The sequence below is a fragment of the Cetorhinus maximus genome, chromosome 12, assembly GCF_964194155.1.
Source record: "Cetorhinus maximus chromosome 12, sCetMax3.hap1.1, whole genome shotgun sequence".
In the NCBI taxonomy this organism is placed as follows: domain Eukaryota; kingdom Metazoa; phylum Chordata; class Chondrichthyes; order Lamniformes; family Cetorhinidae; genus Cetorhinus; species Cetorhinus maximus.
The window spans coordinates 105,232,620-105,376,798 of record NC_135890.1 but is presented as its reverse complement, the minus strand read 5'-3'; the positions used below and the strand labels follow the sequence as shown (position 1 = coordinate 105,376,798).

The window sequence follows — 144,179 nt, the reverse complement described above, 5'->3', positions numbered from 1 at the left end:
CGCCCCCGCTTCCTTAGTTTGTATGGTTGCTCGCTTATTTTACCAGAGGCTATGACTATAATTCCTTCTCAGCACTTAGCTCCAGAGTTACAGTGCCCTTCCTGAGTTGAAGGGAATGCGAAACAACAAATGTCCAAACTGGTGAACTTTGTGGTTGATGTGGAGGTTAATGCCTTCACTTGTTATCCTTTGCAGATTTAGGGACTAAAACCATCCCTTATGAATGCTCTGGTTATGAATTTGCGATCTATTTGATATTTGAATTCCTGATCTCATTGCTTGTGTAACTTTTTCATCAGGGTGCGAGGTGTCCTACCTTAGTATGTGGAGTGAGATAAAAGAGCAACAAATCCAAATTTCACTTTGCAATGATGGTGACTCCTGAAGTCCTGTCATTATAGTTGCGAATCTGAAACTGCATTGTATTTCTCCCAAGGGGAGAGATTGGATGAGGTTGGGAGAGCGCAGCTGGTGGGGTAAGGTGAAGTGGGGGGAGAGGTGGTTGTAGAGCAGAGATGGATCACGTAGTTTAGGGCATAAGGGGGAAGCTGGTGAACATCGAAATTGGGGATGGGGACAGACAGCAGAAACACTAAGGTTTGGGCATATGGCTAATCCAGTGTTGCTGTCTCTTTTGTAGTTATACAGTGGTCATCCAGTGCTGCAGAACACAAAGGTCTGCAGTTATTGGGACTCTCATCATTCGCTGGAGAATAGTCCTGGTTCCTTCTTGGAAAAGGTCCATCGACAGAGGCTTATCCAGTGGGCAATTCAGTGGTAAGAAACAAGGCTTGTGTGGTAAATGCTACTCGCTTCTCCTAATCCTTTGCTGTGTTTTCATCAAAACTCGGTGGTTCCCACAGCTTCTGTACAGCTCCTAGTCCCACAGCTGCCTTATAGCTCCTGTCAGTCACTCTCCCTGTCTCTGCCTAGTCCTAAGCTGAACTGCTTATTTTCTATGAGAAAATACACACAGATAAAAGAAAGGAACTTTCCTAATCTCCACAGCCCATCTCCATGACATACTCGGGATGCTCCCAACAGAAACATAAATTAATTATATTTTACCTTCAAAACAACCCTTTGATTCTGGGACTCATATGAATGATTTATATCTCTATTCGAGTTAATGGCCCTGTTTCCAGACTTGCTAGTTCCACCAAGAACCCCACCCCCACCGCCACCACTACGACCACCCCACCCTGTTGACAAGGGTGCTTTTAGTTTCTTGGATCTGGGAAGGATATTAATAATTTAAGTCAAATCTCTTACTGAAATAATTGTCGACCTCCTGTTCCTACCATAAGCTCAGAGGTGGATCATCTCACTTCTGACTGACTTTATTAAATAAACACATTTACCCTTTGGACTGTTATCCCCTGGGTCTGTTTACCAGTTTCTCAACCAAACGTTTCCATTTATCTATATTTAAATTCAATTCCTAAACTAGAAGCTATTTTCTAAAATACATGAATTATGAAATCAGATATTTGCAACAATGAGCAATATCTTGACCGTCTAACATTGTGTGAAGACTGCGTGAAAGTACTTGATAGTTCATTCACCATTTATGTATAAACCTTTTGGATTCCGAAGAAGCGTCATACTGGATCTGAAACGTTAACTCTGTTTCTCTCTCCACAGATGCTGCCAGACCTGCAGAGTTTTTCCAGCACTTTCTGTTTTTATTTCATAATTACAGCCTAGACTGATGGCATAGAAGTCCCATAAGTAGTCAGGGATGGGGAAATCCCACTATATCTATTGATGCCCATCTCTCTAGTGTGCCTGACTAACTTGCCTTTGAATCCAACTACCTTACCTGGAAGGTTAATTCCAAATGATGGTCACTCTTTTGAGTAAGACAGTTTCCTCATATCTTGACTGAATTACATTTATGTCCTTGTGACTTGATGTAGTGCAACATTAATAATAATTTGCATTTGTATAACCTTTTAATCTAAACAAGCCATTCGAAGATACTTCACATTGGAAATACATAGCTGCACTGATGCCAATGAATAGAGGGAATGGTTTGGCGGGGTGATCTAAAGCAAAGCAGAATAGATGGGGCTTGAAAAGCTTTTTAAAGGAGGAGAGAGAGAGGTGGAGATATGAAAGGATTTAAGAGAGGGAGCTCCAGGGAGTGGAATCAAGGCAGCTGAGAACCCTGCTACCAATAGCAAGTGATGGGAGGGGCATGTACAAAAGGCCAGTCAGTGGGCTGAAGGCAGGGAGTTGGGCCTGGGGTAGGGATCTTTTCTGAAGGCCAGAGAAGGACTGTAGTTGTAGAGATTGGGTTAGGCAAGATGGTGGTGGAATTTGGTGAGAATTTAGATGCTCTTGAGGTAATATTCTGGATTCAGTAGCTATACTATTTAATAATTGATATATTGAAATGAGGTTCCTCCCCTAACCTTTGACATGCTGGTTCTATCACTCTGACTTGTGCTTAAATATTGGAGTGTGAAGCAAGTCCTCTGCATTTACCTTTAATTCCTGTTTCATTTGACATTATCTTCTTTATTTAACTGTTGCTCTATACTACTTTCACTTCGAGAACTTAGCTGACTGGGCTAACTTGCCGGAACAGCTGCTAAACTTCCGTCTAACCGAACTGAGTTCTCAAACATCTAATTTCAACTGCAAAAACGTCTTTCTGTTTCTGAAATAAAAGCAAAATACTGCGGATGCTGGAAATCTTTTTAGTTCTGATGAAGAGTCATTCGGACTCGAAACGTTAACTGTGTTTCTCTCCGCAGATGCTGTCAGACCTGCTGAGTTTTTCCAGCTGTTTTTGTTTTTGTTTCTGTTTCTAAAACTGTTCTTCTATTAACAGGCCCTCTAGTGCCACTTGCCTTTATTTTATGTGACTATCAAACTAGCACTTCAGTTTGTCCTGCCCATCATATCTTCATCAGGATCGGAGTACTTTTTAAGCGATCCATTAAAAACATTACAGCCTTGTCCAGTTTTCACTCCTAATTTCTTGACTCCGATAACTCTTAAATTTTCAGTTGTGACTCCACACTCTGTTAAAGTTGGCCAGTCTCTTGGGGGCTAGGGAGATATAATTTATCCCAATATAAAAAGGCTGTTAATCATGAATTGACATGTTAATTTGTTGTAAACACGTACAGAAACTACTGTTTGGATCTGTCCATAAGGTTTGGCTATTTGCTGTGGAACAACAGCACTGTCATTTACATCTTTGGAAGAATGCCCAAACAGTAAATAAAATGGAGTTTTAACTCTCTCCCATCTGATTCATTCATAACATTTCCTGTACACACTTAGCTGATTATTAATTGGCTGCTGTGATTTGTTAGTTATCAGAACCAGACTTCCCATGGATGTCATGACATTGCACTCTCACAACTCTGTACCAGTTGATCTTCTCCAATAACATCTGCCACGTGTAATCCCTCTATCTCAGTTTGGCTTTCCATATCATCATCCCCGCCTGCCTTGCCATATTATGTCATCATTGGAGGGATTCCAATCTTCATCCAAAAAACACACGCCCTGCGATGCCAATATTTTTGTAAATCATTAATTTTGCAATTAACTCTCACTCAAGGGTCAGTGCCCCCTTCACATTGGGCCGCAACTCCGATTGCCACTCCGAGCCCAATTACTTACGTAAAATTTCTTCCCATTGAAGTTGACAAGCCTGGGAGAAGCTAAGCCTCTGGGGTAAGTGGATAGGATTTGGGTTGGGGGGGATCGGACATCAGGGCTGTGGGGGGGAGTTGGACATCTGGAGGGGTTGGGGGTCAGAGATTGGGGGCTTGGACATCAGAGGGGGTTGGGGTGGGAGGGGGCATTTGGACATCGGGGGCTGGGATGTGGAGGGGTTCGGACATCGGGGGTTGGGGCGTGGAGGAGTTTGGACATCAGTGGGGGGTGGTAGGGTGTGGGTGGGAGTTGGATATTGGGGTGTGGCAGGAGTCGGACATCAGGGGTTGGGGTGTGGTGGCGGATGGGGCGTGGTGGTGGATGGGGCGTGGAGGTGGTTGGACATTCGGTGGGAGGGGAGTGTATGCGGTGGTCAGGCATCGGGGTGTGGGATGCATGGGGCGGTCGGACATTAGGGCGTGGGGGTAGTTGGACATCGGGGGCTGGGGTGTGGGGTCAGTTGGACATCATGGGGGCTCTTAGCGGTCGGGAGGGAGGGTTGTGTTGGGTAGGTTGGGTTTGTTAGTGGCGTGTGGGGGATTGGTAGTGTTGGTTTGTAGGGTAGGGGTGGCAGGGCCTTCTGGCCTCGGAGGTGGGGTTTGGGGGGAATCCCTTGGGGAGTCGGTGGGGGGGGTAGTGAGGGGGTGGGTGAAGAACCCTGGAGATGTGTGGGGGAGACCCCTGGGGTGGTTTGCGGGGGAGAGTCCTGTTGGGTAGGGTGGGGTTCAGGCCTGAAGGGTGCCGGGGGATGGGTTGTGTCGATTCGTGGTGTGGGAGTGGCCGGGCCTTCCGGCTCTGAGGGTCGGTGTGGGTGGGGTTCGAATAGGGTCAGGTCGGGGGGGATCCCATGGAGAGTTGGTTCGGGGGGGGCTGGCGGGGAAGACTGGGGGAGATTGAGGGGGATGCGGTCTGTGTCTTTACAGTAGTTACCCAGAAGGTAGAAGAGGTTTTAATTCTTCTAACTTTTTCTGAGTAACTATTTGTGTAACACAGCCGAAACCATCCGAAGTTTGCGATTTAAATTGCATTTTCGGATGGTTCACCATAGCAGGGTAATTGGCCAGATGAAGTTTGCACTCTGGACAATTGCCGTGCAAATCTGACCTTTGAAGTTGGAAGACGGGTTCCCCAGTGCATCTTTGGGGTACCCCCCCCACCCCCCCCACCCCACCGAAACCAACACTGGGGAGCTCAGAAGTTATGGCCCAACGTGTTTCATGTGGATACTGTTCATTGCAGTCCATTATTGTGCATCATACTTGTTTTGGTTTGTGTATTCATCTGTACTCTGTGAAACAGTGGTGATCTTCCTTGAATTGGCAAATTGACTGGACTTAAACAGGTGTGGTGAACTGAGTCAGACTGCAAATGAATTTTACACCAGTTGATGTTACAGCCTTGTTGTTTCTGAGCTAAGGCTGCTGGAGTGAGCTTCAACCATGATGTTCAATCATTGAATGTTGACCGTTATCTCTATACAGGAAGAATTGCAACAAAGCAGCTGCGAAGGTGATCCGTTCGTTTTATCAGCGACCCTATTTCCTCCCTCCGGTAGTGGAATTGGCAGAGTCTAACTGGCTGCTAATGGCTTCACGAGAAGAGAATGGCGCCACGGCAGACACATTTATAAAGGTAAAACAATATTTGCTTTAGTTGGATAAGAATGTGAATAATTGATTGGTCCATGTTTTATTGCAGTTGCATGAGTATTGATGTATCTGATACTTTCTTACCTTTTTTGTAGGTTTTGTTTCTGGATGGCCTCTGCACAAACAATTCTACAAGTGTTTCTGGACCTTAGATGATTATGTATTGGTTCATTCCTTTGATACTTATAGTTGTGAACGCAGTCATTCTGGCAACTAGAGCAGCCATGTGGATTAACTGTGAACTGAGAAAGAAATGCTGAGAGATTTCTTTTTTGCACAGATGAGAGATCATGATGGGGACCTGCTGATGTGGATCGCTCAGCTACAGGGGGTCTTTGAGGTTCAGCTTTTACCTAAGGACATATGTGCAAGCAGATGCACCTATTACACCCTGCAGCTTTCACCTGGAGAGACAGGTATGCAGAGTGGTGCTGGACAGTGTGATTTTGTTTCATTATATGTATAGTTCAGATTCCTATTCTTTTTAATGCAGAGCTGGTAGTGAAATGCCCTACCTTATTGATTGTAGATGTTACTAACAAATTATTGAAACTCCTGATAACACAAGATGAGTTTCAGCATGTGCCTGATGATGACCTAAAGCTACAGATAGTAAGGCCAACCTTCAGTTACCTGCAGCTTTAGACCATCAGTGGTACAACAACAATTTAATGATGACAACATTAGTCGTAGTCAGTGTGTCCATCCTCACCATTACAGCTTGATACAGTATCTCCTACTCAAACACATTCTTTCCCATGGCTTGAGAATGATAGAACTCCCATAATGTTGTCCGTCAAGTATTCTTCTTACAGTTTTGGGTCTTTTATACTACTTTCACATTGAGTAACTTCCATTATTTATTTATTTTTGATTTATTTCTTATATTTTGCTTGCAAATTAATCTTGCCATTTATTGCCAAGTAGTGTGACTGAGATAATGTCTCTCTGTTCTACAGATACACTTGGTTTGCTGGGAATATTGTAATTGAGAGATTTATTGGACATAAATCTTGGCTCATGAATGTTGCTACCAGTTCCATTGCCTGGCACACTATTGGGCCTTGCAGATCAAGAAACTCCCAGGTTTGATCTGTGATCTGTGTTAACTGACATAAGCTGTTGACATGAAGCAATTTGCCTACATGCCACTGAGCTATGGAAGAAACCATCAGCTAAGGTACTGAAGTGCATGTGTCGTGATGGAATGAGACCACAATAGAGTGTGACTGTGATGTGCTCTATAGTTGTGTGGCCTGATAACATGTGCTGCTTAGGCTCATGCATGAAGAATGATCACCTGGATGAGGTACATAGGAACAGGAGTAGACCATTCTGTCCCTTGAACCTGTTCTGTTATTTAATTAGATCATGGTACTGAAGGCCATTGAAGAGTAACCCAGCAGAGACTGATGTCTTCAGCAGAGAACTGAAGAATAAAGAAACAGAGCATTAATGGAATTTTTGGTTAACTGAATGTATATTAATGTTTTCTCTCACCCAGTTGCTGTACCACTTCAGATGTGGGAGGTTCAGTACCGTCCTTCCAGTTCCATTGCCATTGGACTTGCTGCAACAGGAAATTGGCTTCACGACCCCAGGTACTGATGCCAGAAGTGATTCCACAAGACAGTATACAGCATCAGGCAATCTCGGATTTGGACAGTGGCCAAGCTGGTGCCTGCTGCTCTGAGCTTGCACTATATCCTTGGAGCTTGGCTCAGACCTTCTCATCTGATTTGCTGTGATATATCACTTATGTTTAGAGTGTTTAACTCCTCACTTTTGTGGGATTTCTGGAAGGACAGAGTTATAATAAGGTTGGGCTGTTCGATGATGAAGGGATATTGAGATTTCAAGCAGCCATCAAGGTCAAGGACTGATAAAATTCAGAGAATAGAAAAACACAGGTACTACAATAGATTGGATATTTTCCTTTATCATTAAAAGCTGATGCCCCGGTATAAATGGTAATCGATAATGCAATATTGGACGTCACCTCAAGGGTTTGGAATACAAAAGAGAGAAAATTATGCTTCAGTTGTACAGAACACTGACAAGGCCCTGTCTGGAGCACCGCATTCAGTTTTCAGGCACTGAAACTTCAAAGGATACGTTGGCTTCGGAGGGATAGAGCACAAATTTACCAGAATAATATTTGGGCTTAGAGGGTCAATTCATGAGGACAAGTTGTGTAAACCTGGCTTATGTTCCCTTGAGTTTAGACAGTTAAGTGGTAATCTAACTGAGGTGTTCAAAACAATAAAGGGATTTGATGGGGCAGATAGATCGAAACTATGGGCAGAATTTTATGACCTCATTGTGGTGGGGGCGGGCCATAAATGTGGTGAGCCGTTCAAATGTCCATTGACTTCGGCGGGACTGTAAAACCCCACCAGTGTAAAATTCCGCCCTATTTCTGATGGAAGAATCAGAATAAGAAGGTATAATCTAAAAATTAGAGCTAGCCCAATTAGGAGTAACATCAGAAAATACTTTTTTATACGAAAGTTAGTGGAATCTGGAACTTCCTCAAAAGGCTCTGGATGCTGGGATAATTGAAATTTCAAAACTGAGATCAATAGATTTTTATTCATTAAGGGTATCAATGGATTTTGAGTAAATTGAGATGAGGTACAGATCAGCCATTGTGGAGAAAGTTGAAGAGGCTGAATGGTCTAACCTGTTCCTTTAGTTGAAAAACAGGACAGGAACTAAATTTTGTTGGCATGCTTTGCTTTAGCTGTTCATACCTTAAGTACTTTGAAAGGGAAACAAAGTCCTTTCCTCTTCATAAACATCAAAATGCAGTAAATCTTCCTGCCTAGAAGGTAGACTGTAGGAGGGCAACACAAGAAAAATTGATTCATTTTTAAATCGAGACTGAGGGCTGCAAATCTCTGAGGAGGAGGAGGAGGTCTTCAAATTTCAAAAGAGGGAAGAAGAAACGTGTATCTTTTCTGAAGGCCAGAAAAGGACTGTAGATGTAGATGGAAGGAGAAAAATGTCTGGATGTTTTTGAGTGGCAGTGGAGAAGGGCTGTAGGAAGGATGGTGGCTGCAGATCTCTGAGATAGAGAATGGGGGCTGTAGTTCTCTACAGGAAAGAGAGAGTTGTAAGTCTCCATGTGGAGGGCTGGAAAACGGCCTCAGATGTGTGGAGGAAGGAGGGGATTGCAAAAAGGGAGAAGAAGGGATCTGTGGATCTCTGAGAGGGAGGATAATAAAAGAAAGATGGCTGCAGATCACTTGGAAGAGGGGGCTACTGATTTCAGCAGGAATTAGAAATTGAACTTCATAAAACTGTCTGGGTCTTTAGGGTAAATTAATTTGTTGAAAGAATTTTGGGTTGAGGGATAGCTGCACTGGATCTGAATTAAGATCGTGTGACAACTTAACTCGGTACAAAGTAGATTAATGTTATATCTTCCGCCTCTGTCATCCTTTGCTTGTCTTGACGAGTATACAAGAGCAAGGTGGATCCAGGGACAGGGCTTTAATCATGGGGATAGAGCTTCAGTTGTGGAAAGGTAGATCACGAACAAGAGTGCAGTTATGGATTGAGGATCTGGGACAGGGCATCAATCACAAGGTGAAAGATCCAATCACTGGAAGAGGGATCTGTGAATCAAGATGAATCATGGACTGAGCTTCCAGCTGTACAAAACATCTCTCAATTTGAGAACATGTTAATCATTTGGATTCTGAGGTTGATGCATAGCGCACTGCTCAATGAACCCTATTGTTGCATAGCTTACATTTCATCCTCTGCAAACAATCTAATCAGAGCTCACGTAAGATAGCAGGAATTCTAATTGCTACCCATTAAACCACAGAACAGTGATCTTAAACAGTATCTTGCTATGGATTAACCTGTGAATATAGTTTTTTTTAATCTGAATTTTGATGTATTCCAAACATCAAGCCAAGCTAAATTTAATCCATTAAATGATTTCTCATGGATGTCAAAAGATCAATATGAAATTGCTGTTTTGGAAAGACTGTGAAATGAAATATTTTTTTATTAAAATTTGGAATTCTTAAACTGTGCTGCATTGTCTGTTGTTGAGAATTCTACACTTCAAGGAGACGTTTTGCATTGAGTTGGTTGGATTTAACAATGTGTCAAGAGCTAAATCTAACAATTTATTCTCATTCAACATCAAGGTCAAGTTCATCTATCAACCTAACGACAGTTTTTGGAAGAGGACTGAGCCAGTTAGAATCAGAACCTCTGTATGCTTTCTTTTGCTGCAGCATCTATGGATCTGTCAATTAATAGTTATATCAATTGTGTTACTGGTGCTGGATTAAGGCTAGGTCACACTAGACTCTAATATTTTAAGAGAGGAGGAAATTTTCATGCAGAACAATGATTCAACTGTGGAAACAAATTAAACGTCCGTCCAAAATTAAATTAAATTACAACACAATTGTGATCTATAACAATTAATCACAGTGCTCACCAACCTCGTTCCAACAGTTCGAATAGAATTAAAAATATCTTCAGTACCACCAAAGTAAATTATACAGTCCAGTTTTCACATGCTCTTTTTTGAAAAATAAATGTGCACAGAAATGTTTAAATCGAACAACAATCAGAATCCAGCAAAAATTAAAGATTCTGCAGACTGACCCAGCTTTTATTCATTATTTCTCTTAAGGAAAGTGGTTGAATGTTAAAGATATATTCAGACAAAAATATAGTGGATTAATACTTGTAGAGGAACAGAGAGATTTAGAAGTCCAACTACAGAAATCACTAAAAGCTAGTACAAAAAGTATTTTAAAACACCAATGGGATGTTATTGTTTTGAGGAGGCTGGAATACAAAGAGATGGAAGTTACGTTAATTATATAAAGCTTTGGTTAGATCTGATTAAGAGTACCGCATTGAGTTCTGGGCACCATACCTCTGGAATGATATACTGGTCTTGGAGCGGATGCAGCACAGGTTGACCTAAATGATACTGGATTAAACTATATGGAGAGGTTGCAAGGACTTGGCTTGTATTCCCTTGCAAATAGGGTTGATCTAATTGAGGCGTTCTATTTCCTTTTACTGAGGGTGTCCAGAACAATGGGGCAGAACCTTAAAATTAGAGCCAGGCCATTCAGGTGTCAGGTAGCAACTTCTTTGCACAAAAAGTAGTAGAAATCTGGAATCTCTTATCCCCAAAAGCTGTTAAGGCTAGGTCAACTGAAAACTTCAAACTGAGATTGATCTATTTTTGTCAGGCCAAGTGCATTAAAGGTTGCAGAACCAAAACGAGTAAATGGAGTTGAGATATTGATCGGGCATGATCTAATTGAATGACCTTTTCCTGATCCTATGTTTATGATTACCAGTAGGTCAGTTTTAAGATGTAACCACAAAAGATGGCATTGAGTACGATGACTTCTACGTGCCCCCCCCCTCCCACCAACCCGGCTAAAATGTCTGGGGGAGTCAGACCATGATCCCAATAGCTGCCCCACAGTAACTTAACACTAGGGGCAGTATTGATTGCTTTAACACGAGACATCCATCCCTTTCTTGGGAGGAAGTCCTGCCTGAGATAGCTGCTGGCCCATCAGATTGCCTGCAGCTCTGTAGTCCCAATGGCGCCAGTCAGGAGCAGTGGCTACTTCTGGGACTACAGGCACTCTCATCATGCCGAGGAACCCAGTTAAATCTGGGATTGGGAGTCTTAGCAAGGTGGGGGGGGGGGGGCTAAGGGGGGTTGCGATGACGGGGTGCTTGATGGGAGTATCAAGGGTTGTAAGGGGTCGGGAGATTGTTAAAGGGGATAATGGCTTTGTGGGGGGTGGGCATCGCCAGGGAACCAGGGAAGGATAGAAGGATGTTCCCTCTTGCCCAATGTTAGTCCACGCAGCTAAAGCTGCTGGGCTTCCTGTGCCATGGGTAAATAATGGTAGTGGCTGGATGAGGCCTGTAAGTAGCTATTAATTTGCTCACCTTCCGCAAGATGTCTGACATGTCGGGGCAGGTGAACAGGTGGATGGGAGGCCTTCCACTGGATTTTATGTAGTTTCCACCCCGTCCCCCCCAAACTGCCTTCAAACCTGTCAGCAGGGGATCGTAAAATCCAGCCCAATGATTAATGCAAGTGACATTCATGCCACACAAATGCCATGCAATGACTGTCTCCAACAAGTGAGAATCTGAACCTCCCCTTGACGTTCAATGGCATTACCATCACTGAATCCTCCACCATCAACATTGTTATGGTCACTACTGCCAGAAACCTAAATTGGACCAACTATCTAAATATTGTGGCTAAAAGTTCCTGGAACTCACTGTCCACAAGGGTGGTGAATGCCGAAACAATGATTCCAAAAGGAAATTGAATGTCACTTGAAGGAAATAAATTTGCTGGGCTACGGGAATCAAGCGGGGCAATGGGACTGACTTGATTGCTACGCGGAGAGCCAGCATGAACTTGATGGGTTGAATGGCCTCCTGTGCTGTAAATGATTCTGACTCTAAGAACAGGTCAGAGGTTGGGAATTCTACAGCAAATACCTCACCTCCCTCCCCAAAGTGTGACCATCATCTACAAGTTGGAAGTGTGATGGGATGCTTTCTACTCACCTGATTGAGTGCAGCTCCAATAACACTTGAGAAGCTCAAACATCCAAGACAAAGCAGCCCACTTCCTAACAGCGCTGTAAGTGACCTACACCACATGGACTGCAGCGATTCAAGAAGGCAGCTCACCACCACCTTCTCAAGGGAGCAGAGACACCATGACCTGCGAGAGACACCTCTACTTGGGCAGCAGATAAATAGAGGGTGAGGCTTGGGGCCTTCACTCACCTTCCGGGAGCGTAGACAGCCAGACCTGCGAGGCACTCCTGTTCGGGCAGCGGGCTGAGTTTGAAAAAAATCCAAGAGTGACATCACAGGAAAGCTTTAAGTTCATTGGTTGATGAGAAGCTGCTGTTAGGGAGTGTTTTTAAATTGCTTAAAGCTAGAAAAACATGTCATTTATAAAGAAGTAGCTATTTGGATTTTAGTAAGGAACACTAGCAATAGGGAAGTAAAGTTAAATCAAGTCAAAGTGAAACAAAGTAAACCAAAGTAAGATAAAGTTAGCGTAAGCATAAAGTTAAGTTACTAGTAATTTATTCTACTCATTCTACTTACTTTAAGTGTAATAAATAGTTTTTAGAGTTACGGGATGGCAGGTAGGTGTCAGCTGTGGCTCAGTTCATAGCACCCTCGCCTTTGAATCAGAGGGTTGTGGGTTCATGTCCCACTCCCGGAAACCAAGAACTGTGATTGTACTCAAAAGAGCTCGGCCAAGTGGAGTGTACATCCTGCGGTATGTGTGAAGTCATGGAAGCACCATGTGTCCCAGACAATCACGTCCGCAGGAAGTGTCATCAGCTGCACAAGTTTGAGCTCTGGGTTTCAGAACTTGAGCAGCGGCTGGAGTCACTGTTGTGTATCCACAAGGCAGAGGACTACGTGGATAGCACATTTAGGGAGGTGGTCACACCGCAGATCAGAAGCGTACAGCCAGAGAGGGAATGGGTGACTGCCAGGCAGTTTAAGAGAACCAGGCAAGTAGTGCAGGAGTACCGCTTGCTAATCGGTTTTCTGTTTTGGATGCTAATGAGGCGATGGTTCCTCAGGGGAGTATAGCCAGAGCCAAGCCTATGGCACCACAGGTGTACAGGGTGGGGAGGAAGAAGAATGGAAGGGCAATAGTGATAGCGGATTGCATAGTCAGGGGATCCGACAGGCATTTCTGCGGCAGTAAACGTGACTCCAGGCTGGTGTGTTGCCTTCCTGGTGCCAGGGTCAAGGATGTCACAGAGTGGCTGCAGGACATCTTTGATCATGGGGATCAGCTAGAAGTTGTGGTCCACGTTGGTACCAATGACATAAGTAGGAAGACGGATGAGGTCCGGAAAGCAGATTTCAGGGAGTTAGGAAGGAAATTTAAAGCAGGACCTTGAGCAGTAATCTCAGGATTACTCCCAGGGCCACGTGCTAGTGAGCATAGGAATAGGAGGATTGATCGATTAAACATGTGGCCGGAGAATAGGTGTAGGAGGGAGGCCATCAGATTTCTGAGGCATTGGAACCAGTTCTGGGGCAGGTGGTTCCTGTACAAGCTGGACGGGTTACATCTTAACAGGACTGGGACTGATATACTCGCAGGGAGATTTGCTAGTGCTGTTGGGGTGGGTTTAAACTTGCCAGGGGTGGGGTGGGAACCTGAGGGTGGCCCAAATTGGAAGAAAGTAAAGTTGGTAACAGGAAGTAGTAGTGAAACAAGAAGGCAAGAGAAACAAAGCAGAGCATTGAGTATGCTTCAAATGCGGAATAATGTCAAAAAGACAAATGCAAGGGCACTCTACCTGAATGTGCGCAGCATTCATGGTAAGGTAGATGATCTAAAGGCACAAATAGAGGTAAATGGGTATGATATAATTGCCATTATGGAAACATGGCTACATGGTGACCAAGACTGGGAACTGAATATTCAAGGATATTCAACATTTAGGGAGGACAGACAAGAAGGGAAAGAAGGTGAAGTTGCGCTGATAATAAGGGATGGGATCAGTGAATTAGTAAGGGAGGATCTCAGATCGGAAGAACAATGTGTGGAATCTGTTTAGGTGGAGCTAAGAAACAGCAAAGGGCAGCAAACATTGGTTGGAGTTGTTTATGGGCCATCAAATAGTAATGGTAATGTGGGGCCTAGTATTAATCAGGAGATGAGAGAAGCATGTAGCATAGGCAATACAGTAATCATGGGTGACTTCAACCTGCGTATAGACTGGGTAAATCAATTGAGCACTGGTGCTGTGGAAGACGGGTTTCTGGAGTGTGTTAGGGATGGTTTTCTAGAGCAGTATGTTGAGGAGCTGACTAGAGGACAGGCTATTTTAGATCTAGTGTTATGTAATGAAAAAGGGCTAATTAATAATATTGTTGTAAGAGATCCTTTAGGGGTGAGTGACCACAATATGGTAGAATTTTACTTTCTGTTTGAAAGTGAGGTAGTTCACTCTGAAGCAAGGGTGTTAAAGTTGAATAAAGGAAATTATGAAGGCATGAGGGACAAATTGGCTGAGGTGGATTGGGAAAATACATTAAAAGGTACATAGGCAATGGGTAGTCTTCAAAGAACTATTACATAGCTTACAGCACCTATACATTCCTTCAAGGTGCAAAGGCCCCAAAAAAGTCAGTCAACCATGGCTGACAAAGGAAGTTAAGGATTGTATAAGATTAAAAGAAAAGGCTTATAAAGTTGCCAGAAGTAGTAGTAAACCTGAGGATTGGGAGGTTTTAGAATTCAATAAAGGAAGACCAAGAAACTGGCGAAGAAAGGGAGAATAGAATATGAATGCAATCTAGCAAAAAAACAGACTGTAAAAGCTTTTATAGGTATGTAAAAAAGGAAGCGTTTGGCTAAGACAAATGTGGGTCCATTACAGGCAGAGTCAGGAGAATTCATAATGGACAATAGAGAAATGGCAGAGAAGCTAAATGATTACTTTGTGTCTGTTTTCACTGAGGAAGATCCAGGAAATCTCCCAGATTTAGAGATCCAAGGGACTAGGGAGATTGAGGAGTTGAAGGAAATTAATATAAGTAAGAAGGTTGTAATAGAGAAATTAATGGGACTGAAAATTGATAAATTGAAGGACCTGATATTCTGTATCCCAGAGTGTTGAAGGAGGTTGCTATAGAGATAGTGGATGTATTGGTGATCACTTTCCAAAATTCTATAGATTCTGGAATGGTTCCTGAAGATAGGAAGGTAGCAAATTTCACCCCATTATTTAAGAAGGGAGGGAGAGAGAAAACAAGGAACTACAGACCTGTTAGCCTTACATCAGTAGTAGGAAAAATGCTAGAATCTATTATAAAGGATGTGATAAATGGACACTTGGATAATCATGATCTGATTGGGCTTAGTCAGCATGGATTTGTAAATGGGAAATCATATTTGATGAACTTGTTGGAGTTTCTTGAAGATGTAACTATCAAAATTGATAAAGGAGAGTCGATGGATGTAGTATACTTGGATTTTCAGAAGGCTTTTGGTAAAGCCCCCCACAGGAGGTTGATTAGCAAAATAAAAGCACATGGGATAGGAGGCAATATACTGGAATGGATTAAGGATTGACTAACAGGCAGAAAACAGAGAGTAGGAATAAACTTTCTTGCGTTGGCATGCAGTGACTAGTCAGGTACCGCATGGATCAATACTTGGGCCCCAGCTGTTCACAATATATATAATGATTTGGATGTGGGGACCAAATGTAATATTTCGAAGTTCGCAGGTGATACAAAGCTGGACTGGAATGTGTGGTGTGAGAAAGATGTAAAGTGGCTACAGGAAGATTTGGACAGACTTAGTGAGTGGGCAAGAACATGGCAGACGGAACATAATGTGGAAAAATGTGAAGTTATCCAATTTGGTAGAAGGAACAGATGTGCAGAGTATTTCCTAAATGGTAAGAGATTAGAAAGTGTAGATGTACAAAGGGACCTGGATGTCCTTGTCTATAAGTCACTGAAGGCTAACATGCAGGTACAGCAGGCTATTAGGAAGGCTAATGGAATTTTAACCTTTATCGCAAAAGGATTTGAGTACAGGAGTAGTGAAGTCTTGCTTCAATTGTATAGAACCTTGGTTAGACTGCACCTGGAGTGCTGTGTGCAGTTTTGCTCCCTTTACCTCAGAAAGGATATTATTGCCACAGGGGGAAAGCAATGCAGGTTCACCAGACTTGTTCTGGGGGTGGTGGGACTGTCTCCTGAAGAGAGATTGGGGAAACTGGGCCTGTATTCTCTCGAGTTTTGAAGAATGAGAGGTGATCTCATTGAAACCTACAAAATACTTAAAAGGAATAGATAGGGTAGGTGCAGGTAAGATGTTTCCCCTGGTTGGGGAGTCTAGAACCAGGGGACACAATTTCAAAATGAGGGGGAAGCCACTTAGGACCGAGATGAGGAGAAATTTCTTAACTCAGAGGGTTCTGAATCTTTGGAATTCTCTACCCCAGAGGGCTGTGGAAGCTCAGTCATTGAATATGTTTAAGGTAGGGATTGATAGATTTCTGATTAACAATAATGTAAAGGGTTATGGGGATAGTGGGTAAAAGGCATTGAAGTGTTTGATCAGCCATGATTGTATTGTAATGGCGGAGCAGGCTTGATGGGCTGAATGGTCTTCTCCTGTTCCTATGTGCCTAATTAGGGAGGGCAATAAATGCTGGCCTAGCCAGCAATGCCCACACCCCATGAATCAATAAAAATAAAATGCAAGTTTTAAAAAAAATTCTCCAATGGAGCATAAACAATGTTGTGGACCTTTTGGGCTGAATGGTCTGTTTCTGTGCTGTAAATTTTTTTTAGTACATTGTAATTCATGTGAATAATTTCTCAAATCTTAATGGAATGGCTGGGTACAATTCACAAGGCCACATAACATGAACACCTACAAAACATCAGAATTGGTATTTGTACTAAGCACTTTAGCCTTATTTGTGTAATTTTCAAGAACTTACTAAACTCTTTTGAACTACAAAGCCACTTAATTGTAGGTGTTTTATATAGAAATAGGCCAGATTTCGTAATTTATGATACTTATATGAGTGTTTGCCATTCAGTGCAAAATTTATTTCCTGTAGATCTTGCCTCTGATAAGAATTGTTTTGAGGTTTTTTTTAACTAGCTAGTCAGCTGTGGTTCTCAGGTTGGGGCTCTGGCTGATTTATATGTGTGACTGAGCAGTACAAAGTGCTTTTTCACAGCCTGAGTATTTCTGATGATATTTCCATATGTTCCTGTCGCAATTCAATATATCCTTATCTTTTAGGCAGAAAAGGAATATATGTTGATATGGCTAGATGAAGTGAGGTAGGAGGAGACTCCTCTGAATCATAAAAAAAGACACCAGCATAGACTAGTGGGCGTGAGTGGCCTTTTTCTGTGTTGTGAAAATTCTATGTAATTAAAAACAGACCTGCCAGTGTATTGGGGCACAAACTGAATATTTGAAATACAGAGGTGCTTCCATCACGGGAAGATGTACAGAGCTCTGGAGTTGAAAGGATAAAAGGCACTAGTTTAGTTCTGACCGCCTCCATAGCTCCTTAGCACACCACATGTGGTTATGGCAAGTGCATCAACCGAAAGGTAGTAAAATCTGCTAGTAACATTATCAGACATTTCAATAAAACTGTCTTCACCCATCCTATAGTACTTTATGGATTCAATATTATGAAGCAAATTTCCGGCAGAATATTGCCCAAATGTGTGCATAACAACTGGATACATCAGCATTACGAAATGTGTTTTATTTTAAGATTCTTAGAAAGAAAAAGTGTGGTGACTTCCTATTGTACTATGGAGTGTTTGGATTCGGGTTCATTGCATTCATCCCCAGCCTATCCCCTCAAGCCTCTTTGCCACTGGGCTGCATCATTTTTCTATTACACAGATGCCAGATAGCTCCATGTTGGAAATGAAGGAAAAACATCGCAGTCTTCTTTGACAGACTGTCTTACAACACCTAAGTTCAGTACAGAAAGGCTCAGAAATTTGAGCGTGCCCAGGGTATGTTTCCTGTCTCTGATTAGTGATGCTCTTCCGATGCTAGGCCTTGGATGTGATAGCCAATGTGACATCAGAGCCCACGGTAAAAAGTTGTGCAGTATTGAGTTGCTGCTAGCATCACAGTAGGCCTCAGGTAAGTGGATCTGGGTATTGGGGGTGGCATGGGGGAGATTTCAGGGATGGGGGAGATTGATCAGGAAAAGAGACTGTGTGGAGAGGGTGGGTGGGCAGGTGTTGAAGATTAAGGAGGATTGGGGGTTCTGGGATGACCTGTCCTGCATTCAGAGAAGTAAGTATAGAAAACTTAGCTTGTAGGTTGCAGACAATCCCCAGGTTTGTTTTCCCTCAGTGCAGCCCATGCCAACATGGGTTGCCTCATGACAAACCAAACTTGGAAGTGTTATGCCCTTTATTTACATACACAGTGCGTCTATGCCTTTTTCAGGCATGTGTAAAGAATGCCTATATTTATAGTGATGTATACCACTTGCTGCCCGCCATATTAGGGGCTTATTAGACCTGTTAACACCCACAAAATACATTGTCAAATTTATAGGCCATTGTATATTTCACCTCCAAATTCCAATACGTTATTCTTGCATGAGATGGCAGCATTCCTGTTACAATTTAGAAATGAAAATCATCAATTAAAATTTTGTTTTGAATGTCAGTAAGTTTATGTCTGGAGCTAGTTTTTGCTACCCAGGGTTAGCTTTAGGCAAGTTTGTGAAGTGGTTGACATGCTATGCAGTGGTTTAAATCCACTTTGAGAAGAAGCTCCAACTGCATCTCTAAAGGCAGTCATGAAGTGGCAATAAACGTGATTATAGACAGTGCAGCAAAGGCTGAACAAGATTAGGAGGGAACTTGGTGGGGGCGGCTGATGGCCCAAGGCATATTTTTTAAGGAGAACTTTAAATGGAGGGAAAGATGGAGCAAGGATTAGTGATAGGATTAGTGTGCGAACTAAACGGCTGAAGTTTGTGCCACAAATGGTATAGTAGAACATGGGACCGGGAACCATTTGGACCATCGAGTGTGCTCCATCATTTAACTAGATCATGGCTGATCTTCTACCTCATCCCCATCTTCCTGCACTGTCTCCGTATCACAGGGTGTCATTGATATCTAGAAATCTATCGACCTCTGCTTTGAACATAATCAATAACTGACCCGCCACTGCCCTCTGGGGTAGAGAATTCCATAGATTTACCACCTTGTGACTGAAAAATTCCTCCTCACCTCAGTCCTATATGGCCTACCCTTTATTCTGAGACTGTCTCCTCTGGTTCTAGACTCCACCAGCCAGGGGAAACATCCTTCCTGCATCTACCCTGTCGAGCACTGTAAGAATTTTGCACACTTCAATGAGATCACCTCTCATTCTTCTAAACTCTAGAGAACACAGGCCCAGACTCCTCAATCTTTCCTAATAGGACAATCCTACTATCCCTGGGATTAGTCTGGTGAACTTTTGTTGCACTCCCTCTACGGCCAGTATATCCACTGGCAAGGAGACCAAAACTGCAAACAATACTCCAGGTGTGGTCTCACCAAGGCTCTATCAACTGCAGCAAGATTTCCTGATTCCTGTAATCAAATCCCCTTACAATAAAAGCTAACATCCCATTTGCCTTCCTAAGTGATTGTTGCACCTGCATGTTAGCTCTCAGTAACTTTTGAACAAGGACACCCAGGTCCCTTTGGACATCAACATTTCCCAATCTCTCCCCATTCAAGAAATACTCTGCATTTCTGTTCTTCCTACCAAAGTGGATAACGTCACATTTTTCCACATTATATTCCACCTGCCATGTTCTTGCCCACTCGGTCTAAATCTCCTTGAAGCCTCTTTGCATCCTCCTCACAATTCACATTCCCACCAAGTTTTGTGTCATCAGCAAACTTGGAAATATTACATTTGGTCTCCACATCCAAATCAGGAGGAAGGTGGGGGCAGGGGAATACGCTGTAGATCAGATCAGACAGTATAAGCAGATACGTAGAACTGCAAAGGATTTTGAAGGTACGGTGGCGTGAGGCCATTTATTTTCAAATTGATGTGCTGAGGGACTGAGAGCCAATGGAGATTGGCAGTCAGAGTAATAGCTAAGCAAGCCTTTGAGATAGACCATGAGCACTAGAATTCTGGATGATTTGAAGTTTATATCGGATAGATCCCTGGTGGAGAGGGCATTTCTGAAATTGAGTCTAGATGTGACAAAGGCATAAATAAGAGACAGCGGAATTGAGGGATTGTTGGAAATGGGCAATAAATCAGAGTGGAAGTCGATAGTTTTGTTGATAAACTGGAAGATATCATTGCTTTGAATTGTATTGGTTCACGCTTGGCATCAGCACGTTGCCTTAACATTGTACTTTAGCCTCCCTGTCTTCATTGTCACTAGGTCAAAGAACTCTCTACTGCATTGTGGAAATACCTTCACCGCAAGAATGAAGCCCACTACCATCACGTCCCAAAGAATAATTTTGAAAAACATCTACCCCAGTCCAAATATGCAAGCAATACTAAAATAGGAGGCATAGCAAATCATTGAAAGGGCCGGAGGAAGCAGAAAGGGGATATTGATAATATGATGAAATGGGTAAAAAACGTAGCAGATGTAATTCATTGTCAGCATAGGGAAGATTGGGTGACGCTTAAGAAGGATTTAGGAGTTTAGGTTCATGAGACATTAAATTCAGCACCTCAATGCTGAAATGATAACGGAAACTAGATTTTGTGGTTAGAGACATAGAATATTGAAACTGACATTTAATTGTGTATCTATATAAAAGCTTAGTGAAACTGCAGTTAAACTACTCTGCAGTTTTGGGCTCCATACTATAGGAGGGATGCTGAAGCAATAGAGAGTACAGCATAGATTTGCACAAAAAAAACAGTAGTAGCACATCTGTATGACAATATATTTTTTTTTTAAATATTGTGGATGCTGGATATCTGAAATAAAAATGGAGAATGCTGGAAACAGCAAGCCAGGCAGCATGTGTGGAAAGAAATACTGTAAAGTTAAAATTTCAGGTCGATGACCTTTCAAAACTGAAAGAAGTGAGAGATTTATTTAAGTTTTTAGGTAAGTGTGGAACCTTGGAAAATGTTTATGTGAGGTAAGGCTGGGTAGAGGAAAGAAGAAAAGTAAAGTTCTGTAAAAGGGCACGGGCAGGAGTCATTAAATGACAAACAGGGTGATAGTGTAAGTCAATCTAAAATGAAAATAGAGACTGCAAGGGAGACTTGGCATAGGCGGCAACTGTGAAGGGACAAACCGAGGTATCGAACATTGAAGCATATAAGTTGACCTGGCAAATAAGACTATTTGGCGAATAAGAATTTTTTTTTTGCCACCAAAATGCACGTTTAGACCTATAGGCAGTGTATAAACCATTCCCCCTTTTCTGCTAATAAATTTCCTCAGTCTGCTTATACCAGTTTTGAAAGCATCACTTTTTAAAATATGTTGAAATGCAGTATGGCTGCAGTATGGGGAAATATCACTGAACTCTATAGTTAAATGAAAAAACATGATCTTACAACTTTATAAAGGAAATCATTTATTGAATCCATGTTGAGAATTGGTAATAAACTGTATGTTATAGTTTTTATCCTGGTTATTAACATTTTTCTCACCATTTTATGTGAACTGTAAAACTATCCAGTGGACAAAGCTCCATGTGTACATTTTATCATACCGGCTCTGGGGATTGCTGTAACCTGCAGTAGTTTTGCATTATTCACTGAAACTCGAGGTGGGACATGGGCAGACAGTAAAAGTGCTTTAAAGGCGATTAAAGTTGGGTGTACTGTCCATCTAAAAAGATCTCTTTGAGTCACTTCAATGAATGAAAAGTTTTGATGTTACCTGAACGTGTACAATTTCAATTGATTTAAAAGCAGGAATGAGTTTTTATGGAGTTCCATATTGCTGTGCAAGGTGGCTGAGTTGATACTATTGATAGAGTTGATCAGCAGACACTTCTTTGTAAATAAACTAAAAGTTTCCACCTTAGTTACTCAGCAGCAACTAGATGCGTGCTTTCACTTCTGCATGACTAACTACAGAAGTAGCCCATGCTACTCTCCAATTGGATACTAAAGATCATGTGATCCTCCTTAACAAGTATTTTTCTTAAAGGTATATTATACACTAAATTAAACCATAATTACCACATCCCCCCCTCTTTACTCGGATGTACATTTTATACTTACAAGTACAATTTTCTCAAGACAACAAAAATATTTACTCTGGTAAGTAATTTACAAGTTCAGTCTTTCTGGGGGGTGTAGAGCGTCTCAGCTGTATAACTTCAGATGCTTTGTCAGAAACCTCCTTTTCTAGAGTTGCTTGAACATCAGGTGCTTCAGTGGGAACCTGTAGTTCTGTATCCACAACTCTTACAGGAACATCAGACATGTCTGTACTGGGTTGAGTGCTCTCAACAGGAAACACTGACCCAGTCGAGGTGATTTGTTTCTCTCTTCCTTAGATGATCCACATATCTCCATATGACTTGGCCTTCCACTTACATGTGGTAAGATAGAGGGCCAGTCACTGCACTTACTTCAACTGGTAACCACTTTTGTCCTTCTCCAAAGTTCTTCACGTATGCCATCTCTCCCACGGTAAATTTCCTCTCACGACTATGCCAGCCGTGTCTAGTTTTCTGGCTTCCCTGACTCCTTTCCACTTTCCCCTCTAAATTTGGCATTATTAAACTCAATCTTGTCCTGAGATGGCGTTTCATCAACAACTCAGCAGGTGTGACACCTGTTGTGTGAGGGGTGGTCCGAAAATGGAAAAGAAAGTGTGCTGGTCTGGTTGCTAAGGAATCTCCATTTAACTTCTTCATGCCTGCCCTGAATGTTTGAACTGCCCTTTCAGCCAGTCCGTTTGAGGAAGGGTGGTATGCTGAAGTTTTTACATGATTGATACCATTGAGGCTGATAAAACGTTGAAACTCAGCACTTGTAAATGCCGTGCCATTATCAGAAACGACTACTTCTGATAGTCTGTTAATGGCAAAACTTTGATGTCGCTTGTCAATTGTAGCAAAAGATGTTGGTGACTTCACCTCATATATGTCCAACCATTTTGAGTGGGCATTGACAATGAGCAGAAACATTGGGCAGAATTTTCCTGTTGGCGTGTGGGGGCAGGCCCCGTATGGCAATGCATAAAATGGTGCGCGGTGACGTCCAGTATGCATCCCAATGCCACCACATGCCATCACGATATTTCAGAAGGTGGGCGCGCTATGAGTTCAGAGGCTATGAGTTCAATTAACTGGCCAGTTAAGGCCTTGAGGCAGCTATTGAATACAATTTTTTGCAGCCCGTGTGATCTTCAGGACGTCACACTGGCGCAATGAGCAGGCGGGTAGGAGACATTTGTATAAAGCTCATCCACGGGCGGGATAAGAGGGGTGAGTGGGGCCGCGAATGTGATCTTTCAGGTATTTAAGTGTGAAAGTTACTTATACTTGCCTGTGTGAGCGGGAATACTTCAAAACTCATACCAGCTGCTTGGACAGGAGTGAAAGCCTTGGTCAGGACTCTACAGTAAAGATCATTTTGGGGCCTGCAGCGTTCTGGAAGCCTTCCCTTAGCCTGGGAATGAGGGTTGTGCTCTCCACTGGAGGCACCTCCTCTGAGGAGGAAGGGAGGGTCAGAAGGGTGAGGAGGCCAGGAGTCCACATTCAGCTTCCAGGGGAGCGACCTTTGGGAGGAGAGGCACAGGCACAAGGGGCGCAGGGCCAACAGAAAGTCCAAGGCGGAAGGGGGCCGCAGAAGATGCCACTATCCTGCTACCAGGGTATACAGGTGGCGAAGCAGCTACCTCAATATGTTTGAGGTCCAGTGCCGAAGGAGGCTCCATCTCTCAAGGGAGACAGTCAACTATATCTGTCAGATGATAGGCCCTGAGATCTCCGCAAACTGTGTGGCTGGGCACCCCATGCCAGTGGCTCTGAAGGTCACAGCTGCCCTCAACTTCTATGCCTCCGGCTCTTTCCAGGGGTTGGTGGGTGATCTCTGTGGAGTCTCCCAATCAGCAGTCCACTCTTGTGTCAAGCAGGTGACAGGCACTCTATTCAGACGTGCATTGACTTTCATCCACTATCGCTGGGACGAGGCCAGCCAGATAGAGCGAGCCAGAGGCTTCGTGGCCATTGCTGGCTTCCCCCGTGTCCAGGGTGCTATAGACTGCACACATGTGGCCATCAAGGCGCCAGCAGGTGAGCGCGGTGCCTTTGTCAACAGGAAGAGCTCCACTCCATGAACGTGCAGATAGTGTGTGATCACAGGATGCTGATTCTACAAGTCTGTGCAAGGTACCCAGGCAGCTCCCACGACGCCTACATCCTCAGACACTCCCAGGTGCCGGGGCTCTTCAGTGCTCCGGCTCGGCTGGATGGACGGCTGCTGGGTGACAAGGGCTATCCCCTCAGAAGATGGCTCATGACGCCTCTCCATCATCAAAGAACAGAGGCTGAGCAGCGGTACAATAGGAGCCACGTCTCCACGATGGAGAGAACCATTGGTCTTTTCAAGATGCGCTTCCGATGCCTGGACCGCTCAGGGGCACACTCCAATACTCCCCAGATCGTGTGCCGCTGATAGTGGTTGCATGCTGCACTCTCTACAATCTGGCGCTGGAAAGGGGCGACACAGTGGACAAGGAAGACATAGACGCAGTTGCTCTCGATGTACACAATGAGTCCAGCAGTGAGTCCGAGGATGAGCACGCACAGGAGAACGCTGAGGGGGTAGACGCTGATTCGGGCATACTCCAGGGAGGCAGGGACACCCAGGAGGCTTTAATCCAAAGAACCTTCAGCTAGCCCACCACAGATGGACTTTCAACACATGCCAGGGCTCCAGGCTCCAAACTCGATACCTGAGTGCTAAATCTGCCTGGATACTAACATTAACTAAGGCCCTTGTCAATAAAACTCAATGTCAAACAACTCACTCTTAACATCATGGGTTCCCGTCCACTTGCAGAAGTAAGGAAGCACCCTGAGGCATGGCAACATGTCAAAATTTATTGAGGGAACAAATGTAACTTCATAAAGCAAAAAAAAAGTTGTTGGACAGCACACCAAGTCTTCAATAAACTACTGTGGGCCAACATAAAAGCACCAGTGAGAAATCCGTGGTGTGCCTGAGGTGCCTTAAATTTACACTTATGGGTGCTATATTTAGGTGCTGTCTCCTCGCTGGCACTGGCATCTGAGACAGCCTGCTCACTGTGCTGTCCTGTTGGCCTTGATGACCTTGGCAGCCGTCTGTTGGCCTGTGGAGCCTTTGATGGCCCCACCTGGGAGGGAGCAGCCAGTTCCACAGCTGGCTTCACCCCAATCGCCGCAGCCTCACTGGATGCCACAGTCACTGGCAGAGGGGCAGAGGAGCTGCTGCCCTCATCTGGAGCACCCTGAGAGGAGCCCGCAGAGACGACAGGCAGCTGCTGTGCTGATGTGAAGTTGCTTCAGACACCCCTGCTCACCATAGATGGATGGGCACCGAGCTGGGATACTTGGTGCCCATACCATCTCCCACACTGGCACTGACCAGCTGAGGCCAATGCCACTGTGAGGGCTTGCAGGTCCGAGCACAACCTCAGGAGGCCCTGACTGGTCTCCTGGGGTTGCCTCTCCATGAGAGTCGCCACTGTCTCCATGGAGGAAGCATGAGCAGCATGCTCAGCCATGAGGCTTATTGCATCGGTGATGCTCTGCGTGGACTCCTCAAGCACAGGCACCATGCCACGCATAGCCTCTTGTATCTCCTCCAGATCTTCCCGCATACCCTGCTGCACTTACAGCATTTGCTGCCTCACGGATGACTTCAGAGGCAAGTCATAAGCCACCGACCGAGCATGTACCTGGTCCCCAGCAGTCCTTCGACTGCTGGTGCCCTGGGCACTCTGTCTCTGCCCGCACCTCAAGCGAGTGTGAAGTGCCCTCACCGCTGTGCCCCGGGACACTAGCCGAAGATCTAATTCCCACCCAGGCACTAGTATCTGGTCTGGTGCCTGCCTGGCAGAGATGGTGTGACGCTGGTGAATGGATTTCCTCTGGGGCCTCAGGGATGAGAGGTCGGCCCTGTGCCGCCTCCTCCCAGCCCTGCTCCAGTGATGCTGAAAGAAGATAAAGGACATTTAATTAGTTACAGTGCAGACAATGTCAATTTGCATGCCGCTCCCCCAGATCATTATGCGCTCAGCCTTCCATAATCAATGGTCAACCCATGTTGCTAACTTCAATCACTGAGCATTCAGCAGTGCCATGGCTTTTGAGACACACATGGTGACCTGAGTGCTCGCCAAACATACCTCCCTGTGGCACCCAGCCTCACCATTATTGGTGGATCTGGGGGCATGGCGCCTCTCCAAATCCATGGCCTGCTGCTCGTAAGGTGTTAGGATCGCCAACTGAGCCTGGCCTCCACCAGACCGCATCCGTTCTGTGGAATTGTGCACAGTCTTCTCCTGAAAAGAAGAGAAGAGCATTGATTATTCCAGCCTGCACCTGAATTCCCATCGCATCCCTGCCAACCCAGCCAGAGCGGGACATTACATGACTCCAGTTCTTTGTCACCCTGCAGCTGCTGCACACTCACCCAAAAAAGCCAGGGCTGACCCCCCCGCCCCCCATTGCCTCCTTCACATGTGGCGCCACAAGATGTTACTTTGCTAAGTAAGGATGCACAAGCATGTGGAGTGCAAAGACCAGCAGATGGATTGCTGCGCCGCCAACTGGAAGTTCTCCTCCCAGCACGTTAGCACCCTGACTTTGACATACTTCCCAGTTCCAGCACTCTGCCTAGGTGCAGATCCTTGACTTTCAACCCCATTCTATACTCTGGGTGTCAGTGTCACACATGCGGATGCAGAACCCATCCTAGCTCAACCCTCTCAGGGTGAACGAGGCATAGGCAATATCTGCTGGCACACCCAGCAAGGGATAGATGCCGTGAAGGATTCAATGTCGTTACTGTATTCAGAGTTGCCGGGGGGGCGGTGATGGCTGCATTAAGTGACCTGAGCCAACAAGGGACTCACCCTTCCTGAGCGCAGGAGGTCGTTGAATCTTTTGCAGCACCGGACCCATGTGTGCTGCAGCACATCATGGGAGCTGACACTCTCGGCCACCTCCTCCCCCACACGTTTGGTCAGGTGGGGAGGCCTCTGCCTCCTGTCCCTCGGAAGAAGGACCTGCTGTTGTGCTGCCACCCCCAGGGAGGGCAGCTAGGCACTCGTCAGAGAAACAAGGGGCACACTGCCCCCCTGCACTACCCTCCGGCTTGTCCTACCCCGATTGCCTACAGAGGGGACTTGCATCATGCACATTGCCCCTCTGATGTGCTCTTCTCCTGGCCATGGTGAGCAGCCTTGCAAAGGCTGCCAGGCCTTCATTTGAACAGGCCTCTGGGTCGCCATTGGACCCGGCGATCTGTGCATGTCCACCCGCCCACTCCTGCTATCCTTGGGAGTCGTGAACTATGCTGAGCGGGCCTTAATTGGCCTGCCCAGGTAAAATGGTGGCGCGGACCCAATCGTGGGCGGTGATCAGATCTGCGCCCGCTCCTGCACAGCCCGCCCGACATGGGAAAATTCTCCCCATTGTTCCCATGAAAGGTCCCACATAGTCAATGTGTAACTGCACCCATGGTCTTCCTGGCCGCTCACACTGATGAAACGGAGCTCTTGAAGGCAACTATTGCAGCTGCTGACATTGCACACAATTCTTCACTGAACTCTCTATTTCACCATCCATCTCAGGCCATCATAGGTAGCTGCGTAATATGGACTTTATTTGGGATATTCCTGGATGTGCGCTGTGTATTTCAATTAAAAGTGGCTCCCTTCCCTTTGGAGGTACTGTTATTCATGTTCCCTCCAATAAGATGCCACCCTGGCTGGTTATTGCATGTCTTCTGTTAAAGTATGGTTTCATTTCGTTAGATACGGGTTCTTGTGATGAACCATGAAGCATTTGTTCACATACTTGAGATAAGACTGGGTCCCGACTTTTGCAGTTTCTGATTTGTCAAGCACATACCGGTGAGGAATCTAAGAAATTTAACAATAAAACAAGTTCCTATGGAACTGGGATGTCCTCATCATTTTCTTGTAAAGGCAAACCACGAAGTGCATCAATGTTTGCGATTTGACTTCCAGGCCTGGATCAAAAGGGTCAATTCTTCCAAATTGTGGCATTCTGTGAGGGAATTACTTCTTTGATTCAAAGGGAACTTCTACTTACATTTACTGAGCAAGGTACAGTGCAGATTTCATTTCATTTGATTTCTTCCATTAAACTTGTTTTATCCTCGTCGCCAGTTTGTGAGAGGTGGCCGAGTTGGTACTAATGATAGAGTTGATCAGCAGACTCTTCTTAGGTGGAAACTTTTAGTTAATTTACAAAGGTACTCAGCAGCAACTAGATGTGAGCTTTCACTTCAAACTCTATCTTTACACTACTAACTACAGAGATAGCCCGTGCTATTCTCCTAATGGGTACTAAAGATCATGTGATCTTCCTTAACAAGTATTATTCTTAAAGATATATTACACACTGATTGATGGACCCCTATGTTGTTTTTCTATTGGGAGATTATGAGGGAAGAAAAAGCCCGAATTTTGCAAGAAAATTGAATATATGTTTGGCGCATCTTTGTTTCCTTTGCTGGTTGCAGTTAGACGGGTGCAAAGTGATTTTCTTTTCACAAATGTCTATTGCAAGTCACCAGAACAAACTCGATTTATCAAACAAAAGACTGAAAATATTCCTCCCCCCATCAAGAACCCCCTCCCCCGTCCAAGTGCTGTGGCAACTTTTAAGTGATGGCAGAGACTCCAATTTCTTCATATCATATGGCTGACCAGGAATCTCTCCTCCTATCGCCTGTCATTGGTGTGTGCGGGAAGGATTTACAAGTTGATATTCAACCTGTTCGGTGGAGTTATGAATGCACCTTCCTTGGCCATCAAGTCTCCAAGTGGGACTTGAACCTGGGGCTACGCAGCAGGTCTTACAGCATCTGCGGAGAGGGATACAGTTGACGTTTCGAAACGTCAGCCGTGTCCCTCTCCGCAGATGCTGTCAGACCTGCTGAGTTTTTCCAGGTATTTTTGTTTTTGTTCTAGATTTCCAGCATCTGCAGTATTTTGCTTTTATTTTTTTTTCCAAGCAAAGTAAATTTATTCATATACTACACCAATGCTCAAAACATTTTATATTGAACCTGGGAGCTTCTGGCTCAGAGGCAGGGGCGCCACCTCCTCCTATATAAATGCAAATTGTCGTTGAATTATTGCTGGCAACGTTAGGTTTTCCCGGCCCACTTGCCAATAGGAGGGCTCACGTTAAAATTGCAAAGATGCTGCCAACTTGCCCCTCCCCCCCCCCCTCCTCCCCAAAGGGACGCAGGGAGACGCGCATAGCGCCCGTTGTGGTGGGGGAGGGAGAGAAACGGCGATGCGTGGCCGCGTGACGCAACCACGTATTTAAATGAGTATTTAAATGAGCTTTTGAAAGCCGCGGCCGGCTCGACCTCGGAGGGGGGGGGGCCGGAGCGATGGCAGGATAAGTGGCTCGAGCGACTCAATCAGTAACGGCAGCTTGAAGGGCGATCAGGCAGCCTCCGTCAACTCAAGAGGTAAAGTCGGGCTTCTTGTTGTGAAAAAAAGTTCATCAATCAAAATGCGAAATGGTAAAATTAAATAACGAGTGAGCGCCGTCCGTTTTCAGTTACCAATTTTATATAAACAAGTCCTGGCGTCCCCACCCCCCCCCCCCCGACCCCCGGAGAAGGGGATGATTGTGACTGACACGAACCCGAGGTACCTCTCTCCCCCTCACTAAACCGAGCCGAGCCCGACTCCAGCTGCAACTGTCCCAGCGCTGGAGGGTCCTTTTTATTTTTGTAATGTTTGAGCTGGGAGCGAAAAAAAGGATAAAAAAAAATTTCGTGTGGACTCAGTCACGGTGTTGAAGTGGTGCGGTCGGCAGGGAGATAGTGACTGGACTCTTGCATTGTGAGGATGGGTGTTGAGAAAAGCGGCTTGCACCCGTGCAAGCCTGGTACCCGGAGAAGGGTGCTCACTTGTGCAAGCAGAATAGACTGCATAAAAACCCCCTTTTGAGCAACGGTGCAGACTCGCCAGACTGCATGTGTGTGGGGCCACACTGCATTGATTCAAACGTGATGATGCACACAAATCACTGGGACACTGCACAAGTGAGTGAGTGAGGGTGACTTTGGTTGGCATCAGCGCAACATTAGACGTTCTTGGGGCTGTAGGCAGCCCTCCTGGTCAACCTTTATCGCTCGACCCAACATCACTACCTTACAACAGTGTGGACTGCACTTCCAAAAGTACTTCATGGGCTGGACGTGGAAGGCACTATATAAGTACATAAGTTTTTTTTTCGCAACTTCCCCAGCAATTTCTGGCCACGCTCACCCTAATGTTGTCTTCATTAGCTGTCATTTTCACAGGTGAAGCATAAGTTGTGAGCTGTGAAGGCAACATGGCCATCCAGGGCCTGGGAAAAGGGGTGCACAAGGTGCAAAACACCAGGGGCCTACGCCCTTTTCTATATAAAATGTCAATGCTGTGCATCATTCATCAATTGTCCTGCTAATAAGTGAACTCAATAAATGAAGTTTCCTACTACCTCCAGCTTAGTTCCTCAGCCAGTGACAAGTGGGCGTGAGCGGCGAAGGCTGGGGAGCTTTTCATTGATCAGTGATGTTGTCCATCAATCGAGCAACTGCACAGGATTGATTGGGCTGACTTTGGTGGGAATGGACATGTGCATTAAAGCACTGGATACATAACACAAGGCACTGGGGAAGGCAAAAAGTAGCTGTGAGTCTATAAATCTGCTTAGTTCCTTCAGACTTTGCATCCACAAAGCAGTTAATTTAAAGAATTTAAGTTTGCAGATCCTGGAATTTAAAAAGGGATCATATTTGATCTACCCTGCCTAAAGTCTGCAACCTCATCTGTGTGGTCCTAACAGCACGTTCTGGCTACAAGGCACAGGGAAGATGAGTCTCCTTTGCACCCCGTTAAGCTGAATGGCCTGTCTCTGTGCTGTTAAATTCGTGAATTGTACATAAATGTCCCATTCGTTACCTTAGCACCCTTGGGAGGAGGCCACTGCTAAGTTTTGATTGACCATCTAAAGTGAAATTTCTTTAAAATGTATGTACCTGTATTTTGCAGGAATAATCTATAATATTGTGTATCTTTTACGTTGCCTACCAGCCACTAAAGACGTCGAGCAAACTGGTGAATGTCACATGCTCATACTTGATGGCTACCTAGGTGCACAATAAGGTAAGTTAGTGACTGCAAGTGTTTGAAATAATTAGTGATCCTTGCAGTCTATCTGAACCATGTACGGTCCTTTCAACAGTTTACTGGAACTACTGAAACAGTGTTTTTAAAACTTTTTGTTCAATACTTTGTTTTCAAACTTCTTATGAATGGTTAGTGCAAATGAGTTGTAAATATTTTTGTGTTTTAGAGGCGATGAGCTCATTAGACAATATTCATGTAGATAGCTTGAGTGTATTTTTTCAGTTTCTTTCCTGGCCTTCTGGTATTCTTCTTAAATTATACCCACATATATGCAGTTTTTATAATTTTTTAGTAAATTGAAAAATAGAAGGTTCTTTATTGTACAAGATGAACGAATGGAGTGGGAAGAGACCTTAGAAATGTGCTCCAAAGTGCCACCAGCTGGTGAAAACCATCAAACAGTGATATGGTTGACAGCTCCTTTTAGAGAACTGTTGCAGGCATGATGGGCTGAATGGCCTCCTTATGTACGTCTAAGAATTAAATAGTGACATAGCAATTTACAATGGTAAACGTTGGCTCAAAACTGTGACCCAAAATCCCTTCAACAAGGTTTGTGCACAGGATATCCATGCCTTATGCAAAATTTATCTCAATATATAATTAAAATAACTTCTAGCATGCATCATTACTGTTACATCTTCTACAGGCATAATTTGTGTACATACAAAATATTGTGATTGGCTGAAATATCCACTTATCTATTAAATTAACCAAATATTCAACTAACTAAATGTAAACAAAAGTAATAAAACCTGAGTATCTGAAGAATGAGTAGCTGGCAGAAAAATGATTAATCAAATTCTTAAGTCACCTGATCAAGTAGAAGCCAACAATAAGCAATTCCTGGCTACAAAGCGATCAATAAAAGCTATTGATTCATGGGGCACTGGTATCAGTACTCAGAGAAGAGTAAGTCATTCCGTTGGGATGGGCAACACTTGAAGTGGGCTAGGTCCTGTGTCCTGGCCAGTTGTGTAACTAGGCCTGTGGACAGGGCTTTAAACTAACAGGAGAGGGGTGATGGGGGTAGGGTTCAGGTGAAGGGAGATTTAGAAATCCAAAGAGAGAGATTGAGGCAAAGACAAGCAGAATGGGACAGAAGGTTTAACAAATGTTGTACATCAATGAATAAGGTTATTGCAGGGAATAGAAGTAAAAAAATGAAATCAGAAGTTCTTTATCTGAATGCACAAAGCATCCGCAATACGAAAGATAAACTAGTGACACGAATAGAGGTAAGTGATTTGGATCTAATCGCCATTACAGAGACACGGTTACAAGGTAACCAAGGTTGGGAAATGAATATTCCAGAGTAGACATTATTTTGGAAAGACAGACAAAATGGCAAAGGAGGAAGGATAGCCCTGATAGTAAAGGATGACATAAGGACTTTAGAGAGAAGTGATCTGGCGTCAAGATCATGAAGTAGAGCAGTATGGGTAGAAATTGAAAATGGCAAGAGCCAGAAAATGCTGGTGGGAGTAGTTATAGGCCCCCTAACAGTAGTTATACCATTGGACAGAGTATTAAACAAGAAATCATTGGACCTTGCAACAAAGGCGAAGTAATAATTATGGGGGACTTTAACCTTCATATAGACTGGGATAATCAAATTGGCAAGGGTGCTCTAGAATATGAGTTTGTGGAACATTTTCATGACAATTTCTTGGACCAATATGTTTTGGAAGCAACTAGGGATCTATCTTAGATCTGGTATTGTGTAATGAATGGGATAATCAGTAATGTTACAGTAAAGGATCCACTGTGAAATAGTGATCATAATACCATTGAATTCCAGGTTAAATTTGAAAGTGACATATTCCAATCACAAACAAGAATCTTAAACTTAAAGCCAATTACATAGGTATGAGGGGAGAACTGGCTGAGGTAAATTAGCTAAATAGGCTAAAAGATTGCTGTAAATGGACAGTGGGAAACATTTAAAGAAATATGTCCAACAAAAATACATTCCATGGAAAAACAAAAACTCAACAAGACCGACCCATCCTTGGCTCACTCAAGAAGTTAGGGATAGTATTAGATTAAAAGAAAAGGCTTACAATATTGTCAAAAAACAGTAACAAGTCTGGGGATTGGGAGTGTTTTAAAAACTAGCAAAGGGCAACCAAAAAGTTGATTAAAAAGGGGGAAAAAAGAATGAGAGTAAAGTAGCCAGTAATATAAAAAGAGATTGTAAGAGTTTATATAAAAAGAAAGATAATAGCTAAACTAAATGTTGGTCCCTTAGAATCAGGGACAGGAGAAATTATCATGGGGTATGAGGAAAAGGCAGAGGCATTTGGACCTGGCTTCACAGTAGAAGACACATATTTCATTCCAGAAATAGACAGTAAACTAAAGGGCTGAAAAGAGTGAAGAAATTAGGGCAATTAATATCAACCAAGAAAAAGTATTAGAGAAACTTGAGGGACTAAAATGCAAAAAATCCCCAGGGCCTGGTGGACTACTCCCTTTGGTTCTAAAGGAGATAGCCAGTGCATCCACTATCTCTGCAGCTGTAATTTTTCCAGAGTTCAATGGATTTGGGAACCGTCCCATCAGAATGGAAGTTGGTAAATTCTGCTCTGCTTTTCAAGAAAGGAAGGAGAGAGAAAACAGATAACTATAGGCCAGTTAGTTTAAGATCGATTGTTGGTAAAATGCAGGAATCTATTAAGGAAGTCAGAGGGAGGTCATGCCTAACAAATTTGATTGAATTTTTTGAGGAGATGACCAGGTGTGTAGATGAGGGTAGTGCAGTTGATGTAGTTTAAATGGATTTCAGCAAAGCCTTTGACAAGATCCTACATGGGAGACTTATAAAGAAGGCAAATGCACATGGGATACAGGATAATTTGATAAGGTGGATTCAAAATTGGCTTAGTTGTAGGAGGCAGAGGGTGATGACAGGAGGATGCTTTAGTGACTGGAAGCCAGTGTCCAGTGGCGTACTACAGGGATCTGCTCAGTCCCCTATTATTTGTTATTTATATAAACAACATAGATGACTCTGTGGGGGGGTAGGATTAGTAAGTTTGCGGATGACACAAAGATTGGCTGGGTGGTTAACAGTGAGGTTGAGTGTCTTGGGCTACAGGAAGATATAGACAGGATGGTCAAATGGGCAGATAAGTGACAGATGGAATTTAACCCTGAAAAGTGTGAGGTGATACATTTTGGAAGGAGTAATTTGACAAGGAAGTATTCAATGAACGGCATGACACTAGGAAGTTCTGGGGAACAAAAGGAACCTTGCGTTGTGTGTCCATAGATCTCTGAAGGCGGAGGGGCATGTTAGTGGGATGGTGAAAAAGGCATATGGGACACTTGCCTTTATCAATCGAGGCATAGATTACAAAAGTAGGGAGGTCATGTTGGAGTTGTATAGAACCTTGGTGAGGCCACAGCTGGAGTACTGTATGCAGTTCTGGTCGCCACATTATAGGAAGGATGTGATTGCACTGGAGGGGGTGCAGAGGAGATTCACCAGGATGTTGCCTGGGATGAAACATTTAAGTTATGAAGAGAGGTGGGATAGACTTGGGTTGTTTTCGTTGGTGCAGATAAGACTGAGGGGCGACCTGATCGAGGTGTACAAGATTATGAGGGTCATGGACAGGGTGGATAGGGAGCAGCTGTTCCCCTTAGTTGAAGGGTCAGTCACAAGGGGGCATAAGTTCAAGGTGAGGAGTAGGAGGTTTAGGGGGGATGTGAGGAAAAACTTTTTTACCCTGAGGGTCTGGAATGCACTGTCTGGGAGGGTGGTGGAGGCAGGTTGCCTCACATCCTTTAAAAAGTACCTGGATGAGCACTTGGCACATCATAACATTCAAGGCTATGGGCCAAGTGCTGGTAAATGGAGATAGGTAGGTAGGTCAGGTGTTTCTCACGTGTTGGTGCAGACTCGATGGGCCGAAGGGCCTCTTCTGCACTGTGTGATTCTGTGAAGTGTTAACAATGCACTTAGAAAAGCATAGTATTGATTAGAACAAGTTAACATGGTTTTACTAAAAGGAAATCCTGTTTAACAAATTTATTAGTTTTTTGAGGGTATAACTAGTAAGGCCGATAGAGGAACCATTAGATGTAGTAGACTTGAATGTCGAAAAGGCTTTTGATATTGTGCCACACAAAAGGTTAATAGGCAAGATAAGTGCGCTTGGAGGTAATATAAGCATGGATAGAGGATTAGTTAACAGAGTAGAGAATGGGCATAAATGGGACTTTTTCAAGTTGGCAGGTAGTGAACACTGGAGTACCACAAGGGTCAGTGCTGGGACCCCAGCTATTTACAATGTATATTAATGATATGGATGAAGAGGCTGAGAATAATGTATCTAAGCTTGCTGAGGATACAGAGCTAGGTGGAAAGATAAGCTGTGGGGAGGACATACAATCCCCTCACAACCCTTTCTCAGTTTTCACTTTGCTGATGACACCAAGCTAAGTGGAAATGTTAGCTGTCGGGAAGACACAGAGAGGCTACAAAGAGATATAGACAGGTTAAGTGAGTGGGCAGCAAGATGGCAGATTGATTCTAACGCTGGGAAGTGTGAAGCTATTCATGTTTATCGAAAAAATAGAAGAGAAACCTGTAACTGATGTTCAAAGGATGTGCTGGTACAAGGAATGCAAAACGTTAACATATAGATACAGCAAGCAATTAGGAAAGTAAATGGCATGTTGGCCTTTATTGTAAAGAGATTGGAGTACAGGAATAAAGAAGTTTTGCTAGAGTTGTACAGGGTTTTGCTGAGACCACTTCTGGCGTACTGTGTGCAGTTTTGGTCTCCACATTGTGAGAATGTTTTTTCTTTAATACTTTGGGAGAACAATGTGTTATTCTGTAAGGAAGGCTGGGCGTTTATGGGCAGAATTTTGCCCTTGGCGTGTGGGCTCAGTGGGGGTGGTCGGGAAGCTTACTGCCGCCTGCAGTTGTGCCTGGAAGGCAATTTCATGCTGGACGGGCGATTAAGGATATATGAAAAAAAAAATGGAATGAAACATGTGACCCTGTGACTCTGTCACATGAGCAGGGACATGTTATTAATGAAAAATGAAAGTTTTTTTTTCCTTTTGCTTTTGGAAACCTCATCCTGCCTGTGGATGAGGTTTCCAAAAAGGTGAACTGTAAGATTAGAAGGGCAGCGAAAAAGTCATTTCAATTAACTTTTTAATGGCCTTAATAGGCCTTTTAATTGTTGGCGGGCACGCTGCTGACTCTGGCACATGCCTGTTGACCGAAATATCGCGCGAGTGCGCAATGATGTCAGGACACACGCCTGATGACATCGCGTGTCATTTTACGTTTGGTCGGGTCAGGCGCGCCCCCGCCCACTGAGCTAAAAATTTTACCTTATGTGTGTGTGTGATTTAGTTAAGCTAGGCTAGAAGTTGATAGGAGTCAGGCTGTCTTTGTGTTTGGAAACAAGAAAGGGTTTAAGGTGTTAAGTTTTGAGGTACAAGTAAATAGGTTAGATCTAACATTTGCAGTTTTAGATAAGTTGGGAGGTAGTTGAATTTCAAAGTGGAATCTGAGGTGTAAACGAAAATATTTGCATCTTGCTGAAGTCTGTAATAGTGGGGATATTATATTTTTATTGACCCAAAAGCAAAGACAAGATGGAAACATGAAAGATCTTATGTTTAGAAGGGTTTGAGTTTCAAAGGGGTGTGAGAACAATGGGACTGAGATGAAAGGGAAAAAGGTATATTAGAGTTACTGTGGATAGCTGTTGAGGTAGAGAGAGCTTGAGATAGCTGTTAAGCTGCATGGCTGTCGAACCGTTAAGCTGGAGATAGCTGGAGCTGTTTGCGCTGTTGAAAAGACTTGGGCTGCAGCAAGCAGTTTTATTCTGAAGTAAATTCCATAGCAAAGTGGAAGAGGGTAAAGGTCATGTGGTACACCTTTATTGAAGCTACAGCAGTTTGCTTTGTGTGATATTACTGGATTCCGTATTTAAATATCTATAAGGGAGTGTTGCCTGGTAAGTGTTTACTTGTGGGTTTGACCAAGCAGAGAGTTTTAGGGGAATGTTTTGTAAGACTAGCTTTAATTGTGCAACTATAATCTTGTGTGCTCGAGTTAAGTGTTACTGGACCACTTACTGTTGAGATTGGTACGTCGTCTTCTCGTAATTAGAATACATAAAAAGAGATTGTGGCCCGAAAGCCAAGTTTCCCTCTTGGATTTGGTTTGCGCAGCAATTGTGGTCATAACAACATTTAAGAAAAGATATATTTGCACTTAAAGCGGTACAGCAAAGGTTCACTAAATTGGTCCCTGGGATGAGGGGTTTGCCCTATGATGAGAGGCTGAACAAATTGGGTCCATTTTCTCTAGAGTTTAGAAGAATAAGAGGCGATCTTATTGAAACATATAAGATTCTGAAGGGGCTTGATAGGGCAGATGCTGAGAGATTGCTTTCGCTGGTTGAGAAATCTAAAACATGGGGGCACATTCTCAGGATAAGGGACTGATCATTTAGGACTGAGTTGAGGGGAAGCTACTTCACTCAAAGGGATTGTGATTGGAATTATCTGTCCTAGAGGGTTGTGGATGCTCCATCATTAAATACATTTAAGGCCGGGATAGGCAGATTTTTGATATCGCAGGGAATTAAGGGATATGGGGAACAGGTAGGAAAGTGGAGTTGAAGCCCAAGAATCAGCCGTGATCGTTTTGAATGGCGGAGCAGACTCCAGCTCCTATTTCTTGTGCTTTACAGAAAAAGGCACGACAAAGAATTATGGCCCTGCCCCCTCACAGGCCTGACTCATGTCTCTGCTTTAAATGTAGTTGCCAATAAAACCAGTAATTTTCCAAGGATCCACATGATGCTGGACTGAACCGAACAGGGTGTCTCCTTGATCTGTACCAAACACGCTGAATGGTCTTTTAGACAGGTCCTCTCTTAATATAGTGACAACAATCGAGCAATGCATACCAAAATCCCTTTACCTGTGCATGTTTGCCTCATTCTGAATTGTGAACGTCAACTACACTGTGTAATGCAATTCTTTTGCAGCTTGAAAAACTAGCTTTATAGTACCTAACTTTAACATTCTCAATTGTGGCCAACGAGAAACATTCCAATAAGTAAACCTTTTAAATGTTTAATTTTTGTTACTTTATAAAATGAAAATAAATTAGAAGGGTGTGCATCCTCAGAACAAGTCTAAACATTAGTGGGAAAGATATATAGGAGTAAATGTGCAGGGAAATTAGGAGTTGGATAAACTATGAATAGTGATAATGGGGGACTTCAATTATCCTGATACAGACTGGGATAAAGGACAGAGACTGGGAAGAGTTTGTGTGTTGAGAATTTCTTTGGGCTGGATACTGATCAATGATGGAGGCATTGCTGAATCTAATTCTGGGGAATGAGGTGGGTCAACTGCCAGTGGGGAAGCTTTTAGGAAAAGGTGATCATAAGATTTAGATTAGCCATGGAAGGGGGCAAAGAGCATTCTAAAGTAAAAACATTAAATTGGGGAAAAGCCTGTTTGAATGGGGTGAGATCTATCCCAGATAAATTGGAATCAAAGATTGACAGGCGAAACTGTAACAGAACAATGAGCTGCCTTTTAAAGATGAAATGTTGGAATACAGTTGAGCTACCTTACCAGGAAGGGGTAAGTTTGGGCAAGCGATAGCAGAGCTCCTGGATGATGAGATAAAAAACAAGCTGAAGCAGAAAAAGAGAGCATATGACAGATGTCAGGTTGATTAATACAAGTGAGAACCAGGTAGAATATAGCGACACAGATCTTCCAATCTCTGGATAGTCAGAAATTGAAGATGTGCTTCCAAGATATGCTACGGGACCCCTCCCAATGCAGTGATTCTGTGGGAATTTCTGATGGGAAGATTGAGTTTCTGATGGGAAATTCCTCTGATCTCCAGGACCCTCCAAAAAAGCCTCCAACTCAGAGTTGCAGTTGGAGACTTCGGACAGTTTGACTTACTTACCAGAATAGTTATCCAGAAAATGTTAGACAGATTAAAACCTGGCCTAACACCTGGGTAACTCTACAATTGATGGCTCCTACCTGGCCAACCCCCATCACTTGACCCTCCCCTGACCTGACTCGCCTCCAGCTAACCTGACCCCACCAGCTGGCTCCCTTCCCTAGACGCCCTGAAATCCCACCCACCAACCCCCCCCATGCCTGGGTTGGTACTATTACCCCTACTTTTCTACATCTAATATCATTATATTAATGAACTTGGTTGTACAGAGCTCAATTTCAAAATTTGCAGATGGCACAAATCCTGGAAGTAATATGAACTGAGAGGAGGATGGTGATCGACATTAAGAGGACATTGACAGGCTGATGGAATGGGTGGACAGGTATCAGATAGAATTTAATGCAGAGAAATGTGAAATGGTACGTTTTACTGAGAAGAATGAGAAGAGGTGATGCACAATAAAGGGGGTGCAGGAACAGAGGAATCTTTCGGTTCTTGGTAAACACTGGTGTACTTTCTGTAATTAGCACTTGTGTTGCCAGCTGAGTATGCAGGAGATCTCACCAGGCTGAGCTTGAAGGCAGTGAGCTTGGATAATATTTCTGCTTTGATTGCTTCCACGGTTTTCTGGCTATCATGATAGAAATCCAATAGTAAATGCTGTATCCTCCTCTTAAAATTTGAAATATTTCAAAACTAAGGGGAAACACTTTGTGGCAACCTTCTTTGAAGTATCAGTTGCCAAAGAGCAAAAAAACAGAAATTTGCTCTAAAGCAATCTAGGTGCTTTATGACTAGAACATACATGCTCTGTGTTTTCACCTTTGTTTTCTCACATGCCAGGTGTCTCACCTTGGAGTCAATATAGATTATCAATTTTTATGCTGCAGTTGATACTCCGTTAAGACTTTTGATGCCTCATGGCATGGTAGACTATGTAATTCAGCAGCAGTCACACTATCATTTTGAGACAGCGTAGGTGATTTTAAAAATGGAGCTCAATGACGAAGTACATACTAAATTTTTACTTTTCTGACAAAATGTGCTGATTCTCATCTCCCTTCCTCGGTGGCTAGCATTGATATCACATTGATACAAAGTGCAGAATGCTTGATGCTTTCTCCTCTTGCTTTTGTCTGTGAAATCTATTATGAATTGTATGACGTGTGTCAGGGTGTCAGTGAGAACAACACTAGGATTTCCGTTTTTACGGTCACTTGCTGACCTGGAAATAATTATTGAATAACTAGTATTGGCCATTGAAGCTGGTAGGACATAGAGGCTGGCACCAATAAGATGCAGGATGGGTTAAAAAGTATATTTCCTCGTGACATACTCGCCAACCTGAAAATGATCATGAGGGGGATGAGCTGATATTTAGCCAATAGGGTGATGTTTTGGAGCTGCACAGCCTCTAATCGATATTTTTGTTATCGTTAATTTCTGATTCAATGCTACATTTGCCGGCCAGTGTCTGTGAAATAAATAGCTCTTCCCTGGGCTGGGCTGTGTGACGTTGCGAACTGTGAGGCAGTGAGCTTTTGAAATTCTGGACCTAAAGCTACGTGGTATCAGAGTGGGCGCCAAAATGAAATCTGGACTGTCAAATACAAAACCTGATGTCTGGCTGCCCTACAAGTGGTCGAAGCAATCAGTAAGCAGATTTTATACAGACTAGAAAGGTTGATTTGACCCCTGTTCAGTACTGAATTAGCTACTGTTAGACTGGGCAATATTGAGATGATGCAGTTGGCCTCAGCACCTTTAGGTTGAAGGGAAATTGACTGAGGCTTTTGCTCTTGATTCCTATCCAATGACCCTTATGGCAATTCATATTTGTGACCGTTAGCTGAAGACAGGATCAGCCTTGTGTGAATATCCTCTGTTTGTTCAGTTAGTCCCACAAGTGAAGAACTGGCACTTTGTGAGGCATTAAAGGATGCCTTCTATCTTTGGAGTGCACTCTAGGAAAAAGCGAATCTCTTCCAAGAGAGGAAGAAAACTGGGGACAAAATTGGTTGGAAAAATGAAAAGGAGGGAGAAAATCTGTTTGTAATCTGTTTGAAGCAGATTTTTTTTTAAAAAAAAGTACCAGTGAAAAAACCAAGAAACTTTGTTGTGGCTGAGGAAAAGGCTGTGCAGTTGAAATCACTTTGGATCTTCACTTTATGCTCTAGTGGTGAGTGGAGTTACTGAAGTACTGAAATGCACCAGTAAGTCTATAATAATAAAGTACTGTAAAAGCAAAGCCATGTTTCAAGGAAATGGATTTCTATATCTGTTGGCAGAGTGGAGAAATGTCTTTTTTATTAATAACTTGGGGGCAGTCTTTTTTTAAAGTACTATTTGAACAAATTTAATGAATTGATGGTAATATTTCTATGATTCAGGATGAGAGCTTAAATCAGTAAATTTTAAACAATTTGAGAAAATAACTGAATTAGAACATACCATTTAGCTTTGTAGTTTTAAGCTTTGGAATGTGGAGAGGACAACTTAAGTTTCATAAGGGGAATAAGATCCTCTAACCACTCAATGAAGTATTCTGTATGAGTGTTGCTTGAAAGATCACAGATAAGCCTGGGATCTGGTACAAAGAGAACAGGAAGTGTTCCATTTACAACAATAGTTTTGTGGTACAGCCGCTCCATCATGCAAACAGATGCTTGGGGAAAATAAAAGAATAAATCAGGTTACCAATTTGGTAATAAAAACAAAACGCTGGAAATATTGAGGAGGTCAAACAACATCTATGGAGAGAAACAAAGTTAATGTTTCAAGTTGATAACTTCATTCTGATGAAAGGTCATCAGTGACCCTAAATGTTAATTCTCTTACTTATTTTGGCATTTTAATCAACCTAGAATAATTGAAAACTTCTGAAATTTGACACATGTATGACTTTTTTTGTAATTGAGCTTTTCAATTAAAGTTGATTCACGGTGTATTTAACTCTACAGGAGTAATAAATAATATTTTTGGAGATGTGCAAATGGAGGGGCAAAGTTAGTTCATATATTTTGCAGCATCTGGTGGCTTTTCACTTTTGACAAGAAGTAACAATGGCCCAGAAATCGCTGAAGCAATGAATCTTGGAGCAAGTGCCCTGAATTAGATTTTGTTATTGCACCCTTCAGATCGTGTTATTTTTGCAACAATAAATTGCTGAAAATGTGAAGTAATAATGGAATGGTGATGTCAATGGTGCACCTGGATCTTGTAACCATCAAGTCCAAAGTTCTAGCTCTTTAACCAATTAAAATAAAGGATAGAGAGAAAAACAGCAAACCATAAAATAGGGTGAATTAGAGTCAAATTAGGTAGAGAGAATTTGGATGTTGTTGATACTACTGAGCCACTCTTGGTGAAAGACATTGGGCAGAATTGTCTGATCCCGTCGGTGGACATCATGGCAGGCGGGATGGGGGATGATTCGGCATGAGGGGCCGGCATGAAAGCACAGTGGGGATCATCCGATGGTGGAACGTGAATCCCACTGGAGGACAGTGTGAACCTGATTTGCATCCCAGTAATGGATGACGCAGGGGTGTCCAACTGCTGCTCCTCCTCTCTTCTGGTGTCCGAAGCTCCGGACTCCTTGAGGGGGAGGAGCACCTAGAGGGATGTCGAGGTGTCCTGTTGTCCCCTTGCATTGCCACTGCAGGATCTCAGCCATGGCTACTGGGATGGAGTGCAGGTCTGCGTGCATCTCTCTGTTCTGCTGAACCAGAACAGCATGGAGACCCCATGGCATCCACCATCCTTCTCATGGAGAGTTCCATACGTACACGTGGGCACCACTTCAGAGAGCAGGCAGAAGCACTCCTCCGACTTGTTGAGGGTTTCCAACAGCTTTGCGTGATGTTCCCCTCTTTCTGCTGACTCTCGACGATGAGTTGGAAGGCCGAAATCCAGAGACTCGTCATCTGACTCTGACCTCACAGATGCCTCTTCCCCAGCAGTTCTCCCGAGTGCTGGGGAGCTCAGCTGAATCTGCCTCCTCCTGCTGTGGATATGTGTCCGTATGGTGAAGATCAGACTGTGAACTGAAGCCTGCTCTAGATCTAGGTCACACCGAGGTGTGTGTCTCTGCACTGGTGGAGGGTGTGGGTAAGCGCTGTGATGAGTCTTCCTGGGTGCTTATTTCCAGCTCGTCAATGAAGGAGGTGTCCTCTTGGCTGGAGGTGAGTGTAGATGGAGCTGAGAGACTGGCTGACTGAGGGTGTCAGTCGCCTAGAAGAACTCCCTGTGAACCAAAGTAGAGATAATTAGTGCATGGCAGCAGAGTCAAAAGCAGGAGAGAGAGCACTCGCAGTTGTGTTGAGAGAGGGATGATGGGGTGCAGGATTCTCATGTGGGTGTTCGCCACCGACCATACCATCACTACAGGCATGGTCCATGTCCTTGCCAGTCAGCGCGATGACACTCAAAGTGAGTGAGGTGTCTAATGTGCGCCACTCCACACCCAGTCTGGGACCTCTCCCTGTTGTTGTGAGCCAGCTTCTCCTACATAAAAACAGATGGAGAGAGAAATTGTAAGCAGGACACATAGCACTGCATGTTTGTGTGGTGAGTGGAGCTATGGACGGAATGAGGACATGAGCTCCAGAGGATATGAGCCTGAAGGAGATGAAGGTGTGTGTGAGTTAGTGGTGTTGTACCTTGAGGTGTGAGATACCTGTGGATGCGTGATGGTGTTGACTGTCTCTTCCACTGCCTCCCAGGCCGGATTGGTGACCCTGGTAGACTTCCTGCAGCCAGAGCGGGGGTAGACATCACAGCAGCCTTCCAGTGCGTCCAGCAGGCACCCCAGAGAGGCGTCACTAAATTTGGGGGGTGCTGTCTTCATTGCTCTCGGGGCCATCAGTCACCTGGAGCAGTCCTGGTCTGTAGATATGAAAAGTAGGCTGTGCTCTGGTGCACTTTAAATATGGCACCTGGAGTGAGGAAGCGCTGATGTCTTGGTGTGGCAGGCAAATCCAAACCTGCCCGCCAGCGATCCAGACTATTTCCCGTAAAGCAACATTAATGAGGAGGGATACGCCGGGAAGGAGACGATATGGGACAAAAACCTGCCATTGCAGCAGATGGGTAAAATGTCTTTTTTCATGCCCGCTGCCGCACTTAGTGTAAATCTGGGACGGTTCTGCATAAGGGTACCTTATTCTGTGCCTTTAGAACTTCCCCCAACTGGCATTCAACATAGCATTCAATTTAGGGAGGACATTAGGTAATAGTCATCTGGAGGTTTCCTTCCCTGTGTTTAACCTGCAGCCAGGAGTTCGGAGTCAATATTGAGGACTCCCAGGGCCAGTCCCTTCCTTCCCAACACAACTATATACCACTATGCTCCAATCTCTGAGTTTGTCCTGCCAGTTGGACATGATTTACCCAGGGATGATGATGGATGAATCTGAAATGTTGGCTGATTTGATTCTGTGAGTATTACTCTCCTGTTGTTGATTTGACTCGTCACAGCCTATCTGGCTGCATGTTCGGATGCTAAATGCTCGGTCCCTTTAGCATTCTTTTTTGTGTTCTTTCGGTTTCTAATGAAAGACTACCAAGTCGCGATTTACTGGTAGAATGCAAATGGGAGACTATGATCTCTTGTGGGAAAATTAGCAAACATGCAGTAGGCTGCAACAAAAGCTACTAAAGGAAGTTGACCACTGGGTATGAAATACATACATACTACAAACCTTGGTAATTACTGAAGTACTTCGTGTCTTGGTCAATTGTAGAAATAACCAGCCCATTTATTATAAATTTACCACTTTCCCTATCCAATGTATCTTATTATTGGGAGAGAATTTTCAAATTCTTGAGAGCAACTTCTGCAGTCACCACATGCTTGAATGTACCAGTGCAGCTTTCTCCATTTTAGTGGTTTTTCACTGAGTTTATTGGTGTCTAAAATGCTTAGTATTAGTGCCACTGATGATTTGCTGAAAGTGACAGATATCCTGTTTGCTTTTGTGGTCCCATAGTCTCAATCAATCATCTCTGGCATCATTTATATTTTTAACTTGCTTTTTTCCAGTTCCAAGAAACTTAAGCTGTAGAGATGAAAAGATGTTTGGAGCTTTTCTGAAATATTCTGATTCAGAATGACTTAAAAATAGCTGGAATGTTTTTTGGCTTTTATTTTGGATGGGGTTGAAATTAAGGAAGCCATCGGTAGAAGTGGGGGCATGTTGCACTCTTGCACATTCTATTGCGACATGTGAGAAAATAATTAAAAGAACAAACAAACTGAAAAAATATAACCATGTTTGTAAAGCTAGCACACAGCCTGTAGATGCAGCTGCTAGGAAAGACGAGTTTCCTGTTTACTACAATTTATGTGGGGATTCTCACAAGGTGTGCGTGTGTTTTCTCTACACTCCTGTATTTGATCCTCTCTGTCATAGGGACACTAAGCTCTGCAGGAATTCTTTTGCAGCCACAGGACTTGAATTAATGTTGCTAGTTGTATGCGTGTACTTTGATCAAATTGCTGAAAATATGACGACTTTCAGAAAACTTTACATGTATACTTTGTTAACAACTTTGTGACATCCTCAAATGCATCATGTAGTGAAAACTGTATTGTTCAAACTTCAATTCCATTTATTTTCACAGCACTGTAGTCAAGTTATTGGTTAAAGAATGGAAATTAAGAGTTTATGTTACTGGTCTATCCATAAAATGTTTCGCAAAAGCATGCAGCTGCTAATAGCAATAGAAGGCCTAAGCGATCCTGTTCAGGAAGGGAATAAAGAGGACACCTGCTGGAAAGTTCCTTTTTAATTTGCTCCTGATCTGAGGTCTGATCTAAAGAGGGCCCTGTTGCAGGACCCATCACGAGCTTCTTGGGACCTATGTCTGAGAATCCACCAAAATGAATTATAAGGAAAAAGAGTCAACTGGACCAAAAACACTCTCTCACCCTCTCCTGTCACATTACACAGCAATGACTGTTGGAGAAGCAGAACTGGGTCAGTCCAGTTAGAAAATCCCTGGGACATCCCGGAGCAGTGTGGAAGAAACCTGATGTAATGGCTCCGCCTACTGACCTCTCTGTCTAGAACCCGATATCTTGGTGCCATGTGCAATGATATGTCTAGGTACAAATCCTAATACCATGTAAAGGAAAATTGATCCTAAATCTTAATATGCTATGTGTAAGTAGTAGGTTTTGGTTTGATACCTGGCAGTATAAAAATGTGATTATGGTAGTGTGCTTGATATTCTTGTTGCAGCAGAATCTATAGTGTTGCTGCTTGATCCTTATTTCCTTAGGGCCACTGCATTTTTCAAGCTTTGACCAGGAACAATTAAAGCTCATCTACAGGACAGGAAATATATTAAAACTACTTCACATGAGCAAAGCCTCTGAAATGCAACAGGAAGGAAGTATGTGATGTAGTTTCTGTGTGCATCACGTTTCATGAAATGGTGGTTAACTCTTCTAATACCGCACAAAATTTTACTTGGCAGAAAAAATGGGAAGTTTGAATGCAAGTTGTTGGTGAAGCAAAAGAACTAGAGTCCCTTTAAGCCTATAATATGCACTTAGCTGAAGAGTCTTCACTGAAATGATCCTGGGAAGAAGAACATGCCGAAGTGGTTTTGTTTTTGAAGTATTAAAATTGATCTTTAGAAAAAAGTAACAGTTTTATTTTTAGTTTAATGGATTGCTTTGTACATTAGATACATGGATACAAGAGCCAATTGAGGAGAGGAAAGGCTATAGAAGGATTTTAATATCATGCACAATATCTTCAAAAAGTAAATCATTATGCTTTTCTGGCATGGTCCACTCCTCCATCACCCCCTACACCTCAACCCCCTCCTACGGCACCTTCCCATGCAACCGCAGAAGGTGCAACACCTGCCCCTTTACTTCCCCTCTCCTCATCGTCCAAGGGCCCAAACACTCCTTTCAAGTGAAGCAGCATTTCACTTGCACTTCCCTCAATTTAGTCTACTGCATTCGTTGCTCCCAATACGGTTTCCTCTACATTGGAGAGACCAAACGCAGACTGGGTGACCGCTTTGCGGAACACCTTCGGTCTGTCCGCAAGCATGACCCAGACCTCCCTGTTGCTTGCCATTTCAACACTCCACCCTGCTCTCATGCCCACATGTCCATCCTTGGCCTGCTGCATTGTTCCAGTGAAGCTCAACGCAAACTGGAGGAACAGCACCTCATCTTCCGACTAGGCACTTTACAGCCTTCCGGACTGAATATTGAGTTCAACAATTTTAGATCATGAACTCTCTCCTCCATCCCCACCCCCTTTCCGATCCCCCTTTTTTCCAAATATTTGTATAGATTTTTCTTTTTCCACCTATTTCCATTATTTTTAAATGTATTTCCATCCATTGTTTTGTTTTATCTCTGCCTTTTAGCCTATTTCGATCCCTTCCCCCCACCCCACCTGCACTAGGACTATCTGTACCATTTATTATCACATTCCGCAGATAATATCACCACCTTCAACACCTCTTTGTCCTTTTGTCTATGACATCTTTTGGTTATCTCCACCTATCACTGGCCCTCTATCCAGCTCTACTTGTCCCACCCCCCCTTAAACCAGCTTATATTTCACCTCTGTTCTATTTTTCCTTAGTTCTGTTGAAGAGTCATACGGACTTGAAACGTTAACTGTGTTCCTCTCCGCAGATGCTGTCAGACCTGCTGAGTTTTTCCAGGTATTTTTGTTTATGCTTTCCTGGGTCTTGTTTACAGTAACATTTAAATTGCCTTGTGTAGTTTTAACCCACCATTTACATACCAATTCTGAACACCATTTGATGAAAATTTGTTAACTGGGGTTTTCCTTTAGACAGCAAGGTTGCTTTATTTAAAAACGGAAGAGAACAATAAAATTTGTTTTCGGGGACGTTTAGGCCTTTCTTGCATCACGCATTTAGTGTTTTGCAATCATCACTAGATCCTTCCTCAACAAAACTTAGACCTTTCCTCTTCTGGACAAAGCTATTGATATTTTTGGTCCTTGCATGGCGGCATGCCACTTAATAACTGAGTTCACTAGTTCAACAAGCAAAAGCTTCACAACAACCCGGGGTGACTGCGTAGCAATGTTTCCTGTAAGCTGTGCAGTTGCGCAGCAACCTGAAACTCCCTGCGCAGGCTCCTTTTAAGTTACTGTGTTCCAAAAAAATAGATGATGTGAATTAAGCCACTGATGTTATCTCTATGGCTCTTTTGAATCTAGCTCAGACTGATGAACTGAAAGCCTTGCCCCCTGCCAGCTATAAAAGATTGTATTACAGACTGATGTGCCTGTCCTCTTTATGTTTAATAGTGAAGTCTGTTGCTTCCATTTTGTATAGCAATTCTGAGTAGCCTTGTAATCAGATGCAAATTATTTTATAGTTAACATTGCAAATACTTATCACATTGTCCCACTCCTTTTTTGACAGCACATGTTTTTGCTAATATCATGTTAGATAATGCTACATATGAGAAAAGTGAAAGCACAAGCACCTCCAAATGCACAACAACCTTCAACTCTCAGCTATTCATCAAAGTCATGAGGCTATTGTGGAAGCTTCTTCCTTTGCCGAACAAAATGCCAGCAGAATATAACTTTGTGTGATCCGTAGTGATGTCCTGGGGTGTACCTGTATATCAAAGGATTTTTGCAGCTGTGGGGGCTAAATTGGATTGTGTCCATTTTCTTTAGGTGCTGCTCTGCAACTTAAGACTCAAAAGAGGTCCGAGATGCGAGTGTGTCCACTTCTGATGGAAAATACGCAGGGTGCCATCTTGTTAAAGAGCATTTGCACCAAACAATCTGTGGCAACATATTCCGCAATAAGATAACTGTGTGAATAAATGTGTAGCACTGATTTGAAAGCCACCAGTGCCATGTTCGAACTCAACACTCAACCAAGCTTAATCTTGCACAGCTGAATGTGACATTAAATGGAATAGAGAACGCCTATCAGCCGCCTTCTGTAGCCTGGCCCACCAAAGTCCTCATCTGACGGTCTGCAGCAGAACAAATTGAATGAATTACAGGCACAAATTCAACTTGGAGGGTCTGACATGGCAGTCATTATGGAGGCATAGTTGTAAGATAAGAACTGGGAACCAAATATGTCAGGTTGCAAGGTCCACAAGAAAGATAGGGAGGGGAATCGTCCCAGATTTGCACAAAGTGTGGTGGTGGGCGGGAAAAAGGATGTTTTGCATGCTGGTGCCTTTTGTGCCATATCATCCCATTCCCAGCAAGTTGCACCTCATTAATTATGCATTCATGGGGAACATGCCAGATCGCTGGCAGGCAGGCTCGGATTTGCCCACCACACCATGGCCCCAGTGCTTCCTTGCTCCAGGTGCCATATTTAAAGCACACCGGAGCACATACCTACTTCATGTCCTCAGACCAGGGCTGATCCAGGCAATAGATGGTCCTGAAAGCAAAGAAGACGGCAACCCCCAAATTGAATGAATTGTCTCTGCGTGCCTGCTGGATGCAGTGGAAGACTGCCGCGATGTCCTCTACCCCTGCACCAGTTACAGGAGGTCCACCAGAGTCACAGCCTGGGAGGCCGTGGCAGCAATGGTCAAGGATGAATGCTGTCCTCCGTTCTGCCAGGGTAAGTCAACCACCTCATCACTCTCAACTCTCACACTCCAAACATATCACACATCCACAGGGATCTCACACTTCAAGGGACAACACCACTATCTCTCACACCCTTGGATCGCCAACAGGCTCATTTCCTCTGGAGCTCTTGTACTTACTTCACCCATGGCTCTGCTCATCACACAAACATTCCATGCAGTGCCATGCATCTTGCTCTCACTCCATCTGTTTTCATGAAGGAGAAACTGAACCACAACAGCAGGGAGAGGTCCTGGGGGAAGGGGGGATGGAGTGAAGTGGCCAACATTAGGCCCCTCACTCACTTTGAGGAACGTGCCATTGCACTAGCTGATGAGGACGTGGATTGTGCCTGCGGTGACAGTGAGGTTGGTGACAAGCACCCACATGAGGCTTCTGCACCCATCACCCCTCTCAGCGCAAATGTGAGTGCTCTCTCTCTCTCTCTCTTGCATTTGAATCTGCTGCCATGCACTACTTATCTCTACTTTGGTTCACAGGGAGTTCTGCCAAGCGACCGACACCCTCAACCAGCCAGTCCCTCAGCTCCATCCACGTCCTCACCTCCAGACAAGTGGACACCACCTCCATTGAAGAACTGGAAATAAGCAGCCTGGAAGACTCATCACAGCACTTATCCATACCCTCAACCAGTGCAGAGAAACACACCTGCGGTGAGACCGAGAACTAAAGCAGGCTCGGGTTCACAATCTGGTCACTGCACAAACACATATCCACAGCAGGAGGGGGCAGGTTCAGCCGAGCTCCCCAGTGCGCAGAGGACTGCTGGGGAAGAGGCATCTGTGAGGTCGGAGTCAAATGACGAGTCGGCCCTCCAACTCATCATGGAGGATCAGAAGAAGGTGGGGGGACGTCATTCAGAGTTGTTGGAAGCCCTCAACAGAGTGGCACGTGAGTCGGAGGAATGTGTCCACCTGCTCTCTGAAGTGATGCCCAATTGTGCATGGAGGTCACCATGGTAAAGATGGCGGAGACCATGGTCCATTATAATGCGGAGATGCGCAAAGATCTGCACTCCATTTCGGTTGCCATGGGTGAGTTCCTGAGTGACAATGCGAGAGGGGAAACTGGGCTCCTCGATGTCCCTCCAGGTGCTGCTTCCCCTTGAGACAGGCCGAGGCCCTCGGGCACCCGAAGAGAGGAGGAGTGGCAGCTGGACACCCCGGATCAACCGCTCATGGATCTGAGGCTGTCCTCTCCCTCCAAGTGCCCTTTGCCTGTGACCCCCCCTCAACCTTGTCCTCTGTCACCACAGGAGGACAGCCAAAACATGCTGGGGCCCTCAAGGTCTCGGCTTTCCAGAAGATGCACGCCAAAGTCATCAGAGGCAACAGGGTCAACCATTGCACCGGCTGTCTCTACCCCAATTGCAGATGTCTGGGCAGCACCTGGAAGAGGTGGTAGCCTGAGAAAAGTAACGAATTTTTGATCACAAATGGTTGCACAGGCGAACACATTTTTGTCACCTTTTTTTATAATCTGAAAATATATTCACTTTCACTGAATAACGTGTAATGGTGTCCTTCAAGTTCATTGACAGGCTTCATGATATAGGCCCCCCTACATTTCCCCCCGACTAGCAGTTCAGCTGCATGCAGCTAGTCCACGAGTGACTCTGGAAGAAGTGTATGTGGCAGGGCCTTAACGGGAGCCTCATGTAGCATTCTCCCACACATGCGGAGCCTTCCCCAATCATACTCATTTCAATGTCCCGAGCATTTTTCAATGCTGTCTGCTGGGGGTTCTCTTTTAGTTGTCTATCTGAGCTGACCTGCATCACTGCCCACCCACTGATCGCACTCCCATGCAGCACCTGTGCCTGTCCAATACGAGGCTCCGCTCACTTTTGATCTGAGTAAAATTGTAGTTGTCATGTTTCCGTTCAGGCCCCACGTCCTTTCCCCTCCCCCAAGTACCATGTCCTTTCCTCCATCTCTGTTGACCCTCCATGGAATTACTTTCCACTTCCCCACTGCCACCTACCAGCTAGAACCCTTCTTCTTTCCAGGATGTGCAGGTGAACGTGCATGTTCCCTACCTTCTTGAGAATCCCACCTCCATCCACATTGACCTCCCCGACCACCACCTTTCCACCCCCAGGGTCCATATGTGCCTCAGAGGCCCACCAATGACTTTCGCCTTCCCTTCTACCACTACTGTTCTACCCTCACTCCCCCACCCCTTCCAGCTTATGCTGCCCCTTCTCACACTCACCATTCCTTCCTACCATACTTACCCTCGGTTCGCTCCCCAGGAGTCAGTCATTGACGTCACAAGACCCGTCCCTTGCACGTTCACCTGGACATGCCCCTCCCCCACCCGGACTTCTTTCCTTACACCTTCCCCGCCCCCCCCCACCCCCCAACTTCATCCACCCTGGTACACCTTCCTCTCCCAGTCAAATCTCGACCTTCCTCTTCCCTCCCAGCCCATGGTCAAGACTGTGATGTTCCGAAGCAGACCCGAGATGACAATGGAGACCTGCCACCTTCCGTGAGATGCTTCATGGCAGAACCATGTCTGAGAATCCACCCAGCATACGATGCATGTGTTTCTCCAGGGTCTGGTGGCTGTAGGGCTCCAGCATCTACTGCTCTTCAGGTGCCCGTGATCTGAGAGTGGCCCTAACAGAAGTCCCAACATCTGCACGTCATGCTTGTCTAGATGTGTTCTCGGCCAGCGTGCTTTTCTGCTGGCGTAATGGGAAATCTGGCATGAGGGGTGACGATTCTGGTCGTGCCTTACTTTGCATCCAATTAGCAGGATGCAAAGTGGGTTCATGCCGGCTTCCAGGGGTTGGCGTTCTGCCATACTAGACTCAATCAGATGATCCCATTGTGCTTTCACACCCACCTGAAACTGATTTTTGGCCTTCACGCCATATTGTCCATCCCCGCCCCGCCGACGCCAACGGGGCTGGAAAATTCTGACCAGGGAAAATGGTAGAGAGGAAGGGGTAGACTGAATGATTAAGGATGAAATCATTTCGTGGAATCATAGGTGTTTACAGCACAGAAGGCCAATCAGCCCATGTCCCTGCTGGTCAAAGATCTGACTAAACTTATTCCATTTTCTAGCGCTTGGCCCATAGTCCTGGAGACTATGGGAACGCAAATGAATATCTAAATACTACTTAAATGTTACAAGAGTTTCTGACTCGACCACCCTTTCAGGCAGTGAGTTCCAGACTCCCACCACCCTCTGGATGAAAAGATTTCTCCACAACTACTCTCTTAGCCTTCTACCTTACGTTAAATCTATGCCCCCTGGTTATTGACCCCTTTATTAATGGAAAAAGTGCCTTCCTATCTACTTTATCTATACCCCTCATAATCTTATACACCTCTATCATGCCCCCCTCAACCTTCACTGCTCCAAGGAAAACAACCCCAGCCTAACCAATCTTTCCTCCTAGCTTGGACCCTCCAGCCCAGACAGCATCCTGGTAAATCTCTTATGCACCCTCTCAATTTCAATGATAAGAGAGAGGACCTAATAAGAGAGAAGCAGGCAAGGGAGGTTTAAAACGTAGAATTAAGAAATGGGAAAGGTTTTAAGACTGTAGCTGGAATTGTGTATAGACCCTGGTAAGTGTACAGGCCCTTGAACTGGTAGCTTGTATAAATGCTGAGGTAAGTCAAGCATGTAGAAAAGATAGAGTGGTTTTAATGGGGCTTCTAACTTTGAATTAGATAGGGATAAGCAAACTAGCATGTCAGAAAAGTAGTGAATTTCTTTAATGTATTCAGTATAGTCTTCTGAAGCAATATGTTTTAGGATCAACAAGGGGAAGGCAATATTAGATTTTGTAATGAGAAATAGGCTTCACGGCAATGGAACATTGCACCAGAGAATTGTAGACTAATGAGCCAATTGTCTATTGTTGAGAGATTGCTAGCGTCTATAATTAAGAATAGGATGATTGAACACCTCAAACTTCAGCTGATCAGTCAGACCCAGCATAGATTTGTAAAGGATGGGTCATGCCTGGCAAATCTGATAGAATTTATTTCATGAGTTTCTCATGACAGGAGAATTTCTATGAATTTTACTTGTATGGACTTCCAGAAGACATTTGATCAAGTCCCTTATTAGAGACTGTTAGCCAAAGTTGAGGTTCTTGGAATTGAAGGTAAGTTGTTGGCCTGCTAAGGAAATTTGTTGAGCGAAAGGAGAGTGAGTGAGTAGGGACAATGGACAAGTTCATTAATTGCCAGGATGTTACTAGTGTTCCATAAGGGTCAATGTTGGAGCCTCAACTATTCATTGTAGTCATTAATAACTTAGATCATAGGATAGAAAACCATGTATCCAAACTTGCTGATTATACACAGATGGCATAGTAAACAGTTGTAGACAGCAACATAAATTTATAAAGCGATATTGGTAGAAATGGGCAAAACTGTGGTGAATGGATTTCAATCTAGACAAATGTGATATCATCCACTTTGGGCCTAAAAAGGGTAGAACAGGGTACTTGCTAATTTTTAATTCTTTGGGATGTGGGCATTACTGGCTAGGCCAGCATATATTTGCCTACCCCTAATTGCGCTTGAGGCACCATCTTTTTTTTTTGAACTACAGCAATCCATATGGTGTAGGTACACCCACAGTGCTGTTAGGAAGGGAGTTCCAGGATTTTGACCCTATGACAGTGAGGGAATGGCAATATATTTCCAAGTCAGGATGGTGAGTGGCATGGAGGGGAACTTCCAGGTGGTATTCACATGCACCTGCTGCCCCTGTCCTTATAGGTGGTAGGGGTCATGGGTTTGGAAGGAAAGGCACCTTGGTGAGTTGCTTGTATATGGTACACACTGTTGCCATAAAGTGAAGGATGGGATGCCAACCAGGCGGGCTGTTTTGTCCTGGATAGCGTTGAGCTTCTTGAGTGTTGTTGGAGCTGCACCCACCCAAGCAAATGGAGAGAATTCCATCACACTCTGGACTTGTGCCTTGTAGATAAGCTCTGGGGAATCAAGAAGTGAGTTATTGGCTGTAGAATTACTAGCCTCTGACCTGCTTTTATAGCCACGTTATTTATTTGGCTGTGCAGTTCAGTTTCTAGTCATTGGCAACTCCCAGGATGTTGAAAGGGGAGGTTCAGCAATGGTAATGCCATTGAATGTCAGAGAGATCGTTAGATTCTCTGTTTTTGGAGATGCTCATTGCCTGGCACTGAAGTGGCAAGTAGTATTCACGTCACACACCACCCCAAGCCTGAACGTTGTCCAGTCTTGCTGCATACGAGCACTAAATGCTTTAGTATCTGAGGAGTCACGAATGATGCTGGTCATTGTGCAATCATCAGCGAACATCCCCACTTCTGACCTTATGATGGAGGAAAGGCCACTGATGAAGCAGCTGAAGATGGTTGGACCTAGGACACTGCCCTGAGGAACTCCTGCAGTGATGCCCTGGAGCTGAGATGATTGACCTCCAACAACCACAATCATCATCCTCCATGCTAGGTGTGACTCCAACCGCAGAGAGATTTTCCCCGATTCCCATTGATTTCAGTTCTGTTGGGCCCTTTGATGCCACAGTCTCTGGTCAAATGCCACCTTGATGTCAAGGGCAGTCATTCCTCACCTCGGGAGTTCAGCTCTTTTGTCCATGTTTGAACCAAGGCTGTAACGAGGTCTGGAGCTGAGTGGCCCTGGTAGAACCCAAACTGAGTGCCTGTGAGCAGGTTATTGCTCTGTGTGTGCACCGCTTGATAGCACTATCAACAATACCTTCCATCACTTTTTCTCTTGATTTAGGGTAGACTTGGGCAGTAATTGGCCAGGTTGGAATTGTCCTGCTTCTTGTGGGCAAGTTGTCACTTTGGGTAGATGCCAGTGTTGTAGCTGTACTGGAACAGCTTGGCGGGGGTGCATCTAGTTCTGGAGCACAAGGCTTCAGCACTATAGCCGGAATATTGTCAAAACAGCCGTTTCTTGATATCGCGTGGAGTGAACCGAATTTGCTGACGACTGGCATCTGTGATGCAGGGTCCTCAAAAGGAGGCTGAGACAGATCATCTACTCGGCACTTCTGGCTGAAGATGATTGAAAATGCTCCAGCCTTGCCTTTTGCACTGATATGCTGGGCTCCCCCATCATTGAGGATGGGGATATTTGTGGCGCCGCCTCCTCCAGTTAGTTGTTTAATTGTCAACTGCCATTCACGACTGGATGTGGTAGGACTTAAGAGCTTGGATCTGATCTGTTGGGGATATGCCGGGCCATGAGGTTACAGATTGTGTTCGAGTACAATTCTGCAGCTGCTGATGGCCCACATCGCTTCGTGGATGCCCGCTCTTGAGTTGCTGGATCTGTTCGAAATCTATCCCATTTAGCACAGTGGTAGTGCCACACAACACGGTGGAGGGTATCCTCAAAGTGAAGATGGGGCTTCGTCTCCAAAAGGACTGAATGATGGCCACTTCATGATGAAATGCTCGAAACAGTGGAGGTCCAAAGACGCTTGGAATCCAGATACACTGATCATTAAATTGTCATGAGCTTGCACAAAAAAATAAATTAAAAGGGCTAACTGAATAATGGCCTTCATATTGAGAGGGATAGAATATAAGGAGGCAGAAGTTATGATTTAGCTATACCAAGCCCTAGTCAGACACACCGAGCGTCCTATGAAGAGTTGTGGGCACCAGACCTTAAGGACACATTTGGCTTTGGAGGGAGTGGAGTGTAAATTTATCAGAATTGTAACTCGACTCTAGGGGTTAAAATACATGGAGAAATTACACAAACCAGGATTGTATTCCCTGAAATTTAGATTAAGGGGTGATTTAATTTAAGTTTTCGAGATATTAAGGGGAACAGATAGGGTAGATTGAGATAAACTATTTCCTTCAGTTGGGGCTTCTAGAACATGGGATAATAGTCTAAAAATTAGAGCCAGACATTTTGGGAGTGAAATTAAGAAACTTCTTCACACACAGGTAGGAAGAAGTTTGGAGCTCTCTCACAAATAACAGTGGATGCTAGATCAGTTATTGATCTTGAAACATCTGGATAACAAAATTCAGTTTTAAGAGGCCAAGGCAGGTATGTGGAATTAGGTTTCATATCAACCATGATCCCCCTGAATGGTGGAACAAGCTCGGAGGGGCTAAATGGCCTATTCCTGTTCCTATGTTCCTCAATGGGTGCACTTGTCACTCCTCGAGTTCTTTCCTGCTGTTGCCTGTTTGCATCACTTCTCTTGCAAGAAAGAGGGAATTGTGTCAGTGAGCGTTCTTCAGTGTGTGTGATGTGACTGTAATGGTTGAATAGCTGTCAGTGTTTGAGCTGAATTGTGGGTGCGAGGCTTGCAGCAGTGTGAAGTGCCTTGGTAAGGCAAAGCATGTGAATTGAAAGGTTGAATACTGATTGATCAATGCTGTTTGTAGGTGGGTGATGCAGGTATAGCAAATTGAGCAGTGGATGAGGCTATTGTGCAGTAGATATGATATGCCATTTGAAGATTGAACTAGTTTACCTCGATTAAATCATGTTGGCTCATTAAACTTCTTCCTACATTGCACCCATTGTCTTTAGAGCTGCACTCCTGTTATTGACCTCTGCCGCTGCTACTTCCCGTTCTCTTCTGAGCATATGTCTCGGGACTAGTGCTCGCTTGCAGATACTGTATGTCTCCTCTTCTCCACGGCTTACACCTCCTCTGTATTGTTACAATCTCCATGGAAATCAATCTCTTTTTAACTTAAAAAAAAATTGAATTTCCCAGTGACAGTGGAATTTTACCAAAGGACAAGATTTCACATTTTAAGACTTTTACTATAACAAACAAACTGAAATCAACAGAGATCAAACACGGGCAACCAATACACCTAATTCAAGAAAAGGTACTTTTGCATTAACCAATTAACTCAATTGATAGCTGCCATATGACATGTTTTTACTTTATGCCATGCTTCTGGCAGATGGGTTTCAAGGCACTCCCAGCTTTCAATAGGTTCACTTCTCCCTCTCGCACCGATCAGAGCTTCTGATGCCCTCCAAAAATTGTTCCATTCAGATTGAGTTTTCCAGAACAGACTACTGCCAGTGAGGCCCATCTCAGCGATTCCTTTGTTTGTTTGTTTGTTTGTTTCTTCCTTCTGTACAGAAAATTAACTTTTACAAGTGTTCTGCTTAGTTGTAACACACAAACAGTTCATCCTGCTCTTCACATCAGTAGCTGCTGCTCTTCCCCCCCCCCCCCACCCACCCAACAACAGTAAATCTTTTGTGTCTCTCACTTTGTTCCTACCTCTGTCTGTCTCTTCAAAAAACAGCTGTCTCTCTTTCTGTGTCAAGGTGTTAAAACTGTCTCTTGATTTTCAACCAATCTCAGCCTGGATCACATGGATCTGTCTCCAGGCAGAGTTGGCATCCCTCTATTCAAAGCATTCTATTTTACCTTAAATTCAAAGAGATGTCTTAAAACATCTTGTAAAGTCCCACATTAGTCACATTGTCAGAAAAACCCTGATGTGTGCACTCTTACATTTTCAGCTATTCTTCAAAGCATCACACCACATTCAGTTTTCAAATGACTCCCGCCACTTGCATGCACAGTGCACCTCCTTTAAGAGATGCAGGCTATCACACCCAATTTTGGGACCCCTGCTGATGTGTTCTGCCAATGAAGAGCACAGCTGAACACAGCAATCATGTGAAGCAGCAGGCTGTACAGGACCACAAATGAATGGATGCGGGTTAATCACACACTGTGATCTCCAGCCCATTTCTTAGCATTATCCACTTTAACCTCCTGTGGTACCTTATGTCATAGAGGATCCAGATTTTTTTGATGCAGGAATTTTTAAGTTTAACAGGATTTTGGCACTGGTTTACAAGTGCAAGGTCAGCTGCTAGCAGATGGCTCTTGCTTCCTGTTTTGTTGGGTTCAATTTATAAGCACATTGTGATTATTACTCATCTTAATAAGTAAAACAGTCCATTTTTTTTAATGACCTTTGTACTTTTTTGATAAATTACCATTTTCCCCTGTTGTTGGATAGTTCTATTTTTGTTGTTCAGTGAGTAACAATGCTCTTTGATTGATTGCTATTTAAAATAGTCTCTTAATTTTCTGCTTACTGAAACATAGCGCTTGTGTTACTGTGCAGCTTGTTTAGTGATATACCAAGTCTCAGCAGTTCATTGGTAGTTTCAAGATGTTTCATTTATCTCTCTAAATGCCAAAACCACAAAACTAGCAGTGGCATTGTAGCAACCATACAGCTGAATTCTCTCATTACTATAGCAACCATGTATGCCTGCTGTGGACTTTGCTGGCTTAGGCCCTGAAATAACATCTAGCATTCTCTTGCCATGTGAGCCTCATTTGCAAATCTACTTTATAGGTCAAATTTTATTCAAAGCACTTAGAAATTTTACAGAATTAATTTGATGAAAATTAAGTTGAGCTGGTGCTTTGATCACTCTGACATAGAATTTGTTTCAGTTTGCTTATGCATTGTGCTGTATATTGCATGTTGCTGTAAGTGTCTTCTGTTTGCGTTCATTGTATTTATGATACATGAAAGCTGTTACTTGTGCTTATCCTGAGGGAGCTGAATGTAATTTGTGCAGGTGATGGACCCCATGTGTATAGATTTGGTATCCATCTAAAATGCTGGACAAATTAATGCCTTGTCCATTGCTGTGTAAATTCCATGGTATTAGAGAGCAGTTTGTTTATTTAATGAATATACAGCTTGCTCAGTTTATTGCCTGGGTGTGAGTTGACAAGGAATCCTATCTAAGGCCAATTTCACAGACTCGTGGTGCTGGTCAGGGCCTTACAATTTCCCTACACGGCCTGTTCATCTGTCCAAATTGGGAACTCACTGTCTATGATTTCTGTTTGTTTCAAACCAGTTTTCTTAGCTGCAGTTTCTTCCTAGTCCAGCCAAACCCTGTGTACTTTTTAAAAAATCTTTTTTTCACTTCCAACCCCTAACCTTGCTTCGGTGATCCCAATCCCAGACAACCCTTTCCCAATTTCATTTAACCCAACACTCTGAAATACCTGGATCCTCCATTGAATGCTGTGAGCTCCTTTAACTTCCCTCCTATTTTTCACGATCCTTCCATGTTTAAAATGACTTTTTAGTGCTGTTACATCTGTGCTTTTGGATTTATTATTTTCATATATAAATATTGTGGCTACAAGAGCAGGTGAGAGGCTGGGAATTCTGCAGTAACTCTCCTCCTGACTCCTCAAAGCCTGTCTACCATCTACAGAGCACGTCAGAATTGTGACTACTCCCCACTTGCCTGGATAAGTGCAGCTCCAACACCTCGAGAAGCTTGATGTCATCCATGACAAAGCAGCCATGATTGGAATCCCATCCACCATCTTAAACATTCACTCCCTCCACCACTGACGCACAGTGGCAGCAGTATGTACTGCAGCAACTCACCAAGGCTCCTTCAATACCTTCCAACCCTGTGACCTTTTACCACCTAGAAGGACAAGTGCAGCAGATGCATGGGAACACTACCACCTGCAAGTTCCCCTCCAAGTCACACACCATTCTGACTTGGAACTATATCACCGTTACTTCACTGTCCTTGGGTCAAAATCCTGGTACTCCCTCCCTTAACAGTGCTGTGAGTGTTCCTACACCACATGGACTGCAGCAGTTCAAGAAGGCGTCTTACACCACCTTTTGAGGGTAAATAGGAATGGGCAACAAATGCTGGCCTAGCCAGTGATGCCCACATCCCATGAAAGAATTAAAAAATACCCTGTCCCAATTTTGTCTGCTCCACCTTTTGACTTCCATCTTAATCTGTGACTAACGGTGTCAGTTATTGATCTGAGAGCTTTGAACATTGGCAGTGACAGGTTAAGTAAGAGGCCCAATTTGACAGCTTTTGCTGTTAATAGACCTGTTCTACAGCTCACCCACTTTGTTTAGATGGAAGCCGTGATAGCGTTCCCACCCATGACACAACTGACTAATTTCCTGAAATTGCTTAAACACATGTTTTGCAACTTGCAACAGTCATGTGTACGTTTCTTAGTAAGGTAAATCAATCCAGTCACTCAAACTACGAATTAAGTCAACTAACTACAAATTTAAAATTTTTTAATAACATTCTATAACATTTAAAATTTTTTTTACACATTTCACAATAACTAACTATATGTAACTAAAACTAGGAATTTCCTTAGATCTGTTTCACTGTCATTATGTCGTCAGAAGTGTGGTGGAAGCCCTATTTACATGACGTTATAATGGGACAAGAATAACTGTGAAGAAATTCCCAGTGTAAGTATATCTTTGAGTACCTTTTTTACTGAACATTCTCCCTCTCTCAAATGCCCTGGGTCAAATTTTGCCCAGTACAGTGTCTTTATCTTTGTTCATTCCCTGTGTGTGCAATATGCAAAATTAGCTGTAGGGACACCTGAAGACTTCTTTGAGGAGCAATTCTGCTTCTCTGGCCCATAAGGAATGCTATAAATTTACTGCCGAGTTTCCTGAGCCCTGGGAAATTTGACTGACAACCATTAATTTTAGACCAGGCTTCCACTTGCACCATCCCATGGCGCTTGACAGGATGGTGGCAAGCACTTTGGGGACACATTCCCAGTTTTTTTAATGTTTAACTGCCCCATCACTGACCCCCTCTTGCCTGAAGGGATTAATATTTGTAACAATGTGTCTCTTCAACCTACAACAATATTTTGTTATCCTTAAATCTTTGAATAAATGTTAAATTATGAATTTTAATTTGTTCGGGTAAGGATAAAGGTTTGTGTGAGAGTAAGCAAATATGGAAACTGGCACAGACCACTTTGCTCATTATTGATTGTACACTATTATTTGTGTATTTCAAAAAGTTTTTTTTTGCTGCAGAAGTCGATGTGGAAATTGTGTATATAACTGCATTCCACTTTTATATTTTGAAAATGATTTAAATACAAATTGGATTGTCGATTTCAGAAGTTTTGAGCTAACTCTTATTTCATTTTGCTTTAAAAAGCAAAAAAGTAGTACAAACATTCTTCTGTTCTTCAAAGTTCCCGAACAAATTGCTGTTTATCTAGCAATGGCTCCGGTGGCTGAAGAAAACACTGATTACTTGCTAAAAGCAAAAAACTGCGGATGCTGGAAATCCAAAACAAAAACAAAAATAAAAATACCTGGAAAAACTCAGCAGGTCTGGCAGCATCTGTGGAGAGGAACACAGTTAACGTTTCGAGTCTGAATGACCCTTCAACAGAACTAAGTAAAAATAGAAGAGCGGTGTTGTTGAGATGAAAAATCTGGAAGTAAGGCAGTTAATTCATTTTGTATAAAAGCAAAATACCATAATCCATTTTATCATTGTGAGCGTAAGTAATAGAAAAGAAATTGGGACAGTTACCTTTTAAATCATATCCTGGAAATGTTTGATTTCAGCAGAATTGACCATCGACAGATGATGCTGCTCATGTCGCCCTTCCCGCTCTGTTTTGATGAAATGCAAAAAATGCTGCATGGTTAGGAATAAAAATGCATTAAAGAAGTGTTATTAATTAAGTACCCTCAAAAACCCACAGGGTTGACCACATTACCTTCCTCCATTACCAGTTTATGGGGGATTGTCTTCACTTGGTTTTATTTCTAACTATCCACTCAGAGCCAGAGAATCATCTGCAATGGCTTCTCTTACTGCTTTCGGAAGGTTACCTCTGGAGGCCTCCCTCCTACTTATACTTGGTCCTCAGTGACATCATCCAAAATCATGTCCGTATGTATGTGGAAACTTAACTCCCAACTCTACCTCACAACCCTAGAAGTTACCAGAAAATTTTCGACATCCTCCTTTGCCCACTAACCATTTTTGCACTCATTCCCATTCAATCCAAACACCTACCTTATAATAAAAATAAAACACCGCAGATGCTGGAAATCTGAAATAAAAATAGTGCTGGAAATAACTCAGCAGGTTTAGCAGTATCTGTGGAGAGAGAAACAGACACTCGAACAATATGCAAAATACATAAAAACGAGTTATACTGCATACTGCACTATTTGATACCTTGTATTCACACTAAGTTGGAACATATTGTCTCATTTTTGATGTACATTTCTTTTCTCGTGTGTCTCTTGTTTTTTTGCTTTTTTTAATCTTTTCCTTTGGGTGTGGGCTGGTGTAGCGAAGAGAAGAAAACTGGAGTGACAGAGATGACGTTTTCTGAGATGAATATGCAGTGTTGGTCATGGTTATAGGCTGGTAGATCCAGGTGGATGTGTATTGGTTTACTCTGGTGTATTGGCTTGCAGGGTAACCTTTTAGGCAGTAGATGACTTGCATGAGTAGGAATGCAGGTAAACCTGAAGGCCAGAGTCTGAGTTGTTGGCAAGGGAGGAATATAATCAGGTTGGGGAGCATTTACCAACACACACACACACACACTCTGTCCCTCCTTGCCACACCATCTTTTCAGAGAAACACTCTGCTGTAATCATGCACAGTATACCATCCCATTTTATCCTCCTGGCTTGTCCTTATATTCCACACCTTATCACTTTGACACCGCTGACTCATTGGTCCATAACATGTGAGCTCTGGGGCATCGTAATTGGGTGGTACTCCAAAGGTGCACTGCCCCCTGACCCTCAGAAGTCCCCAGCTAAGGATTGCATGGCTAGTGCCTGGAAACTTCAAACTTCCATTGGGCAATTGTCCTGCAATGGGGACCATCTGAAAGTACAATGTAAATTGCAAACTTCACATGGTTCCGGCTGTCTTATGGTAATTGTGACCCAGAATAAGTTAGAAGAATTAAAACCATTTCCAACTTCTGGATAACTATAACTCTAGTATTGACCAACCCAGCCACCACCCCCCACCCCGCGTCGTCGTCTCCCCCCCCGCCCCCCCGGATATTCAAGTCTAGATATTCAAGTGTTTTACATGTGCTCTTTTTGTACTTCTGCAATTTTTTTTCCATAGGTAGACCAAGAAGACACTTGAGATCAGATACAAATCACAGTCAGCAAATAAGTGTAGAAAAATAGATTAAATCATTACAATTGATGTAGTATTATTACATAAAAATAATGAACATGTTAACTGGTCCCACATTTGTGAATTACCTTGTTTGATTTAAAATACAGATTTCTGTTTAAAAAATCTGGCAGTCAAAGTGTGTTTGTTTTTATCACTATTTTATCTCACTGTACAGAGCAAGAGGGGAGAACTTATGCCCCTGTTGAGCACACAGGAGCAGAGGGTTTTCCAACACAATGACCCAGAATTTGCTGGAGCAGGGAATCTCACAGTATGCCCCATGAATTGAATTCTTTCCTCGCCCATCATCGCAAATATAATTTGCATTGAAAATTGCTGGGAGTGCGAGTTGTAAGCATGGAGACTTCAATGGGGCATCTGGGCCTTGATGAATAATTGGGTCAACAGTCTATTTTGTTAACCAATTAAATTTAAGAATAGGAGGAAAAAAATCAGCAATGAAGGAAATCTGGCAAATGAGAGTCCAGTTAGATGCAGAAAGAGAAATAACGAGGGGAAAGGTTGAATTAAGAAACGATTTACAACCTGCAAGAATGAGACTGCATTGTTTCAATTGTCCCCTTTCTGCGTCTCCCATAGGTGAGCGGAATTACAGAAACATAAATTTCATCATTAAAAGGCTCCTTACATTAGAGTCATAGAGGTCTACAGCACAGAAAAGGGCCTTTGGCCCATTGAGTCTGCGCCGGTCAAACAAGTACCTAGCTATTCTAATCCCATTTTCCAGCACTAGGCCCATAGCCTTGTATGCCATGGCATTGCAAGTGCACATCCAAATACTTCTTGAATGTTATGAGGGTTTCTGCCTCTACCACCCTTTCAAGCAGTGAGTTCTAGATTCCCACCACCCTCTGGGTGAAAAAATTCTTCCTCACATCCCCTCTAAATCTCCTGCCCCTTATCTTAAATCTATGCCCCCCAGGTTATTGATCCTTTCACCAAGGGAAAAAGTTCCTTCCTGTCTACCCTATCTATGCCACTCATAATTTTATACACCTCAATCATGTTCCCCCTCAATCTCCTCTGCTCCATGGAAAATAACCCCAGTCTATCCAATCTCTCCTCATAACTAAAACTCTCCAGCCCAGGCAACATACTGGTAAATCTCCCCTGCACTCTCCCTGGTGCAATCTCATCCTTCCTATAACGTGGATTCCAGAACTGCATGCAATACTCTAGCTGTGGCCTAACCGACGTTTTATACAGTTCCAGCATAACCTCCCTGCTCTTATATTCTATGCCTCGGCTAATAAAGGCAAGTATCCTATATGCCTTCTTAACCACCTTATCTCCCTGTCCTGCTACCTTAAGGGACTGGTGGACATGCACACCAAGATCCCCCTGATCCTCGGTACTTCCTAGGGTCCTACCATTCATCGTGTATTCCTGTGCCTTGTTTGTCCTGCCCCAGTGCATCACCTCATACTTATCCAGATTAAATTCCATTTGTCACTGATCAACCCATCTGACCAGCCCGTCTATATCCTCCTGTAATCTAAGGCTATCCTCCTCTCTGTTTACCACCCCACCAATTTTCGTATCATCCACGAACTTACTGATCAACCCTCCTACATTCAAGTCTAAATTGTTTATATATACCACAAACAGCAAGGGACCCAACACCAATCCCTGTGGAACCCCACTGGACACAGGCATCTGGTCACACAAACACCCGTTGACCATCACCCTCTGCTCCCTGCCACTTAGCCAATTCTGGATTCAATTTGCCAAATTGCCTTGGATCCCAAGAGCCCTTACCTTCGTTATCAGTCTCCCATGCGGGACCGTATCAAAAGCCTTGCTGAAGTCCAAGTAGACTACGTCAAATGCATTGCCCTTATCTACGCACCTGGTCACCATTGTTAGATACCAGCCCTAACGTTCTGCTGTATAAATCCAACAATTTATTGAAAAGCATGGAGAGATTGACAGCAAGCTCTCTTTTGCATGGGTGATTGTAAATCTTTTGTGCAATTTTTTGCCGATTCTCAACTTGCAGGTAATTTTCTTCTCTCCACAAATTGCTGGAGTTTTTTCACACTAATAACAAATGGCTAATGCTTCAGTTCACCATTATTTTCCCAGCAAATTTTGGTCCAATTTGTTTACTTGTTTATTGATTGGAGGTGGGCTTATTAGTTGCTATTTTTCAGTATTTAAGTCAGACACAGAAATTGTTTACTTAAAAGCATTTTAAAAATTTTTATCTTGATAATTTGTGAACATCTATTGGTTTATAAAACTTTCACATGTAACTCTTCCAAATGCTTCCTGTGGAAAGCATGGTCAGCCTCAATCTGTACCTTTTTAAAAGCTTGACTTCAGTCATCAGACACTGGCCAACTGTGTATCCCATTCTCCTTATGCTCTACCATTGGTAACGGAACATGTAGCGGTCTCATATCTGCTGTCAAAGAGTCTCCTTTGATCTTTCCATTCTCTCTCATTCATTAAATATATTTCTCACAACCCTTCAATTCTCACAACTCTTCAACCATCCCTCCTAAACTTCTCTTACTGGCTTAGAATCTCATAGTCCTTACTAATTTTGTAAAAAAAGCTTTGGATGTTTGTACACTTAAGGTAAAAATATGAATGCAGGTTATTGTGTTTTACTTTTGTTACTCATCTACCTTTTATATATATCATTGCTCAGTTCAGTAAGCCTTTTTTGAGATGTAAATTTAAAAACTACACAGACTAAAAATGCACATCAGCAATCCGAAAGGAGAGACCGATCTATGTTTCAGGTGGAAACTTATCAGGATGCTAACCTGGTTTCTCTTATCAGATGCTGATGGATGTGTGTATTTCCAGTGTGCTCTGTTTTTACCTCAGAAAATGTTCTTGTCGGGTCTCTAGTTATCGGTAAGGTGTGCAGGCAGTAGTTCTGGCTGATAGATGTTGCAGTAAATCTGTTCATGACAGTATACTGCTCAGTTCTATATTGCAGTTTTGTGATGATATCTCATTATTATACATATATGTGTTAATCTATTGTGATACTTTCGCTTAGACTAAGAATCGGTTGTTTGAGTGTTGCCAATTTGCTGTTAAATATGAAGCAAAGTATTAAATGATCATGTTTATGCCAAGATTGCTGAAGTAGAGAAATCTGATCCTTCTGTTTATTACCTGACTCAGATATGGTTTCTGCTATCGGATAACTCGATCTGTCTTTGAAGACCTTTGTGCTTGCTTCCACTATTCTAGAACTTAATCTTTCTACCAGTAGTTGACTTGCAATTTCTAAAAAAGCTGAAAATTCTACAATAGTCAAGATATAAATGATACTCCTATTCTGTATTTTTATTTATTTTTAAAAAGGAAAGCATGGAAAAAGCACTTGGAGGACAAAAGTGGACTTGGGAGGAATAACATTTGCATGAAAATAAATTTTTACACTAACTTTTACAATATAACCTGTTGAGTTAGTTCAAAATTATTTAACAAGATGCCTTGGAGCATTCTGAAGTATCTTTTAACATTTTTAACCATTGAAGTATCTCATATTTCAGTGATGTATTTCAGTGTTTAAATTGTTCAGATCTGATTATTGTCTGTGAATTTATTGCACACTTAGGGCTGCATCTTCCAGTCGGTGAGTGGGGGCGGGGCCCGCTCGCCGACATGTAAACTGACATGGGGTGACTCGGGTGTGCATCTCGACGTCATCCCGCGTCATTTAGATTGTCAGTTCGGCCGGCGTGCAGCTGAATCGGCTGCGTGCCTGCTGAACTATCAAAGGCCTATTAAGGCCATTAAAAAAGTAATTAAATTGATTAATGGACCTGCCCGTCCAGCCTTCAGGTTGGCGGGCAGGCGAAGAGCCCAGGTGGCCTTCAGAAAAAATATGAAGCCTCATCTGCGGGCGGGATGAGGTTTCATGAGGGTATCAAAATTTGTATGAAATGCCTAAATAAAAGAAATTGTCATGTCCCAGCTCATGTGACAGTGTCACATGAGGGGACATGTCAATTTTTAAAAATCATCTTTATTCGATGTTTGACACCTGAGCCGATCTCCCTGAGGCAGCACTTTGCCTCAGGGAGATCTGTGCGCTCTTTTGCGTGCATGCCTTAATTGGCCCACCCACATAAAATGGCAGCACGCCCCCGATCAGGGACGCCGATTGGGTACCCGCCCGCTCCCACACAACCCCCCTGACGGGGGGGAAGATCCTGCTCTTGGTATCAAGGTTTCAGCAAAGCATAATTCACTTGTCCGCTTAAACTGTGGAGCATCCAGCAGTACACATAAGAGAGATTGTCCTTTCAAGCTGGGGTTGTCAGGAGAGAGGATTTTAAGCTATATAATACCAAGGTGAAACCCTGATTACAGATCTGTCACTATTAATGTTATTGCAAATAATGAACTGAGATGATTTGCACAAAATAGTAAAATGCTAAATAAGCTTTATGCCAAATGTCAATCACTAAAGAAATAAAATTTAGATTAACGTTTAAAAAAAGCATTCAGTTTTTGAACAGAAGAAAATGCTAAATTTATTTTTAGTTTTTAAAACATGCCAAATTTTCTGTTAGCATGAAGATCATCTTCAAGTTCTCCCTCCTTGTTGGATTGCACCAGTAGCATTAACTACAAGAATATCCTAGGTGTCTATTGAAAATATGTGACTTTGTATTTGCCCGACAGCTGCACCAGAGCAGCCTGAGCCTGGGAATCTATCTTCTACCTAGAGGAACTTGCATATCCAACCTGTACTGGCTTTAAGGGATTCTGAGGCTCAAAGAATTTCTTGCCATTATACCTGTCCTCTTCCACTAAGTCTTGTCGCGGGTTCAGTCTACTTCTTCCTGAGGATCCCATCTGCTTCTTCCTGAAAGTAAAGATGAGGAGGAACTGGAATTAGTACATTGAAAACTCTTTCCAATCTAAGTATTTTGAGCATAATTATATTTTACATTTTTTTCATTGATATTGGAAGAGTGGTACATCTACATGTGGGGCACCGCGGGGACTGGGGTGTTTTGTTGACCCCTTTAATCACATCTTAGTTTGATGTTTGTAAGGTTCCTTTAAAGTTTTTCCTTGATTTTACAGCTGACCTGACTTAGGGGCTGTGCTTGATTTCTCCCTTGTTTTTGTTAATTTAGTTTATTGTTTTGACTCAAAAGAGTTACATGTGGGTAGATTTTAATTTAACTAATGGAATTTGTAGGCAGGACACTGGGAAGAACGCCCCTACCCTTCAAAGTAGTGCCACAGGATCTTTTACATCACCTGATAGGGCAGACAGGGCTTCAATTTAAAGTCTTATCTGAAAGATGGCATCTCTGACACTGTAGCACTCCCTCAGTACTCCACTAACACAGCTTAGATTTTGTGCTTGTATCTCTAGAGTGGGACTTGATCCAGAATTCTTTGACTCAGATGAGAGGGTTACCACTGAACCATGATCTAAAACCTGGCTAATACAGTCAGAACAATTGGCTGAAGGAACATCTTTGATCCATTGTAACTAACCATCTTGTTTGCCATTAAACTGTGTGTGAAAGACATGTCTTGCAGCACTTTGACATTAAATGTATCTGGGCATGAGTTTGACTGGACGTTAAACAAAGCATGAATGTGTTATGACCTACACAGCACAAATAGTCATTGTTGTTTTGTAGCAGAGTAAAATCAAGGGAGTATAAAGCAAAAGTTTGATTTGAACTAGTCTGTTCCCACTGGGCAGGTTGTGTTAGAATTGGAGCTCGTTGTCATCTTAAGTGCCATGCTGAGTTATGTCGAAACTTTCTGATTGTATCAACAGCTGTTAGAATTCTGTTAAGCCAGTCCTTAATGTTGTCTAGCTGCTTCTTCCACTGTGACCTCTTGCTTTTCTTCCGCTAATCCTTCTGGTGGTGATTAGGCACTCCAATCCATGTACAATATGTCCGAAGAACTCTATTTGTTGTCTTCTGATATTATTTAAGAGTTCTCTTGTTCTTCTGGCTGGACTCCGTACTTGCTCGTTAGTTCTTTTCTCCACCCAGCTTACCCTTAGGATCCTTCTTTAGCACCACTTTTTGAAGCTGTTGATTTTCTTCCTCTTTCCCAATGCTCCAAGCTTCACAACCATAATTCAATACTGACCAGATAGTACATGGATTCTCATTTCAAGACTCAAACTGATGTTTCCTAGACTGTTATTTAATTTTGCAAGAACACTTTGTTGGCTTGTCCAATCGTTTCTTGGATTTCAGTACTGCTTCTAACATTGGATGTTGCTGTGTTTACTTGACAGTTGAATTGATTGGCATGTTTTAACATGCTTCCATTTACTGTGATGTTGCATCCTGGGATGTCCTTTCTCTTTGTCATTTCCATAGTGTATGTTTTCATACAGTTTGAGTGTTAGCCTGTATCTATACTTTCCATTATGACTGTCGATTAATTTCTGTAGTTCTTCTTCATCTGTTGCTTCATCTGTTGTGATATCTGTTGGTATCGTCAGCATAGTGGATGTTGTTGATGGCTCTCCCTCCCTGCCATTTTACCATCCATTCCTTCAATTCCTTTGAGAATCCAGAAGATCTTTGGATGAAATAACAGGAGATTGTTGAAGCAACAGGAGAGCTAGGAATTGAAAAAACTATTATCATCAATGTGATCTACAACACTGGCATTATCCCTGAAGACCGAATTCAGTATTCTATCACTTTGCCAAAGAAGCCTGGTGCAACAGAATGAGAGGTACGTCGAACAATCAGCCTAATGAGTCATGTAGTAAAGATCATCCTCTGACTCTTAATGGCCAGAGTTAGAGAGAAAATTAAATCAGATTTCAGACACTCTGTGCATGTGGCTTTGTAGAAGATAAAGGAACATGGAATGCAATCTATCTCAAACGTTGGCAGAAAGAGCCATTGAAATGCAAAATGACCCCTACCTGTGTTTTATTGATTTATACTAAAGCATTTGATAAAGTCCAACACTATGATCACTTGAAATGTTGGAAGACATCACATCAACGGAAAAGATCTTCAGTTCATCAAGAATATTTACTGGAATCGGGTAGAGATGATCAGATATGAGAGCAAACTCAGTGATTGGAAAGCAACCAGAAGAATGATTAGACATGGCTGCATTCTCTCACCGGATTGTTTCTCCCTAGAGGGTGAATGCCTCCCTATAGAGTGAATACATTCTGAGGAATTGAAGTAATGGATGATAGAGGTAGGAGGGAGAGTCAACATCTGCTATGCTGACAACGCTATACTTATAGCAACAAATGAAGAATTGGAACTACACACGTTAACCCAATTTATGTAGGGCAGATTTTAATCAACAGAGACTGAATCTTCAGTCTTTGTAGTCTGCATGACCTAGTAGCACATTTATCTACATAGTTAACAGGGTGGTTTAAGGTGTTTTATTTGAAATGTGAATTGTGAGTGCTCTCGTGTGTGTTGGCTCTCGTGTGTGTGTGTGTGTGTGTGTGTGTGTGTGTGCATGTGCGAGTGTTCTCGTGTGCACGTGCGTGTGTGTGCGAGTGTTCTCGTGTGTGTGCGAGTGTTCTCGTGTGTGTGCGAGTGTTCTCGTGTGTGTGCGAGTGTTCTCGTGTGTGTGCGAGTGTTCTCGTGTGTGCGCGGGTGCTCGTGCTCGTGTGTGTGTGCGCGCGTGCGGTTGCTCGTGTGTGTGTGCGCGGATGCTCGTGTGTGTGTGTGTGTGTGAGGGCGTGCAGGTGATCGTGCGTGTGAGTGCACGCGGCTGCGCGTGCTCTTGTGTGCGTGTGAGTGCGCGCGAATGCGCACGGGTGCTTGTGCGTGTGTGTGTACGCGCGGGTGCTTGTGTGTGTGTGAGTGCGTGGGTGCTCGTGCTCATGTGTGTGAGTGTGCGCGGCTGCTCGTGTGTGTGCGCGCGGCTGCTCGTGTGTGTGCGCGCGGCTGCTCGTGTGTGTGCGCGCGGCTGCTCGTGTGTGTGCGCGCGGCTGCTCGTGTGTGTGCGCGCGGCTGCTCGTGTGTGTGAGTGCGCGCGGCTGCTCGTGTGTGTGAGTGCGCGCGGCTGCTCGTGTGTGTGAGTGCGCGCGGCTGCTCGTGTGTGTGAGTGCGCGCGGCTGCTCGTGTGTGTGAGTGCGCGCGGCTGCTCGTGTGTGTGAGTGCGCGCGGCTGCTCGTGTGTGTGAGTGCGCGCGGCTGCTCGTGTGTGTGAGTGCGCGCGGCTGCTCGTGTGTGTGAGTGCGCGCGGCTGCTCGTGTGTGTGAGTGCGCGCGGCTGCTCGTGTGTGTGAGTGCGCGCGGCTGCTCGTGTGTGTGAGTGCGCGCGGCTGCTCGTGTGTGTGAGTGCGCGCGGCTGCTCGTGTGTGTGAGTGCGCGCGGCTGCTCGTGTGTGTGAGTGCGCGCGGCTGCTCGTGTGTGTGAGTGCGCGCGGCTGCTCGTGTGTGTGAGTGCGCGCGGCTGCTCGTGTGTGTGAGTGCGCGCGGCTGCTCGTGTGTGTGAGTGCGCGCGGCTGCTCGTGTGTGTGAGTGCGCGCGCGGCTGCTCGTGCTCGTGTGTGTGTGTGTGAGTGCGCGCGGCTGCTCGTGCTCGTGTGTGTGTGTGTGAGTGCGCGCGGCTGCTCGTGCTCGTGTGTGTGTGAGAGTGCGCGCGGCTGCTCGTGCTCGTGTGTGTGTGTGAGTGCGCGCGGCTGCTCGTGCTCGTGTGTGTGTGTGTGAGTGCGCGCGGCTGCTCGTGCTCGTGTGTGTGTGTGTGAGTGCGCGCGGCTGCTCGTGCTCGTGTGTGTGTGTGAGTGCGCGCGGCTGCTCGTTTTCGTGTGTGTGTGTGAGTGCGCGCGGCTGCTCGTGTGTGCGTGTGTGTGCACTAGCGGCTGCTCGTGCTCGGGTGTGCGAGAGTGTGCTCTCGTGCTCTTTCTCGTGTATGTGCGCGCTCTGGGCGCCCAACGGTTGCCATTATATCGCTGTGGGGCAAGGCGAGTAGATGGCCCCAAGAATTAATTGAGCTGGAATCAGTATTGAATCAATGCTGTTGACGTTATTCTGCATCATTCTCTAGCCATTTAGTCAATTGAGCTAACCGGCTTTCAGTTGAAATCATGGTTGTCATTGGATGCTAATTATCTCAGTCCCAGGACATCACCATGCGAGCTCCTCAGGGCATTGTCCTGGCCCAACCACCTTCAGCTGCTTTGTCAGTCTCTTAATCGTAAGGTTGGGATGTTCGTTGAGAGCACAGTGTGTCCATTTTAAACTGCTTGGATACTGAAGCAGCCCATTCCCACATGCAGCAAGACCTGGACAACATTCCGGCTTGGGTTGAAAAGTGACATGAACATTCACACTAGTCAATAACCATTCCAACAAGAGAATCTAACCATTTTCCCTTCACATTGAATAGTATTAACTTTGCTCAGTGCCCAACATCAATGCCCTGGGGGTTACCATTAACGACTGGACCAGCTATATAAATACTGTGGCCACAAAAAGAGGTCAGAGGTCTGGAATTCTCCAGTGAGTAACAATTTGCCTGACTCCCCAAGGCCTGTCGTCCTCCATCTAAAAGGCACGAGTCAGGAGTGTGATGGAATACTCTTCACTTGCCAGGACGAGTGCAGCACCAATACACTCAAGAAGCTCAACACTATCCAAAACAAAGCAGCCTGCTTGATTGGCACCCCCATCCAATATCTTAAACACTCATTCCCCCCACCACCAGTGCACAATGGCAACAGTGTGTATCATCTACAAGTTGCACTGCAGGAACTTGCCAAGGCTCCTTTGACAGTACCTTCCAAACCTGTGACCTCTACCACCTCAAGGTAACACATGCATGGGAACGCCACTGCCTGCAAGACCCCCTCCAAGTTATACACCATCCTGACTTGGAACTATATTGCTCTTCCTTCATTGCTGTTGGGTCAAAGTCCTGGACCACCCTACATAACAGCACTATGGGTGCACATACACGACAGACTGTAGTGATTCAAGAAGGTGACTTACCACCACCTGCTCAAGAGCTATTCGGGATGGGCAAGTAAGTACTGGCCTTGCCAGTGATGTGAACATCCCAAGAACAAATGAAAAAAAAACATTATCTTTATCACTGCCAAGCTCACTGGCGCCATCCGACTGCTTTCCTTTGGTTTAGCCTCGGAGAGGGGGTGGGTGGGGTAGGCCTTGGCATCAACTGACCACAAATTCAAGCATTTAAAAAAAAACTAAAATACTCATGTCTTTTGATGTTTTTTTTTTCTTTTACTCCTTGCAAAGATGAAACTCAATCCAGAAGGCACTTCCAGAACTAGTCAACATGCAAATACACATGTTTAATTTATTCAGTTTTAGGACCATGCAATGATTCTACTTCGAGGATGAAAGACCAGTTAATTTAATGCGTTCCGATGAAAGATCACAGACCTGAAATCTTAACTCTGTATCTCTCTCCACAGTTGCTGCCAGACCTGCTGAGTATTTCCAGCATTTTCTATTTTGTAGTTCAAATTTTCAGCCCTTGCTGCATTTTTGCTTTTGTGTAGTTAATTTATTTAATGGTCAGGTCCTGTATTTGTTGTAACCCAACAGCTTGTACTGTGGAAGTGGTTTAGGTGTAACAATTACACTAGTCAGACACCAATATTTGTGAATTGAGTTGTTAAATTGATATTTTTGACTGTAAGATTACATTTGGAAAAGGGGAAGTAATAGCTTCACACTCTGCCAAAATATAAATTCGTTCTCCATGTAATCTTTTGTAGCTTTGTTTCTTCTCTAGCCCTTCTTGATTTTCTGGACCGCACAACACCAACCAAGTCGACCTATTCCTAGACCATAGCCCTTGTCACTGGAAGAGGTGGGAAAGTAGAGCAATGTTTACTTGCTCTCCAATTGCCTCCTTATGTGAGGTATATGTTCATTCCTCAATGAAAGTGTCACAACTTGGCCAAAGGGAAGGTCAGTTTTGTATTCCCCATTGCAGTGGTGCAGCTCATTGTTAATTTAACTAATTCTTCCCTAATTGCTCTTCAACATGACCCTTTATTTTCCTGATGAATTCCAACTCTTAAAATTTCAATTTTTCACCATGACAGTCTGATGCTTGCTTTTAATTTGTTTGACTTGCTGTTAGATGGAAATGGGGTGGGTGAAATATCTAGTTGGATACCTTCAGAATGCTTATTACTTTCTGCTCTGCCTTTGCAGTATATGTAATTGTTTATGCAAGGCAGACAGCTGAATGATGCATCACGTAGAATTTCTTTTTAGCTGGGGATGCTGCCTGCTATTGAATTGCAAAAGCTGCAGGAAGAGGAAGAAATCTTCCCTAGGTTTTTAAAAAAAACAATTATTGTACTACAAACAGAAGATTTTGCAAATAATCTATTCAAGTAATTTGTTAGGTTTTAAATACAGTAGGTTTCTCAGAGTGGGCAGTTGGAGATGAATGGAGTGTTTTGTCTTTTCAAAATACCTTATATAACAAATGAGCTATGTGTGCAACTGCTAATATTGAAAGTTAGGTTCCGAAAGTGAGAACTTGATCATTAACCCTCTAAGTGCTCTTTGAACATTGTTTTGTGAGCTTTATAATACTTTTGCTATTAGCAACACATCATTTCAGTTTCAACAAAAAATACAAATCTACACGTGTGATTGCATGAGGAGTAGTCTTCTAAGAGCCATCCTTGATTTTGTCTTCGAAATTTTATTGCTAATGTGACATAAAAATGATTCTTTAGGGAGAGAAGTGTATTTGTCTTTTCAATTAAATGACTCCATATCAACATTTAAACAAAGTGTCTATTTAATAAGCACATACCTACCCCAAATAGTCAATGCTCGTTTATGTAGTAACTGACTCAACAAAATATTTGGATGTGACATTTAGATGTCACACTGTACTGCTAATAAAATTGAGCTAACATTAATGGATCTAACTCTAACCTGATCATTCATGGAGTCGAAAAAGATGATTATTTCCAGTGTGGTTCTTGATGTGTTTTTAAATGATTACCCATGTGGTTTGCTGGGATAGGTGAGTTAGTGATGCTTATGGAATTGCTATTAACAAATGCACTTGTTCAATCTGATTTAGAATATTTGCTGGTGTTAAAATATCTGGAAGGTCGAGGACCATGAAGTTGACACTGGAAGCCCATGTACTCGAGCATTTTCCTGTTTTATTCAGGCAGTCTTAATATCCCAGGCGGAAATAAAATGCCTGTGCTTTTACTTTTTGAGCACTGGATGCACAACATTCCAAAAGCAACGTGGGGAAGACATTTATGTGAAGAATAGCCCAGTTCTGAGGTTTTTCTTCATCTGGTGCCGTATATTAAAATTACAAGCTGCCAAATAAAATGGGAGTGAGGGTGGGGGATGGGGAGGTGGTGATTGAGGGTTCAAAAATACAGTGCCCATTTAGGGTTAGTTATATAGGGAGAACCTAGACTAGCATATGAAACCAACAACTCACTAAGATATTGAAAAAATGTTCTTTATACATGGCTATTGGCTTAAGGGAGAGCCCTTAAGATCTTTTAAAGTAGTCTGTTAAATTAGAACTTTATTTTATATAGGTATATTTCTGAGTAAGTTTATTTAAAACTGGAAATTGGACAAATATATATAAATTAAAATTGCTGTTATCTGTTTCTGAGATTCTATTCTGGTATCATTAAAATGTATGAGTCTACCATACCATCTCATCAATATCCTGCCCCTTGGCAACATAAAAGCATAATGTTAGATTCTACATTTAGACTGATGACACCCATCTCTAAATTGCCACCACCTCTCCTTGACTGCCTTCATTTTGTCCTTGTTGTGAGACTGCTTGTCAGACATCTCGAGTGAGCCAAGGTCAGTATTTTATGTTGTCCACCCCTCACCCTCACCACCCTCCCCAGCAAAACACCCTGGGACGGGCATGGAGGTAGAAAATTGGGTACCATGGTGGCTACGCCATGACTATCACCTATCCACCTCTACAAATTTTACTTGCTTGCGGCGGGAGAGGCACCTGGGGGCTTCTTGCCTGTGAGCCAGTTGAGGCCTTAATAAGAATTTAAGAGCCTCCTCCCATGGGCCGCTGCTGGAATTTTACTCGCTGGTTTCCATGGCATGTAGTGAGACTGATGGGTGAACCCAGGTGGCCTTTTTGCAGCTTAAGGAGGGTGTCCCTCCTGTTTGGGCACCCTGTGCCCAAAGGAGGCACCCCCCCACCCTGACAAACCTGGCTTCCCACCTCTCACCAGGGCCTGCCAGCCTGACCCTGATGAAACCCTGGGCTTAAGTCTAGGTCCATAGGCTGCCTCTGAAGGAGAGGTGCCTGTAGTCCTAGCAGTGGCTCCTGCTCCTGGTGGCGCTGTTGGACAAGAGAGCTGCAGACATTTAATTAGCAGGCAGCTGTTGGAGGCAGAAGTTCCTCCCCAATGTGGGTGGGAGTTCCACCTAAGGTCAATTAACAGCCCAATGGCTGTGACATGAGTGCAAGGCAACTGGCCAAGCAGAGGCAGGCTTGCCCCCTCCCCCCAACTTTTAAGCTGGTGGACAGTGTGATGTCCCACCTCTGCATAAAATTCTGGCCCATTTCCTCCATGTAAACACACTGAAAACCAAAGTTGCACCCCCCTGCCATTCCCATTCCATTAATTCCATGTTGCGATCTGGCCGCCGTTTCTGGTTGAACCGGACTTATCAACTTCAACATTTTATTTGGTCCTGAGCTGTGCTTCCAATCCCATACCCTCTCCATTACCAAGACCACCTGCTGCCACTTCCGCCCGTGTCTGTCCCTGCCTCAGTTCATCTACTGAAACCCTCCCTCATTCGTGCTTTTGTTACCTCCAGACTTGACTACAATCTCTCCTGACTGATTTCCCACCTTCCACTCTTACAGTTGAGCTGATCCAAAATTCTACTACCTATATCCTAACTCGCACCAAGTGCTGTTCACCCTTCACCCCATCCTCGCTGACCTACATTAGCTTCCAGTTTACCAAAGCTTGATTTTTAAAATTTTTGTTCCCGTGTTCGCCCTCCCTATTGTTCAAGCCTCCTATAACCTCTGAAAACTCTGTTCTTCCAACTCTGGTCTCTTGTGTGTCTCATAGAAACATAGAAAATAGGAGCAGGAGTAGGCCATTTGGCCCTTCGAGCCTGCTCCGCCATTCATCATGATCATAGCTGATCATCCAACTCAATAGCCTGTTCCTGCTTTCTCCCCATATCCTTTGATCCTTTTGCCCCAAAAGCTATATCTAACTCCTTGAAAACATACAATGTTTTGGCCTCAACTACTTTCTGTGGTAGTGAATTCCACAGGCTCACCACTCTTTGGATGAAGAAATTTCTTCTCATCTCACTCCTAAATGGTCTACCCTGTATCCTCAGACTGTGACCCCTGGATCTGGACTCCCCCACCATTGGGAACACTCTTCCTGCCTCTATCCTGTCTAGTCCTGTTCGAATTTTATAGGTTTCTATGAGATCCCCTTTTCATTCTTCTGAACTCCAGCAAATATAATCCTAACCGACTCAATCTCTCCTCATATGTCAGTCCTGCCAGCCCAGGGATCAGCCTGGTAAACCTTCGCTGCACTCCCTCTATAGCAGATAAGGAGACCAAAACTGCACACAATATTCCAGGTGTGGTCTCACCAAGGTCCTGTATAATTGCAGCAAGACATCCCTGCTCCTGTACTCGAATCCTCTCGCTATGAAGGCCAACATACCATTTGCCTTCTTTACCGCCTGCTGCACCTTCAACAACTGGTGTACGAGGACACCCAGGTCTTGTTGCACATTCCCCTCTCTCAATTTGTAGCCATTCAGATAATAATCTGCCTTCCTGTTTTTGTTACCAAAGTGGATAACCTCACATTTATCCGCATTATACTGCATCTGCCATGCATTTGCCCACTCACTCAGCTTGTCCAAGTGAAGCATCTCTGTATCCTCCTCACAGCTCACTCTCCCACCCAGCTTTGTGTCATCTGTAAATTTGGAGATATTACATTTAGTTCCCTCATCTAAATCATTAATATATATTGTGAATAGCTGGGGTCCCAGCACCGGTCCCTGCAGTACCCCACTAGTCACTGCCTGCCACTCAGAAAAAGACCCGTTTATTCCTACTCTTTGTTTCCTATCTGCCAACCAGTTTTCTATCCATCTCAATACACTATCCCCAATCCCATGAGCTTTAATTTTACACACTAATCTCTTAAGTGGGACTTTGTCGAAAGCCTTCTGGAAGTCCAGCTAAACCACATCCACTGGCTCCCCGCCTCATCAACTCTACTAGTTACATCCTCGAAAAATTCCAGAAGATTTGGCAAGCATGATTTCCCTTTCGTAAATCCATGCTGACTGTGTCCGATTCTGCCACTGTTTTCCGAGTGGTCAGCTATTAAATCTTTTTTAATGGACTCTAGAATTTTCCCCACTACTGACGTCAGGCTGACTGGTCTATAATTCCCTGTTTTCTCTCTACTTCCCTTTTTAAATAGTGGGGTTACATTAGCTACCCATCAATCTGTAGGAACTGTTCCAGAGTCTATAGAATCTCAAAAGATGACCACCAATGCATCCACTTCTCGGAAGATGATCACCAATGCATCCACTGTCTCCTGCTTTCTTTGCTCAACTATTGGAGGCTGTGCCACCCTAAGTTCTGGAATTCCTTCCCTAAACTTGCCCAGCTCTCCACATCTCTCTACTCCTTGGCGATGCTTCTTTCAACTTATCTTTTTGACCAAGCAATTAATTCCTAATGATGATGTCTTGGCTTTTTTGCCAAATTTTGTGCTCCTGTGAAAACCCTTAGGACATTTTACCATATTAAAGGCACTATGTTGTTTGTTCTTTGGGATTCCAAGTAGGCATAATATAATTGCCTACCTATGACCTCTTTGCCACTCTGTCTCCTACTATGTTGTGTATACATGTGTGATTGACCGAAAAATACACTGTTATAAACTTCACAAACTCCATTGCATTGTTTACTCTGACCAGCTTTGATAGCTGTGATCTCACACAACAGGCTTACTGTTGGAAAGTACTTTTCGTGCTGCAGACAGCATTACGCTAAATTGACATTTTTCCTGTTTCTTACTTGGAATTGATTCCCCATAATATCTTTCTATGAAAGTTCTTTGTTTATGACCTTAGTGAACACGGGAGATGTACCAGATTTTATTTAAATCTGTAGTTTTATTAAAAAAAATAGTTTGAGGGCAGCAAGATGCACTTTTGACCTTGAAGAGAACACTGTGTACAGGATAACTAAAATAACTTGTATCTCCAAATCAATACCTATCACACGTTTTCATTTGTCGTAGTTTGATTCTGGACAGCTCATTGTGTGCTATTTTTAGCATGATTTAAGATGCATTAATGAAAACAAGGTTATTTGTAGGTACCTTGATTAGTTTAAAGTTTGGTACTATATTTCAATTTTTCAGGAGCATCTTGAAAGTATATCTAAAGGCTACTTGGTGTTTGCAAACTTTAAGTAACATTCCATTGTGCTCCAATTGACAAAACAAAAAATGACTTTCTTATGGCAGCAGAAAATAACTTGCAGGTAACCTATAATCTGAATTTGTGAGAAAACAGGATTATTGGAATTTGGTAGATGAAAAAAGACCATGATCTATCTAGGTAACCTTCCACCATATTAGTAGTCACATAGTAGAATGATGATTGAGTTGTTAACTATGGCAATCAATCTCTATCAAGTTATCTACAAGATTAGATATTAGGCGAGGTGTCAATAACCTATTGTCTTTGATTGTTTTGAACTGTTTCATTAGCCCCTTTACTTTAACCTAATCACTCACTTGCTTTTGCAGTTACCCAAAGAGGAGGCTGTAGTTTCAGTTCATTAATCCAGATGCAAAGAAATCATTGACCACATCTTTTGCTGTTCAGTCTGCTATATTAACAGTTATACAAATCACTTCCAGTCTTTGTACTCAACAATATCATTTTGAATGTTTTGACTTAATCACTCAGCACGGGCATCATTCTAACTTTGTTGAAGTAGCTCTCAGGTGTTGGCAGTCATGATTCCTTCTTACCCCACTCCCAGGATCCTGAGCCCTTATCTCTTTAGGTTCTCTTCCACCTCCCTAAATGGCCTCCCTGAACTCATTGTTCATGAGACCCACCTGCTGCTCCCTCAATGCTATTGCTAAGCATCTAGATTCTTGCCAGACCCTTATGTAACATTGTAAATGACTCCCTCTCTTCAACCACTGTACTACTAGTTGAAAACATTATCATCATTTTGCCTCCTCAAAAAAACCATCCTCAACCCCACTGTCCTTGCATGCCACCATCCTGTCTCCAATCTCCCTTTCTTCTCAAGTCTTTGAGCATGTTGTTGCCAAATACTTCGTAACCCATTGTTTGAATTTCTGTAATCAGATTTCTGCCTTTCCCACCGCATCTAAATGGCCCAAACCAAAGTCATAAATAATCTTCTCCGTACCTTTTTCACCATGGTGGATTAGCCCATCTTAAGCTCTCTCTGAGTCTTTGATACTGGTGACTAATCCTCCTCCATATCCTGTCCTCCATTCAGGTGGGACTGACCTAGCTTGGAGCCAATGTTATCAGTGGCTGCCAGAACATCTGCAACAGTGGCTTCTCTTACCATCCCTGCTGCATCATTTTTGGAGTTCCCCAAGAATCCATCCTTAGCCCTCCTTCTCTTCCTTGTGTACACATCACCCCTTAGGGATATCGTGTATAAACATAGTGCTAGTTTCCACCTGTATGCCAATGGTGCCTAATTGTGCCTATTTAACACTTATCTCAATGCTTCCACTGTGACCACGCTGATAGTGGAATAAAGGTAAGAAAGCACAATGTGTTAATAGCAGAACAAGGGTAAGTACTCTGTGAAAGAACAACATGGAACAAGTAACAGATGGCCCTTTTTGGGGGGTGGGGTGGGGGGGACGGGACGGTGGTTGGGGAAGAAGGATGGAAAAAGGGGGGAAAAAATAAACAAATGATTAAAAATGAAAATAAATGGATAAAAAATATATATAACATTTTTAAAAAAGGGGTGAAGATAGTGGAGAGAGTTCATGGCCTGAAATTGTTGAACTCAATGTTAAGTCCGGAAGGCCGTAACGTGCCTAATCAGAAGACGTGGTGCTGTTCCTCCAGTTTGTGTTGGGCTCCTCCATTGAAGCATTGCAGCAGGTCAGGTCAAGGACGGACATCTAGGCATGAGAGCAGGAGGGTGTGTTGAAATAGCAAGTGACAGGAAGGTCTGGGTCATGCTTGCAGCCAGATTGAAGGTGTTCCGCAAAGCGGTCACCCAGTCTGTGTTTGGTCTGCCCAATGTAGAGGAGACCGCATTGGGAGCAATGAATACAGTAGACCAAATTGAAGGAGGTGCAAGTGGAGCACTGCTTCACCCAAAAGGAGTGTTTGGGCCTTGGACTGTGAGGAGGTAAAGGGGCAGGTGTTGCACCTTATGCGATTGCATGGGAAGGTGCCGTAGGAAGGAGATGAGGTGTTGGGAGTGATGGAGGAGTGGACCAGGGTGTCCGGAGGGAATGGTCCCGACGGAATGCTGACGGGGTGCTGAGGGGGAGATGTGTTTTGGGGCGGCATCATGCTGGAGTTGGAGGAAATGGCAGAGGATGATCCTTTGAATGCGGGGCTGGTGGGGTAAAAGTGGGAACAAGGGGGACCCTATCATGGTTCTGGAAGGGAGGGGAAGGTGTGAGGGCAGAGGTGCAAGAGATTGGTCGGACACGGTTGAGGGCCCTGTCAACCACAGTGGGTGGGAAATCTTGGTTAAGGAAGAAGGAAGACATGTCAGGCGTCGTTTTTGAAGGTGGCATCATCAGAACAGATGTGACAGAGGCAAAGGAACTGAGAGAATGGGATGGAGCCCTTAGAGGAAGCAGGATGTGAGGAGCTGTAGTCGAGGTAACTGTGGCAGTCGGTGGGCTTGTAATGAATATTGGTGGACAGTCTATCACCAGAAATGGAAACAGGTCAAGGAAGGGAAGTGTCGGAGATGGACCATGTGAAAGTGATAGAGGGGTGGAAATTGGAAGCAAAATTGGTAACTTTTTCGAGTTATGTAGTAGTATGAAGCGGCACTGAAACAGTTGTCAATGTACCGAGAGAAGATTTTCAGAAGGGGGCCAGAATAGGACTGGAACAGGAATGTTCCACATACCCTATAAAATGGCAGGCATAACTAGGACCCATGTGGGTACCCTAGCCTGCAAGATGCAACACCTACCCCTTTACCTCCCCCTCCTCACCATCCAAAGGCCCAAACACTCCTTCTGGGTGAAGCAGTGCTTCACTTGCACTTCCTTCAATTGGGACTGCTCCCATTGCAGTCTCCTCTACATTGAGGGAACCAAATGCAAACTGGGTGACCGCTTTGTGGAACATCTTTGGTCTGTCTGCAAGCATGACCCAGTCCTTCCTGTCGCTTGCCATTTCAACACACCATCCTGCTGTAATGCCCACAGGTCCATCCTTGGCCTGCAGCAGTGTTCCAATAAAACTCAAAGCAAACTGGGTGAACAGTACCTCATCTTCTGATTAGGCACTTTACAGCCTTCGGACTTTACAGACTTAACATTGAGTTCAACAATTTCAGACCATGAACACTCTCCTTTATCTTCACCCCTTTTTTTAATCTCCTTGATTTTTAAATTTATTTTAATTTTTTATCCACTTTATTTTCATTTTTATCCATTTATGCATTGTTTTAGCCCCTTTTTATCCCCATTTCTATCCTTTTTCCCCAACCATCACCCCTCTCCCCACCCCCCTACCCCCAAAAGGGCCATCTGTTATTTGTTCCATAACAAAAACAAAAATACCTGGAAAAACTCAGCAGGTCTGGCAGCATCTGCGGAGAGGAACACAGTTAACATTTCGATGCCGAATGACCCTTCAACAGAACTGAGTAAAAATAGAAGAGAGGTGAAATATAAGCTGGTTTAGGGGGTGGGGGGGACAGGTAGAGCTGGATAGAGGGCCAGTGATAGGTGGAGATAACCAAAAGATGTCACAGACAAAAGAACAAAGAGGTGTTGGAGGTGGTGATATTATCTAAGGAATGTGCTAATTAAGGGTAGAATGGACAAGCAAGGTACAGATAGCCTTAGTGGGGGTGGGGTGGAGTGAAGGAATCAAAAAAGACTAAAAGGTAGAGATAAAACAATGGATGGAAATACATTTAAAAATAATGGAAATAGGTGGGAAAAGAAAAATCTATATAAATTATTGGGAAAAAAAGGGGGGGAATCGGAAAGTGGGTGGGGTTGGAGGAGAGAGTTCATGATCTAAAGTTGTTGAACTCAATATTCAGTCCGGAAGGCTGTAAAGTGCCTAGTCGGAAGATGAGGTGCTGTTCCTCCAGTTTGCATTGAGCTTCACTGGAACAATGCAGCAAGCCAAGGACGGACATGTGGGCATGAGAGCAAGGTGGAGTGTTGAAATGGCAAGCGACAGGGATGTCTGGGTGATGCCTGCGGACAGACCGAAGGTGTTCTGCAAAGCGGTCACCCAGTCTGTGTTTGGTCGCTCCAGTGTAGAGGAAACCGCATTGGGAGCAACGAATGCAGTAGACTAAATTGAGGGAAGTGAAGTGCTACTTCACTTGAAAGGAGTGTTTGGGCCCTTGGACGGTGAGGAGAGGGGAAATAAAGGGGCAGGTGTTGCACCTTCTGCGGTTGCATGGGAAGGTGCCATGGGAGGGGGTTGAGGTGTAGGGGGTGATGGAGGAGTGAACCAGGGTGTCCCGGAGGGAATGATCCCTGCGGAATGCCGCCGGGGGGTGAAGGAAAGATGTGTTTGGTGGTTGGCGGAAATGGCGGAGGATGATCCTTTGAATGCGGAGGCTGGTGGGGTGATAAGTGAGGACAAGGGGGACCCTATCATGTTTCTGGGAGGGAGAGGAAGGTGTGAGGGCAGATGCGCGGGAGATGGGCCAGACACAGTTGAGGGCCCTGTCAACCTCCTCAGTTAAGGAAGAAGGAAGACATGTCAGAGGAACTGTTTTTGAAAGTGGCATCATCAGAACAGATGCGACGGAGGCGAAGGAACTGAGAGAATGGGATGGAGTCCTTACAGGAAGCGGGGTGTGAGGAGCTGTAGTCGAGGCAGCTGAGGGAGTCGGTAGGCTTGTAATGGATATTGGTAGACAGTCTATCACCAGAAATTGAGACAGAGAGGTCAAAGAAGGGAAGGGAAGTGTCAGAGATGGACCATGTGAAAATGATGGAGGGGTGGAAGTTGGAAGCAAAATTAATAAATTTTTCCAGGTCCAGGCGAGAGCATGAAGCAGCACCGAAGTAATCATCGATGTACCGGAGAAAGAGTTGTGGGAGGGGGCCGGAGTAGGACTGGAACAAGGAATGTTCCACATACCCCATAAAGAGACAGGCATAACTGGGGCCCATGCGGGTACCCATAGCCACACCTTTTATTTGGAGGAAGTGAGAGGAGTTAAAGGAGAAATTGTTCAGTGTGAGAACAAGTTCAGCCAGATGGAGGAGAGTAGTGGTGGATGGGGATTGTTTGGGCCTCTGTTCGAGGAAGAAGCAGAGAGCCATCAGACCATCCCGGTGGGGGATGGAGGTGTAGAGGGATTGGACGTCCGTGGTGAAGAGGAGGCAGTTGGGGCCAGGGAACTGGAAATTGTTGATATGATGTAGGGTGTCAGAGGAATCACGGATGTAGGTGGGAAGGGACTGGACAAGGGGAGAGAGAATGGAGTCAAGATAGCAAGAAATGAGTTCCGTGGGGCAGGAACAGGCTGACACGATCGGTCTGCCGGGACAGTCCTGTTTGTGGATTTTGGGTAGGAAGTAGAAGCGGGCCGTCCGAAGTTGGGAGACTATCAGGTTGGAAGCTGTGGAAGGAAGATCTCCAGAGGAGATGAGGTCAGTAACAGTCCTGGAAACAATGGCTTGTATTTGTTCCATGTTGTTCTTTCACAGAGTGCTTACCCTTGGTCTGCTATTAACACATTCTGCTTTCTTACCTTAATATCACTATCAGCACCTCCTTTAGCCAGTGCTACTACTATTAACACTCACTTTGTCTTTTCGTGCATGACTTCTTTGTCAATCTCTCCTTAGCCCTCACTTATTGCTGGCCTTCTATCCAGCTTCACTTGCTCCAACCCCCCTTAAACAGTATACATTTCATCACATTTCTGCTTCTCTTCAGCTCTGAAGAAGGGTCATACAGACTCGAAACATTAACTGTTTCTCTCTCCACAGATGCTGTCAGACCTGCTGAGTTTTTCCAGCATTTTCTGCTTTTATTTCAGATTTCCAGCATCTGCAGTCTTTTGCTCACCTAAGGGTAAAAAGGGAATTGGCAAAAACTTTAAACTAGTGAGATGGAGGGTGTGATGCATGGGGAGAGATCTGCAAGAAATGAAACAAGGCTCGAAAAAGTAAAAAAAAACGGGGGGGAAGGAGGGCATTGGATGAGGAAGCTAAGGAAGGACATAAATGGCCAGGGAATAAAAGGAACAGGGTTGTAAAAAGATGATGCAAAAATAAAGTAAGAGGAATTGCTACTAACAATGAGGTAAACTGTACAGCAATGAATAGTGTCCGTAATAGAACAGGCGAATTGGAGGCAACAAATATACTCGTGACTACTGAGCCAGGGCTACAGAAAAATCAGGACTGGGAATTAAATATTGCTGGGTATAACATTTAGAGAAGATAGAGAGCGTAAAAGGGGAAATGGAGTAACTGTGCTTATTAGAGATAATTATGGCTGTGGGGAAAAAGACAGAAATAGAATCCTTGTGGATAAAGACAAGAAATAATAATAGGAGTAGTCTGTTAATTCCTTCTGAAGCCCCATGGTGAAATAGGAAACCAGACACTAATCTTTTACCTAAATACTAGACTTATTTACAGAATGCAATATATGTCTGCCTCCTCCCTCACCAACTCCTCAGTGTCCCAGAGTACTCAACGTACTTAATCAATGAATGCCCTTCACCTGTGGATTCCTAATCTTAATACAATTAATATAACATTCACAGATTTCCCTTTTTCTTTAAATCAAAACTTTATAACACACCAACTATTATTTCAAAACAAAGAAAAAATGATTTTCCATATTTTATGCACCACATCATAATTCTTCATCACACAGGAAGTAATTGAGACAAGTATCATAGCTTTTGTTTTAAGGGGAGACTAGATAAGCATATGTGGGGGAAGGCAATAGAGGGTTAAGCTGCTCATGTTGAATGAAGAAAAATGGGAGGAGGAACATGGACTGTTTGGCTGAATGGCCTGTTCCTACATTGTATACTCTATTTAATTCTTTGTATGATTGTCGGAGGTCAAGGAAGATAACTAAATATATAAGTAAGAAAAGGCTACTTAACTAATCAAGCATATTCCAACTTCTGTATATTATTTTCCTGGTGGGCTTCCATCACAATTACCCTGACCACCACCTGTCATATTTACTTTAAAGAATGCTAGAATTTTGGAGATATTGATGGCACAGAATGATTTTTGATTTTTTTTCAATGAAAAGTAGAACAAAAGATCAGATTAGTGACTGTTGGCAGGTGGCCGAAGAGACAGAATCTGTGAAAGGAATGCTGCGTGGAGCTAGCATGATGGACTGAATGGCCTTTTCTTATTCCCGACTTTGTTCCTTCCCTACTTCTGTTATTGCTAAAGTCAAGTAGTGCTAGTTTTGTGTGTGTTTATGATCTTATGCTTGGTGTCCAATGTAAATCGCTAGCTAAGTTAGTCCCCTTAGTTCATGGTAGTTATTCTCCTCTGAATGTTTTGTAAAGCATCAGTATGCTTTTTGAAGTAGGATGACTGAAACTGTGTGCAAGGCCCAGAATTATCCCCATCGTTTGATCTGTACAATGGACAACTTGTTCCAATTTGTGTTTCAGTATGCTATAGAGGCATTGGTTTGTCGTCTTGTAACTCTTTCACACTGAGATAGTTTCAGGGTCGAGAAAAAAATATTGCAGATGCTAGAAATCTGAAATAAAAACAGAAATGCTGGAAATACTCAGCGGGTCGGGTAGCATCTATGGAGAGAGAAATGAATTTAAATTTAAGGTCAATAATCTTTCATTAGTTCTGCCCAATTTTTGGGAAAAAAAACTTCAACCAACTTTTGTTTTAATGCCAGGTTTGGAAATATTTAAATACATTTAAGGAATAAATTGCTTTTACTGTTAAGCAATTTGTATCAGAGATTTATTACTAAATGTCAGCAGGTTTTAATTGTTTGTTTTTCCTCCCCAGTTCTTTGTGTCTCATGTATTTACATGGAGAAGCGACAGTAAAATGTCAAAATGATATTTTTGCAACACTCAAGATGGTGTCAATGTTGCATCTATAAGGTATGACAGAGGTGTTAAATGCAATTCTTTTTGAAGACTGCACAAGGTAAAGATTCATATTTTAACTCTTCCTGGCAGGGAATAAAAAAAACTAATATTTACTAGTTGCAGTGTGCATATGTGTAAGTCACTTTCAATTTCACAGCTAGAAATGTATGGGTAAAATAGTTCGGTTTCTGAATGTAATTGGGAATTTAAAAGTTTAGTGGATATTGTGCTAGAATTCAGCATGAAATGCATGTTCCAGGAAAATATTTGAGGGAAGCTAGAATCCATCGAAGATATAGTATATTCTCTGGCCTTTGATTCATTTGTACTTTTAATGACAGTATAATCAGCTGTTTTGTTTCTAGTTATGTACATAAAATGTATTTTAAAAATATAATTTAGTCGAGAGGTTTCTGATGACTTTAAGTAAGAGGATTAACAACAAGTAATGAAGACAGCCATTTGAACCCTAATATAATACAATCTTTTGTGATCTCCCAGATATTATGATATACTATATCTTTCACCTACCTGGAAAAAATGTGAATTAAATATTTCGAAAAAAAAAGCAATGCAGGAGAAAGTTATTGATATAATGTTTCTGACAAAGACTTTGCTCCTTCTAGAATTGCTTTTCAAAACATGGTAGGAACAATAAAGTTGACTATTTTCTGTTAGTATTGGAAAGACTATTGTATAGGTTAAAGAGTAATTACATGGAATAACCCCAGGGAAGGTCAGAATCAGTGGTAACGCTCTCCTCTGAATCAAAAGGTTGTGTGTTCAACTTCCATTCCAGATATTTGAGCAGATAGGGCTGAATTTTACCAGTCCTTTGAAGATGAACTGGAAGGCAAAATGGCTCGTAAAATGATGGAATGTGTTGGGCGGGAAGCTTCTAGCCCACCCCACAAGAATTTTACTAGTGACAGAACGAGCTCCTGCAGCATGGGTTTATCGAGATGGCCTCCCAGCAGGTTCCCGGGGAGGGGTGGGGAGTCTTCGGCCAGAATTTTATGGCCCTGTCGTGACAGGTTTGGCAGCCCAGCCAAAAGTCCATTGACTTTCGGTGGGACCTGATGATCCTGGCAACAGGCAGGGCCGGAAAATCCCATCCTTGGGGCGGAATAGCCCCAGATTTGCATTGTGTGGGGGTGGGTTTTCACACCCTATCATCCCAAACCTGCCACATTATTTATGCGCTCCCAGGAAACACGCATTTCCATGGCGGGCAGGCTTTCATTCGCCCGCCCGCCATTACCTCACTGCTTCATTACACTGGGCACCATATTTAAAGTCCAGCCATGCGCCTACATCTCAGTGCTTCCAGACGATGACTGCTGCAAAGAAGACATGGCCCTGAAAGGCAAAAAAACTTCAGTCCCCCGGGTTCAGCCATGCATCACTGGGAATGCCTTTTGGATGCCGTGGAGTCCCGCCGGGATGCCCTCTATTCCAGCTCTGGCCGCAAGATGGGTAGCACCCTCACTAACCCAGCTTGGGAAGCGGTGGTCAGCGCCAATGCCCTCCAAAAGAGGACCGCCACCCAGTCCCACAAGAGGATGAATGATTTCTTCCGCCAGGGTAAGTCACTCTTCTCATCACTCTCAACTCTCTCACTCTCAAACCCATCACACATCCATGGGGATCGCACTCACTGCCAGCTCATGAGACATCACCATTCACTCTCTCTCACTCCCCGTCATTGTCCTCATCCCATCCATGGGACCACTCACCACCCATACAGGCCAAGCATACTTTTCATCTGGCCTGGCAGGCGTCCTGCTTACACTCTCCCATCTCTAAGCAGGACAAGCAGGCAAACAAGAACATGGAGAGGTCGCAAACTGGTGGAGGAATGCCTGAAATCAAGGTCCTCATGGACTTTGAAAACCATCCAGCTGGCTGGCAATGATCTGGACCAGCCTGTGCTGATGGTAAGGGCAGTGGTGCTGTACCAAGTGAGGGTCCAGCAGTGCAACATACATCATACAACCATGCTATAAGTAATGTGTCCTGTTACACGGACCACTGCCATGCACTAATTTTCTCTCCTTGCTTCCGCAGGGACATCTGGGAAACAGCCGATGGAGTCCATGACCCAGGGCCTCCAATCAAGCCGTGATGAAACCTCTGAAGAGAAATCGGAAGGTACCCTCCTTGAAGTCCCGTCACAGTGCTCACCCACACCCTCCACCAGTGCAGAGACACAAACCTCGGTGGGTCCTAGCTTTAGAATAGCTTCAGGATCACAATCTGGTGAGCATATCGCACTGTCGGACCCACAACAAGCGGCGGCAGGGACTCACCTGGCACTCGGCGGACTGCTGGAGGTCAGAAATTTGCTGAGTTCAAGTCAGATGGCGAGCCTCTGGGCTGCTTCATGTCACAGTTGCTGGAGCTGCAAAGTCAAGCTCGGGAACATCAGGAAGGGATGTCCACTGCACTCCTCAGATTGCAAGGCACGATGGAGGAGTTGACGTGATAGCACCAGCATGCCAATGCACCAAGGTCAACACTGGTAGGATGGCAGCCGCCACGGAGACCTTGGCCCAGGACGTCACTTCTGCATTGCTGCATTGGATCAACTCCATCGCTGATGCTCCAGTTGGCCTCCAACAGTGTGTACACGAGAGGGTTGCCGGGCAGCTAGGTCTCAATCCAGCTAACCCTTCCCCTCAAGGAGTCAGCCTAGCGCCACGGGCAACCATAGGGAGGAGGATCAGCAGATGCACACTCCGGGCCATCCACCCAGATGACTGTGCCCGTCCAAATCCTCTCTCCCTGTGACCTCAGCAGCTCCAGCTCCACAGGCTGAGGATGGTGCCACTGTCTCACAGCAGAGCCCCGAAAGCAGGCTGGAGCCAGGCCTGGGCCCTTCAGAGGACACCCGCCAAGGTCATCACAGACAGGTGTAGCAGTCAGCAGGCTGCCTCCATCTCCGCTGTGGGTATCCAAGACGTAGTGGCAGGATTAGGAAAGTTAAGGAGAATTGGTTGCATAGCCTAGGCAAAGGTGTTAATCACTTGTACAATGTTTACTCTCATCAATAAACTCCCAAGAATGTCACCCTGTCTGTGGCTCCTTGTTCTCATGAGCAAGTGTTCTTGTCACTCAGATGTGAAACCTTCCTGTACAAGGTAAAGGCAGGTATCTCAGTCCAGTGCCTCTTCCCTGTGCTATGTGCAAGCTTCAGACCAAAGTGATGTTCCGGCCTCTCACTCCCTGGAAACATTACCAATGCCTGCACCTCAGCGCTGCTTGTCATTGTTGCCAGAATGTAGTGGGCAGGTGCCACAGAGTTCTCTTATTCTCTCTGTGTGCTCTCAGCACCTTTTAAGGTGGAGCTGACCCTCATCTCTTCAGTATCTGTGACCACTGATGCCGTGCTCCTGAAGGGCTTAGGTGCTGAGGCCAGACAAAGGATCAGATACTTCTAAAGTTTCATGACTGCGACTCTATGATATGACCTTGATCATAGAGCGCAAATGAGCTGCCCTTGGCCAGACAGGAGTCAGATATTCCCTGAGGCTATGTGAAGATTTATGAAGTGTCCTCACTGCATGTCATCATCATCCTCCTGCAATCGAGTGACCATTAGGGTCTCCACTGTGTCTCCATGACAGGAGCATTCTCACAGAGGGTATTCACGCTGCTGTAAGCCAGATAGAAGTCAAATGTTCACAGATGCAGCGTGAGGATCTATAGGGTCACCTCACTGTATGTCGTCGTCATCCTCCACAAATCCTGCAGCTATGAGGGCCTCCCAAGTGTGCTTGCCTCATCTACCAATGCGAGGGCCTCACCCCTGTCATCGCCACCTCCGGGGACCTCCTCATGCTCATTGCTGTCGGCGCCCTCCTTATTGGAGGAGACTTCCAGCTCCTCCATCTCCTCCTCAGCCAGCTCATCTCCCCATTGCAGCACCAGGTTGTAAAGGGCACAGCAGACGAAGATGATGCGTGACACCCTCTGTAGACTGTATTGCAGGGCTCCACCAGACCGGTCCAGGCACCTGAACCTCAACTTCAGCATTCCGATGGTATGCTCCACCAAGTTGCGAGCTGCAGCATGAGCCTCATCATACCGTCGCTCTGCTGCAGTCTGAGGCTGCTGCATGGGTGTCATCTACCACAGCCTCTACAGGTATCCCTTGTCCCGGAGGAGCCATCCCTGCAGCTTCTGTGGACCCTGGACAACTTCAGGGATCTGTGACTGACTGAGGATGTAGGAATCATGCACACTGCCTGGAAACCGTGCGCACACCTGCAGGTTGCGTTTCTGGTGGTTACACACCAGCTGGGAAACTTCATTAAAAGTGGATAGACAATGGCTAATATTTAAGGAACAATGTATGCATTGCAGCAGTTATACATTCCTTTCTGTTGCAAAAACACAACAGGAAAAGTGGCCGAACCATGTCTGACAAAATAAATTAAGGATAATATTAGATCCAAAGAGGAGTCATATAAAGTTGCTAGAAAGACTAGCAAGCCTGAGGATTGGGAGTAGTTTAGAATTCAGCAAAAGAGGACCAGGAAATTGATAAAAAGAGGGCAAAAATGAAAGATTAGTGAAGACAAATGTATGCCCTTACAGTCCGAAACGAGAGAATTTATAGTAGCAAACAAGGAAATGGTAGAGCAATTAAACATAAAATAAAACTTTAGTTGTGTCTTCGGAGGAAGACGCAAATAATGTCCCAGCAATACTAGGGAAGCAAGGATCTAGTGAGAAGGAGGAATTGAGGGAAATTAGTATTACTAAAACAAGAGTGCTGGAGAAACTAATGGGACTGAAAGCTGATAAATCCCCAGGGCCTGATGATCTACACCCCAGGGCACTAAAGGAGGTGGCCATGGAAATAGCAGATGCGTTGGTTGTCATCTTCCAAAATTCTGTAGCTTCTGGAACAGTCCCGGCAGATTGGAAGGTGACAAATGTAGCCCGATATTTAAAAAAGGAGGGAGGGAGAAAAAAAGCAAATTACAGACCAGTTAGCCTAACATAACTAGTAGGGAAAATGCTAGAGTCTATTGTAAAGGATGTGAAAACAGGACACTTGGAAAATATCAGTGGGATTAGATAAAGTCAGCGTGGATTTATGAAAGGGAAATCATGTTTGACAACTTACTGCAGTTTTTTGAGGATGTAACTAGCAGAATAGAAAAGGGAGAACCGGTGGATGTGGTGTATTTTGGATTTTCAGAAAGCTTTTGATAAAATCCCACATAAGCGGCTAGTGTGCAAAATTAAAGCACATGGGATTGAGAATTGGTTAGCAGACAGGAAAGAAAGAGTAGGAATAAACGGGTCTTTTTCGGAGTGGCAGATGGTGACTAGTGGGATACTGCAGGGATCAATGCTTGGGCCCCAGCTATTCGCAATATATATCAATGATTTGGATAAGGGAACCAAATGTAATATTTATAAGTTTGCTGATGACATGAAACTTGGTGGGAATATGAGCAGTGGGGAGGGTGTTAAGAGGCTTCAAGGTGATTTAGACAGGTTGAGTGAGTGGGCAGATACATGACAGATATGGTATAGCGTGGATAAGTGTGAAGTTATCCACTTTGGTAGGAAAAATAGAATGGCTGAGTATTATTTAAATAGTGCTAGATTTGGAAACGTTGATATACAAAGGCACCTGGGTGGCCTTGTACACTAAGCACTGAAAGCAAGCATGCAGATGCAACAAGCAGTTAAGAGGGTAAATGGTATGTTGGCCTTCATTGCGAGAGGACTTGAGGACAGGAACAAGGATGTCTTATTGTAGCTGTACAGGGCCTTGGTGAGACCACACCTGGAGTATTGTGTGCAGTTTTGGTCTCCTTACCTAAGAAAGGGAGTGCAGCGAAGGTTCACCAGGCTGATTCCTGGAATGGCAGGATTTTCGTATGAGGAGAGATTGGGCCAACTGGCCCTGTATTCACTGGAGTGCAGAAGAATGAGAGGAGATCTCACTGAGGCATAAAAATCTGACAGGGATGGATAGACTGGATGCAAGGATGATTTTTCCTCTGGCTGGGGGGGGCTTAGAACCGGGTCACAGCCTCAGGATGTGGGGTAGACCATTTAGGACTAAGATGAGGAGAAACTTCTTCACTCAGAGTGGTGAACCTCTGGAATTCTTTACCACAGAAGGTTATGGAGGCCAAGTCACTGAATATATTTTTAAGAAGGAAATAGATTTTTGGACTCTTAACGGCGACAAAAGATATGGGGAGAGAGCAGAAGTATGGTGTTGAGATAGAGGATCAGCCATGCTGGCTTGAAGGTCTGAATCACCTCCTCTTATTCTGTGTTTCTATGAGGGAACCCTCTCCTCCCTCCAGCCTCAGCAGCGACCAACTCTAACTGTGGCACTGCTGAACTGCCATCCCTCTGATTGGGTCCGCAGCTCTGAGAAGCAGGCTGCTGTCCTTAGTTTGATGGTGGTTATGGCAGTGGCCTCATAATTGCCAGTGGTAAAATCATCCCTGGGATTCTACAGTCTGCCTGTGTAGGCTTGGGACCCACTTTCGGTCCTGTCGCAGGACTTCCTGGACTTGTAAAATTCTAGCCATAATTTAGGTTGATACCACAATGCAACATTGAGGAGGTACTATAGTGTCAGAGGAGCTAACTTTTGGATGAGACATTAAATTGAGTGCCTATCTGCCCTCTAGCATGGCACTATTTGCAGAAGTGCAGAGGTATTCTCCCTGATGTCCTGACCAATATTTATCTATTTTGAGGCCTAAGAATCTTAGTAAACTTCATATTAAACATTTTTTTTTGGATTCATTCTTGGGATGTAGGCTTTGCTGGCAAAGCCAGCATTTATTGCCCATTCCTAATTGCCATTGAGCAGGTGATGGTGAGCTGCTGCTTTGAACCATGTAGTCCATGTGGTACAGTTGCACCCCTAGTGTTGTTAGTGAGGGAGCTCAACCTATGCATAGTAACAATGAACATATGTTTGAAAGTTGGCCTGTTTCCAATCTATCCGTGCATCTCCCGTGCCCTGAACCTGAATTTTGAGGACAAACTGGAGAACTTTGATGTGTTCAGCGTGCCAAAGGGGTTCTCAAGAGGTAATTTTTATGGATACTGTCATGAGGCTATACCCCTTTTTGGGAAATATAATTGTTCAACTTTTAACTGACTGGAAATTCTGTAATTTGAACTGAGAGCAAACTGCTTAAAAATGCAAGGCCACATTCCAAGGTGTAGGTGAGAAACAAACAAATCACCCTCAGGGCAGTGTGAAGAGAGAGACATTTCCTATAATCCAGACAACGATCAAAACTTGTAACTATGTAAGGAAGAGACATTAAAAATGCAAAGTACTGGATATTGAAACAAGGTTTGCCACAGGCAGACACACTCAAAACCTCTTGGAAATGCACAATGGGTGAAGTATTTCAAGGCAAAACTGCCCAGCCACTAAAGAGAGATTGCAAATGACACAGACAGTGTCAAGAAAGAGGCAACAGGCTAAGGGTTGCTTTCTCTCCCTCTCTCTTTTGCAATAAGAATGTCATCCGGTAAGAGAAGCCAACTCCACCAGAAGCCTATCAGCAAATCAAGATCACATAATAATTGCAACATCATCTACATCTGACCACATCCAAACAACCAGCTGACCCAAATCGGCCGAAGCATTTAAAATCTACACCTCAAGGACATTCCAAGGACACTTATCTATATATTCTTTTACTTTTTTTTATTGGACTCTAACTCCCTTTAGTTTTGATACTTGTATGTGTGAGGGCCCGAATTATTGCATATGGGTTGAATGCTTGATGTGTTTTTACTATTTTTCTCGTGTTTAGTGGTTAATAAATTTGCTCTTTCTTTCTTTGACTCAAAGCCTTGTTTGGCTCCTTATTGTTCACAGCTTAAATAGTTAAATACATTCTGATTTGGAAAGGGCATATCCTTGTGAAGAAGAAACTTAAACCTTTATTGTGACCAATTGAGGAGGGTTGAACCAAGGAGGTTTATCCCTTCTTACCTGGTCATAACAATGCAGATAAGATATTTAAGTGGAAAGAGGAAATCCAGAATATTACTTTAAATAAAGTTAGAAGGGACCATTGGTTCAAACTAGTAAAAAGTGAATTTAATATAAATAGCAAGAAATTGTTCATGCAAAGAGTCATCAGTGAATTGAATAGACTTGCATGTGAGAGTCATAAAGGTGAAAACTGTCAATCAAGAAGCAATTCTCCACCTCAAACAATTACATTTACAACATTGAAAGTCATTTACCATCAGTTTCTAATACCAAACTGAGCACATTACTAACTAGAAGAACAAATCAAAAATATGCGGAATTTAACATCCGATTCTCTTATGGAAAAACAAGTTAATGTTCGATAGCAAGCAGGTAGTGCTACGCTTGTTGGCAAATGATTTTTTAAAAAGACTTTGTGAAAGAGCTTGAATGATGTTGCAGATCATATTCATTACTTTTCAACTAAATGCTTTGACTTATTTTTATTGGTTTAGATTCATGCCCTATAAATTGGATTATTGGTTTTGAACATTTGATTGGATGCATTCTTCCAGTTTAAGTTGTTATGGATAGAGTTTTGTTAATGACATTGTAGTTGGCTTGCATCCATTGAGAACAGGCTTGAGAATCCCTGACCTTCTCATGTGGAACAACTTGACCTTCAGGATACTGAATGCCCTTCAAAACTATTTAAAGCCTCCCTAGTTTTTGTGGAACAAATACAGCAGGAACATTTTTCTGTAAGGCTAAAATACTATTCGTAATTCTTTTCTTCTGGAATGTATGGTGAAATAAATATAGGTAGTGCTGGAAACACCCTGCTGGTTTGTTAGTGTGTGAAAACACACATGTTCCTTCCCACTGCCCCATTGGCTCTGTGGACAGGAGACCCATCTCCATAACAATTAAGGGCTTCCTCATATGAAAATCTAAACTTTAATAAATTTCCCAATGGAGGCAGGTTTCTGACCGAAAAACAAACCTAACTCCTGTTTCCCTTCTCTGATGAAAATTCACCCCAACATCTCACCTACCTATACTTCAAATGTGGAATCCCAGCCATTTTATACACTCCCTTTTTACCTTAGTGGAATATATTTGACTTGTACCCTTTCAATCTTTTTAATTTAAAAATTCCTATTGCTGCTACATGAGTCTATTTTCCACATTTTTCTTCCATTTAATCTCGTTAAGGTCCCTTTTTACCTCAATATAATTATTTTTTCCAGTCAAGTCCCTTTGACATTGACATTTTTCTTTTGCTGACCTTACATTGAACTTAATTATTTTGTAGTTATTGCTTCCCCAAGGGTTCCATTGCTGTTCTGCCTCATTACCCAGAAACGGTCATTTTGTACTTCCTTCCTAGTTGAAGTCGTGACATGTTGGCTACGATCTTGCTGGAGGCGATCCTCAAAGGCATTGGCTATCTGCACGGCAACGGCAGGTAGTCAATTTGAATAATTCAAGTGCCCAGTTGTGAAAAGGTAGTGGATGCCAGGGTCCCCTGTTGAGGCCAAAGCCCAGCAGATGCCTGGAAGCAGCTTACCAGCTCGGGGCTGATTGGAGGCACAGAGATCAGTGGATCACAGATGTGGCTGCAGATCATCCTATAGAGGGGTTTTGCTCCGCAGGTGTGACCACATTTAATTTAAAAATGTAAATACCTCTGAAGAAGGCATCTCAAGATGATTGAGCCTGCAGCTTCAGGAACCCACCCACTGTCCTTAATTGGACAGCGGATGCAGAGGTGGCCAGTTAAGAGGCTGCCTCTGATGTGATTACACCAATGGGTGTACTACCAACACATGCGGAGTCGGGACTGAGAAAATGGCCCCACCCTGTGATTATTCTTAAAGGCATAAGATTCTACTTTTGGCAGCAAAAATGAACGCACTGGGGGAGAGAATCCTCCCCTTTCGAACCACAATTCAAATTCAATTTCAAGTTGACTCTGATTCAATAAATCAGAAAAGGGGCAATACTTGAACATGTTTTTTTTGTTTGCAGAGAATGGAACCCTGCGTATGAATGTATGTCACTTCTAGCAAGTGTAAATGAGCCATGTTACAAACTCTACTGATTATCTTAAATTGGTTGTTAGTGCAGCTATTAACGCCCTCAGGATTATTCAGCAAGATTGGCCAATCACAGGATAACATCTAGCAGTAGATGTTTTGTTTTTTGAATTACCCAGGAGTTTGGAGAGCCGAGAGTTCCCTATCATTTTCTCCATGGCAACTCCTCGGTCAATCAGAGTTGACTTGCCAACCAATTAGCACCCTCTTCTCCTGTTGTATAAATTGTTGTGATCGTTTGAAATTTGGCATTCTTGCATTTGTTCTGATGAGTGCAAGATGAAAAGCTTCAGTAACATGTCTCCCTTCTGAGCAATATTCAAGTTCTGTACTACCAAGCCACTCTATTACACATCCATGAGTAGACCCGCACCTTTAAACTGCATTCTGAGTTGATGTGGCGCTTCTTAGTTGAGCGTGTTGCCAATGCAATTTAACATTCATATCTGGAATAAGCTCTCGTAAATGTCCCATTGTAATTTTGCCATAAAGTTATGCTGAACTTGCATTTTTGCTTGTGCTCTATTTTTAATTATCAAACGCAAAAAGAAAATTGGGCACAAGAATTCCCTCTATTAGATCTCAACCCCAAGCCAGGTTGAGATAATACTTGAATGAAGGAATGAAATCTATTTCAGTGATTTGAGCTTTTTGGATCTCCTCCCCTGTTACAATCCTTATGTAAACAAAATAACCAAATAACCCCAAATCAAGTGAAGTCTTGTTGGCAATTTCTTCTTTGTAACTTTCGCTTTAACACAAATCGAAACTGTTATGGACAGGCAGAGGTGGCGGGATAACTTTTCTCCTTTTTTCTCACCTCTTGGCTGACAACGAGAAAATATATTTTTGAGAAGGTGTTTTAAACCTTTGTGAGCATTGTGACTTTAAAGAATAGAGACAAATAGGCTTTCAAGTGAGTTTAAATCAAAAGAAAGGATAAATGTTTATTTTACACAACACCCAAAATGTAAATGCAACAAAACGCCCACTCCCTCAAACATAGAGACATATACACACAAGAAAAGACAACTTCTAGAGGTGAAACATGCACTTAGATTACTAACAGAGTAACAAGAAACAAGTCGCATGTTCTTAACCAGTCCTTTAAGATGAAAAGCGTTGTAGGCCTGAAGGATTTTCTCTTGGTTCTTTGAAGAAAATAACAGTTGGAAGTTTCTGGGTTTTCATATGAAATTGTGATCATGTTCATGTAGAGAAGAAATATAATCTTCCAGGTGAAAACAAATTCAACCCTTTCACTGCCTTAGATGACTGTCTTTTAGAGACAGGGTTCTTTTCTTCTTTGCTGGGTATGATCCCATTGTGCTGCCCAGACTGCCTTGCTGGATTCTCTTGTGCAAATGACACTCAATTATATCTTTCTATCTCCACTATCAACCACGAGAGTTTTGCTACAATCCCCTACACACTCGCTGTCATAAGTTGAAATTTAATTGTCAGTAAAACTGAAACCAACGTCTTTAACTCCCACCAGCACCAGTTTCTGGCTTCACCTTCATCATTTTCCCCAATTTGCCACACCAGCCCTTAATCTGAAAGGGTGTAAACTTGGAAGTGCTATTTGAATCCCAAATAGAACTTCATGTTCCATACCAAGATTCTTGTTAACAGCGCTTTCTGTGCATTGTTTGCCAACGACCCTATGCCTTTTCCACTGCTACCAAAACTTGTAATTCATCTTCTTCATATTCATTCTGTTTCTCAATAGTCTCCACAAATTACAACTTATTCAGAATTCGATCATCCACATTCTCTTCTACAGAATTCGAGCATCCACATTCTCTTCTACAGAACAGCCCAAAATGCATCATACGCATTCTTGTAAAACTCAACTATGTCCCATTCAATTGCTTTAAATGTCCTTTTCTAATTTCAAGAACAACCCCTGCCCTCCATAGTCTATCTGAGCAATCTTCTCCATCCATTAGATCCAACAAATAACCTCCACTTTTCTAATGCTGAATTATTGCTTGGTTAGTCTTTCAGTGAGTATAGCCCTATCCTCTGCAACTCTTTCCTAAAATGGCCCTTTCTGCCTTAAGCCATCTAAATACTAACCTCCTTTGTATTTTCAACTCCTGAATTATTTTCCTCCATCTATTCAGCATCCACTTTTCTCTGCCCTGTCAAGTTCTTGGAGACATTTTGCTTTATGAAGGGAATAACACATTTATAGGTGATGTTGAACATGTTTGCAGATACTATGGTTAAAAAAGGATGAATCATTGATTGGTAATTGATTTGTTTGACAGATGTAACACTAAACATCAACCATAATCATCAATGTTTCGTAAACTATAGTTAATGACACAATGTTAGTCTGTATAATGCAGCTATAAATGCTTCAAGTTTCGTGACAGATCTCTGATGTTGGCAGACTGTGGTTAACTGGTAGGTCAGTACGAGCAAATAGATATTTCTTATTTATTTTCCTGTAGCGACAAGTAATGCATTCAGGCTAGTTTAAATATTTACACACTGAATCGTTTTGCTGTACAAGAACAGATAAGTGTGATGTGTGCAATTAGTTAATGGTTTTCTCTAATTCAATATTGAGCAGGGTTTAAAAAGAGAAAAAGCAAGTTCAGAAGCTTGTTAATTAAGATGAAGCTGTGTGTGTAAACCAACCTGAGAGAAATTTGCAGATTGAATTTAGTTGAAGTGGAAAATGACTGGGTGGATCTATGCTGTTTCCTCTGTTCTTGTTTCTGTGCGATACAGAATGAAAAAAAACACAAATAGCATGAACTGTCAAGTTAGAAAATCTGAGCCTCTGTTTACTAACTTTGGATCTGAAATACTTTTTTCAGTACCTTTTTTTCTCTTTTTTTCACCAATTTTCTCCCTTTCCCCTCCTGAAAGTATACATTTCTTGGAGTATGGCTCTACAAGGTTTCCTTACCTTGCCCAAAAGGCCAGACTTTGAGGCGGGAAGATTAGCTGAAATTAGTAAATAGCTGTGGATTGTGATTTGAAGGGATTGTAAATGGATTGATTAAGGCATAGCATTTAATTCTTCTTTGCTTTCCAGTTCCCATCCTAGGAATACTAATGCCAGTTCTACTGGACCAGAGCTGTTATGATTGTGGTCAGTGAACTAAGGTGGTTTTACATAATCAGTGACTAAAACATAATCATTGCTTCATTAAAGTAACCAACAAAGCAATGCCAGATGAACACTTACATTGCAAATTCTGCACAGCATGTTTTGAACCCCAGAGTTTGCTGGAGTGGGTATTTTGTGGCAAGACCTATTGGTTACCCTTGAGTTTAATTCTTTACTGCTGCAAATGCAAGTACAGTGGGGCACCTGGGACCTTGGTGAACAACGGGACTAACAATCTGTCTCCTTGACATATGGATTATGGATTAAGAAAGAAACTGAGGATGACTGAGAAGAAAATTTTGTGAAGTGTAGTCAAATAAGGTACAGAAATAGGGAGGGTAAGAAAGATTGGATTGAGAGGGAGAGAGAAATTAGACAGGAGAAAAGAAATATAACATTTAAACATTTTTAAAATCTCAAGCAATGTAATTTCAAATGTTTCTTTCTGAGCAGGAGAGGAGGAGCAGCATTGCAGGAATGTGCCATCATTAAAAGGGTCCTTAAATGCCGTCAAGTACCAGCGCTAACTTTCTGTGACAAGTTTTAATCAATAACTAATGAGCTAATGCAGCAATTTCATGGGGAGTTGCTGTTTTCATGAGTCTAATGGCGGAATGGAGCAAATTGTCCAGCAATTTGTGGCAATCCACATCTTATGGCATAACTCTACAAATTACAGGATAATTTGCACAATAACAGTATGCGCATTAAACTTTCCATCATTTTGCCAGAAAATTCTGACCCTGAAATTACGCCGTGCAGTGTTAACATATGAGCAAGTAGAACATTCACCTGAAATTCCCCTCTCTAGCTGCTATCTTAACATTCATCTATTTAAACTATGCCAGTAGATCTCCTGTAGCATTACTGATCATGATTTAGAGATTTTGTTATTTTATTAAGAAGGCCGTTTATGCCTTGTATTGGATAATGTTCCTCTGACTGAATAAATCGAATGGGTTTTTATTATATTATATTCTAAGATTTTTGTGGTTAAATTGATTAGTGATTAAATTGCCTAGCTCTGTCTCGTATTCAATGTAAACTGTAAATGGGTGGCCATTAGCTTATTTATAATCAACAGTTTTACATCTACCTGCATTTTCTGCCTGTGGCACTTAACTTTGTGTGTTTTTTATATTTTCTCAACTTTTTCCATTATAAGTTCAAATGTCCACACTTATGAAGGAAAAAGCCTATTCAAGCTCCTCAATATGACATTTTGAGTTAGGAATGTAGGAGCAGGGCTAGGCTATTCAACCTGTCCAGCTTGTTCAGACATTCAATTAGATTATGGCTGATCATCTACCTCAATGCCGCTATTCCTTGATGTCATTGGGCATGTTCAAGACAGAATTCTGGATACCAATGATTGAGCTTCCACAGCCCTCTGCGGTACAGAATTCCAAAGATTCACCACCCTCTTGAGTGATGAAATTCCTCCTCATCTCAGTCTTAAATGGATGTTTATTCTGTCCCTTATTCTGAAACTATGTCCCCTGGTTCTAGACTCACCAGCCAGGGGAAAAGTCCTATCCACATGTACCCTGTCATGTCCTGTAAGAATTCTGTAAATTTCAATGAGATCACCTCTGATTCTTCAAAACTCTAGTGAATACAGATCCAGTTTCCTCAATCACTCCTCAAAGACAATCCCGCCATGCCAGGGATTAGTCTGGTGAACCTCTGTTGCACTCCCCCTATGGCAAGTATATCCTTCCTTCGATAAGGAGACCAAAACTGTAAACAATACTCTAGGTGCCGTATCGCTAAGGCTCTATATAATTGCAGCAAGACATCTTTAATCCTATACTCAAATCCCCTTGCAATGAAGGCCAACATACTATTTGCTGCCTTAATTGAATGTTGCACCTGCCTGCTAGCTTTTTGTGACTCATGAACAAGGACATCCAAGTCCCTTTGGACATCAACACTTCCAACCTCTCACCATTTAAGAAATAGTCTGCCTTTCTGTTTTTTCCACCAAAGTGGATAACTTCATGCAGATTCATATGCTATTCCATCTGCCATGTTCTTGCCCATTCCCTTAGCCTGTCCAAATCCCCTTGAAGCCTCCTTGCATCCTCCTCACAACTTTTATTCCCACCCAGTTTTGAGTCATCAGCAAATTTGGAAATATTACATTTGGTCCCCACATCCAAATCGTTTATATAGATTGTCAACAGCTGTGGCCCCAGCACTGATCCTTGCGGTAACCCATTGGAAACAGCCTGCCATGCTGAGAATAGCCAGTTTGTTCCTACTCGGTTGCGCTGCTTTTCAACTGATGATCTGATGTGTGGTGTACAAGCAGTAGGCGTTGACATGTATAAAATTACATTGTTTCTTTGTAGTTTTCAGTAGTGTATGTTGAGTTCATGGTGTTAATAGCAGTATGCACGTGACATTTTCTCTCTTCACCCACCTACAGCTTCTCATCTTATGTGCTATCTCCCAACCCAAAAGTGAGAAGAGATATGGTCATTTGTAACTACTCATGGCCAGGATTGAGTCACTCTCTTTTCTCCCCCTTCAATGTGATTGCTTCATCTGGATGAGAAGCACAGCCTGTGATAAATCACAATTTTACATTCTCTAACTCCATGACAAGATCTAATATCTCAGGAATATCTCTACATGGGGCATCCATTCCCATTGTCAAAAATTTACATTTAATTCAGCATTTTATTGTGAGCAATATCCCTATTTTTATTTCATAAAACAGATTCTCCATTTTTTTGAACATCATTTGGTTTGTATGAACTTGAACTTTTCCTTAATCATAATTTAATACTAGTGTATGATCAGTCAACATGAGAGGTGCTTACAAAATGAATGAGACAATTGCGTTTTTGTTCCCTCTATATGGAATCAGTAGACCTGCACATATTGGATTGGCAGGTACACTACTACTGGTATCCGTTGGCAGCTGTTTTGTAGCAGAGAGCTACACCATCTTTATGCAAAGTGCAGATAATTTACACAAAAGGCTGCTGTAACTAACAGAAATGCTATCCTTTTGAATACCAGCTGCTCCATCAACACACTTTAACCTCTCAATTATCTGCTATTTCAGATATAATAATTGTATCAATTTACATTATATATACATACATAAATGGTGACACGGAAATGTACTCTAGTTGTTACTCACATGGTCACACAAGTATTCCAAAGGTAAAGAATAATTAAGGAAAACTACCAATTCATACTTCATCCTTTGCAGGAGCCTACTGTCTGCACCCATTTGATTTTGAAATTCTTCCAGTGTTTTTGTTTGCACTATCTTAACCTGCAGACTATTGCAAGCATTCATTACTATTTGTATGAAGCAGTGCCTACTGATATCAGCCCTGAAACAAATGGTAGTGAATTGTTAAACCTTATTCATTCTGTCCCATACACACCTTTTTTTTGTCCCAAGCTCTTTAGTTGGTTTAAAGGTGCTACACAAAGGCTGCTGTTGTATCAAATTACTGCTCTGAACTGGAAACTGTAAAAATACAAAATGTGCTATACTATTGGTTGCGGATCCCACTGCCCATTAGAAGAAATCTATACCTTCCCTCTGTCATGCATGCACAGAGCTCTGCTTCCTATCTCATAAGTTTCTAATATCTCCAGAGCAGACTATAGAATCTACACTCAATAGTAAGAGACTTTGCAGTAGTTAATGAAGTGCCTGAGAGATCAGGGGAACTTGCAGTTTTACACCAGGCTCAGGAGGAATAGGCTTCCTGAGAAGTTTTTCACCATTTAATTCTAATTGTGTTCAGGAATCAGCTCAGGGCCCAACTCTGGAGTTATTGCTTCCAACTAACGTTCACCAAAATTATGGCAGTTTAGTTCCACCCTAAGTAATTATGAAATACAGTAGTGTAATTTAATGACTTGAAACTGATTCAACGGGAACTGATGAAATACATATGTAAGGGTAATCTCGTGGTCACTTGCAAGTTTTCTTTTTGTCTGAAGCCAATGTTCAGATACCAGGTAAACAAATGTTCCTGTAGTGTAAAGACATATTGATTTTAAAATTGCAAGTGTATGTGTTGCATACTCTGAGTTTACATCTGTGCACTTGATAAACTTCCTGTGTGATAAACTTGCCTTGTTAAAAAATATTGATTTCTTTCATCCTTCCTGCAACTTTTGGGAAGTTGTATTGATCAAAACTAAGTAATAAGGTATTGAATTATATGGTTAATGATTGCACTCATCACTCATCTTTCCAGAAATGAATTGAGTTCAGAAAGAGATTTGAGAATTCTTTGACATAATTTGACATGAAATTATTGTTGAATTGCAGCACCAATACATAGCACTGGGCAATTGCATCTGAGCCTCTGGACTGCTACCTTATTCGTCCATATTGTCCAGGGAGGTCTGACTGGAAGCTACTTTCCTCCTTGGAGAGAAAGTTTTAATAGACTCATAGACGTTTACAGCACTGAAGGAGGCCATTCGGCCCATCGTGTCCGCGCCGGTCCTTAGTAATTTACTTCACCTAACTTGTGACTTTCAAAAGTGCAATGCTGGTGAGGCCATAAAGGGGTGGCTTCGAAAAATGTTTTTAATATAGTATTATGACCAGGTGAAGAGGGGTCGAAGGGCTTCCCTCTTTTCCATTTCCTTGTTTGACCATAACAGGGCTTTTTTATTTCAAAGAAGTTGTACTTGCCAATTCAGTATGTACTTAAACTGTTTATGTGCTGCAATTACAAAGAACTAGTCAGGCAGCCTTTCTTGAGTTTAACAAAGCAAGGGGTTAGTATTATAAAACTAAAAACTGACCTGGGTAAAATGTAAAAGTTACTTCCCACAAACACGCATGCACTCATTTGTAAACCACACACTCAAATACAAAGTACAAGAGTAGGGGAGTATAGGTTTGGCCGAATTTAGAGTTTTTAAAAAATAAAAAGTTCATAGCTGTCTTGTCCAGCTGCAGATAGGATTTGGTGGTCTTGCTTTTAGAATTGAGGCAGTTTAAAGTTGTAGCTGGTGTTTTCTTCTTCTCTGGAGACATTGCTGTGAAATTGAATGCTTACTTTTTAAAATCCGTCTACTGCAGCCATGAAGATACAGCCACAGTAGTAGAGAGGACTCAGCTTTTAGTTAGAGAGTGGGAAGCTTTCCTTCATTCAATTGCTGCTGATGTTCTGCCTCAAGCAGGTGCTCAAACACACAAAAAGCTTGGTGGCTTCTCTCCAACTGCCAGTATTTCAAAAAATAATTCTATTTTCTAATGATAACTTGATTAGCTCGCCTGAAGAGCTATCTTCTTAAAAAAAAACAGGGTCTTTTGTCCAGGCAATTAACCTTTGAATGTTTCATTTTCCATTGTGGAATACTGTGGATGCCTTCATAAATAGTTTTGATAAGGCAAGAAGAGGTTGTTTACAAATCCCCGGGGAAGCTGTTGTCTGTGATGGCATTCGTAGACTTGTGTGATGTAATTAGATTAGGCCAACTTTCTGTAGATTTGAACTCGCTTTATTGTGTCTTAGAGAAAATCTTTTTTTAAAAAGTCTCTTAAAAAACCTAATATTTTATATAAGCACGTCTTCGTAACAATAGCATTTCAATATAAAATCATCTGAATGGTTCCCCCACCGCCTCTCATTATTATTTTGAGCACTGTTCCTAGCTTTTATGTAAGAGCTCTGTGAGGTAAGGCAGAGTTTTGGGCCTTTTGATCCTCATATCGTTCTTCAGATCACAGACAAATAAACATCCTGTGTCTGGTGTCTTGCTGCTGCACAACAATGGAAATATAGTACAGAAAATACAAAGTGACTTTATTTCAGTGGGGATGAATACAGCAAAGGAAGTAAGTATATCACACATGAAGTGATAAATAAAGACAAAGAAAATTTTCTTCAATATTCTACAAGTGGAATCGAGGAGAGAGATGTACGTTGAGAGTAAGTTTACAACAATCTGGGAGTCCTCGTGAATTGTTCTGGTGTAACTCTCAAATTATCAGAATTAGTAATTCAATTTTTGAGCTTGCCATGACTTGTAACTTCCTGGTTGCTAGACCACCAAAAGATAATGCCAGCTACCCAGAGATGAATCATGCTGTTATTGCAGAAAATACTTCGATTTTCATTGGTGTAATGTAATATAAGTCAACAGAGAGCAACCATACTTCTTGGAATCCTCACATGGAACTCCTATGTCTGTGGATTCTGGTTTGAAAACAAAGGTTTATATTGCAGGAAAAATTGAACAACAGCTAATAACAAGGTAGGCATGAAATTCTGATGTGCACAGCAGGGCAAAGTTGTGTCCACAAATTTGTCAACCTGAACACACTTTAACTGATGTCAGAGAAAGACTAACACAGTGGCATTGTACTTTTGTCACAGTTAACATCTGAGCTATCAGCCTTGCCACAAGCACACACAAGGTGGCAAATCTGATCCAAGTATCCAATGATAGATGCTTTGCTGCATCTGCACGTTTACATTGTTAATAAGCTGTCTCAAATGTGACATGTAGTATAGATATTGCTGTAACTGCTTCAGTCTCCTGCAAGCTACTTGGGTGCATTTTGTCAGATAAAAGCTGACAATGTTTTCGTATGCTTTAGTGCAGTACTATAAGTGACCTGAGAGAATAAAGAAATGCTTGCAGCCTTTCACGATCACTAGGTATTCTAAAGCACTTCACAGCCAATGAAGTACTTTTGAAGTATAGTCATTGCCGTAATGTAGGAAACGCAGCAGCCAATTTGTGCACAGCAAACTCACAAACAGCAATATGATAATGGTCAGATAATGTTTTTGTGACATTGATTGAGGATAAATATTGGCCAGAATACTGGGGATAATTCACCTACTATTTTTTAAACTTGTGCTGGGGATCTTTTACATCCAGCTGAGAGGGTGGCAGACAGAACCTAGGTTAGATGTCTCATCCAAAAAATGGCAGGCAGAAATGTCTGTGCCTCCTGGCATCGGGCATGCTTGACAGCGTGCACAGACAATATGGCAAGAATGCTAAAAATTGGTTTCACAATGTCATGAAACCAGTTTGCAATCGTCCGCTCAGCCGTCGATGGCGGACCACGTTTCCCACCGTCAGACGTCGGGCACCTCATTGTAATACATCTGCATATCATTTTAAGGCCAGCCTGCCGGAATCATTCCACCACCCCCAAGTTGATTAACACGCCGACATGCTTCGCAACAGCATATATAAGGCGTGCACTTGGCGGGCTGCACTTTGAGGTGAGTACACAGTAACATTGCACAGTGGTCGCCCAGGTCAGCTGTTGGACTTCAAGGTTGAGGCGCGTTGGAGGTTTGGGGGCAAGGGCTGCCCTGCAGTTGAGGTGACTTGCGGGTGGAGGCAAGTGCTGCCCTGCGGTTGAAGATTGCGCACAAGCCCATGCAGGGTGGTGGAAAGGGAAGTGACCATACATTAGGGAAACCTTGTTTAAGTGACCAATCTTCTGCAACTGAGGCAGTTCAGATGCAGCCACAGAATCACAGTGTAGAAGAGGCCCTTCGGCCCATCGCGTCTGCACCGACACGTGAGAAACACCTGACCTACCTACCTACCTAATCCCATTTACCAGCACTTGGCCATAGCCTTGAATGCTATGACGTGCCAAGTGCTCATCCAGGTACTTTTTAAAGGATGTGAGGCAACCTGCCTCCACCACCCTCCCAGGCGGTGCATTCCAAACTGTCACCACCCTCTGGGTAAAAAAAGTTTTTCTTCACATCCACCTTAAACCTCCTGCCCCTCACCTTGAACTTATGCCCCCTTGTGACTGACCCTTCAACTAAGGGGAACAGCTGCTCCCTATCCACCCTGACCATGCCCCTCATAATCTTGTACACCTCGATCGGGTCGCCCCTCAGTCTTCTCTGTCCAACAAAAACAACCCAAGTCTATCCAAACTCTCTTCATAACTTAAATGTTTCAACCCAGGCAACATCCTGGTGAATCTCCTCTGCATTCCCTCCAGTGCAATCACATCCTTCCTATAATGTGGCGACCAGAACTGCACACAGTACTCCAGCTGTGGCCTCACCAAAGTTCTATACAACTCCAACATGACCTCCCTACTTTTGTAATCTATGCCTCGATTAATAAAGGCAAGTGTCCCATATGCCTTTTTCACCACCCCACTAACATGCCCCTCTGCCTTCAGAGATCTATGGACACACACACGCCAAGGTTCCCTTTGTTCCTCAGAACTTCCTAGTGTCATGCGTTCATTGAATACTTCCTTGTCAAATTACTCCTTCCAAAGAGTATCATTGACCCCACATTGACATGCGTGGGGTTGGGCCCCTAGCTTATCTGCCCACTCGAGCAAAGCAGAGGTATGGAAGTGCCAGTAGGTGCTTCAGACCATTTCACCCCTCGGGCACCGACTCCAAGCTAGTGGACAGCAGAACAGTTGGACAACTTGGCATTTTGTACAATCCCCTTGCTAAAGTGGAGCGGTCACTAGTGGAGGCGCTCATAGCCCCTTGCAATGTCAACATCCTGGTTTGGAGCAGTCTCCCCCCATGGCTCAAGCTAACAGTGCAGCCAAACAGTGTGGGTTAGGAGAATGCCTGAGCTGAGAGCACAGCATGTAGTCCAATGGGCAAGGCTGCTGCCAATCACTCGGGCAGAGTGGGGCGGAGGCGGCTGGGGTTTCAGGCTGCCATGCATGCACTATGCTCTGGCTATCCAAGTGGTGGCCAGCACTCTCCAAGATATGTTAAGAGGCCTTCATACTTAACCAAGAGAGGTTCTTAGTATATCCAAGCTAACCCACGCATCTCTCTCTCTCATCCTTCAGGAGGAGTACATAGGAGCATAGAGCCTTGTGAATTAGCTGTACGCCTCATGGCATACAGAGAGCGGAGACGACAGAGAAGAGAGCGACAGAGACGCCTGGCTGTTCAGAGGGAGGAGCAGCACCCTCAGGAAGAAGGGGCGTTTAGGGCTCCTGCACATGCTGCTGAAGAGCCACAGTGAACCGCAATTGGTCAGTGCCTAGCTGGACCCAGGGTCTATAGAAGCTGTCCTTCATTCCTGCAGGTGACCGACAACCAGTGTCACTGAAGATTGTGCATGTCCAGGGAACTGGTTGGTTACATCTGCCAGCTACTGCAGCATTTGGCACCAGAGGGACATGGTGGGGGGCATCCACTACCCGTGAAAGTAACCGCAGCGCTCAATTTTTGCGCCCGTGGCTCCACAGGTGACCTCTGTGGGATGTCACAAGCCTCTAGCCACAAATTCATCTATGTGGTCATGGATGCTATTTTCACAGGGGCACACAACTTTGTGTATTTCACCTGGGACCAAGAGAGCCAAGATGCAAGAGCGATTGAATTTACCCAGATCTCTGGTTTCCCACAGGTTCAGAGTGCGATCGACTGCAGTCATGTGGCGCTCAGATCTCCGACACAAAAAGGGGCCAACTATGCTAACCGCAAAGGCTTCCTGCGCACGGTTTCCAGGGAGTGTCCACGACTCCTGCATTCTCAATCTATCACAGATCCCTGATGTCTTCCAGGATCCACGGGGGCTGCAGGTTTGGCTCCGAAGAGACAAGGGCTACCTGTAGAGGATGTGGCTGATGATACCTCAGACTGCGGCAGAGTGAAGGTAGATCGAGGCTCATGCTGCATCTCGCACTTTGGTGGAACAAACCATCGAGATGCTGAAAATGAGGTTCCGGTAGCTGGACCAGTCTGGTGGAGACCTGCAACATAGTCCACAGAGGGTGTCATGCATTGTCATTACCTGCTGCACCCTTTGCAGCCCCATTTTGTAATAGGGAGAGGAGTTGGTTGAGGAGGAGATGGAGGAGCTGAAGGTCTCCTTTGATGAGGAAGATGCCGACCGTGAGGAGATTCTTGAAGGCGACAATGACAATGATTAGGCCCTCGCACTGGCCAGACGAGGCAGTCATACTTGGGAGGACCACATAGCTGCTAGATTTGTGAAGGATGATAACAACATGCAGTGAGGAGACACCATAAATCGTCACAATGTATCTATGAATGTTAAACTCCATTCTGGCTTATGGCAATGCACATACCCTCTGTGATAATGCTCCTGTCACGGAGATGCAGTGGAGGCCCTAATAGTCGCTCGATTACATGAGGATGATGACAACCTGCAGTGAGGACATTGCATAAATCTTCGCATAACCTCTGAGAATGTCTGATTCCTGTCTGGCTGAGAACAGCTCGCTTGCGCCCTGTGATCAGCGTCATATCATAGAGACGCAGTCATGAAACTTTTAAAAGTATCTGACTTTTGTCCGCCTTTGTCCGCCTTTAGCACCTGACCCCTTCAGGGGCACAGCATCACTAGTTACAGATGCTGAAGAGATGGGAGCCAACTTGACCTTAAAGGCGCTGAGAGCACACAGAGAATGGCAGAACTCTGTGACGGCTGCCCACTATATCCTGGCAGCAATGACGAGCACTGTTGAGGTGCAGACATTAACATGTCCATCACTTTGGTCTGAAGGCTGCACAAAGCACAGGGAAGAGGCCCTGGACTGAGACACCTGCCTTTATCTTGTGCAGAAAGGTTTCACATCTGAGTGACAAGAACACTGCTCGTGAGAACAAGGAACTCTAGGCAGGGAGTTTATTTACAATAGTGAGCATTATGTACAAGTGATTAATACCCGTGCCCAGGCTGTGCAACTACATCATCTTAACCTTCCTAACCCTACCGCTACATCTTGGCGCTCTCCCAACACAGCAGAGGTGGGGGCAGCCTGCTGACTGCTACGGCCAGTCTGTGATGACCTTGGCAGGCGTCCTCTGGAGAGTTGAGACCTGGAGGGCCCTGGCCTGCTTTTGGGGTCTTGCTGTGTGGCAGTGGCATCAACCTCGGCCCCCAGAGCTGTAGCTGCTGTGGTCACAGGAAGAGGGGATTCGGATGGGCACCTGGATGGATGGCCCTGGGGGGGACACCTGCTGATCCTCCTCCCAATGGGTGCCCAAGGGCCCCTGGCCAACTCCCTGAGGAGAAGGGATAGCTGGAGTGAGATCGGGCTGCCCCGCATCCCTCTCACATACACACTGTTGGAGGCCAACTATGGTGTCGGCGGTGAAGTTCAACCTGTGCAATAGTGCAGTAGCGATGCCCTGGACCAAGGTCTACATGGCAGCCGCAATCCTACCAGTGTTCATCTCATTGCGTTGGCATGCTGGTGCTATCACCTCAGACTGAAGGTGGATTGCCTTGCAATCTGGGGCGTGCAGCAGACATCCCTTCCTGATGTTCCCAAGCTTGCCTTTGCAGCTCCAGGTGACTGTGACATGACCGAGTCCAGAGGCTCATCATCTGACTCGGACTCAGCAGATTTCTGCTCTCCAGCAGCCCTTGGAATGCTGGACACCAGGGCAGTCCCTGCCACTGCCTGCTATGGATCAGAAAGTGTGATGTGCTCACCAGATTGTGATCCTGAGGCTACTGTAAAGCTAGGTCCCACCGAAGTGTGAGTCTCTGCGCTGGTGGAGGGTGTGGGTGAATGCTGTGATGGGCCTTCGGAAAGTTTTCAGTGGGCTCCTCTACTGAGCTTCCCTCAGGTCTTGATTGGAGGCCCTCGGTCATAGGCTGTCTTAGCAGTTTCCCAGATGTTCCTGCGAAATGATGGTCAAATGGGCAGATAAATGGCAGATGGAATTTAACCCTGAAAAGTGTGAAGTGATACATTTTGGAAGAAGTAATTTGACAAGGAAGTATTCAATGAACGGCATGGCACTAGGAAGTTCTGAGGAACAAAGGGAACCTTGGCATGTGTGTCCATAGATCTCAGAAGGCAGAGGGGCATGTTAGTGGGTTGGTGAAAAAGGCATATGCTTTTATCAATCGAGGCATAGATTACAAAAGTAGGGAGGTCATGTTGGAGTTGTATAGAACCTTGGTGAGGCCACAGCTGGAGCACTGTGTGCAGTTCTGGTCGCCACATTATAGGAAGGATGTGATTGCACTGGAGGGGGTGCAGAGGAAATTCACCAGGATGTTGCCTGGGATGAAACATTTAAGTTATGAAGAGAGGTTGGATAGACTTGGGTTGTTTTCGTTGGTGCAGAGAAGACTGAGGGGTGACCTGATCGAGGTGTGCAAGATTATGAGGGGCATGGACAGGGTGGATGGGGAGCAGCTGTTCCCTTTAGTTGAAGGGTCAGTCACAAGGGGGCATAAGTTCAAGGTGAGGGGCAGGAGGTTTAGGGGGGATGTGAGGAAAAACTTTTTTACCTAGAGGGTGGTGACGTTCTGGAATGCACTGCCTGGGAGGGTGGTGGAGGCGGGTTGCCTCACATCCTTTAAAAAGTACCTGGATGAGCACTTGGCACGTCATAACATTCAAGGCTATGGGCCACCAAGTGCTGGTAAATGGGATTAGGTAGGTGGGTCAGGTGTTTCTCACGTGTCGATGGGCCGAAGGGCCTCTTCCGCACTGTGATTCTGTGAAAGTGAGGAGAGATAATTAGTGTATGGCAGTGGCCTGTGAAACAGAACACATCATTCAGCATGGTTGCCTGATGGATGTTGCACTGCTGCATCCTTACTTGGTAGAGAACCGCCGACCTCACCGTCAGCACAGGAACGGTCCAGATCCTCACTGGCCAGCTGAATGGCTCTGTTTTCAAAGTCTGTGAGAACTTTGATTTCAGGCTTTCCTCCCCAGTCTGTGACCTCTCCCTCTTCTGTGCCAGCTTGTCCTGCATGAATAGAGATGGAGAGAGTGTAAGCAGGATGCCTGCCAGGCCTGATGATAAGTATGCTGTGCATGTGTGGGTGGTGAGTGGTCTCATGGATGGGATGTGGACAGTGAAGGTGCGTGTGAGAGAGTGAATGGTGATGTCCCTTGAACTGGCAGTGAGCAAGGTCCCTATGGATGTGTGATGGGTTTGTGAGTGTGTGAATTGAGAAGAGTGACTTACCTTGGCAGAATGGAAGCGAGCATTCATCCTGTTGCAGCACTGGGTGGCTGTCCTCTTTTGGGGGCATTGGCACTGACCACCACTGCCACCGCCTCCCAAGCCAGATTAGTGACAATGTTCCCCATCCTGAGGCCAGAGCGGGTGGTAGAAGACATCATGGTGGGCCTCCACTGCATCCAAAAGGCACTCGAGGGATGAGTCATTGAACCCGGGTGACTGCAGTCTTCTATCCTTTCGGAACCATGTCTTTCATGCAGCAGTCCTGGGCTGGAAGCACAGAGGTATGCACGCAGCTGCACTTAAAGCATGGTGCCCAGCGTGATGAAGCGGTGAGGGCGATGGCTTGGTAGGTGAATGAGTGCCCGCCCACCATGGAAACGGCGTGGTACCTGGGAATGCATAATTAATGCGGCGGGCTTGGGACAATACAATAAGAAGCCGCCATTGCAGCCAGCGGGTAAAATGTCCTGTGAATGGCACGAGGAACATAAAAAAATGAGAACTGCTTTTTCCTTGGCCCCATTGCAGGTCCACAATTGCAAGTCGCAGCTACCTGTATCAGCATGTTTCTGCCAGTGCAATGTAGAAATGACTTGCTGTTAGCAGGTAAACTTTTAAAATGTTCTTATCACTGAATCTTTATAAAGATCTGGTTAGGCCACAACTGGAGTATTGCATCTAGTTCTGGTCACCATATTTCAGGAAAGATATGAAAGTCCTTGAGAGGGTACAGAAAAGATATACCAGAATGGTTCCAGAGCTAAGGGATTTTAACTGCAAGATTAGATTGGAGAATCTGGGGTCGTTCTCCTTGGGAGCAAAGGAGGTGGATGGAAGATTTGATGGAGGTGTACAGGATTATGACACGTTTAGATAAAGTAGACAAAGAGAAACTGTTCCCATAAGCTGATGGTACAATGGCAAGGAGACACAGATTTAAGGTTTTGGGGGAGAGGTTTTGGGGGGGTTGATGTGGGGAAGAACTTTTTTTTAATGTAGTGGTGCTGACCTGGAAATCACTGCCTACAAGGGTGATGGAACCGGAGATGATCAATAGTTTCTAAAGAAAATCAAATGGGCTTGTGAGGGACATTAGTTTGAAGGGCCATGAGGATAGAGATTGGGGAATGGGACTGACTGGATTGCTCCACAGCATGGACTTAACAGGCCTAATTGCCTCTTCACGTGCCTCCTTCTGTACAGATAATTCTCTTTTATCTGTAGTTAGTAAATGGAACAAATCTGGGCTCCATTAAAATTACAAACAAATTGTGTTACATACTTGTTCATATCACCAAGCAGCCGTTTTTAGCCTTTAGTACCCCTTAATTTTTAAGACGTTGGAATTGTTTTGATTTCACAGACACTGCAAAAGAAAAGGCAGCATGGGAGAAAGCAACAATTTTGACAATTTAGAACTGAAGAAAGATGATTGTCATTTGGTAGTATAGAACTTGAATACTGTTGAAAAGAGAGACATGTTGCCAAAGCTTTTCATCTTGCACTCATCAGGACGAATGCAAGAATGTCAAAACAATTTATACTGGAGGAGAAAAGGGTGCTGATTAGTTGGCAAGTTGATTGATTGGCTGAGGCATTGCCATGGAGAAAGCAAAAGGGAGCTATAGGATCTCCAAGCTCCTGGGTAATTCAAAAGGACACAAGGTTTGAATGTATTCCTTTTGTTTGCAGAGAATGAGTCTTTGCGTATGAATATATGTCACTTCCAGCAAATGTAAATAAGCCATGTTACAGTGATGGTTTGAAATTTGGCATCCTTGTATTTGTTCACGCAAAACTTTAGCAACATGTCTTTCTTTTCAGCAACATTAAAGATGATTGTTGGCATTGCTAAGTTGCAAAAGATTGAGTTAGTGCTAAATGTTCTCTCATATATTCTTCTTTCTTGTTTCAGAGCTGTAATGAAAACCTTAATGAAATGAGCAAAAGTGGACATCGAAGCTGAAAAGCAGTACATATCTGTACAGAAGCTAAACTACCCAATATGCGCATCAGCATGAGAAGAATTGTTCTGCTCATTTGCTGTGCCTTTGCTACAATGATGGTCTTTCACATGGGTCAGCACATGTGGGAATGTCAGCAAGTACTGAATCAGAATGGGGGCTGGTTCCATGGCAGACGAACGCACAGTATGATGAAACCAGAAAGGGAGGAATTGGTCATGTATAACTCAAAAAACATTGAATACCGCTACAGTAAAAATATGCCTCTAATCTTCATTGGTGGAGTGCCCCGAAGTGGGACAACATTAATGCGGGCAATGATGGATGCACATCCAGAAATCCGATGTGGTGAAGAAACTCGGATCATTCCACGTGTGCTGGCCATGCGTCAGGTGTGGTCTAAATCAGAACGTGAAAAGATGCGCTTAAATGAGGCAGGAGTGACGGACCATGTCCTAGATTCGGCATTGCAAGCGTTTATATTAGAAGTAATTGCAAAACATGGTGAACCTGCAAAATACTTGTGCAATAAGGACCCTTTCACCTTAAAGTCTTTAAATTATCTGTCCAAACTCTTTTCGCAGTCTAAATTTATTCTGATGATTCGAGATGGCCGGGCATCAGTGCATTCAATGATTACAAGAAAAGTAACAATTGCTGGATTTGATCTTAACAGCTATAGAGATTGTATAATCAAATGGAACAAGGCTATTGAAATTATGTATGGACAGTGTGTGGAGGTAGGACCCTCCAGGTGCCTCTCCGTTTATTATGAGCAGCTAGTATTGCACCCCAAAAAAACAATGGAGAAGATCATGACATTTCTGGGTATTCCATGGAATGATGCTGTTCTGCATCATGAAGAACTAATAGGAAAATCAGGAGGAGTCTCGCTTTCAAAGTATGTTTGTGCTTTTTTTTCCTTTTCCTTCTCTCTTCCTTTCCTAAAGACATTAATTGCTACAGGGATATGGTCTTGCTGCCATTCATTTGCGGTAGTAGTAGTGCTAGGAAGCTAGTTTGACATCACTGCTGCACCTGTGTTCACTTAATGTTCACTGACATCACTTGCTGGCAGGAGGTTACTACATAGCAGTTGGCAACTTTGCCAAATTTCTCCCAGCCCAGGGGTTCTTAGGCCAATCATAGCATCTCCACTGCCTGTCCAACATTGGGCAGATACTCGGGACAGAATTGAATCTCTAAATTTTTAGTCTGAATGACTGCTTTTATTGTTGGTATACCTTTATCAAAGTCTAGGAAAATGGTGTTGAGAAATTAGCTATTTTCAACTTTTAAATTCTGTGATCTTGTAGTAAAACATCACAATGTGCTTCATAGGAACAATTATCAAACACAATTTGAACGCCAAGCCACTTAAGGAGATATTAGCACAGTTGGCCATAAGCTTGGTCAAAGAGGCTAGTTTAAGGAGCATCTAAAGGAGGAGAGAAGGGGAAAGTGTGTTTTGGGGACTGAATTCAACAGCTTTGGCCCAAGGCAGCTGAAGGCATGACTGCCAATGTTTCCCTCTGCGTACATGGTCCATTTGTTGCACAGCGCAGTCTCTTTAAAGATTGTCATGCAAATGCACATCTTAAAGAGAGTGCTTCTTATATACTAAGCCATATACTAAGTTCTGGATTGCTGTCTGGCCTCCCATCCTCATAGTTTACAGGGAACATTGACATGCACAAGCGGCCAGAATTGGACGAATGAGGAGATGTGGCGGGCTGTAGGACTAGATGATTACAGGGATTGGGAGGGGCAAGGCCATTGGAAAGAAGGGTGCAGATTTTAAAATTGTGTTGCTGGACTGAGAGCATGCATGATGGGTGAATGGAACTTGATGTGAGTTAAGATGGATGACCAAAACCTTGGTAAAAATGGTAGGTTTTAAGAAGCACCTTAAAAGAGGACATAGATTCTGTGTGGCATTGCAATGCACATTATGGGATAGATGTTTAACTTGCCATCTCATTGTCAAACTGGCATTGCTGATTGGCTGCTCATTGTAGAAAACAACTGATTTGAATTTCTATTAAAATTAATGGAAATGAAAACTGGGAAGTTTGTGCACCAGGCAGCTGATCCACCTGAATTACAAGTTTAATATCTACCCTTATTTGTTTCTCAAACTAACCTGTTGAAGTAGACCATTTAACAAGTGTGTCATGAAGCTACTAATGTATATATTATTGGAAAATATGTTTCTTTTAAAATAGAGTTTTAGTCTGTGGGTGTGTCTTAATTGGATTAAAGTCAGCTAGTCTGGGTGGTTTGATGTGTACTAGTTTTGAAATGTAAGAGAGGTAGAGTTTGCATTTTGTTGAATAGAGCGTTCAAGAAGTGGGGTGAAATCTGGCACCTAGCTAGCAGAGACCAACCAATATGTTTATATTACTAATAAAATTGGTGCTATAAAAGGGGTTTTATTGTTAGAAGAGGTGGAGTTCAAAGAGGCTAGTGATACAATGAGAATTTACATTCAATGAGATGAGCTGGATATAACCAATAGCAGTTTTCGTGTGTGCAGGGCAGAGGCAATGTAAGATCAAAGCAGCTGTAAGCCTACAACTGTCTCCAGTTTGAATTCGTAAGGTGAAAATGCTTTGCCTGGTGTCTGGTTAAGTCTATGGGTGCTGCTGCCTTAATGGAAATTAGCTTGGGAATTTGTTAAAAGTCATGATAGTAGTAATTTGTAGCCACGTGTATATATTTAACTTGTGTAAATTTATAAAATGTATAATTCAGTTTAATATAAAACCTCTCAAGAACTGATGGTCTGATTCCTGAATTTAGAACTGCATCTCAAACGTACAAAAGTAAAAAATATAGGTTATGACAGTTTAAAGTTTTCCTCTGGGATTTTTTTAATAACTCAGCTTTAACAACTGCTGGGTCATAACAAAAGTGTTAGTTGGCATGTCCACATAATGACAGGAATTTTTAATATTGGCCACTGATCTCTGAGATGGAGGCAGAGAGCTAATCAGCTGGGGTTGGCAATCCATAAAAGGCAATCTTGCTCTGAAAATTGCTTTGTTTCATGGGTGTCCTAATCGTATTTCTATTTCTTCCCCCTTTTCAGACCAAGTAATTGGCTTTCATTAGCCAATTAGTATTTACAGGGTGATGATATTAGACATTGCCAAAATTTTACATTGAAAAATACTGGACTCGACTGTAATGGTTGTATTTAATTGCACTCTCACTTCTTCTCATTTTGGTCTTCGAAGTGAAGAGTGGATGTAATTGATTTGTAGTTTACAACTTGCAATGTGTGGATAGCAAAATATTGGCCAATAAAGTGTGGGAAAAATGATCCTAATCACTCTGATACTTGAGAACAAATAGGATTAATGAGGGCATCTTGGTATTCTGTAAAACAGCTGCTGCCATCAGCGATCTTTTTTTACAGGGGATTTTTGAGCAACATAGGAAAACTAAAGTCAAGCTTGGAGTATCCCCTTGAACTCCCATCTTTTTCCAAGCTCTGCCTGATTTAGGTTACTAACCAGAGGTTGGTAGTAATATCTAATCCAGTCATAAACTTGATACTTTAAAAGCTGTCTACTTTTTTCTTCCTCCTGCAGAATAGAGCGATCCACTGACCAGGTTATCAAGCCAGTTAATCTTGAGGCTTTGGCCAAATGGGTGGGACACATTCCAAATAGTGTGGTCGAGGATATGGCATGGATAGCACCTATGTTGGCAAAACTAGGATATGACCCCAATGCAAATCCGCCAAATTATGGAAATCCTGATGCACTAGTAATTAATAACACCAAAAGGGTATGTGAGAAATGTTTTATTCAAAATATTTATTTGTAGCTTTTTCATATTTTTCTGCAGGGAAACTGCTTCTAAGTCTCTAATTGCTGCTGTTCATTCAGTTAGAAAGAAATATGTGAGAATGGTCTGTGGTGATTTATCCCTCCAATTTGAACTTTCCCCTGCCTCGAGGTGGATAGTTGTCTCTGTTTTACAACTTCTCTCTTGAAGTTGCTGAATGCTGCAAAAGGTACCATTCCAGTGCACAAATAGTTGTTGTTCATCTGTGAGATTTGGAGACTGGAAGGACATCAGAGTCAAACTCAATCATGTCATCCGCATCATCCACTGATGCACTTTCCAGCAGGGATTACTGGGTAAGGTTTAAGAGTGTTTGATTGTTTCCCCCTTTCTCCTCTAGAAGTAACATACCCCCTCTCTCCAAAACAGATCATAAATTCTGTTTCATGGGCACTACTTGGACTACTAAAGCACCAATTTGGTGGACAGAAAACAATGACCCATTTCACACTGGTGGTGCACTGCATATTGGGTCAGAAAAAATAAGAGGCATCCTTCACCAATACCTGAAATAGGCATTAGGTCCCACGTGCAAACAGCCTAACATCCTTTTGAGGTGCTCTCTCCAAGATTAATTTGTTCTGAGACAGCCAGTGCCAATGTGAGCTGCACAAAGGGAAACCAGCCCTGGGAATGGCCTGCAACAAAGAAGGGAAATAACTTAGCTGAGTACAAGCACACCTGCTCATCCCGCCCCCAAATTTAACCCCTCTTGCAATCAATGCCACGCCCGACCCAGGATTGGCATCCTCTCTGTGTTGGTGCACTGGGAATAATGCTGGATTGATTGCGAGGCTTCTCTTTTCGTTCTCAATAGGATTCCAATATTGTCAAATGTTTATGGCTCAGAAATGGATGGGTGAATGACTTCAACGATATGAAGACGATTTGTTTTTTTTTCCCTTTGGCTCCAGATAAGCCACATCACAAAAGGGGACATGGCATAGTCTCTATTGATAGAGTAAACCAACTTGGTACTGGATGCATCAAACAGGTGTTAGTCCCTCGAAACTAAAATAAAAATAAAATGAAGTTAAGTGGAAGGAGTCATTGTCGGTACCTGCGTCGCAATCTGTCTGGCTCTGTATGTCCCTATCCAATCTGAATCATGCAAGAGCTAAAAAAAATAGAGACTGCTATCACGCTTGACCATCATTGAGTTTAGTTCAGGTGCTAACATGATTTTTGTTCATATTTTACACAGGTCTTGCAAGGTGACTTTAAAACACCTGCCAATTTGAAAGGACCTTCTCCGGTAGGACAACCGTACTTTGTAATCTTATTCAGGCAATTGTTAGTGAATTGGTGGGTTCAATCTTCAAATTGTTGTGCAGGCATAAAACTGGCACTGCAGATCAGCTCCATTTATGGAAACTGCTTGATTATCACTGATTTCTATAATGGGCAAATAGTTGGTAATGCTAGGCTTATACTGAGTTGAAAATCTATCTGGGTGTTTGCCATTTTGTTGCAAAATAATGTGTGAGAAATGGATCCCTAATATAGGTAATGAAGGACCTCTGCATTTACGGATCCCAGAAAATTCTTCACTCGTTATCTGGTCATCAGATTTCACAAAATTAAAATTTTGTTCATCAGCTGTTGCTTAAATTGCACTTAACTGAACAGTAAGGAGGGCATCCTTTGTCAGGTTCATCAGCTTGCTACATTGTTTGAGGGTGAGAACGTAAGCCTTTGTGAATAAGATGTTATACCATATTCTTGGTAGAATTAAGCATTTGTTTTTTCTTTGTCACGTATTTTATTTTCTTCTCCAATGATCTTAATAATCTGCACAAAAATGCAATTACGGATAAATAGTGGCCTGAAAGTAGCCACTCGGAATGCTCAACATAACTCTCAGTTCTCCTTTTCGAGAGCTTCCGCTTCTGATCAGCACTTTCTCATTAAGTGTGCTGTATTTGAGACTGCCATTTCTGCACCCTACAGCATTTTGATCTAATATTAATGTTTGAATTTCAACATTTGTCACACTTAGGTTCTCAGTCCCAAGTGTTTGCTAATTTATATTTGTTCCATGACCACCTTCCTGACTTTTTTATAACGCAAATGAAGATCAGATAACACTTTTGTTGCCCTCCTTAACAACCATCACACTTCTTTGTACTTTCTCTGCCCAGTTTAATTCTGTAGCTTCGAACATAACCTAATGAACCTGGCGGAAATGAGGCAGATTAGGTTGGACACCTAATTAGACCCCGTCAGATTTTCTGCTCCATTAAAGTCAGTGGAATATAAAATCAGATGAGGTATAAAACATATATCTAACCCAATTATCCTGTCCCCTCCAGGTGGTTTAGATTAAAATCAGGGCTATGAGACAGATGCTAATAAGTTCATGCATACCAAATCAGGAAGCTAGTAAAAGCTAACGAACAGCTTCAGGAAAATTTGAGACGTTCCCCAAAAATCCAACAATCCAAAAAGTGTGACAAATATAGGCCTAAGATGTGAGGCTAGAATTTTTGAGACTCAGTTTCCAGAGCACAGATCAAAGAATTGGGCACAGAAGTTAGCATGCTGAATTATACTCCCATTTGAGTGAGACTCTGCAGGAGAAGGGAAGTCTCTGAAAATGTATTTAATGAAAATAAGTGGGTGCATTGAAAGTGCAGGAGAAACAAGTTTGCCATAATTTGAACTGAAGGTAGATCCAGTAGCAAAATTAATCTATATCCAGGCCATTGGTGAGATAACTTGTGTTCAAGCAATAGGTACAGGGAAAATGCAGGCAACATTCCCAGATTTTCCAATACTGACTGGCAGACAAGGTAGCTTGATGCTGACTCAGGATTGGAAGATAAACCTAATCAAAGTCATAGATAACATCTTTAGTGACTACAACTGTGGTGCATCAACCTTCCTCATTGTTCTTAACCTCATTGCAGCGTCCAATGCCTTTCCTCCACTGTCCAACTCGTTGCATTATCCCTTGCTTGGTTCCACCCCTACTATTTAGTCATAGCCAGAGCATCTCCAATAGCGGCTTCTCATCCCACCCCCACCCAGCCTCCTGCCATTTTCTCTGAAGTTTCCCAAAGATCTGTCCTTGGCCATCTTCACTTCAGCTGTATATTACACTTAAGTGATATCAGCTGCAGACGATGGCTGGGGTTTTGCTGAGGCAGCAGGGAGTGACTTTGTTTCTACAGGCTGTGGGACCCAGGACTGTTTTATGTGTGATAGCCAATTAAGTGGCTGCTACTGGGTCTGCTATCCTATTAAGGACAGTGGCCCGCCCCCAAGAGCTGCCATCCCATTAAAAGTTTTTTGAGGATGTAACAGTAGATACTTGGATTTCCAAAAGGCATTCAATTTAAGGTGCTGTCTGAATATTTAACACCCAAGTTTAAGGGGTCATTGGAGTTGGGGATAAGTAGCATGCATGAAGGATTGGTTAACGGACTAGAAGCAGAGTTTCTAGTTCCGGGGAGCAGAGTCGGAGGGCGGAGTTCCAGAGCGGTGAGTATAAAAACCTTCCCTGGGGGATTCGCGGGCTAGTTCCAGGGAGCAGAGTCGGAGGGCAGAGTTCCAGAGCAATGAGTATAAAAACCTTACCTCGGGGATTCGCGGCCTAGTTCCAGGGAGCAGAGTCGGAGGGCGGACCTCGGGTCTTAAAAAAAAATTAAAAGTGGCGTTACGGTAAATCTGTGACCTGATTGGCTGGTAGGCTGAATTTGAAACTAAAACATTGTTAAACTAATTAAACCAAATAAATTAATCACTTAATTAATAAGTAGAGGGTATCTAGACCAGAAGCAGGGGATTATTGTTCTTAGAATTTAGCATTTATAGTAGAAATCTAGCCCTAGGGAACGTATAGTTAATAAGGAGTCAATAAGCAGTTATTAGATTTAAATTAATTTATTAAATAGTTCTAGAAATGGCAGTTGCTGGGGTGAAGTGCTTCACCTGTGGGATGTGGGATGTCCCGGACAACTACAGGAAGTGTACCCAATTGCAGCTCCTCACAGACCGCATGGATCAGTTGGAGCAACAGCTGGATGCACTTAGGAGCATTCAGGTAGCGGAAAGCACCATAGACAGGAGTTTTGCAGACGTGGTCACACCCAAGGTACAGACAGACTGATGGGTGACCGCCAGAAGGGGCAGGCAGTCAGTGCAGAAATCCCCTGTGGCTGTCCCCCTCTCTAACAGGTATACCGTTTTGGATACTGTTGGGGGGATGGCCTATCAGGGGAAAACAGCAGCAGAAGCCAAAGCAGTGGCACCATGGCTGGCTCTGTTGTTCAGCAAGGGGGGTCAAAGCACAGAAGAGCAATTGTCATAGGGGACTCTATAGTCAGGGGCTCAGATAGGCATTTCTGTGGTCGTGAAAGAGACACCAGGATGGTATTTTGCCTCCCTGGTGCCAGGGTCCATGATGTCTCTGATCGGGTACGGGGGAGGGAGAACAGCCAGAGGTTGTGGTATACATTGGTACTAACGACATAGGCAGGAAGAGTGATGAGGTCCTGCAGCGGGAGTTCAGGGAGTTAGGCAGAAAGTTAAAAAACAGGACCTCTAGGGTTGTAATCTCAGGATTACTCCCTGTGCCACGTGCCAGTGAGGCTAGAAATAGGAAGATAATGCAGCTAAACACGTGACTGAACAGATGGTGTAGGAGGGAGGGTTTCCGATATCTGGATCATTGGGATCTCTTCCGGGGCAGGTGGGACCTGTACAAGAAGGACGGGTTGCATCTAAACTGGAGGGGCACCAACACCCTGGCTGCGAGGTTTGCTAGTGTCACTCGGGAGAGTTTAAACTAGTATGGCAGGGGGGTGTGGGAACCAGAGCAATAGGTTAGCAGGTGAAATAAATGACTGGGAACTAGTGAATATGGCCAGTAGGACTAAGAGGAAGGGCAGGCAGGGAAAAATTACTGAACACAGTGGGACTGGGGGTCTGAAATGCATTTGTTTCAATGCGAGAAGTATAACAGGCAAGGCAGATGAGCTTAGAGCTTGGATTAGTACTTGGGACTATGATGTTATTGCTATTACAGAGACTTGGTTGAAGGATGGACAGGATTGGCAGATAAACGTTCCAGGATTTAGATGTTTCAGGCAGGATAGAGAGGGATGTAGAAGAGGTGGGGGAGTTGCACTGCTGGTTAAGGAGAATATCACAGCTGTACGACAGGAGGACACCTCGGAGGGCTCATGCAGTGAGGCAATATGGGTAGAGCTCTGGAATAGGAAGGGTACAGTCACAATGTTGGGGGTTTACTATAGGCCTCCCAATTGCCGGCAGGAGATTGAGGAACAGTTATGTAGGCAGATTTTGGAAAGATGTAAAAGCAATAGGGTTGTTGTGGTGGGTGATTTTAACTTTCCCTATATTGACTGGGAATCACTTAGTGCTAGGGGTTTGGATGGTGCAGAATTTGTAATGTTCATCCAGGAGGGCTTCCTGTGACAAAACGTAGATAGTCCAACTAGGGAAGGGGCAATACTGGACCTGGTATTAGGGAATGAACCCGGCCAGCTGGTCGAAGTTTCAGTAGGGGAGCATTTCGGGAAAAGTGGCAATAATTCAGTAAGTTTCAAGGTACTGGTGGATAAGGATAACAGGAGTCCTCGGGTTAAGGTGCTTAATTGGGGGAAGGCTAATTATAATAATATTAGGCAGGAACTGAGGAATCTAGACTGGAGGCGGATGTTTGAGGGCAAATCAACAACTGACGTGGGGGCTTTCAAACGTCAGTTGATAAGAATTCAGGACCGGCATGTTCATGCTAGGATGAAGGATAAGTATGGCAAGTTTCAGGAACCTTGGATAACGAAGGATATTGTGAGATTAGTCAAAAAGAAAAGGGAAGCATTCGTAAGGGCTACAAGGCTGGGAACAGATGAAACCGGTGGAGAATAAAGAAAGTAGGAAGGAACTTAAGCAAGGAGTCAGCAGGGCTAAAAGGGGTCACGAAAAGTCATTGGCAACCAGGATTAAGGAAAATCCCAAGGCCTTTTATACATATGTAAAAAGCAAGAGGGTAGCCAAGGAAAGGGTAGGCCCACTCAGGGACAGAGGTGGGAATCTGTGTGCAGAGCCAGAAGAAATGGGAGAGATACTAAATGAGTACTTCTCATCAGTATTCACCAACGAGAAGGACTTAGCGGTCGATTTGTCTAGGGAAGAGTGTGTAGAGAGCCTGGATCATGTTGAGATCAAAAAAGAAGAGGTGTTGGGTGTCTTGAAGAATATTAAGGTGGATAAGTCCCCAGGGCCAGATGGGATCTACGCCAGAGTACTGAGGGAGGCAAGGGAGGAGATTGCTGGGGCCTTGACAGAAATCTTTGTATCCTCACTGGCTACGGGTGAGGTCCCAGAGGACTGGAGAATGGCCAATGTTGTTCCATTATTTAAGAAGGGTAGCAGGGATAATCCAGGAAATTACAGACCAGTGAGCCTTACGTCAGTGGTAGGGAAATTATTGGAGAAGATTCTTCATGACAGGATTTACTACCATTTGGAAGCAAATGGACGTATTAGTGAGAGGCAGCATGGTTTTGTGAAGGGGAGGTTGTGTCTCACTAACTTGATCGAGTTTTTCGAGGAAGTAACAAAGATGATCGACAATGGAAGGGCAGTGGATGTTATCTACATGGATTTCAGTAAGGCCTTTGACAAGGTCCCTCACGGCAGACAGGTACAGAAGGTGAAGTCGCACGGGATCAGAGGTGAGCTGGCAAGATGGATACAGAATTGGCTTGGTCATAGAAGACAGAGGGTAGCAGTGGAAGAATGCTTTTCTGAATGGAGAGCTGTGACTAATGATGTTCCGCAGGGATCAGTGCTGGGACCTTTGCTGTTTGTAGTATACGTAAATCATTTGCTTGGAGGGCCGAAGGGCCTGTTCCTGTGCTGTACTTTTCTTTGTTGTTTTGTTCTATAAACAGGGCATTTTCAAGTTAGCAGGCTGTAAGTAGTGGAGTACTGCAAAAATCAGTGCTGGAGACTCTGATATTTACAAAGAGACCGAGAGTAATGTATCCGAGTTTGCTGATGATCCAAAGCGAGCTAGGAATGTAACTGTGAGGAGGACGCAAAGAGCCTACAAAGAGATGGAGACAGGTTAAGTGAGTGGGCAACAAGATGGCAGATGGAGTACAGCATGGAGAAGTGTAAAGTTTTTCATTTTGGTAGTAAAAAATAGATGAGCAGAATATATTATAAAAATTTTAAACTTCCACGTGTTAATGTTCAGAGAGATTTTGGTATACCCGTACAAGGAACAGAAAGTTAGCATTTTTTTTTCAATTGTTTCTTAGAATGTGAGCGTCATTGACAAGGCCAGTATTTGTTGCCCATCCCTAATTGACTTTCAAAGGTGATGTGAGCTGCCGCCTTGAACTGCAGTAGTCCATGGTGTAGATATGATATACCCATAATGCTTAAAAGCATTAGGAGTTCCAGGTTTTTGACATAGCAACAATGAAGGAATGGTGATATAGTTCCAAGTCAGGATGTTGTGTGGCTTAGAGGAGCACATGCAGTTGGTGGTGCTCCCATTTGTTTTTTATTCATTCATGGGATGTGAACGTCACTGTCTAGGCCAGCATTTATTGCCCATCCCTAATTGCCCTTGAGAAGGTAGTGGAGAGCTACCTTCTCGAACCGCTACAATCCATGTGGTGTGGGTACACCCATAATGCTGTTAGGGAGAGAGTTCCAGGATTTTCACCCAGCGACAGTGAAGGAACTACGATATATTTCCAAGTCCAAGATGGCGAGTGGCATGGAGGGGAACTTCCAGGTGGTGGTCTTCCTATGTGTCTGCTGCCCTTGTCCTTCTAGATGGTAGTGATCGTGGGTTTGGAAGGTGCTGCCTTAGGAGCCTTGGTGAGTTCCTGCAGTACATTTCGTAGATGGTACACACTGCTGCCACTGTGCGTGGGTGGTGGAGGGAGTGAATGTTTGTGGATGGGCTGCCAATATGTCTGTTGCCCTTGTACTTCTACTGTTAGAGGTCACAGGCTTGGAAGGTGTTGATGGAGACTTGTTGAGTGGCTGCAGGACATTTACTGTCTGGCACATTGACTGCTGCCCCTGTGAGCCTGTTGTGGAGAGGGTGAACATTTAAGGTAGCAGATGGGTGTTGATCAAGTGGGCTGCTTGTCCTGATTTCGAGTTTCTCGATTGTTTCACCCACACTCATCCAGGCGGGTGGAGAGTATTCCATCACACTCCTAATGCCTTGTAGATGGTGGACAGGCTTTGGGTAGTCAGGAGGTGAGTTACTTGTGGCACGATTGCTAGCCTCTGACCTGCCCTTGTAGCCACAGCATTTATATGGCCAGTCCAGTTCAGTTTCTGGTTAGTGGTAACCCCCAAGATGTTGATAGTGGGGAATTCAGTAACAGTAATGCCGTTAAATGTCAAGGGGAGATTGTTGGATTCTGTCTTGTTGGAAATGGTCATTGCTTGGCACTTGTACGGTGTGGATGTGACTTGCAACTTATCAGCCCAAGCCTGCATATTGCCCAGATCTTGCTGAATGTAGACATAGACTGCTTCAGCATCTGAAGAGTCATGAATAGTACTGAACACGACCGTCATCAGGGAATGTTCCCACTTCTGACCTTATGATGGTCATTGATAAAGCAGCTGAAGATGGTTGGGCCTAGAACAATCCCCTGAGGAACTTCTGCAGTGATGTGCTAGGGGCTGAGATGATTGGCCTCTAACAACCTCAGTTCTCTTCTTTTGTGCTAGGTGTGACTCCAGCCAGTGAAGAGTTTGCCCCCTGATTCCCATTGACCTCAATTTTGCTAGGGCTCCAGGAAACTACAGGCCAGTTGGCCTACCATCTGTCATAGGGAAAATGTTAGAAACTATTATTAAATATGTTATAGCAGGGCACTTAGAAAAATTCAAGGCAATCAGGCAGAGTCAACATGTTTTTGTGAAAGGGAAATCATGTTTAATCAATTTATTGGAGTTCTTTGAAGGAGTCACATGTACTGTAGATAAAGGGGAACTGGTGGATGTACTGTACCTAGATTTCCAGATGACATTTGATAAAGTGCCACATCAAAGGTTATTGTGGAAAATAAAAGCTCACAATGTAGGAAGTAACATATTGGCATGGATAGAAGATTGACTAGCTAACAGGAAGCAGAGTTGGCATAAATGGGTCTTTTTCTGATTGGCAGGATGTGACGAGTGGTGTGCCACAGGGATTAGTGCTGGGGCCTCAACTTTTTACAATTTATATAAATGACTCGATGAAAGGACCGAAGGAATGGTTGCTAAATTTGCTGATGGCACAAAGATAGATAGGAAAGTAAATTGTGAAGAGCACATTACAAGGGGACATTGGTTAAGTAAATGGGCAAAGATCTGGCAAATGGATTATAATGTGGGCAAATGTGAACTTGTCCATTTTGGCAGGAACAATAAAAATGAAGCTTATTATCTAAATGGTGAAAGATTGCAGAGCTCTGAGATTCCGAGAGATCTGGGTGTCCTGGTGCATGAATCACGAAAGGTTAGTATGCAGGTACAGCAAGTAATTAGGAAAGCTAATAGAATGTTATCATTTATTGTGAGGGGAATTGATTAGAAAAGTAGGGAGGTTGTGCTTCAGTTGTATAGGGCACTAGTGAAACCACATCTGAGTATCGTGTATAGTACTGGTCTCCTTATTTGAGAAAAGATGTAAATGCGTTAGAAGCAGTTCAGAGAAGCTTTAGACTAATACCAGAAATGGGCGGGTTGTCTTATGAGGAAAGATTGGACAGATTAGACTTGTATCCACTGGAATTTAGAAGAATAAAAGACAACTTGATTGAAACCTTTAAGATCCTGAGGGGTCTTGACAGGGTGGATGTGGAGAGGATGTTTCCTCTTGTGGGAGAATCTAGAACTAGGTATCACGGTTCAAAAATAACGGGTTGCTCATTTAAGACAGGTGAGAATTTTTTCTGAGGGTAGTGAGTCTCTTCCTCAAAAGGCAGTGGAAGCAGAGTCTTTGAATATTTTTAAGGCAGAACTAGATAGATTCTTCATTAACAAGGGTTAGCGGGGGTAGGCAGGAATGTGGGGCTGAGGTTACAATCAGATCAGCCATGATCTCATTGAAAGGCGGAGCAGGCTCGAGGGGCCGAATGGCCTACTCCCGCTCCTAATTCATATGTTCATATGTTCTTGATGCCTCACCTGGTCAAATGCTGCCTTGGTGTCAAGGGTAGTTCCTCTCGCCACACCTCTTGAATTCAGCTCTTTGGTACACGCTTGGATCAAGACTGTAATGAGGTCAGGTACCAAGTGGCCCTGGTGGAGCCCAAACTGAGCATCGATAAGCAGGTTAATGTTGAGTAAGTTCCATTGGATAGCACTGTTGTCGGCATGTTTCTTCATTTTGGTGATGATAGAGCGTAGATTGTTGGAACTGTAATTAGCTCAATTGGATTTGCCCTTTTTGTGGACAGGACATATCTGGCAGTTTTCCACATTGTTGGGTAGATGGCAGTGTTACATTTGTACTGGAACAACTTGGCTTGGGGTGCAACTAGTCATGGAGCACAAGTCTTCCGTACTACATCTGGGATATTGTTAGGGCCCATAGACGTTGCTGCACGCAGGTACAGCAAGCAATTAGGAAGGCAAATGACAAGTTAGCCTTGATTGTAAGAGGATTGGAGTACCAAACTAAGAAAGCCTTGTTAGAATTGTATAGGCCTTTGATGAGACCACACGCGGAGTACTCCATGCAGTTTTGGTTACCATGTCTAAAGAAGGATATATTTGCAATGGAGTTGGTACAGCAAAGGTTCACTAGGTTCCTGGGATGAGAGGGTTGTCCTATAATGAGAGGTTGAGTAAATTGGGCCTATACTCTGGAGTTTAGAAGAATGAGGTGATCTAATTGAAACATACAAGGTTCTAATCTACGGTTAATAGTCCCTCCTGTCATGTACAAGAACCATTTGTCACTGTGATGCAACACAGTATAATTGAGCCATACTTATTCTTGGGACAATTTTAAAAGAGCAAATTGTTTGAATCTGTGTTTATTGACAAGTGAACAAAGCATCAGAAACATCATCTGTCCATGTAAAACGTGGGCATTTAGCATGTTTGCAAGTTTTAGGCCTGTTGCAAAAATACATTTGCCCAGTTTGAGTACAGTATGCAAAAGAAAGCCTGAGAAAGTTCATGTATTCATCTTATAGTTGAAAAACTTATGTACCTCAAAGCAATGTGGCATTTAATTCTGTGACTTTGTTTTCTTATAGATAAAGCAGAACATTACGGCAACTGGAGTTTGATAGTAATAAAGCAGTGGGTGATGACAGGTGTGTACACTTAGTCATTTAGTATTCACAATGCAACCTAATTGTAACCTCCTTCCCACACCCACCTCACTTTAGGGTCATTTGGAATTGAATATCTGGTGTCAGCCCTGATAGCTTCAATATATGCCCGGCTAGCTCAGCCGGTAGAGTATGAGACTCTTAATCTCAGGGTCGTGGGTTCGAGCCCCACGCTGGGTGCTGTTTAAAAAATCTGATAGCTTCAATGGAAGCCCATAATGCTGCCAGGTTATTGTGAGGCCCAATACCTACTCTGACTTACAAAGCCTGAAGGAGAACATGGATAGGAGCTTTGACAGTCTCCTAGCATTCCTCCATTGTGTTCTTATGCAGGGCAATGTAAGTGCCGAGGCTCAGTTCTGTGAGTGGCAGTGGCTGCATTGGAGGGCATATACTGATGATGACGTGACTCTACCACCAACCTCATAACCAATGTATTGTTGACACCAGACTGCCCCAGCTGCAGCTAAATTCACTAATTATGCTTTTCTAAAGAATACAGACTCCGATCTGAACCTTTCTGGGTAACTAAGAGGTTTTAAATTGGTAACTAATCTTCTGGCCCTTCTCTGAACCATGTCTGAAGCCTTAATATGAGAATATGCACTGAGAAAACTAAAACCATGTATAGCATTCTAACTGAGACTTTGCCAAGGACTTAAGATAAAATCGTATCCTATTGCTTTCAGACAGAGCTGTTCATTCTTCTGCTATTCACTTGCTCTGGACAAATGTTTTGTTTAGTTACTACAACCATTAGCGTTCCCTTTGCCTTCTGTTCCATGACACCTTTGTCATTTAATTTCTCCTGCCCTCTACCCTAACCCAGATCTTCCCTTTTGTACTCCCTCCCCCTTCCTCTTTCAACAGCTTAAAACCCATCACATTTCTACCTACCTTCAGTTCTGAAGAAATTATATTTGACTGGAGATGTTAACTCTATTTTTCCCCCTCCACAAATGCTGCCAGACCTGCTGAATATTTCCAGCATTTTCTGTTTTTATTTCATAGTAGTATCTTTTGTTTTGGACTGAATTGTCCTGTTAATATAACCTTAGAACCATGTTTTATTTTGGTATAGCTGCACAGCATTTGTCATAAACCTTTAACTCTCTGTAGCAACCAAGTCTCTTTCAGCACTGCCTTCACCTTAAAGATATTCATGATTCAAAAACAAATTGTCCAATTAGGACTTGAGCATTTTGAGGTAGTGAAGTTAAGATGTTTTTATTTGGTATTGCTCTTGGTCTTCATAATCTGAGTGATGTAGCAAGAATGCTCAAAGTTATAATTGTTGAGGACTTTGATTTGGTGGGTGTTAGGACTGGGTCAGATGGAAGGACCTCTGGGAAAGGGGAGGTATGTTTCAGGAAAATCTCTCTCAAATAATTTCCTGCCTTGCAGCTCTGGTAGTTCACAACATTGCTGGACTATGATCTTTTCTGTATCCTCTGATTCCTCATCCACTTCATCTTCCTCCATTCTTTTTGCTCAGGAAGCTCCGTGGCAACCTGCCTTTTGTATTGTGTGGTTATGGATGATGTAGCACACAATTATGAATCTCTACGCTCACTCTGGACTGTAATGCAGAACTGCTGCCAATGGTTTGCTCAACCAGAACCCTTGTTACATGGCTTGCATTAGATTAGCGCTCTGCATCTGTGCCTGGATTCCAGACGGGAGTCAGTTGGTATGTGGATAGCACTTATCCCCCAGTAGCCAGCCTGTTACCTTTGGTCTGATTGGAACCAAAGAAGAACTATTAGAAGAACTATTGGGACTGACGTAGTATGAAAGCATAACTATTGTTAGGGAAATCAGGCCCTTAGGTATGCATTACTTGCTGCTTGAGGGCATTTATAAGTTGAACATTGAGCAACTGGAAACTCTTTTTGTTGAAAAACAGAGTTGGTTCTTGACAGGGAGCATGCAGTCTATGATGTCCTGCATCTGCAGGAATTTAGCAATACTCCCAAATCACAGGGCATTTTCTTCAGCTCTAATGGGGAAGCTAATGAACTGTAGTCACTTCACAACCAGTGATCTGATCGATCACCATATGCACAGCAAACTGACTGACAGTTGCTGGTGCCACCAGAAGCAAATTGGAAGGAGCCAGAGCAAAGAAGGTTTAGAACCTTGGGGACCTTCACTGTTACAGGCAGTGGGGTACAAGCCCTAATGTTGGGCTTGAACTCTTGCTGCAACAGGTGGCATAGGTAAGTGACTTGTCTATGTTGAAATGCAGCCACGTTACACACTGCTTGTCTGAAGTTCAGATGTGTATCTACTTGTGTGCATATTCTATCCCTTAGACATGTATAGCGATTTTCTTTTATTTAGTTTCTCAATTATCTCCTCCTTGGGATAACAATTCCATAGATGCCTGGAGCCTTCTATCCATTATTCAAAATTGCGCTAGCCAACTATTTAATCATGTGCGTCACTGCCAAGTCCAGTCCTTTCCTCACCTGATGCCAGTCACATTTGCAAAAAGTTGTTGGATTGTGATCAGAAGCAGGAACTCTGGAAAGTTTTACCCTCCCTACCAACGACACTGAAGTAAGATCTTGATCTCCCAACTACTGCCCTGGCTAACTCTGCACATGCCAGGTATCAAATTTTAGATTTTCATGAAGTTCAGCTACACAGTGTGCAAACCTGCTGTGCTATGGTGGGCATGAGGAGAGCTACATGGCCTGGAACCTTAGCCTTCCCTGTGACTTCCTTCAGCCTCACAACCCTCCACAGCTCTACACTTCTCCAATTCTTGCTTCTTGTGCATCCATTATTTTCATCGATCCACAGTTGGCATCTGTATCTTCAGCTACCTAGGCCCTAAGCTCTTTAATTTTCTCCTTAAACCTCTCCTTTCTGCCTTTCCTCCTTTTAAGACAGTCTTTAAAATCTACTTCTTTGACCAAGCTTTCGGCCGTCTGTTTTAATAACATTTGACTTGGTGGAAAATTTTGCTTGGTAACAGTCTTGTGAAGCATCTTGAGATGTTTTACTATGCTACATAAATTAAAGTTGTTGTTGCAGTTGAGGACATACTGGTTTTGCCTGGCAGAAACCAGGCAGATGGCAATTAAAATGAAAGGAACACAACCGTTCTGACCCACAGCCTTCCCACTGTGTCTCATTGTTAACTTATACTTTTGAGCAGAAGACTTGTAGGGAGGCAGAGTCAACTTCAAATATGTAGATTAGATGCTTATGATTTCACCAAGGCCTGTTCTACTATTTTAATTGGAGGCCTGAGCAAGGGAACAGTGACTATTTCTTTGTCAAGCCAAACCAGCTGGGAGGTGATTGTGGGCCAGAAGAGGCACAGGAAGAAAGGATCTAAAAATTTATTTAGGTTTCCTTGTGGGCCAGGGGGGGGGTTTCTGCAGGCCTCACAAGGATGTCGTATGGCTTTGTTACCCTAGGTTTCTTCCTCCACTAATCACCCAACCTCTCTCCCCCCAGTCCCATACTCCCCTCCAATCCTATTACCACTTAACTGACAGCTGGGAACCAAGCACGTGGCTCCCTGGCTACAGCTTCCTAACTACAATCTTCTATACCACACAGTATCACAGCCTCTTTACAGTGCAGAAGGAGACCATTCGGCCTATCCATTCTGTACTGGCTGTATGAAAGAGCATTCCACCTAGTCCCACTCCCCTGCCTTATTCCTGTAACTTTGCACATTCTCTCTCTTCAGGGTAGCAATCCAATTCCTTTTTGAATACCTTGATCAAACCTGCCTCCACGACCCTTTCAGGAAGTTTGTTTCAGACTCCAAACACCCTCCGGGTGAAAAATAATTTTCTTCCTTTTGCCAATTATTTTGATCTGTGCCCTCTAGTTCTTGATGTTCTCTTGAGTGGGAACAGTTTCTAACTATTTACCCTGTCCATACCCCTCAAGATCTTGAATCTCTCTATCAAGTCTCCTCTCAGCCGTCTTTTCTCCAAGGAAAACAGCCCCAAGCTCTCCAGTGTATCCTCATAGCTACAGTTCTTCATCCCAGGAATTATTCTTGCAAATCTCCTCTGTACTTTCTCCAATGCCTTCACGTCCTTCTTCAAGAATGGTGCCCAGAACCAGACGCTGCACTGCAGATGAGGCCTAACTAGTAACTTATATAAGTTCAACATGACCTCCTTACTCTTGTACTCAACACTCCTATTTGTAAAGCCTAAGATACTATACGCTTTAACTGCTCTCTCAACATGCCCTGCCACCTTCAATTAACTGTGTACATATACACCGAGGTCCCTCTGTTCCTGCTCACCTTTAGAAGCTCTCCCTTTATTTTACACTGTCTCACCATATCTTTCCTGCCAGAATGAATCACTTCCCACTTCTCTGCATTGAACTTCATCTGCTACTTGTCTGCCCAATCCACCAACATGTCTATGTCCTTTTGAAGGTCAAGACTATCAGTGTCACAGTTGACATCATTTCTAATCTTCGTATCATCTGCAAATTTTGAAATTATGCCCTGCACACCACAGTCTAGGTCATTAATATATATCAGGAAGAGCAAGGGTCCCAGCACTGACCCCTGAGGAACTCCACTACAAACCTTCCTCCAATCTGAAAAACAACCACTTATCACTACACTCTGTTTCCTGTCACTCAGCCAATTTCTTATCCAAGTGCCTACTTTCCCTTTTATTCCATGACCTAGAATTTTGCTCACAAGCCTGTTGTGTGGTACTGACCACATCAACAGCGTTTCCTTTGTTAAACATGATTTTCCCTTGATGAATCCATGCTGGCTTTCCTTCATTATCTTGCACTTGTCTAGGTGAGCATTGATTTTACCCCGTTCTATAGTTTCCAGAAGTTTCCCTACCACTGAGGTCAAACTGACTGGCCTGTTGTTGTCAGCTTTATCCTTGCACCCCTTGTTGAACAAGGGTGTAACATTCGCAGTTCTCCAATCCTCTGGCACCTCCCCTATGTCTAAGGAAGACTGGAAGATTATCACACATGCCTCTACAATTTCTACTCACTTCCCTCAGTACCTTGGATGCATCTCATTCGGTCCTGATACCTTATCTATTTTAAGTAAAGATAGCCTTTCCAACACCACCTTCCTCTCGATTGTAAGTTCTCGTAATGTACCAGTATTCTCCTCTCACCTCATCCTGGGTAGCAAGTTCTTCCTTTAAGACGGATGCAAAGTACTCGTTCAACATCTCTTCTATTTCTCCAGCCTCCACATGCAAGTCCCCCTTTTTTTTTGTCCCTAATCAGCCCTCCTCTTTCTTTTACCGCCCTTTTATAATTTACATGCCTGTAGAAGACCTTGGGATTCCCTTTTATGTTTGCTGCCAGCCTCTTTTCATGCTCTCAGCTTGCTTTTCTTATTAACTTCTTCTCTTCCCCCTAGTCCTTCTATATTCCGCCTGATTCTCCATTGTATTTTCTACCTGACATCTGTCATACACGCACTTCTTCCTTTTCATCTTTACCTCTATCTCTCTCGTCATCCAGGGTGCTCTGGATTTATTTGTCCTACCTTTCCCCTTCAAGGGAATATACCTTGACATTGCCTGCAGTACTTTTTCTTTGAAGATGGCTCATTGTTCAACCACTGTCTTTTCTGCCAACATTTGATTCCAACTCACTTGACTCAGATGCAATCTCATCCCATCAGAGTTGGCTTTCGCTCAATAATTATCCCCACTCTGATTTGTTCTCTGTCCTTTTCCATGATAAACCTTATGATACAATGGTTACTGTCCCCTTGAGGCTCTCCCACTGATATTTGGTACACTTGAGCTAACTCATTCCCCAGAACCAGGTCCAAAAATGCATGTCCTTTCATTGGACTGGAAATATACTACTGTAGAAAATTATCTTGAACACATTTCAGGGACACTCGTCCCTCCTATCCTTTCGTACTATTCCTATCGCAGTCTATATTTGGATAATTGTAGACCCCATTATGATTACTCTATAACTCTTGCACCTCTCCATAATTTCTTTACAAATTTGTTTCTTCACATCCCTTCCACTAGTTGGTGGTCTATAAACTACACCAATCAATGTTATTGCACCTTTCCTATTCCTTACCTCTAGCCAGTTTTACCTACATCCACCCATTGGCCAATTGGTGCACCTAGCTGGTTTTGGACAGATTGCAATTAAAGTTATGGTAAACGAGCCTGGCTGGATGATCCATGTCCCCAGATCAGCTGCCCGTTTTGGGGCTCATTCGTTCCATACCCCCCTCCTTCAATATCTGAACCTATGGCTTTGGAAACATCCCAGAGATTGAAGCACAAAGGATTTGAAACAGCTTCTACAGCTGCATAAGGAACAAGAAAGGGGAAGAAAGGATTACGATATTTTAGCAGACTGTTTAGCTAATGTAAAACTTTCTGTTCCAGGGTGCCAGATTGTCTGGCAGACAAAATAGAAAATGAAGAAATGATTGAAAACTGGAAGCAACAAAACCTGCTGAAAGAACGTCGCGTCCATCCGGACTTTGGTGTTTTTGATGGAGGGAGTGACCTGTGACAATCTTTACTGAATCTTGACTATTTGTGAAGAAAGTTAACTTAATGATGCTTTCTTCTCCAAAGCTAACTTTGCTAAATGTTTCAAAGATGAAGTCATTAGTGCAATGATTATCTGTGTGTGTTCAGATTGTAAGTGATGTTGCATCACAGGTCTCCTGTGATGGTTGCTTCTTTTTATTTGGCCATGTTCTCTCTATCATGCGTTCATTGAATATTATGACTTGAGCAGTACTTTAAGCTGTTGTATTATTTCTTATCACCACTATGACAATCAAGAATGTGTAATCTTTAAGGTTTTTTCCTACATGCTATTTCTAATAATAGATACTGATGATTGTTAATGAATTAATACTACTCAGTCACACAATTAAAGCCAGCAACTTCCCCAGAGGATTTCCAATATTTGTCAGTGAAATATTAAAGCAAAGAGTTCAGATAAGTTTATATTTAACAGTCAAACCTGGAGTATAGCATAATAAATAAAAACAGAAAATGCTGGAAACACTCAACAGGTCAGATAGCACCTGTCGAGAGAGAGTATAGCATAAATCTTAAATTCACACCAGTTTAATTGTATTATAGTTTGAAAATACTGATTTTTTTAAAAAACGGACTTCAAGGTAAGATTTCCTTTTGATTTTTGACTGTTGTGTCTGGCTGTCCAGGACAATTTTGCTTGGAATATCCAACTTGATAAACCTCAGAGGGCAATCTGAACTGAATGGGATTCGAATCTGCATCCATGTAAACTCTGGTACTGGTAGCACACTCAAAGAATGCATTCACCTTGAAGTTTTAGTAAATAGCATTGAAGGAGGCTGTTTATGTTAATGTTATAAATGCCATCATTGTAGTAGTGCCACATGACATAGGATACTTCACAGTTTTGTGGTGTATTCTGTATAACATGCAAGATTGTAATTCATTATCCTCAGTTGTAAATTGCACAAAACTTCGGATGTCTACTTATTGTAACTTGGTTATGTTACTAAAAGTAAATTTGCTGAGGATAAAATAAGTCTTCATTGGGAAATTACATTGGATATCTAGCGGTTCTGTTTCCTTGTTAGTGTTCCTTATCAAGCCTTCACTATCAAAGAAATTAGCTGGTCACCTCTGCGATCTTGCTGTGCATAAACTGGCTAACTTTTGTTGTTTCTGAAAGATATGATAAAAGTTTTATGTAAATTTATCTTTCTGTTCTGACCATACTTTGAGGATATTTGCAGATCCAGAAAGTTTGGCTGAGAATCACTGATGAGTAATTGTTTTTAACTGGAGAAATTTCATTTTTGAAAGCACCAGCTGCATTATAATTTAAATAGAATATATAGCACAGAAATAGGCCATTCAGTCCAATAGTCTGTGCGGTATTTATACTCTACATGAGTATTTTCCCATTCTACCTCTCTTTCATCCCTTCAGACTCTTCATTCATATAATTTCCTTTTGAAAGCATCTAAGCTATTTGCCTTGAACACATTGTGGTAGCAAATTCTACATTCTAACCACTTTGAATAAAGAAACATTTCCTTATTTCCCTAGTTGACATATTAGTAACTATCTTGAATTTATGACCCTTAGATTTACATTCTCAAAAGTTGAAACATTTTCTGTATCTACCCTGTCCAACCCATTCATAATGTTAAAGACCTCCGTCAGACCACTTTTCTAAAGAAAAAGATCCAGCAGTTCAATCTTTCCCTTTAGTTGTAATACCTCAGTTATGGTACCATCCTTAAATCTTTTTTGCATTTTCCCCAGTGCTTTTACCCTTTTTATAGTGTGGAGACCAGAACTGTGCACAGTGCTCTGGTTGCATGATCAGGGCCCTCTACAAGTTTAACATTACTTCACTACTTTTGAATTCTATACCAATAGAAATAAACCCCCAGTGCTTTGTTAGTATTTTGATTGATTTGCTGACATGCTTTGATGCTTAATGAATTTGTTTCATCTGTATTCTTAAATCCCATTGCTCTTCTATCAAATTCAGTTTTCATTCCAAGGTGCAGGTAATATTTCCATTTTCCCTATTAAAGTGTATCACCTCACATTTATTTATGTTAAAGTTCACTTGCCACTTACAAGCCCAATCTGCAAGTTTTTGAATGTTTTTCATTGTGTTTCTTTCTTCCTCCGTATTAACCAAACCCAATTTGATATCATTTTCAAACTTTGATTATTGAGTTACTTATTCCTAAGTCCAAACATTAATGTCAATGATGAATAACAGTGGTCTTTGGGAAACACTGCTATCTACCTTCCTTCAATCTGAATAAGTACCTTTTAATACTGCTTTTTCTTTTCTATTTTGTTCTAGCCAATGCTGTCTATCCAGTTCTTTCTCCTGACTCCACATGCCACCATTGGCATGAGCGTGCTATGTAGTACCTGAGAGATTCTTGTTTTAAGGGCTATATTATCCTAAAATACCATCCTTAACTGTATGATTTAAATATATAAATACAAGATCAAATCAAAATATGTAACTTCCTTTTTGCTCACCATTTCAAATCAAATGGAGTAAAAAGCTTCCTCTTAGAGAATTGAATTTTTATATCTTTTGTTTTTGAATCACACCTCATTTGCCAAAAGTTGTCTCTGTTGTTGACCAAATTCCCAAAATATATAAGGCTATGAATGCCCTTTCCTTTCTTCATCTGCTGAATTTCCTTATCTGTTCTGCTTTTTAAAAAAAAATGTCTTGGTATTTCAGGCGATTAGGCTCTAGCCTTTCACCCCTGGGATCTGAGTTTTAGTCCAACCAGACTGATGGGATAAAAGTCTCCTCTGTCTCTTTAGTTGTAAGGAAAGAGTAAATTTATTTCAGCAAGTGGGCATGAATCCACGCATAAAATTGTTTTGATTTGGCATTAAATTTCTATTCTGCTGAGGACACAGGATTGTTCCTATAGGAAGATGATGATTTTAACACTGAACAAGTGCTTTTCTGAAGCTGCACTGTGACACATTTTGGAGCAGAGTGGAATAAATTATTTACTGCACCTAATCCATATTGCACCTAGGGGTCTGGGAATGTTTGATGCTGACATTGATTATATGAAAGGCAAAGTTTTTTTGCTCCCTAGCATTAACATCCCTCATCTGGATTAGCACAAAATTTGCAAAAAGATTATTTTAAAAAATGAAATAATTGCTAGTTCTAGCCTTCAGACCTGCATGGATGTTTGCATTTCGTTATGAGGATGTGGTCAATAGGAATATCTTTTAGAGCTGGCAATGATGGCAGTGGTTGTTATACCTTATTTTCTGCATTCCAGTGCTAACACTGGGAAAAGACATACAATGATTACTCAGTTCTGTTGAAGGGTCATGAGGACTCGAAACGTCAACTCTTTTCTTCTTCGCCGATGCTGCCAGACCTGCTGAGTTTTTCCAGGTAATTCTGTTTTTGTTTTGGATTTCCAGCATCCGCAGTAGTTTTTTGTTTTTATATACATACAATGGTGATGTGTGCTATGGAAAGATGTTACAGAACTGTTTCCCTAGCAGCTAAATGGAGATCATCGAGATATTTTTACTTTTGCATCAAGAGTGGAATTTGTATCAAAAGTTGGAAGTGCAGAGCAGATCAGACAGCAATAAAAGATAAAGATAGATTTCATTTCAGTTTTCTTAATTGAGATCAGACTCTGCATAAAAATACATGTTGGTATTGGGAATGCCATTCCAGTGTGCCGCTACTCAATAATTCAATATCTGCCTTCAAGTCCGGCAACTCTAACTACACAATTTCAGAATCGGGTGCAAGGCACTAAAAATGCCATCTACAGGATCAGCAGGAGATATTTTTAGTTTGTTGAATGCCCCCATGTATGTTCTGACTCTTCGGGACAAGTGAAAAGGAGAGATGTGTTTTTGAGGGGGCAACATCTCCCTTCCCAGAAATGTTTCCCTCCTATAACTGTTAATTTCGAGAGCTGAAGCTCATTTTCCTTCACCTCCTTTGAAGATCATTTATTTCTCTTCCACTAATTCTGATGTTGGCTTTCACTCATACCCCTGAGCAGTGACCCTGAACAGGAGTCACTGGTCAAAGCAAGTCAGACCTCAGGCTTGCAAAGACAGGCATGATGGGTGCTATGCCAGCTGCTACTTTTCCTTTGGTGCCCTAGCTATCTCAGATCACTAACAATCTAGTGGAACTATCTGTTGCTTGGAATAAAGCCATACCAGGGTGGTCATGGACTGTGAACACAGATTTCTCCTATCTAAATATAATTGCTTGCTTGTAATTTTTAATGTTCTGTGATTATGCACATTACTTTTAAGATGGTGGTTGGAAAAAAATGCAATGTCTCATGATAGAGCATAGTTACATGTTCATCTGCATTCCTCTGAACATCAAGAAGTCTTTTCAGTATCACAGCCAGGTCTGATCTTGTCCTCATTAGATGCCCAGTTATGTAGTTTTCAGCAAGGACCAATAAGGATTGTGATCAATGAAGGCAACCTTCTGCTGATTTATCCCCTGCCCCAACTGTTCCCTGGCTGACATCAGCTAGCCCAGCAAACACCAGAGATCAAACATCAGATTTTCTTAAGTGTATGATACCCACGGAGCTAGCTTGTGCATTGTTCTCATTACTTACCAACAATGTGCTACTTTGCACATTGTGCCTTCCCCATCTTTACTTGCCTTAAGGAAACTTCGGGTTTGTTAATTCTTCACCCACTGGCTGTGAGTGAGAACATTACAAATTACATGATACTTCTGCACCTGTTGCAAAAAGAATGTAAAATTAGATTTTTTTTGTTTTTCTCCACATAATCAGTTGAAAATATCGACCTATTCCTTTTTAAATGCACATTGTCAGCGATAATTACATTTTTTTAAAGATTTTCATTGCAAGAGTAGAAATTCTTTCATCCAAAGTGGAGGAGTTGAAAAGGGAATAATTTTGATCATGTGTAACAAAGGTGCATTTTAGTAGTTTGAACTTTACAACTTTGTACTTTGACAACAAAAGTAAAACAGTAAATAAAAAGCTTGATTGCTGGAGTTGCATGGAATCTTACTGCATTGGTTGCTTTGATTAACGTTGTATCACTACTGATTCCAGTCAAATTAGAGATAATATGTGAGGGAAAAGGGAATCTTTCAATAACCAACAAGATTATACTTTTGTCATTTTTGATTTCTTAGCATACTCAAGTACTGTGTCAAAATGGAGAAGGGTTTCTACTGGTAAAATAAGTTGGATATTTGAAATATTCCATCTGTATCAATGGCTCTCCCTGCCATTATACATACTGAACCACCAACAAAATGAAATGGGAACACCTAACCCACTCATACACGTGCGCTCTGCCTTGCCCTGTCATTGAAATCAATTTTTATTCTTGACAATTTGGGGAAAAGACCTAATTAGTTAGTAGTTTTTAAGTTCCAATGACTTTTCTTAAAATTTTTCTTTTGCCTCTCTACACTTTATTCGATAATACTACCAGGAAGTAGGTAAGGGCAACCCTCTAGCTTTCCACCATTTGTGTTGAATCTCTAGTGCTGTGCTCCTAATTTCAACTGTGCTTTGACAATCTAATGGGCACAAACCTATGTCCAGCCACTCCATTGCACAGACTAACAGATATCAGAGTTTTTACGATATACAAGACAGAGATTCTGCTAATATTTGTAGAAGTAGAAATCCTTAGTCTAAAACTGCTGTGACCCTTGTACCAGATTTTACAGTACTTATTTGCTTGAGGCAAAATAGCTCATTCACCTTCCCTGCCCCATAATTGGATGTTTGTGCATGTTCATAGTTCTGTAGCGAATTGATTCTTGCAATCTGTCTCATCCCACAAATAAGTGATTCAATGTATACATAATTGATCAAACACTTGATGTAACACACTTTCTCAGCTGCTGGAGCTAGAAAGGTTCAATTGACCATGGTGTAATAGTGTCGGTTGTGATGTGAGGTGGGCATTCTTTAGATTCACTGGATTACCTTGGGGCAAAACATACTTCACAAAAATTTACATCTCAGGATATTTTCACTTACTTAAATGAAG

At 43.2% G+C, this 144,179-nt stretch overlaps 2 protein-coding genes and 1 non-coding gene across 5 annotated transcripts in view; all 3 read left to right on the top strand.

The window, feature by feature from the left end:
• LOC144687786 (uncharacterized) overlaps positions 1–9,742 on the top strand; it is a 16,804-nt gene extending 7,062 nt beyond the window's left edge. Inside the window, exons 4-8 of one of the 2 annotated variants that reach the window (XM_078554289.1) lie at positions 641–777; positions 5,160–5,310; positions 5,608–5,743; positions 6,832–6,928; positions 9,494–9,742. In XM_078554289.1, the coding sequence (XP_078410415.1) occupies positions 641–777; positions 5,160–5,310; positions 5,608–5,743; positions 6,832–6,928; positions 9,494–9,605 (633 nt within the window). In that variant the 3' untranslated portion in view covers positions 9,606–9,742. Of the gene's footprint in view, positions 1–640; positions 778–5,159; positions 5,311–5,422; positions 5,744–6,831; positions 7,345–9,493 lie in introns of those variants that run through there. The other variant, XR_013578208.1, reaches the window with a different exon arrangement.
• A 19,757-nt stretch (positions 9,743–29,499) lies between these two features.
• On the top strand, positions 29,500–143,174 carry LOC144687784 (protein-tyrosine sulfotransferase 2-like). Of its 2 annotated transcripts, none has more exons than XM_078554288.1 (8): positions 29,500–29,598; positions 31,217–31,288; positions 88,219–88,316; positions 116,368–117,317; positions 120,013–120,211; positions 121,476–121,526; positions 131,536–131,595; positions 138,006–143,174. In XM_078554288.1, exons 4-7 carry the CDS (start codon positions 116,458–116,460, stop codon positions 131,566–131,568), a joined length of 1,143 nt encoding a protein of 380 aa, XP_078410414.1. In that variant the 5' UTR covers positions 29,500–29,598; positions 31,217–31,288; positions 88,219–88,316; positions 116,368–116,457; the 3' UTR covers positions 131,569–131,595; positions 138,006–143,174. The 2 variants fall into 2 exon arrangements, with proteins under 2 accessions (XP_078410414.1, XP_078410413.1); XM_078554287.1 differs by having other exon boundaries at positions 88,219–88,362; positions 131,536–131,599; positions 138,014–143,174.
• Positions 131,721–131,793, top strand: trnak-cuu (transfer RNA lysine (anticodon CUU)). The gene has a single exon. It is a non-coding gene; the product is annotated as a tRNA-Lys (tRNA).
• Positions 143,175–144,179: the final 1,005 nt, after the last annotated feature.

Bases quoted from the DNA above. Each gene is read 5' to 3' on its own strand.
- LOC144687784 (XM_078554288.1), top strand. From the start codon at position 116,458: ATGCGCATCAGCATGAGAAGAATTGTTCTGCTCATTTGCTGTGCCTTT. The intron at 117,318-120,012 runs GTATGTTTGTGC...TTCCTCCTGCAG, and splicing joins GGAGGAGTCTCGCTTTCAAA to AATAGAGCGATCCACTGACC. The intron at 120,212-121,475 runs GTATGTGAGAAA...TATTTTACACAG, and splicing joins TAATTAATAACACCAAAAGG to GTCTTGCAAGGTGACTTTAA.